This window comes from Dipodomys spectabilis, unplaced genomic scaffold (genome assembly GCF_019054845.1).
Source record: "Dipodomys spectabilis isolate Male_0828 unplaced genomic scaffold, ASM1905484v1 ptg000036l, whole genome shotgun sequence".
Taxonomy (NCBI): domain Eukaryota; kingdom Metazoa; phylum Chordata; class Mammalia; order Rodentia; family Heteromyidae; genus Dipodomys; species Dipodomys spectabilis.
In genome coordinates this window covers 911,157-1,054,977 of record NW_024870713.1, presented here as the reverse complement: position 1 = coordinate 1,054,977, position 143,821 = coordinate 911,157, and the positions used below count along the sequence as shown (strand labels likewise).

At 42.9% G+C, this 143,821-nt stretch overlaps 2 protein-coding genes and 2 non-coding genes across 7 annotated transcripts; 3 read left to right on the top strand and 1 right to left on the bottom strand.

Annotated features, from left to right (window-relative positions):
- The first annotated feature begins 3,481 nt into the window (after window positions 1–3,481).
- On the top strand, window positions 3,482–63,095 carry Rcsd1 (RCSD domain containing 1). Of its 4 annotated transcripts, none has more exons than XM_042677338.1 (7): window positions 3,482–3,689; window positions 49,616–49,717; window positions 51,202–51,291; window positions 55,780–55,851; window positions 58,591–58,794; window positions 59,711–60,454; window positions 62,397–63,095. In XM_042677338.1, the coding sequence occupies exons 1-7, from the start codon at window positions 3,684–3,686 to the stop codon at window positions 62,427–62,429; spliced, it is 1,251 nt and encodes a 416-aa protein (XP_042533272.1). In that variant the 5' UTR covers window positions 3,482–3,683; the 3' UTR covers window positions 62,430–63,095. The 4 variants fall into 4 exon arrangements, with proteins under 4 accessions (XP_042533272.1, XP_042533271.1, XP_042533274.1 ...); XM_042677337.1 differs by having other exon boundaries at window positions 49,613–49,717; XM_042677339.1 differs by lacking the exon at window positions 3,482–3,689 and adding an exon at window positions 8,617–8,631.
- Window positions 63,096–71,634: 8,539 nt separating this feature from the next.
- Window positions 71,635–71,706, top strand: Trnap-cgg. The gene has a single exon. It is a non-coding gene; the product is annotated as a tRNA-Pro (tRNA).
- A 508-nt stretch (window positions 71,707–72,214) lies between these two features.
- Trnap-agg lies at window positions 72,215–72,286 on the bottom strand. The gene has a single exon. It is a non-coding gene; the product is annotated as a tRNA-Pro (tRNA).
- Window positions 72,287–81,254: 8,968 nt separating this feature from the next.
- Window positions 81,255–141,997, top strand: Mpzl1 (myelin protein zero like 1). The gene is made up of 6 exons (XM_042677341.1): window positions 81,255–81,499; window positions 122,146–122,312; window positions 129,425–129,638; window positions 130,601–130,724; window positions 133,414–133,516; window positions 140,604–141,997. The coding sequence occupies exons 1-6, from the start codon at window positions 81,409–81,411 to the stop codon at window positions 140,703–140,705; spliced, it is 801 nt and encodes a 266-aa protein (XP_042533275.1). The 5' UTR covers window positions 81,255–81,408; the 3' UTR covers window positions 140,706–141,997.
- Window positions 141,998–143,821: the final 1,824 nt, after the last annotated feature.

The window sequence follows — 143,821 nt, the reverse complement described above, 5'->3', positions numbered from 1 at the left end:
TATAATCCATTGTTATAAGTTATTTTATGTATATAATATCCCAATATTTCTAGAAGGAATCCTGTAAATTGACTTCTATGTTAATTTTATATCTAACCATCATTCAGGAAGCACATCCTTGTTTTCTGGTAAAGCTGTTCCAAGCATTTCTAATTTTTAATTAATATAAAGGAGTTTCATTTTTATACATCCATACATGCATAGAATATGCTTTGAACAAATTCACTTTATTTATTATTCATTCTTATCCTTCCTTTTTCTACAGTTTTAATGGATTTCATTATTCCATTTTCATACATGTGTATAATGTATTTCGACCATATTTACCCTCCATCACCCTCTTGTTTCCCTCCCTTTATAGTCCCTCTACTGATAGTCTCCCTTTTGTGCAGTCATAATATTCAATGTATATATGTGAAAATGGAGCCAAATAACTTGAGGGGATGGGTGGGGTTGGGACAGATCGGGGAGAGAGAAAGATGCAAGGGATGGCATTGATCAAGATGCATGGTACTCATAAACTGACATGTTGAATTGAAACCCCTTGTACAACTAAGGAATATATATATATAATGTGAAGACATTTTTACATTATTTTAAAACAATAATTAAAATAGATTACCAGAAGCACAGTGGGACTGCAGTAGTCTCTTGCAGTACTGCTTGAAATCTAATTTGCTTACTACTGACTTTATCACAGCCTTCAATGATCTTTGCTCCTCCTGATCCTTTCTCCATTGGGGACTGTCTTCATTGTTCAAAGGTTCTGCCTTTGAGTTTAAAGGGAAAGATCTACCAGTTTGCTTCACTTGTTCATTCAGTCATTCTTCCACATGTTTTTTCACTGACTATTCGTTGCAGGTTTACTGTGTGCCTGAGGCAGCCTGCATATATGAACTTCTTCACCCAAGTCCCTACCTGACCTGAACTGTGTATCTGATGTTTCTTGTTCTTAGTTCTGCACAGGCCTCTCCTGAGTGCATGGCTGAGTCAGATTATCAGGGTATGTAAAAGGGAAGGCCCAATGGGAGTGTGAAGAAAGTAGAACCCTGAGCCAGCCAGACCCTAGAGAGCAGGTATGAGAACAACTCCTCAGAAAGAAGCACTCCCTCCCACTCAGTTGTCGGCTCCTCCTGTAGAGGAACAGTAAGTAACCGAGCCAAAACAGGGTGCTTCCCAGCTGAGTTGCCTCCTTTCTGCCTTCTAGTCGTCTTCTGCACAGGCAGGAGGGAACATGAAGGAAGTACATACCTCACAACTTGTGGTTGCTGAAACCCAGCTCTGACCTGTGTTCCCCTTCTCTACCTCCCACCCCATTTTTCTCCTTTTCCTTACTAGTTCTTTGAAGGAGCAGCTTGCTTGGGGACCCAGAAGTATGAGGAGGCCACGGTGTCAGCTTAGTTAGGCAACTGTTTTTAGGCTTGTAGAGGGACAGAGAACAGCTGCACATCACCTTGGTAGCTGAGCCTATCTGGGCCTAACGGTTTCCTCTGGGTAAGCACTTGCGCCATCCTGTCTGTGAAATAGAAGACCTGTGTCGGGGTGGCCCTTTGCTTAGCAGGAAGGAGTACCAGTTAGAGGGAGAAGCGAAAAGTTGGATGGATATGGAAGTATACATCTGTAATTCCAGCATTGAGAAGACTGAGGCAGGAAGATCATGAGTTTGAGGCCAGCTACCAAGTGAGGCCCTCTCAAATAAAAAAAGAGGACTAGAGGAAGGCCCCAGGCAGATTTAGAAGATATTGTTACAATCTTCCTATCACTATTTCAATCCTGAGCTTTTAAAGGGAAGAAAGGAAAAGTCACAAGCACAAGTGTTCACTACAGGTTACAGGAAAGTTCCTTTCTTGCTACCAACTCTGCTCTAGTAGAGTAGGGGCTCTTTCACTGAGTCCCAGAGTGTCTGTCTCTAAATAAAAACATAAGGGAGCCAGGTTCATCCGAACTTTATTCCTAAAACTAAACACTATTTAAAAAATACTCTTTCCGGAGCTGGGAAGGTGGCTCAGTGGTAGAGCGCTTGCCTTGCATGCATGAGGCCCTGGGTTCGATTCCTCAGCACTACATAAGCAAAAAGAAAAAAGCCAGAAGTGGCCCTGTGGCTCAAGTGGTAAAGCGCTAGCCTTGAGCTGAAGAGCTGAGGGACAGCGCCCAGGCCCAGAGTTCAGGCCCCACGACTGGATCCAAAAAAAATAAAATAAAATAATCTTTCCAGTGTGCCCATCATATTAGAATGGCGAAGAAAATATGAGTCAGAGATGGTCAGTGACTTCTTTAAGGAAACACAGATAGAAAGTAGCAGAGCTGGAATTCAGCATTCTACCCTGTCCGTTTCTCACATCAAGTGTGTGAAGGGGGGAGGGAGAAATCTTTCTTGCCCCTGAGATAAACCAACTTGTGAGCTCACTCTGGCTGCTAGCACTTTAGAAAGTCCCACCTTAAAGGTTCTACACTAGGAAGGTAGCCATGTCCCTGTGACTAGTAGAGAGTACTGCCCTGAGAAGCAAGGGCGGGGCAAGTTCTCTGCTGATTAGTATCTCTATGTCCATCTTCGCAGCATTCACCAGCACCTGTCACCCTGTTCACTCCTGGGATGAGCTGGGGGACACAACTGGGGAGAAAAGGACTAGACTTTAAGAATGCTATATAGTAACAACCCTCCCACCCTCCCACCCTCCCATAACAGTCTTGCAGCCTCTGCTGCTAGAGGCCTGGGACAGTCTTAGGGGAGTGTTACTGACCCTGGGCCTGTGGGAATTGGATATTTAAGATCTTGCCCTTTACTATATTTAATAGGAATGTGGGAGCCGAACTTTCCACAAATCTCAATGCATGAATCAAAGCAGATTTGATGTACTGCTGCAAGGAGCTTGGAAAACTTCCCTCCTACTCATCCCCATATACAGATAGATAATGGTTTCCTGAAGTTGAAATCCTGGAAAGTGAAGAGAAATAGACATGTCACCACACAGATCCCCAATCTGAACAGCCCCACTGTGGCAGTGAGCACACAGCCCCTCCAGCCAAGGGAGATGGCGGGTATCTGCTACCTTTTCACAGAAGGACCCCCCCCCAAAAAAAAAAAACTAATGTGATATTGATGAGAAAAGTGGAAAGGGATGAAGAGAAGAAGGAAAAATGAACATTACCAAAAAAAGAAGGGACGTAGAAACAATGAGAGGACAACTATAATTTGGTGGGCAAGAAAAAGAAAGGAGGGAGAGGAGTTGGCAACAACTGAAACGCTGGCAAAACTCAGGGTCCTGAGAAACTTTGCAAGAAAGGGGGTGCGGTGGCAGCCCATCCCTTGTTGAGGAAGATTAATAAAGTCGAGTCTCTCTCTCTCTTAAGTCCTGCCCTGGGAGGGACAGTATCTGTTTAGATTTGTGTCTAAATTTAAACCCTGATCCGGCCTCCCTCCCCTGTTCCCCTCCCTAAACCTCCGCCTGCCCGCCTTCAGTCCCTCCCTCCCTCCTCCTCCTCCTCCTCCTCCTCCTCCTTCCTCGTTCTCGGGCGCTGGCTCCCCTGGCCCGGCAGTCCTACAGCCCAGCACAGGCCAGCGCAAGCACTGCCCTGTGCCCACCACAGCCCGAACCTGGTCCAGGCTGGGAGTGGAGGGGACAGTGGGGATCGGGAACTCTGGCCCCAGCGAGCCCGCGCGTCTGGAGGACAACCTAGAGGACATGGAGGTAAAGGACCCCAGCGGTGACAAGGGGCTGGGCAGTGAGCTGGGGTTGGGAGAGGCTGATACCCCTGTTTGCAGCAAGGGAGCGCATGGGCTCTTAGCTGCTAACAAGAAGGGCCAACGTGTGCTGCTCTAAACCTGGGTGGTTTACTCAGGAAGACTGTCCCTAGTGGTACCTAGGAGGCCCCTGGGGGCCAGCAAGGGCTTGGCAGGGAAAGACCTAAAGGGAGAGAAATTAAGTTCAGCAAAGGTTGGCAAACGGGTAAAAGGGATGCGCAAATGAAACCGAAGCCCATGACTGTAAAGATGAGGAGAGAGACAGACAGAGAGACAGAGAGAGGGAGAGAGAGAGAGAGACTAGTAAAAGAAACAGAAATCAGAGCTGTCTGGGCTTCCTTTTTCCCTTGAAGAGTGGCCGTTTAGAAAAGCCAGTGTCCTTTCTCTTCGGAAGTCCCTCTTGAGTCAATCATTTTTTTTCTCTCAAAACTGTCTGAAAAGCTTCTCTCACTGTGCCAATGAGACTGTGTATGTATCAGGGTGTGCTGGTCACATAGAATGGTGTGCAAGCCCTACTCTGCCTTCTGAGAGGAGGTCCTGCACTCTTCTAGCCTTCCGTGGAATTCAGACAACCACTTTCCGTGGGTGGAATGGCTGTGATAACTCTTCTCTCTCTCTCTCTCTCTCTCTCTCTCTCTCTCTCTCTCTCTGGTTGTGTCTGTCACTGTCTCTGTCTCTCTGTCTCTGTCTCTCTCCTTGAAATGGAGACCTGATATTTCACTCTAAATCAAACTTTGCAGGGCCCAGGGTTTTGAGAAAGAAAAAAGGAGAAGGTGTAAATGTCAGAGAGTTTTTAAGGTGAGTCTCACTTGTGTTCAAAAGGAAACTTCTCCCTAGGCTGTGGTCTGCAGCAATCACAGGTCACAGTAACTGCCATCTCCTTCCTGCAGTGGGCTCCATGCCTGAGCCCTGGTGAGCTAGGCCCAGGCCTCCTCCTGGATATTCAGCTCAGCCAGGAACATAGATCACCTTCAGGGAGTGGACAGGACCCTGGACTTTGCTGGGGTCTGAAGATATATTTGCAAGGACAGATTAGAGCACCAGGTGAGATACACATAGCAAAGCTCAGCAGGTGGATTCCAGAGTCTACTGAAAGACAGTGCAAGCTCAAAGCAAGAACATGCTTAGAAGTGGGTACTGCTGTAGGGCAGAAGAGCGAGATGGGGACCCACACTCCACTTGTTGGGGAAGACCTCTAAAGAAGCTGCTATAGATGTAGATTTCTTCCTCAGGGAGAATAGAGTGTGCCTGAGGACCAGGCTGGACATTCAGGAGAAATGGACCAGACCTAAGAGGCAAGAGGATTTAGACTTAGGTTGCTACTGGAGGGCCCAATGCAAGTTTTAGCATGTTCTCAGGAAGGAGAGGGGCTCCTTCCGCAATGAGCTTTTTCTTCCCTAAGATGAGGAAGGAACAGTGGGTGGCCAAGGCCCTGAAACTATCAGCCTAGCAACTTCCTGTGTGGCTTGAGATGTGGGGGCATGAACAGAGAAGGCTCTCCACCTACAAGTGGATGTGTGTACTATCTGAAAGGTGCCCAAATCCATGTGTGCTGGGGGCTGGGAGGGATGAGAACCCCTGATAGGTCAGGGGTTTTGCATCTGCTCTGGAGGAGGGATTTGCTGCCTGGGAGTGACAGCTTCTGGGTCAAAACTGCAAGAAAAACAAACCCCACTGCAAGTGTTAGTGCTGAGGAAGGAAGTGAAGCGGTAACTGAAGGGTAGGGAAGCGACAACTCACAGCCAGGAAGTAAACTTGTTACTGTGGGGCTCCACATGCAGGCATAAATTTGGGGGTTCCTCACAATCTCATAGTAAACTCTTTTGAAAGGTGAAAGCCCACCTTTGAGACATGAAAGAACTACTACATTTGAGAAGAAACTGAATTATATTACTTTCCAATATTAGGAATTCAGACCGAAACTTGCTTAACATTCCTGCTCTAGGCTCCACAGACCTTGTTAGAAATATTATATTATTATCATTATTATTATTATTATTATTGTACTAGTCCTAGGGCTTGAACTCAGAGCCTGGGGGCACTGTTCCTGAACTTTATCGTTCAAGGCTAATGTTCTAATACTTGAACCACAGCTTTACTTCCAGTTTTTTGCTGGTTAATTGGAAAAGAGTCTCACAGACTGGCTGGCTTTGCTCCTCGATCCTCAGATCTCACCAGCCTCCTGAGTAGCTAGGGTTAAAGGCATGAGCCACTTATACCTGGGATGATGATGATGATGATGATGATGATAACACTTGAACTCAGGGCCTTACCTTCTCACTTGGCTTTTCTACTCTTGAGTGGAAAAGTAGAGTTTCAAATGTGAGCCACTGGCACCCAGTACCTTTATTATTACTATTTTAAGTCACTGTTATGCCATCATCAACACCACCAATCATATCTATGGAATACATGAGGTAAAGACACTGTCTGATACCTGCCATTCAAACTCTCCCAATCCAGGATCTCAGACAGAGAGCAAACCCTGTCATGTATAGGTTTCACATGCATGTGCTAAATGACCAATTGCTGCTGACTACAAATTCTTAGTTCAGAGTAGATGACTGAGAGAAGTTCAGGATAGAAGTTCTCGCAGAAGAGGGGTGGTGAGGAGGAGAAACAAAAGGAATAGATGGGTTCAGGAGAGAGCATACCAGCTTTGCTCAGTAAGTAGACCAGTTGGTTGGAAAAGAAAACTGAAAAGCAGTAAGAAAAGAAAAACAAAAACAAGACGATAAAGCCACAGGGCCACAGCGTCTCAAGACACTTGCCCAACAGGTGAGAGGGATATGAAACCCAAGCCACCTGGAGGAAGGAATTAGTCTCTTTAGCTGTGCCCCAGTGAGTTCCTTTTTCTAATTCATACAGAGACTATCTACAGCCCACAAAGCCAAAGTTAGCTAGTATATGGCCTTGGATTCTCACCCAGAGAGGTGTTGTATGAAACATAGCAGGGGTGAAATAGCAGAAATGCAGCTCAGGGAATAAGCAAGGCATCAGGTTAGGAAGCCCCTTGGAGAGTCCAGTCTGACTTTAAGAGAGGGTAAGATTGGAAAAGATGGGGTCACCAGAGTGCCCTAGAGGGAGGTATTCTCAGGCTAGGGATATAGCTCAGTGAAAGAGAACTTGCCTAGCATGTATGAGATTCTGGACTCCATTTCTTGCACTGAGAGAGACAGACAGAGAGGAGATCTGTGGGAGGGAGATATCTTATATCTTACTAGTATTCAGAGATTGGCAAAGTCCCTAATAGCAAATCCTATATTTTCCAATACTCCTCTCTGTCTCTCTCTCTGTCTCTGTCTCTCTGTCTCTCTCTCCCTCTGTCTCTCTCTCCCTCTTTCTCTCTGTCTGTCTGTCTGTGTCTGTCTCTCTATCCCTCTATCTCTCTCTGTCCCTCTTTCTCTGTCTCTCTGTCTGCGTCTGTCTCTCTCTGTCTCTGTATCTGTCTCTGTCTGTCTGTCTATCTGTCTGTCTGTCTGTCTGTCTGTCTCTCTCTCTCTCTCTCTCTCTCTCTCTCTCTCCTGTCATCACCTCTGGAAGCCCTCCCAGATGCCTTCGGACTCTATAGTGCTCTCAGAGCACTTTATTCAAACAATTGATGGAGAACCAAGGTAGAAGTATAATGGTCAGCCTAATGCCTCCCCCCAAAAGGCTTCTGGAGGACAGAAGTTATTTCTTGTATGTCTAGGGCTGAATGTGTAAATTATGTTATTAAGATGGGAGAAAAGATTAGATAATCTTTTCAGTTTATATTTTTATAGCAGCGTTTGCATATGTTCATTTTGTTTTTACTGTTCTAGGCAGAAATTTGCAGTGCTACATGAGAAATGTAATGTGTTATTTGAAAAGTGTTTCCTTTCTAGAAAAAATAATAAGTACCGTAATTGTTGGTAGAACCTAGAAGATAGAAAGAGAGGGCCAGGCACTGGTAGCTCACTCCTGTAATCCTAGCTGCTCAAGAGGCAGAATCTGAGGATCATGGGTCGAAGCCAGCATTGAAGAAGTTTGTGAGACTCTTGTCTCCAATTAACCATCCAGAGCATTAGTCTTAAGCACAAAAGCTCAGGAACAATGTCCAAGTACTGAGTCCAAACCCCATGACCAACGAAAAGAGAAAGAGAAAGAGAGAGAAAGAGAGAGAGAGAGAGAGATTTAAGATGTTTAACTTAATAATTTTAGTTCCTTAAATGCTAATTGTAGGAGCTACCAGATAGCCCAAGGGTCCTTGAAAAAGTTAATTTTCACTAACCAAAATCTTAATTTCTCCAACTAAACAGTGGATAACAAATTTAATAGTAGATAATTAAACTTATCTCCTCACAACCACATTTCTATTTAGAACAAACCTCTGTGAAAATTAAAATACTGTCACTAAACAAGTCATAAATTTTTATGGGGAAACCATAAATGATTCTTTTTCCCTGATGCAGTGCCAAATCCTCCTGAGATATTGTTTGTCATCCTTCCACTTATTCAATATTTATTAAGCATTTATAACATGCCAGATCTTGTGTTTAGAATATTACCCTTTAAAAAATGGGATTATAGCTGGGTGCCAATAGCTCATGCCTGTAGTCCTAGATACTCAGAAGGCTAAAATCTGGGAATCATGGTTCGAAGCCAAGCAGACAAATCCAAAGGACTCTTATCTCCAATTAACCAGCAAAATGCCAGAAGAGAAGTGGCTTAAGTGATAGAGGATCAGCTTTCAGTGGAAAAGCTAAGCAAGAGTGAAAGTCCCTGAGTTCAACCCCAGTACCAGCACCAAAGCAATAAGTAAATAAACAAAATAAAAATGGTCTATTGTTTCTTTTCATCCTCACAGACTGTCAGTAGTAGTAATGACAGCAATGAAGAAGAGGTGTATTTGTATAGCCTGGGGCATGGTATGTTCATTTTGTAACCTATATTTTCATCTGTATCTCTTTACCTCAGAGGTAAAAAGCAATCCTAGGAGAGAGGAGGCTTGAAGCTTTAATAAAAAGATCATCTTGTGATATCCCTGTGAGGTGCTGATAGAACCCATAACTCTTTCCTGGTTTTGACCTCCTCCTTGCTGAGCCATGTAACTGCTGGTTGGAGCTGGTGGGTCATCATTAGGGCTGCACAGCCTCTAGAAGCTGGAGTTTGGCTCAGATACCCCACATTCCCCTCTGGCTCCCGAGTGTTCTCTAGGACCCTGGCAGAAACCTTGGCTTCACTTAGCAGACATCTTTCCATTTGTTGGGCTGCCATGCCAGGGAGAGTTTTGGTTAGTGACACTGGAAGGCCCCAGCCCTGTCATAGGAGGGGTGAGTGTGCATTCCTGGAGCAGAGTCAGATTTCAGAGCCTGATCCACAGCTCAGCTCCTCACAGCAAGGAAAGCCCGAGCCAGGCCCGCATGGTTCCGTGGGAAATCTGAACACTGGCAGCTCAGCAGTCCTGTAATCTTATCAGGGCCACAGGAGAAAGCATTTAGGTTCCAGAAAAATCTGAAGGCAGCTCTGCCTTCCTCCAGTGATAATGTCTGAGATTTGCAGAGTCAACCTGACTACCCCTACCCACTCCACTGGAATGAAAATACTTTGGGTAGAGAACAGGACTATCTCCAACTGCCTGCTGCCATATTGCAAAGGGGACAAACCTAGACATGGAGCGCTCAGGCTGAGCTATGAAGGGTGTCATCAGATCTGTGGAAAGCCAACAGCTTTTTCTTTCATCTGGGAATAGTTCTGCCTATGGCTTGAGAAATCCGGCAGAGGGTTGGTTCTCATAAAGTTTCATTCACATAGCAGCAACACATGGACACTTTTATCTCTGTGAAAAAGATGGTACAGTGATACTACTGGCCCAGTACAGAGGCTTTGTTGCCATCAACAACTGCAGTGTGGATCACCCGAGCCAGACCAGAGAGAGCAGTGCCCTCATCCCTTTGTCTTTGGGGGCAGGGAACATCCTATCTTTTTTTCCTTTGAGGCTTTCAGAATACCTATCTCCTAGGAATTGTGGAGATTGCCCAGCCTGTCCTTGTTGAGGGGAAATGGCCTGTAGTCACTGCTATCCTGAGCCTCAGTGGCTCCCTAGGAGAGGAGCTATATACAGGTGGGGCCCTTACCTCTGTGAGAGCCCTCCCTGAGATGCCACTAAAGCTCATTCCTACTACCAGCTGGAAGCTCTTGAACGGCGACCCTGAGAAGTCACATACTGGAGCTGACATTCTTCCAGTCAAGAAATGAGTGTCTGCATCACAGATGTCCACACCCTTTGTTGTGAATCTGCTTGCACAGATTCAAAAGCAATTGCTTTGAGTCTTGCTAGCTGTTGCGCACTGACTTTTTAATGAGGCTTAGCTAACATATATGGATCCTTTAGTGCCTACCAAGTACTGGGGACCAAAACATGAATGGGTGTCCTATCTTGCTGGCCCTCAGAGAACTCACAGTCTAACGGGGAAAAAAGACTAAAACAGATGATTACAGAACAGGGCAAGAATTGCCCCCACAAAAGTGAGGTGACAACATCCAGCCTGGGACTCCCAGAGCTTCCCATGAGAAATGATCTCTGAGGAGAGTGTTGAGGTCTGAATAGGAGTTAAGCAGCTGCAGAAAACTAGGAAGAATATAGTCCAATCAGATGGAAGAAGGTGCAGAGGAAACCATGGTGGTAGTGGCTGGCAGTGTGGTGTGCCTGGCAACTACAAAGGGTTTATTCCTGGAAGGTCAAATGAGATGAAGACATTTGATGACTAGGTGGGAGTTACAAAGAAAAAGAAAATTGCATTTCCTGCCATAAAAGGAACTTTCTTCTATTTAGGAAAAGAATAAATATAGACACATGGTGGGAAATTAAAAAATTCAAGATACAATCTCGATAAAAGAAGTATATAGAGTTCAAAGTCAGCTTCTTCTATGGTGGGAGGTAGAGAAACCTTGCTTCCTCTGCTGGGAAATTCTTCTACAAGTGCTGCCTTTGCTCCTCCACGCAGCTCTGAGGGGCTGACAGACAAGGCACTTAAGGGTGAGTGATTGCAGGCTCACCTGTGTCCTGTACCCAAAGGCTCCCGCTGAGGACATGGATTTGAAACAGACTTTTGGCTCCAAAGGAAGGCATACCAAAGCCACCCTGAAGGCCCTGCCACCTTCTCTGATGAGAGGCCTCTGAGAATACATCCAACACAGAAAATCTATTATTCCCATCTCTGTCCACCTACAGCCCCACTATGATGACACATCCCAGGCATTCTGAAATGCCCACATTTTTTTTCTCTCTTTACCTAGAGCAATCCAGGATGATCAAATAGTAACCAGTAGACCAGGGAGTAACAACTGACCACATGCACCAACCCACCCAGCTAAATAGAGCAACAGAAACAAAAAGCAGAGCCTGTGGGTGCTATGACACTATCCGGGCACCCACCCCAGAGGGCACAAAAACTTCCATCCAATCATAGGCCACAGAAGCTTCAGCCTCTTCATGGCCTCCCTGCTAGACCCCCACCCCAACAGCCCATTCCAGACACATGAGCTATGTGGACACTTATCCAAGCCTGCTGCAGCCACCCCTACCCTATCTCAGCACTCCAAACTCCATTCCCAGGCCTCAGGTCTCTGGCTTGTCATGCTTTTGAGATACGTTTTGATGGATAATGGGAAAGTCATTGCTGAGCAGCCACACCAATGGCAGTGTGGGAGAAATCTACAAAGCTTGTCATCACTTCTGAATACCTACTATATACAGATGTTTTTCATACATTTACCTTTTTTAAATCCCTATACAAACCCTATCACATCTCTTTTCTAGATAGTTTGCCCAGCTCTGGAAGGTGATTGTCCATATTATTGGGTGAGGTCCTATGTCTACTGTTCTTTCTTTTGGCTTTCTCCTGTCTTCTCCCACCTTGCCAGAGTGGGCCTTCAGCCTGCTTAGTCTTTCTCTAGCTTAAACCAAGCCATGGTGGAACCCAGGAGGCTCAAAACTTGGAGGATTTTTTTTCCAACAGAGGGGGAGGTGAAACTTTGATCTGAGGTCTTTGAAATCAGCTTTGAACTTGTTAGGCAGGTGCTCTATCATTTGAGCCACTGCCTCCCTCCTAACCCTTCTTACTTTAATTTATATTTACATATGGTTTTACTCTTTTTCCCAGGTTGGCCTCATACACTTCCCAGGTGATTACAAGCCTGTACAACCATGCCCACTCCCAAAGAGTGGGCTAAATTGATTCTGGCTAGATTGATTCTGAGCTCTCATATATAAAAAGAAACTTGTAAAAGGTTCAAGGGTATCTCTGAAAGAATCTGGTATTTCCCTCTAAGGGAGAAAGGAAGTAGGTTTGTTTTAATTTGTTTTTTAGTGTAAAAAAAAGTTTTGAAAGCAAGAAGGAACTTAAGTAATTTCTCTGTCCCCCCCCCTTTATTTTAAAGGTGAGGACACTGAATGTAACTCACCAATGGACTTAGTGAGTGGTTGAGTCAGAACTACAGTAAAAATCTTTTGGCCTACAGCACACTACAGTATACATTTGATCCGTATGTTTAAATTGACTCTTGACTACAACTTCCACAGCTGTGTGCTGTCTTCTCCAGGCTCTCTGAAGTCTTCCACACTTTGGAGTGTTCAGTATTCTCAGTTTACCCATTAAGCACTCATTTCTGTGGGGAGAGGAAAGGTTGGAGAACAACAGCTCCGTTACCATTGTTTCCACAAGTGTCAAGAGACTCAGACTAAGGCAAGGAGAGCTTAACTCTGTAAGGTGCCATAAAATACTTCCCTAACTGGCTGCTTTCCACCATGTGCTCAAGGGGTCTTTCTCAGGGATCTTTTGCCCCCCTGTTGCCCAGCCATACTTGAATCCTGTTGTTATGGCCTGGATTTGAGTGCTCAGGAGTTGGAAGAACAGAGGTGATTCCAAATCCTTGTTCTTCCTAGGGTAAAGCATAGGAAATTCAGGGCCATGTCTGGTGCTTTGGGCTGGTGTGGAATGGCACAGAGATACCTAGATGAAGAATCAAAAACGGGAGTTGCAAGTGTAGAAATTTTCTAGGGCTACCATAACAGGGAACCACAAACCGGGTGGCTTAGAACAACAGGCATTTATTCTCTCACAGTGCTGGAGGCCAGATGTCTGAAATCAGTGTGTGGCAGGACCACACCAGAGACACTAGGGAAGAATCTATTCCACTCCTCTTTTATTTACTTCCTTGGTGGTTGCTGCTTCTCTGGCCTATGGCCATATCCTTTCAATCTTTGACTCACCTTCACTGATTGTCTCCTACTAGGACATTTGCCATTGGACTAGGACCCTCACTGATCATTCAGAATGATCTCCTCGCCTTAAAATCCTTAACTTTATGTGCAAAGACTCTTTTCCAGATAAAGTAGCATTCCTGAGTTCCAGGGGTTGGGAAGTGATCCTACCTTTTGAAAAGGCCACCATTCACCACTTTATAGCAGGAAACTTGTTATCCATGTAGAGGTAGAGGACTGGAAGGGTGAATCCTTGTTTATTATTAGGTTATAGATTATTAGGTAGGTTGCAACTATTCGTGAATCCTTGTTTATTATTAAGTTATAGATTATTAGATAGGTTGCAACTATTCCCACCTCCATGCTTTCGAGGTAAATTTCTACTATCTTCATTTCTACTACTATGGGACTAATTTCTTCCTAGGAAGCCCATTTCAACTGCTTTGCTCTCCATTCCTATACTGGTGCAGGTCTCAGCTATGATTCTCTACTCAGCAAGCTGCAGTTGAGAAAGGAGGGCCATATGGTGCCATGGGCATTTCCACAGAGTTATGATCATCTCTCCTGATCTAGTCCCTTTCCAGGGAGATAACTAAGGTCTTACCAAGCTAGGAAGAGCTAGCTTTTCAAATGATGTAGAGTCACCAACACCTTTATAAAGGTCCATGTCTTGCAATATAATAAGGTTACATTTTACACATTCTCATTCCATATTCTCCTTTTAAATACTTTATACATTCACTGGGCCTTTTGTTTATTTATTTAAAGACATGTCCTGAGCAGTTATGAAATGAAAATTAAGTAGACATAATATTTTCTCTCAAGACCTGTGCAATCTGGAGGTGGAGAGGGAAGCTAAAATGAAAGAAATCCTTACCAAACAGTGTGATTGCTTCTTCAAAGAGAGTGAGTAAATAGTTCTGTTGCATAATTTTCAGGACAGTCTAGTATTGCTGTAACAAATAATGCTGCAGTTTTAGTGGCTAAGAACCACAAAGGTTTATCTCTCATTCAGGCTATGAGTCTGTCAGAAGTTGGCTGGGAGCTCTGTTCTATGTTGTTTAGTTGAGACCCAAGCTGCTGGAGTAGCTCCTGTATGGAAGGGTGTGGATGTGTGTCATGGCAGAACAAAAGAGAGGTCAGCAGGATTTATAGTAGTTGTTTCTATCACAAAGCAAATGATCTCTGAGCTGGGTCAAGCTGACCAAGGTCTGAGGAAGGAAACCATTACCTGTACTACTTGGGCACAGTCCCTGGAGCCCTACACAGCTCTGGTGGTTGGAGATGCTCTTCCTGATTGAAGTGGAATCTGCTTTGCAAGAATGCAGAGTGTTTTTCACAATGTCAACCATTCTTGCTCGAGAGAGGCAAGTAGGTCTGAAGGGGAAGCCAAGGATATACCTTTATTGTGACAGGAAACTGTACCATAAAAATAAAAGCATTAATCATTAGGTACCATTGTTTTGACGTTTCTTAAAAACCTTAGTCATGAAACAGCCAATTTCTTGGAACTTACCACCACTAAGAGATATCATTTAGGGCTAGATACTAGGGGCTCATGTTTGTAATCCTAGCTACTCAGGAGGCTGAGCTTTGAGGAACATAGTTGGAAGCCAGCCTGGGCAGAAAGGTCTATGAAACTTTTATCTCCAGTTAATCATCAAAAAGGTAGAAGTAGAGCTGTGGCTGAAGTAGTAGAGAGCAGGGGGCTGGGAAGGTGGCTCAGTGATAGAGTGTTTGCCTCCCATGCATGTGGCCCTGGGTTTGATTCCTCAACACCACATAAGCAGAAAAAGCTGGAAGTGACGCTGTGGCTCAAGTGGTAGAGTGCTAGCCCTGAGCTGAAGAGCTGAGGGACAGCGCCCAGGCCCAGAGTTCAGGCCCCATGACTGACAAACAAAAACAAACAAACAAAAAACCCTCAGGGACAGTACACAGGCTCGGAGTTCAAGCCCTTGTACTGGAAGGAAAAGAAGGAGGAGGAGGATGTGGTGAGATATCATCTATAGCCCAAATGGCTTTTGGGATTTGGAAGACATTTTGCTATGGCTGTACCAGCAATGCAGAATTACCCACGAGGCTTTTTGATCTTAAAACATTCCCCCACAGTGAACAGGATATCTGATCAGGAAATCTTTTTTCCTATATGTAGTTGCATGATGTTGAGAACTACCATTTTCTTTCCATAAGCCTTGTTCAAAAGCCCCGCCTCTTGTGTCTATGGAAGGAGCTAGTGAAAGTCATCCTGTGAGTGACATTGGAATTTGACGGTGGAATTTGAAGTCACAGTATCAACCAGCTGACCACTGTTCCCACTGCCCTCTGTGCCCTTTGTCCAATTATTGAACTTGTAATAGGCCAAGGATGGATGCTGTACAAAGCCATGAAACCTGAGCTTCACATCCAGAGCCAATTACTATCCTCAGTGTCCTGGTCATGAAGTTCTGGACCAGCAACTCTAGTGGTCAAACATGTCAGGTTTGATCACTTGGCCAGATACACTAAATAGCCAAGTAATGGTGAGGGGCAGAGAAAAGAGCTATATTATGCCATGTGGGCAAGTCATGGGAAACCATTGCAGCCATCTCCAGGGAAGAGATGTAGCTAGCTTAGGTTTAAATAGAGGAAGAATGAGAGTGGGGTCTGGTAATCAGAGGAGTAGTCCAATTGATCACCATCTCAGGATTGGTGAGGCCTGAAAGTTTTGGGGGCTGAGAATGGGGTGGGAGTTCACAGGATACTATGAGCCAGTATTTTCCTTCCTGATTACAAGGTGGCTGCAAGATGACTGCTCAGAGCAAAGATAGATGCAAGATGGAGGTAGAAATGCTAACCTTTCAATCCTGTTCTCTACTGATTTGTGGGTCCAATGAAGGAGTCAGAGATTTCAACAAAAGTAGATTCTAAGTATCTGTTACAGTCAGTTTATCCATCTGTAAAACTGTTATCTGCTTCGCTTATCTTCCTTGCTATTTGAAAAGGAAATAGTTCATGCATATGATAGATCAGATAATTGATGTTACTAGCTAGAAAAGTTAAATATCCCACAAACCTTGTGGTAGCAAACTGTTATTGTAAACAATTCCTAATAGCCCTGAGTGGATCCTCTAGTGGAAGGAGGCAGAAGGGAGCTCATGGAGGTCAAAATAGGTGAATAAGAGCAAATATGGGACAATGAGGTTTCCAATATAGGGCCAGGAGGTTCTGTACAACATACAAGAGGCTCTGGTCTGTGCAGCAGTAATAAGGACAATGCTTAGTACTTTTACTACACTTTCTTTCCAAAGCACTGACCCTATAAACTATAATCTCTGAAAACCCCTACCATGTTGACCTCCATGGGCTCCCTTCTGCCTCCTTCCACTAGAGGACCCACTCAGGACTGTTAGGAATTGTTTATTGACTGTAAACAAGAACGTGTACCTCCAGCTAAGAATGGCAGCTTCTCTCTCATAATCTTGCGGAGAGACAGCATTGCTCTGGAGCAGGATATCTGTGTCTGACTTTGCCCTTTAGTAACTTGTGATCTCCTTGGGCCTTGGTTAACTCACTTGTAAAATGGAAATCATAACCACACTTAACCATCTGAGAAGACTGTTATGTTAATATTTGTGAAAAGTGCTGGAAGCAGGGCCTGGCACATATTAGGTGTGAATGAACAAGCCATTATGTAGCTTTTGTAATCACGTGGAAGAGAACGGATTTGCTTGCTGTTGTGTAGCTCTGACTGGGACACGGGAGGGGCAGGAGGCTATCAGAAGTTCCTTCCAAAGTTGTAAAGTTCATTTTTCGACATAAGGGCTTGTACATCTCATTGTTGCAATGGGTCCACCTGTATCCCTAGTTAAACGATTTGTTTTTTCCCCTTCCCCTCCACAAATTATACCAACATCAAACACAGTGAAAGCATGGGTTATACCATGGGGGAGGGACATAAAAAGCAACATAGAAATTATCTTATAAATATGTTAGAAACAATTGCATGAAAGGAAAAAAAAAACAAAAAACATTTGAATACTTATCTTGGGATCGGGTGAGTGGGGGAAGGGGGAGTATGAGAAGGGATGGGAAGGGGAAACAAAGAGAGGCAACAATGCTTGACAAGAAATGTACTCGTTATCTTGCCCATGTAATTGTAACTCCTCTGTACGGTATTCTCACAATAAAAAAAAAATTAAAAATAAACTGGGAGGAAATGAGGGAAAGGGTGACACTGTTCAAAAAGAAATGTACTCAATACCTGACTTATGTAACTGTCACCCCTCTGGACATCACTTTTACAATAAAAATTTTAAAAAGAGATTAAGGGGGAAAAAAAAGTTCCTTCCAACAACAGAGGTTGTGATAGAGGGGTGGTTCATGCAGACCACACACAAACCCATGCTGGCAAAGCTCTCTGGGCTTCTGTATGAGGCCAGGCCTAGGAGCCATGCTGGACTACTGCCCTGATATCCTACATAAATCTCAACTGGAGCCTGCGAGGTGGGAGGAAGAGCCAGGTTATGGAACGGCAAGTTCAGCCTGCAGACTCACAGGAGACAGCAAGTATACTTTGCGCATTCACCCTGGAAAAGTAGTAAAACAAAGAGGTAAAAAATTGGAAGGAAAATAGCTCCCCCCTGTCTGAGGGAAATACATTCCCAGACCCTAGGGGATGCCTGGAACCAGAGTGAGGACCACACCCTATAATTTAATGCTTTTTCCATTTTAACTAAGCACTTAGCACACATTGTGGCCATCATTTCGGTAGTTGGAAGCACGGTGGCAAAACAAGTGTGCATTTCTCTTTCCTTCTTCACAACTTTGTGAACAGCTTTGGTTTTCATGGTAGCCCTTAGCAACCTCAGAATACAACTTCCTTTTCTTTATTTCATGCAGAACTTCCACCTTATCCTTTGAAGGAAGCACATTATGATTTCTCTTTGGCACATCCAAACAGCCAACCTTCCAACCTTTGCACTCTGCCACTAAGTAAAATAAGGATTGCTCACCTGCAAGGTGTAACACTTGAACAATTACAAGTTGCATGCAAAGCATGTCACATAGCATTGACCAGCAGCAGATGGTGACCAGCTAAGTGACCAGTAACAGGTAGCTTACACAGCACAGACACTTTCCACAAAGGGATGATTCGTGTGCTGGGCAGCAAAGGGTGAGAAAAATGTGAGATTTCCCTGTGTTAGAACACAGCCCGAGGAGCTCCAGTTGCGCAATCGGTTAGCGCGCAGTACTTATAAGAACACAGCCTGATTTAAAACTTTATAACTTGTTTATTTATGGAATTTTCCATTTGATATTCTTAGACAGCAGTTGGCCATGGGTAACTGAAACTACAGAAGTGAAACCTGCATAAGGAGGGAGCACTGTTCAATTGCCCTTCTTCTTCCTCTCCCTGGTATATCCAGGCTTCTTGTGCTGTGGCTTCTTCTACCCACCCCTACCATTCCCCACCTCCATGGGGGTGGTCCTTCAGGGGAGCTGAGGCAGTTGGGAAAGCAAGAGTCTTTTTCCCTAAGATACTTCCAAGGTCCAGAGTGACAAACCACTCCAACCAGAGCCAACTCCCCACCTCAGGCCAGGATTCTGGCTGGACTAGTGCCTTTATATACCAGTAAGAGAAGTCTGATTTCTCCAGTACTCATATTACTTGTATGACCAAAGGTTTTTTCTTTGCAAAATAAATTCAGAATAGGTGGAGCTACCCTGATCGAAGCATTCTCATTAAGGACCCTAGGTCTTTTTCTCAGCAAAGTCTCCAGTGGTAGGCCACTGCTGTCTGTTCTTGGCCCTGACTTGTTAAACATTTTGTTAATGACTTGAATGAAAAAATAGAAAGAATCCAGATGACCCACAGCTGGGATAGTTAATATGATCCATGACATATTCAAGTTTAAAATGATTTATATAGGATGGGACACCAGGCCAAAACCAACATAATGAAATTAAACATGGAAGAATGTGAAATCTTCTGCTTAACTTTAGCATAGGACAGACTTGACATGCATTTGTTCAATCATTCCAAAAATATTTCAGGGGCTTACTGCATAAAAAATGCTGCCTGGGGCCTTAGAGAGAGTAAAATTCAGAGACAGTATCTCAATAACTTGAAGACTTCATGGTGGTGGGAAGGGTTATGTCCTCAAATAAGGCAAGGCATGGGATGTGCTGAAGTATGATGTAGGGAGCAAAACCACAGGGTTGAAAAATTCACAGTGAAAGAACATCCTCAACTCATGCTGGAGAAGGCTTCACAGGAAGGACATGGAAAACTGGGAACATTTGAGATTTATTTTATTTTATTGTCAGTTGTAGGGCTTGAACTCTGGGCCTAGATGCTGTCCCTGAGCTTTCAGCTCAGGGCTAGTGCTCTACCACTGGAGCCACAGCGCCACTTCTGGTTTTCTGAGTGGTTTATTGGAGATAAGAGTCTCTCAGACTTTCTTGCCCAGTTGGCTTTGAACCACAATCCTCAGGTCTTACCCTCCTGTGTAGCTTGGATTACAGGCATGAGCCAGCTAGGTTTGAGATATTTTTGTAAAGACTCTGCCAGTGGTGAAGAGACATGGTGGAGCTGATGGGATGGAGGGTATGGGGGTAACACGTGTGTATATGGGGTTGGAGTCAGGAAGCCTGGATGACAGTGCTAGAAAGACAGTGTTTCCTCAGCTTTCTCCCAGAGGAGAGGAGCATATAGCATCTAAAGGTGCTGTGGAGCTGGTAAGATGGCTCATGCCTGTGATCCTAGCTACTTAGGAGACTGAGATCAGGAAAGATGCTGGTTCGAGGCCAGGCTAGGCAAAAGAAGTTCATGAGGTCCCATCTCAACCAAGAGCTTCCATGGTAGTTCATTCCTGTCATCCTAGCTACACACAGGAGGCTGAGACCTGGAGGATCAAGGTTTCAAAGAAGCCTGGGCTGAAAAGATCATGAAAAGCTCTGCTTGTAGTGATGTGAACTTGCCATCCTAGCTACAGCAGGACACATGAAAATAGGAGGATGATAGTCCAAGAGAAGTCAGAGGTATGTGGGGAAAGCAAGACCCTACCTTAAAAATAGCCAAGGTGTGGTTCAGTAATAGTGAGCAAGTGCAAGGTACTGAGTTCAAACCCTAGTACTTAAAATATATATACACACTGGCAGACCTGGTTCCAGGATGTTGTGAGTGAGGGGAGAGAGACTTAGCCAAAAATGCCAGCTAAGGGTCTAGGAGCTTAAGCATCCATGAGCAGTGGCCTTGAAAGGCACAGAAGCTATGAGCTAAACTTAGGGAAGTAATTGGATTGTGAGTGGAGGGCAGTTACAGAACAAAGCGTTTTCTGAGTTCAGGGAAAACTCTGTAGGGTGGATTAGGGAAGTGGCTGAGTTTAGACTGAGGCAGGGTACCTTGTCAGAAATCCAGAGCTAGAGCTTGGAGGGGCACTTGGCTGGAACAGGGTTCTGTCCCAGATGCAGATGCCTCTGGAGCCTGGGTGGGGAACGGTGACAGTGGAGCGTGGCTCAGGCCAAGGACTACTCTGTCGGTGCCTCCACACTCGGGAAACAGGGAAAAATAAACACAGCCAAAGAATGCTTCATGCTGCCATTTATGTGAAAGAGGTTTGGGTGTTCCAGCTGATCGTAACTGACAGTGTGTGTGTGTGTGTGTGTGTGTGTGTGTGTGTGTGTGTGCGCGCGCGCATATATATACACAGGCCCAACACCTTAAAACAAGGAAAGGAGAAAGGGAACACAGGAAAGAGGAGAGAAGGAGAGGGAGAGGAGAAGGAGAAGGGAGAGAAGGTCAATCTCAGATTTTAATTCCATGTCCCACAAATGCAGGACTTAGAGTTTCTTATCCTACTCAGGCTCCCCTCTCCCAAACTCTCCTTTGTGTGACTCCCTCTTCTTCTCTGCTAACACACTCCATTTGCCCTCTGAGGACTTGAGATCCTTGGAAACTCTGGTCCAGGGGGTAACTGAGAGAGTGATAGTGGAAGCAGAGAAGGGGATAAAGGGAATGATTTCTCCATTAGGCAATGTCATCTCAAGGCTTTTAGTGGCAAGCAGGCAACAGTCCCACACCAGATAACTTATAAACCCATAGCCTAGCATTATTTCTTCTTCTCTTCCCCCTCCCCCTCCCTCCCTCCCTCCCTCCCCCTCCTCCTCCTCCTCCTCCTCCTTCTTCTTCTTGTATTTGTTTTTAATATTGAGTTTCAGTAAATAACCAGGTTGCCTCTACCTCTCTATGTCTGGGATTACAGGAATGCACCACCACACTTGGCTTCTTGTTATTATTTTCTAAATAATTATAAAACTACAGTCAGGAGAGAATAACCCTAGAAAATCCCAGGATTTTGTATTCTGCCTGTTTTCTGTACTTTTAGTTTAAAGTATTAATTTATTACAAAAAATCTTAAAACATCTTACAGGAAAGCTGTAAAATTTTATCATGCAACAGCTATTAACTCTTTCCTTCCTTCCTTCCTTCCTTACTTTTTTTCCTCCTCCCTCTTCCCTTCTTCTTTACTTTACTTTCCCTCTCCCTCTCCTTTTCTCATCCTCCCTCCTCTGTTGTTTTTAGTGAGGGAGACATTAAGCCCAGGACCATATGCATGCTAAACACACATTTTACACTGATCCATACCCCCAGTCCCAGTTTCCTTTTCTAGCTCTCTTTCATTCCTTAATTTTTATCTCTTTTGTCATTAAAAAATAGGAGAAGGAAAGGGTTGAAAACATGTCTCAAATAGTAGAGTGCCTGCCTAACAAACCCTAAGGCCTTGAGTTCAAACCCTAGTACTACCAAAAAGAGGAGAAAAAAACTTTTTAAAAACAGTAATAAGATGAAAAAGATAGCCCCTTTGTACAACCTTAATAATAACAATAAAATTATTTTAGAAATAGGAAAAAGATAATTCCATTAACTATAACTACTTGGTGTGTATACTACTTTGTGCATATTAGTTTAGTCATGTACCTGATTGTTACATAATTTCAATCACTATATATACACAATTCTGCACTCTTGCTTTTCATTGTATATTATTTATAAGACAATGTTTTTATTTTAAATGTCTTCATACTATTCTATTATACAAATACACCCTAATTTATTTAATCATTATTCTATTTTGGGTCATGGCATTTGCTTTTACTTTCTCTTTGTTATAAATAACATAGCTGTAAACAGTATATGTATCCTTTTCTTTTGAGTAATTTCTTTGGAAGCAATTCCAGGAGTAGAATTATTAGGCCAGAGGATATAAATGTTGTTGTGGCTCTTACCAATGCGTGTTTCTGCACTGGTCCCATACACCTGCTTTCCTTCCTTCCTTCCTTTGCCAAGGTTTCCTGTACCTAGAATAGACAAATTGTAGGCTCAGCAAGTGAGAGGACCCATGAGCCAAACCTTGTCCAGTGTAGAGCCCTCTCCTTACAGTGTGTTTCTGCCTGTGAGTCCTCAGTCCCCCTCCCAGGAAGGAGTGCTTCCAGGGGCAGGAAGGGGGGCGTGGACATCCTGGAACTGGAGCAATCATCTGGTACTTCCCGCAGGAACATCTGCAGATAGGGGAAATTACATGGAAGTGAGCTTGGGGACTCAGGAACACAAGATGGAGCAGAACCAGGTAGGGGAAATTACATGGAAGTGAGCTTGGGGACTTAGGAACACAAGATGGAGCAGAACCTGAGTATTTGGGCCAGCCTCTAGGGAGTGACAGGAGAAATCCCTCATGGTCGTGGACAAGTATGATCTTGCTTGATAAAGATTTTACGAGCACCCGCTATGAGCTTGTTTCTTTGCTGAAAATTCTGAACCCTTTGGGGAAGAGAATTTGTCTCCCCAGGGACTTGTACTCTCACAAGGGAATCAGAAAGTAACAGGTGATTATAGTAGTTCTGTCAAGTATTCTAATAGATGTGATCTCTGGGCATCCTGCCAGAATGGGGAACTACTACAAAGGTAGAAGAGGAGCAAAGGAGGTGATGCCTGAGCTCAGTTTGGAAGGACAAGGAGAAGGCAAGTAATTCAAAGGTGAAGGAAGGATGTTCTAGCTGGAGGATGTTGAGTATGTGAAGTATGCCTGGATTTAGGCCAGGTGGGGGTGGGGAGGGATGCCATACCTCCAGAGTTCTTTGGGCCTTGGTCTGATTAGGTGGAGCAGGATTTCTACATAGAAAGAATGATTGGGCTTTTTAGTCTCATTGCAGGGGACAGCTTAGAGGGTTGGTCTTAAAGCTGTAGCTGTAGAGCCAGCACACTGTTGCATTGCAGTTGGACATTCTGAAGTAATAGGGAAGAAAAGCTCTCCAAAGCCATCTCTTGATGAGAACACCTATTTTATTCTCATAAGCAGTGAGGATGCAAGTTATATGATCAGCCTTTTACTCTAGAAGTTTCTCTCTGGCTATGGCTCTGAGAACAGGTTGGATATGGCATATCACAGAGATCATTACATGGCTGTTTAATCATCCAGACTAAAAGCCATGAGTGCTGGGCTTTAGCAGGTATTGGGGAGGCAAGTAGGGAGAGAAAAGCTTGAGAGGTGGGCCCTTCCTCACAGGGACAAGAACTTTCTATACAAGGCCTAACTGAAGACTAAGTACAGAGGCCCCCATTGCCAGCATCTTGTGCTGGGGCGTAGCTGTAACATTTAAGGGTCACATAGTCAGGGACTGTCCATAATAAAAGCAGCCTACCATTGTGCATTCATCAATGTGATGTGAAGTGCAGAGGAGATCCACAGGAGCCTTAAACTCTAGCTGGAAAAAGCTGGGCATGGTGGTGAGCAGGAGACCAGCACTCTAGACCAAATTAAATCACTATGTTGCCATGAGATCTTGAATCAACAGCACAAGATTTAGAAGGGTGGGTAATAGGATGATAATTCTATTCCTTCCTAGCTGCCTGGGAAGGTTAAATGAGATAATATATTTATGTCAAAGACTGGAAAGAATTACAAAGGATCTTACAGATGTAAAATGTTGTCACCCCTATGTTTTGGAAAACATAGAACTATGTGGAAATAATTTGGTTCCTCCAAGAAAAATCAGCAGGTGCCCTGGAACATGAGTGTGTGTGTGTGTGTGTGTGTGTGTGTGTGTGTGTGTGTGTGTGTGTGTGTGTGTGTGTGTTGGGTGGAGGTAAAGAGTTGCAGGGCATTCACCTCTTCCTGGGCCACTGCTTCCCCCCTTTCCTTGTGACTTCCCTTTGAAGCTTTTGAGCAGCTGTTACAGATGAGACTCCAGATTGGGCTGGCCCAAGACCTCTCACTCAGACTTAAAGATTGTGTTTGACAACAACAACCAGCAGTGAACAGGACTTCCTGACTCTTAAGTGTTTGTGTCTAGCTCTAGGCTGGAGCATGAAGAGAGAACTGTTAGCTACCTCCAAAGAACCACCTTCCATGCTCAAGCCGAGTTCTATTTCAGTTATGGCCAAGGAACTACAGGGATTTTCCCTCTGTCTAGGGAAGGCATTTGAATTTTAGAAACAAAAGTATCAGTTAAAGAAAGAGCAAGAGGAGAGAGGGCCAGGATTCTAGCTCAGCTAATGACTAGGCTTGTGTAAAGTTGGCAAGTTTGGATATAGTAAGGGAGAAAGACGTAAGGAGTTTCCTACTGACACATGCTGTGAGCAAGAGAGGGTAGAGGGTCTGATGGGAAAGGGACAGCCCCAGGCAGCTTCCACAAGGCCAGTTCAATGTGTCTATTAATCTACTAGGCTGCTATAATAAATATCCACCAATAGTTTAACCATCTACAGTTCTGGAGGCTACAAGTCAAAATCAAGGTATTTAGAGGATTGTTCTTTCTAAGTCCTTGTACCTTACCTTGTAGATGGCCACTTTTCCCGTGTCCTCATGTAGTGTCTGTCATGATCTCTTCTCATAAGGGTGACAGTCACATGGGATTAGGACCTGACATGAAGACATCCCTTTAAACTTACTAACTTCTGTGAAGACCCCATGTCTCAGCACAGTCATCTTCTGAGACACCAGGAATCAGGGTTCAACTCATGACTTTGAGGGACAGAACTCAGCTCATGTCAATGCTTCCATTCTGAGACTCATGTCCAGCTGTGGGTGAGAATGGAAAGGCCACAGTGGAGGTCACCACTTCTAGCCACTGCCACTGGAGCAGAAATGGAACTCCAAAGGTTCCCAACATTCCTTCTGTGCAGGGAATCCTGTGGCCTCAGCAGCCTGGAGCCCACCTTTTGTTCCAAGCGTGGGCTGCATCTAGAAAGAAAATATGGGGTGCAGTACCCCTTCGTGACTCTCCTTGATCTCTCCTGACCCCAGGCACAACTTCTGTCACCTCCTTCTGAATAGATACAACCATGCTACCTCTGAATAACACAAGATGCAATATGATGGACTTCGCATTATAGCCATTCTGAGATTTCAGTGCCCTCTGGGCTGGTGCTCAGGGGCTTCTGGCTCTGCTCAGTTGTCTGTAAGAGTTTTGTTTCTTTGGGAATTTTACTCCATAGTGATTATGCTTTTTTATTTTTTATTTTTGTCAGTCGTGGGGCTTGAACTCTGGGCCTGGGCACTGTCCCTGAGCTCTTCAGTTCAAGGCGAGCGTTCTACCACTGAAGCCATAGCGCCACTTCCACAGGTATCATAAGAGGAGCCAAGTCAGAGGGGGGAAAGGGTGCAAAAAAGGGGTACACCATTCAGAGATCATGTTAGCATGAATCAGTTCCCCTTTGTCTCTCCTCTGTAGTTCCATCCCAAGAAAACAGGGCATAGGACAAACAGCCCAGTAGGCTTTCTCAAAAGACCAACTTTCCCACATCCACATCCACCCCATTCTAAGCAATAGATGGGTTCCAGATGTTTCCTGAAATCCAGATAGTCCTCAGTGCCTTTACTCATGGGAAGGTAGAGTCCCACTACCAGGCCTGGGGAAGTGGGCTCCCCTCATTCCCGGCTCCTGGCTCCCTTCACTTTTCATTCTTTATGGAGCCACCAATCCCCTCTTATCAGCTGGACTGGAAAGAATTTAAGTTGAAAAGGAACTGAGTCCCTTTAAAATTGAAAGCTCACAGTGGCCAGATACTTGAGGGTATTTTCAGCCTGGAGGCCTAGGTGAAGATACAAGCAGTTGTCAGACTGGAACCAGGCCTGCCCCTCCCTAAAGACAGACAGGCCAATAGTTGTGTCCTTCTGGTGAGGACACAAATTTCCCAATGGTTATTTTCTAATTATGACAAGTGTGAAAAACTTGAAAGCTAGCAGATATCGCCTTCTTTGTTCACCTTCCCAAATTCACTTCACTTCTTTGTTGATGCATAGTTATAGGTTCTTTGTATCTGATGACTGTGTATGAAGTGCTGTGGGGTTTTTCCCCCCTGCCATTTCTCTGTGGCTGTTCCACACATACCTCATGGTGTGGGAGATGTATATTTGTCATTTTTAATGGGAGCCTTGTGTCTCATTACCTTACCTCTTCTCTAAAAGTAGTATTCAGATGGCTTCTAATTTTTTACCTTTACAGAAAAACACGAATGTATGCAATTTTATATAAACTGTGGTTTTCTCCATTTCCTTAGTGTTTTCCTAAAACGGAAACAAAGTATTTTAGAACTCTTTGATATACTTACAGATTATTGCCTCAAAAGAGAGCAGAATAAATTACTATGTAATGCTAAGTGCAGTTTGTTGTTATTGTTGGTGGTGGTGGTGGTGTGGCGGGGGAGGGGGGCGGGGGCGGGGCGCGAGCGCATGCACGTGTGCATGCTCCGGTTCCGAGTGCTATTCCTAAGCTTTTTTTTTTTTTTGCTCAAGGCTAGCACTCTACCACTTAAGCCACAGCTGTACTTCCAGCTTTTTGGTGGTTAATTGGAGATAAGTGTTTCACAGACTTTGCTGCCCAGGCTGGCTTTGAACCACAATCCTCAGATCGCATCCTCTTGAGTAGCTAGAATTACAGGTGTGAAGCAGCAGTGCCCAGCTTATCATGGTCCTTGACACATGGCAAATGTTCAGTAAGTGTTGGTTATTAGTATTAGTGTCTCAGAAGGAAAGATGGGCAGGAGCCTTATATTCTAATCAAGTTGAATATCCCTCATCCAAAATGCCTGAAGCCAAATGTGTTTTAGATCTTGGATTATTTTTTGATTTGGAATATCTGCATATTTATGTCTTGAGAGGAAATCTTGGGGCTAAGACTCAAACATAAAATTCCTTTATGTTTCATACATACCGTATACACACAGAACGAAGATAATTTTATCATATATACATATATTTTAGATGTTGACAAAAATCACTGCATCCATTTACTTGACACACACATTAACAGTATAGGAGAAATCAAAGGTTTTAATAGCCTCACAAACATAGAGGGTTTCCAGTGTTTTTGTTTTTTATTTTAATATGTTTTTATTATAAAAATACTGTACAGAGAGGTAACAGTTATGTGAGCAAGGTAATGAGTACATTTTCTATCAAGCATTGTTGCCTTATCCAATATATGTTTTAGTATTCCTTAATTTTTACTGTGTCCCATACCTGAAAGCAAGTGTGGAACTTTCTTTTTTTTTTTTTGGGGGTCCGGTCGTGGGGCCTGAACTCTGGGCCTGGGCGCTGTCCCTCAGCTCTTCAGCTCAAGGCTAGCGCTCTACCACTTGAGCCACAGCACCACTTCTGGCTTTTTTCTTTTTGCTTATGTGGTGCTGAGGAATCGAACCCAGGGCCTCATGCATGCAAGGCAAGCGCTCTACCACTGAGCCACCTTCCCAGCCCCTTTTTTTTTTTTTTTTTTTTGCCAGTCCTGGGGTTTGAACTCGGCCTGGGCACTGTCCTGGAGCTCCTTTTGCTCAAGGCTAGTACTCTACCATTTGAACCACAGCACTACTAATGGCTTTTTCTGTGTATGTGGTACTGGGGAATCTAACCCAGGGCTTCATGAATGCTAGGCAAGCACTCTACCACTAAGCCACATTCCCAGCCCCTGGAACTTTTCACTTGTAGAATCATGTTGACATTCAAAGACTTTCAGATTTTGGAGCATCCAGTTTTGAATTTTAGAGTAGGAATGTTCAAACCATGCAAAGATATTTTTCTTCCATAATAGACACTATATTAATAGGTATTAGTAGGAAAAGCAAGTAAACATATGACCAGACTTATGTCTATGGAAGATCATTTGGACAGCAGAAAGAGCACTGGAGAAGTTTGGAAAAGAATAGAGGCAATGAAACCAGTTTCAACCATAATTCATCTTCACAACAGACAGAGTGTTGGTGGCAGCCTGATGTTCAGTGGCCAGAGTGAAGAAAAGGCCAGGCCAGAAATCATATGGGAAGAACAAAAGAATAGGCTTGGTGACTTATTGCATGTGAGATGTCAAGGGAAGAGTGGGAGCTGATATTTCCTGATTGCTATCCCTAAATCTGCTCCTGAGCTCAGCCAAGTCTGACAGCACCAGCATCACGTCCTCTCCAGATGGGTCTGTCATCACTGCTTTTCATAGCTTCCATGGACAACTTCCTAAGATTAGGAAGATGGTGGAGAAGGAACTCAAGGGCCCCCTTGTTTCTAAATTGGCTGGAGGTTACCCCCTTCCCCAGGGAAATGAGCTCAGCATCCCCTACCATTAATCTGCAGAAGAAATCCCAAGGTTGGAGACTTGGAACCTGCTCCAAGCCCCTCACTGACAGTCATGCTCAGAAATCAGGACATCTTGGACTGCTGAAGCATGTGGTCCAGACCCATCTCTGCCCAAGGGAGGGATGTGTTGTGCCCAGAGGAAATGGCTCATACCAGATATTGCTTTGTTTGTTTTCTCTGTGAAGAAAGAGAGGCCATTTTTCTCTCCTTTTTTTGTTTAGTTTTTAAAGATCAGGCAGATATTTTTAAGTCCTCTAGTTTCCTGTTGTCTACAGGTGTTTCCTATGGTGTTGCTCTCAGGAAGGAAGGATCCATGACCTAATCGGTTTTGTTTCTGAGATTTGCAAAATCACTGTCCTAGCCTGTGAATGCTACCTCTCATCCCCTCTATGCAATGGAGAGGAGGTAAATATGCCATTCCTCCACATTCAGCCTGCCCTGGGCCCCAGTCACCTCGTAGTGCCAGGCAGGACTCCCAATACCAGCTGATGCGAAAACCAAAAGGGGAGATTGGCAGAGGAGGAAGTCTCTGGTTTCTAGCAATCTCTGTAGTTGTTGGGTCCTAATGATTGTGATATTAATGACAGGGCTGCTGAATGGCCTCAGAAGAGTACTTCTTTGCTTCTAAGACCATTTAGGAAATTTTTTTTATAAAATAAAGAAACTATTAGTGAAACAACATAATCTCTCCCAGTTTACTTGTTTATAGTCTACATGGATTTTTGGAGCCTCACATCTGCTTTTACCCTGAATTAGACAAATATTTAAGGAATATTTTTATTACACAGCTTATCTTTTAAAATTCTCATAGCCACTTTGGAAGATGCGTATCTCTGACTCATTTTACTGATTGGGAAACTTAGGCTAAGACTGTTAGGGTGTATAGTAGCTGCTGAGGGCCAGGAGAGGCCTCACACTCAAACTTTTTCATCCTGTTGAAGGTCCATGTTATAATCTTCCTTAGACTTCAATGAGGAAGTAATAATCTCCTTGATATTTTAATTCTAAAAACAATGATATAATGGTGTACATTTAACAACTAAAATAAATAACTGCATTAAGCCAAAAGATATCACTTGGAATTGTCCAGGAAAATGGATGCATAGGATAAGAATATTCTTCCTGTAAATCAGAAGTAGCAAGAAGATGTCCTGCTGGATCAAAGGCAACAGGTACTATTCCTCTCCCCCACTGAGATTCTTTGTTTTGGTTTTTCTTTTTAATTAAACTTATTTTAGAGAACAAAAAAACAAAACTGGTAGTTCATACCTGTAATCCTAGCTACTCCGGAGGTTGAGATTTAAGAATCACTGTTCAAAGCTAGCCCAGACTGGAAAGTCTGTGAGACATCTCCACCAAAAGGCTGGAAGTAGAACTGTGGTTCAAGTGGCAGAAAAAAATCTCAAGGATAGCATCCAGGCCTTGAGTTCAAGCCCCAGACCAGCTCCCAAAAGAGGGAGGAGAGCTAGTTAAAATTCTGCATTTTGCTCTTCTCTTGAAAATATGGATCATTTAGTGAGGCTGGGTCTCAAATGATCTTCTGAAAAATTACTCCGATGTGGCACTCTCAGACAGTGGGTCACAGCCCTATCCATTTGGGTAGGCCACCCACCCTACCTACTCTTTTATGTCACTTATTTGGCCTCTGGAGGCCCTCCAGCTTTTAATACCACCCACCGGCAATAGGGGAAAAATACAGAGATAACCCCAGGATCAGTATGGATTTCATACATTGGACAGGGTCCCTTTCCCATCTATTCCTAGCATCAAGCCACATTCTTAGAATAGAAGCTCCTATTCAGAACCTACATCACTGACATGCAGAACAGAAATCAATTTTATAGAACCAAGGATGGTGTGGTTCATTGATTGGGACTTAACCAGTTTTGAACCCAGTTCCACTTGTCAATAGAGAGCCCCTTATCTCTGTGCTCTCCCATAAGATGATACTGAGCAGACAATTCTATGAACATCACAGAGCCATTGAAACAATGAGGTGACCCGATGTCTGTGATGTGCCTTGCACATCTGAAGCACTCAGTCTAATCTATTGTAGTTCGTGTCCTCTTTCCCCCTCCGAAAATGGACAAATACAGGACCCCTGGGGACATATCACCAGGGGTATGATTTTATGCTAAGTTATCTATGGCTTCTAGAATATTAAAAGTGTGAGGACTGGAGGGTATCACCTGTATTTGTTTCTTCTCTCGGCTTGTAATCTGGTTTTTCTAAGTCTATGGTGAAATGGAGGGGGCCATCTTGGATTCAGATGGCTTATTTCCCATAGCAGAGAGCAGCAGGAAGCAAAAGGGGTGGCGTTTGTAAATATGTCTGGGCTACTGCAAAATGAGGCAAATTGATCTAGATTTTAGTAAACCTCATACTTCCCCAAAACAGCTTTATAGTGCATATGCTTAAATTTAGTGACAAAATATCTCCATGAAATTCATAGTAACTAACTTCATCCTCACCCCAGATGTATGCCCATTCCCCAAACACTTGGGACTTGGTTTTGATGTCTTCAGTTTGTTTATAATGCACTTGCGCTGGTGTCTCCTAGGTATCTTTCCTTCACTCAAGCTGGACTTTCCCCAGGATTTGGAGAGCAGAGCTTGAAACGCAAATTGTAGCAATTTAAAATTTCTCTTTATTTGAAGTTTTCCAGATTATAACATAAAACTCCATATCTTTCTTTCTTTCCCTGAAAAATGTGTGACAGATTTATAAATCAGCTCTACTCATGCAGACACACACACACACACACACACACACACACACACACACACACACACGCAAACGAACAAATACAACATGCACCTTTGTATACAACAAATCATACCCAGCACACTAGAGTTTTACAATAATATTTTTCTTTTAACTGCTTTGCTGAAATAGGCTGCCCTCCCCATGGCCCCATCTCCAGGAACTTCTTATCTACCCTTCTGCAGAATACATCAAGTGCATATAAGTATGTAATTGCATATGCATTGTACACATGTTGTGCATGTCAGTATACACACAGAAGGGATACCATTTTTGGCTGTTACATTTTACAACTGGAATCATACACTTATTTCTCTGTATCTATATTACTATACTTGTGTTAGAATTTTTGTGAAAGTTTGGAGTGCTTTTATTCATTCTTTGTAATGGCTTCATAATAGCCTGTTATGTGGACAGATCATAAAACATTTCCCTTTTTATGGGTACTCATTTCTGCCTCCAGTGTTTGGCTGCTTTTATAAACAGTGTTGCAGTCTGCTTCTATGTCCTTATATACTGGACTTTTTACATCTGTAGAGTAGCTAGAGCATGAGGCTAAGCTGAAGGAGTTGTGCAATCTAATTTATTAGATGCTGCCATATTACTTCCCAAAAGGCTATAACAACTCCAATCTCCTCCAGCAATATCTAAGTTCCCCAAAGGGTCTTCCCTTCTCTCTCCTCTTCCCTCTCTCCCCACTGTCTAATAACCCTAAGGAAAAATTTCTATGTCAATTTCATTGCATTTCCTTGACTAAGTTTGATCATCTTTTCTGCATGTTGACTATGAATGACCTATTTATACCCTTTATTGTATGTTTTTGTCATCATGCCTGAGTTCTTTCTCCACCAGATGTTAACACTTTTTTTTTTTTATCTATTCCTTAGCCAGGCATCAGTGGCTCAAGCATGTAATCCTAGGGTACACAGGAGGCTGAAATCTGAGGATCCAGGTTCAAAGCCAGCCTGGGCAGGAAAGTCCATGGGACTCTTATCTCCAATTAACCACCAGAAAGCCAAGGGTTATGGCTGCAGTCATAGAGCACTAACCTTGAGCTCAAAAGCTGAGTTCAAGCCCCCCTGGTCTGGCACCAGAAAAAATAAAAGGAAAAAGAAAAAGAAATACCTTTTCTTGGTCTACTGTTTTCTCTTTATTGTATTTTTTTCCACTTATAAAAGCTCTAAATTTCTTAAAAGAGAGCCTTTTGTTTTAAAGGTTTAGTTTTTGTTTTTGTTTTGTTTTTGCCTTTAAATAGCTTCTGGGCTTTCTGTTGTAGTTAAGAGAAGTACTTTAAGTCTTTTATCCTACACTCTATTCTTACATCTTAAGCTTCAACTAAGTGATCTCAGTTTGCCTTCCAAATGTCATGAACCCCAGAGCCAGGCCTGGGAATTCAAGCAAAGCATGCTGGGAACTGAAACCACAAGCCTCCCTTAGATCACGTGGCATTCTCTGGTCAGATTCTGTAGCTGATACCAATCTGGAATTATTCTATCTCCAGCTCTTAGCCTCTGTCTTCTCTTCCCTCCCTGGCAGTCCCCCTCCCCCATTTGCTCTTTAAATAGAAGTTTTCCTGCCATTTCCCAGCTCTCTTCTATATTTTACCCTTTTCTCTGGTAGAATGTCCCTGAACTCTCCATGCCTCTGCTCCAGAGTATCCCAGGGTTACAAGGTCCTTTCCTGTCATCTCAACCAGGTCAACCACCCTTCCTTGGATATCAAGTCCTCTCTCCAAAAGGAAGTCTGCATCACTGGAGACTGTCCCACTGCCTCTTTTTGGCAGTCATGGTTTGCAGGGTAAGAATTCAGGACAAATGTTTCCCTTTAAAATCCTTGCTGCATTTAATCCTTTAGGATAGATTCCAAATACTTTGGCTTCCTGTTTAATAGTTAGCATTTCTTGAGCATTTATTATGCTCCATGGTTCACATGTGCCCTTTCATTTGCTGGTTATCTGAATCTATGATGTTAGGTGATATTCTCTCCACTTTCCAGATGAAGCCTTGAAATTTACAGAGGTGGTGTTACCTGCCAGTCACAAGGAACAAAGCAAGCATATGATTGGACTTCTATCTCTACAACACTGACTCTAACCACATCTGAGCCTGTCTTAACCTCATCCTTGCCTCACTTTTCCTACACTTAGGGCCTTTACAATGTGTTTTCCCAGCTGGACTGCCAGCTTCACCAGAGCAGGGAATGTAACTTAATTTTTCTGTAAAAGCTGCTCTTCAGATGTTACTTGATTTTTTTTAATTTTTCAAGAATGTTTCCTATCCTCCAGCATAATGAGACTTAAACTCATGCAAAGATATTGAATATTAAATCTCACTTGCTTCCCAATATCCACAGCTATGAACCTACTTAACTGAAGGTGGTCAAGCAGTTTCTGGTACTAAAATAGACCAGTTCCTGGCCATAGTAAACTCGTTGTAATATAGAAAAAATAATAGATATGAGAGGGAGGTATTTTTAATAGTGATCTGTAAGTCATTTCCTACTCATGTTATTTCACTTAATATCAGACTGATCTTTAGTGGTGAATACATCCCCATTTTATAGACAAGAAAAAGGAAGTCCAGAAGAGAGAGGTAATTTGTCCAGAGTTCCTAGCATGAGGGCAGACCCTCTATTCCCATTTAACTTTCTGGTTGCTACAGTCTAGGCCCTGAGTTCAAGCCCTACTACTGGCACACAAAATAATTAATAAAATTATAAATATACATATATATTTCATCCTCCTGTGAGTCATTTGCCTATGTCTACATAGGAGCAGATTGGCTGATGCCCAACAAGAGAGTCTCCACAGTTAGTGGACATGGTATAGACGTTAATGGGTGTGGAGCAATGTAGCTTGTTTTATTTGTATCTTAGATGTTGAAAGCATTGCTACTTGGGCTGGAGCTGTTTTATTTTCAGGGCTTACTTCTAGGAGGATCTTTTTGGGATTTCTTTGAGATGTATAATGTACAGATTGGCCTGCAAGGCCAATGAATTTCTACTAAGCAGCTGGGATCCCTCTTCCAAGGGTCAGTCTCCCCAACCAGGAGCTGTGCAAAGCCCTCAATATAGGACTACACATGCTTCCCTGGGGACACATGTTAGTCTCCTAGTCTCTGCTTCCTTGTGTGAAGTCGTGCAGCTTCAGGACCAAGCTCTCAAGCTGGCCCAGGGCTGAGCATATGCCCTTCGTGTAAGTAACATACTGCAGAGAAATACTATGAAGAAAAGCAATGTCTTCATGCTTTCTTTGTGTGCCTTCTCAGTAAAAAGTGAAGGTTATTCTTTCCCCAATAGGGCAGCTGCAAGAGGGCGGGAGAGGGATGTAGAGAGCCTAGCTGCTCCCCACTTTCCTTTCCCTTTGCCCCTCCATTACTTTTCCCCTTTACAATGATTCTTCCTTTTGTCTTGACCATCTTTGCTTTTCATTACTAATTTTTTACCCCTTTTCTTCTTTAATTGCTCCCAGAGTCCTCCTAGGCTCTTAGAGCCAAGTAAGTCATCCTGCTTTCCTGAAACTCTTCTTTCCCAAAGAATGGCTGACCCACACTGGTTATTTTAGGAGGTGAGTCATGTAGGATTGTTCATATTATTCTGGGGTTGGGAAGAAGAGGGCTCCATTCTCAGAAGCTTTGCGGTTGGGGGAAAGGATTCTTCTCTTTCAGGTGCACAAGGAAAGCTGTATTTCCCTGGCCTCCTTGAGTTTCTTGAGAGTTTGTTCTGGTTTCAATCAGGTTGCCTATCTTGATTGTAAGCCATATAAGATAACCCAAGGCTCCCCAGTTTTCTTCACAATGGTGTAGAAATAAAAGGAAGGAAGAAGTAAGGGAGGAAAAGAGGAAGAGAAGAAGAGAGGGAGGGAAGGAAAGAGGGAGAAGGAAAAAAAGAAGGCAATAAGACAGGAAGGAAGGAAAGAGAGTAGAAAGGGCTTTAGAAAGCATCCTTTATGAGCTCATTTCACAGCCAAGGAATATAGGAGGGGGAGAAGGAGGGGCATTCCCATGCTTTTTCTGATACTAGGTCAGTGGCTTCTTTGTCTCCCAGCTGCTTGGTTCCGGAAATTACTCACCTGGATCCTCTCTTCTGAGTCTGAAAGACAAGCTTGTCTTCCAGAAGCTTAACCTCTAATGCACACTCCTTTGGAGCCAGGCATATTCCCTAGACAGCAACTTGGCAATTTACCCATGTGGTCCCAGAGAGCTCCCACCTAGGCAATTGTTCCAGTCAGGCTTGGACCTGCTTGGTGCAGGTACTATTCTCAACCTCTTCCATGTCCCTAAGGCCTACTACTGGGACTCTTCTTTCCTGGCCATCTCATAGAACAGATGCTAGCTAGTGAAAGGCAAGACCCTCCTCCACCTCCAGAATCCAGAAACAGGGTTCCTGAAGGCTGTTCCTGCTCACTTATTCCCCTCCCCCCCCCCCCCCCCCCCCCCCCCCCCCCCCCCCCCCCGCCAAGGCTCAAGGGATGCCAGTGACCCCAGCACCTGTGTAAGTGTTAGATGTGGTTGGAGGCCAGAATCACTCCAATTAGCTAGGCTACTCTTTCCTGTGATTTAGAGGACTGTGGTTTGTAACATCCTTTGACACTAAGATGCAATGCCAGCCCATAGGATATGTAGATTTGTTTGAAAAGAGAAGAAAATGACTTGGCAATAGCAAACCCCTATGACTGCCTTGACGATTTTTCAGTGTCAAACTGGAAATGACTCTGTATCCCCACAAAGAAGACAAGGAAGTCCACATTCCAACTGACACCTACTGTGTGTTAATCAGACTGGGGTGTGTGGAGGCACTATTGTGTCTTAGGTGTCATGGTGGGGCCTTATATACATTATTACATTTAGGTTTCATAATAATCCTATGAGACAAGGGCTATTGTAAACCTTATTTTGCATGTGAGGAAACTGAGGCTGTAAGGAGCAAGGTTTAAACAGGGACTTGAATTCTCCATTTAAGCACAAATTTTAATATCCCATGACCTGTAGGAGATGTTATTTACCATTTTTACAAATGAGGCTCTGAACAGTGAAGCCAATTGCCCAAAATTACACAGCTCACAAATCACAGAGTGGGATTCATACCTGGACTTTCTGGGCTCCCATTGCTGTGTTCCCTCCACTGTGTGCTGTTTGAGCCCTGTGGCAGCCCTGGCTGGACTCCCAGCAGTGCTATACTCCCAGTAGCTGCCAGAAGATGCCAACCTCTGCAGCCACAGAGCCTTCCTGTCCATGCCCTGGGCTCCACAGGGTTGTTATCCTAGGACTAACTGGGTGCCTCCTAGCCTTAGGGCAAATGTCAGGAGATGGGATGATTCTCAATCTTTGCATTTAAATTACACCCAGCACTATAAAAATGTTTAATCACACCAGGTGTTCACCAGGTGGCTCACACTTGTTTATCCTAATTGCTCAGGAGGCTGAGATCTGAGGATCACAGTTCAAAGCCAGACTGGGTAAGAAAGCCTGAGAGTCTATCGCCAAGTAACTGCCAAAAAAGCTAGAAGTGGAGCAGTGACTGAAGTGGTAGAGAGCTAGTCTTGAGCAACAAAGCTCAAAGATAGCACCTAGGCCCCAAGTTCAAGCCCCAGGACCCCCCCACAAAAAAAAATGTTTAAGCACCTTTAGAAGTTAAAATGTATATACATTAAAATATAGTTAGTCCAACTTAATGCTCAATTTGGGGAGTGCTTACCATATACACAGTCAGTAAACACTACAAGATACCCAGATCACAATCAAGATACAGGACATTGATGGGTGATGGTACCTGACAGCTATAATTCTAGTTACTCAGGAGGCTGAATCTGAGGATCCTAGTTCAAAGCCAGCCTCAGAGAGACAAATCCCAAAGACTCTTATCTCCAATTAAATAGCAAAAAGCCAAAAGTGGAGTTAAGATTCAAGTGATAGAGCACTCTCTTGAATGGAAGAAAGTTAAGAGCGCGAAGCCCTTGAGTACAAGGAGCCAATTCCAACATACACACAACACACACACACTCACACACACACACACACACACACACACAGCCATCTTTAAGACCCCTTTGGTCCCAATTGAGGAGGCTTCAAAGGCCAGCAGAGTTTTTCCTGTGTTTAAATGGGACCCCTCCCCCTTCCACCGATATACCTGACACACAGGTTCCTGCCTTGAGCATCCATGGCCAGCAGAGGCTTGAGGGGTCCCAGAGACATGAAACCTGTCCTGGTGAGGACAATCCCTCAGATTAGACCAGGGATCCCAGGCAGACACCATTTCTACCATGATAAGGGACTCAGACCTTCCTTTCCCGGTTTGATCCTTGTTAAAATGGATCCAGCAGCTCACAGAAATATTCAATCATTTTAGATAAGGAAACAAATCAATGTTTAGTAGTTTTTAATGTCCTAGGATAGATGGTTATTAAAACTAGAGAAGACTGATAGATACCCAGAGATGGGGATATGAAATTACAGTAGATAACTTATCAACAAGCATGGACAGAAACTTAGATTATTAAGTAATGAATTGAGCAGGGGAAATGCTTACTCTTTGTCCTCAAGTTATTCCAGTGACCTTGGATGAGTCACTAAAATTGTAATGAAAATATGCAAACCCAGCATGCTCATACCCATGCTGGCTCATACTTTGTTTCCATTTTCATGTCCAGGTCTTGAACTATATCAAGCCTTTAGAGTAATGGCCTAGTGGTGTTGGTTTATTGTTCAGTCATTCATTTGGAGGTATTTATTGAGTCCTGTAATGGGCCAGGCAGTGAACTAGGGAGATAGAGATATTAACCAGGCATAGTCTCTATGCCCAGGGTTTACAGTAAGATAAATGCCTTGAAAAATCAGCTGGGTACCAGTAGCTCATGCTTGTAATCCTAGCTACTTAGGAAGCTGAGATCTGAGTATTGTGTTTCAAATCCAGCTCCAGGCTGGAAAGTCCATGAGACTCTTATCTTCAATTAACCACCAAAAATCCAGAAGTGGAACTGTGGTCAAGTGGTAGAGCATCAGTCTTGAATGAAAAAGCTAAGGGACAGTACATAGGCTTTGAGTTCAAGCCCCAGTATTGACCCAAAATAGAAAGGAAATCTTGCGAGACTTTAAGAGCTCTCTAGGTTCCAGCCACACAGCCTTCTTTCTTCTATTTCCTCAAACATTTTCTCTCTTTTGACATGGTTTTGTGTAAATTCTATTTGGAATGCCCTGGGCTACCTCCAAAGCCCCGCTTCCCCCTCCCCTCTCTCTCCACACACACACACACACACACACACACACAATGGATCACTTCTACTATTTCAGTTTAAATGTCACAGCTTTGAGTCAGGTTCCTGTCACACATGGCTGCCTAAGTCCTTTCCCTCTTCAGCACTGTTGCCATAATAAATAATAAACTCTCATTAAACACTGATGGTTGTTGAATATGTATCTCCCCTGGTAAGCTATAACCTCCTTTATGAAAGGACCTGTTTCATTGTTATGCCCTGAGCAGCTGGTACAGGGCATGGGGTTTAGCAAGAATGAGTGAATGAGGAGGGAGAATGAAATGAAGAGGGAGAGCTAAGTCTATCTGAACAGGGGGCCAGTGGAGGATGGGTAAGGAGAGCTTCCCACAGCGTTTGCCACAAGTGCTCAGGGCCAGGCATGGTGGAAGCTCGGATGTCAGGTTGCCAGCTGTGTTCTCTGTACAGCCAGGCTCTCAGAGATTCTCTCCACAGTATTATATCACATTTTGCTAATGCTGTTAAAAGGATTTATGAATTCAGTAACTTTGAGTTTTTGTTATTCTGAATCCACTTACTTTTCTTCTTCTCCCTCCAAACTAGCTAACTGCACATGTATTAATTCCAAGTACAATCCAGTACCAAATAGTGCATATAAATATTTTCTTTTCATTTGTTAATAATCTAATAGAGGTGGCTTCAAACATTGGAAAAGCCTTGCTATATAAAGCTTCTTATTTGGAATTTAGTTGATATGAAATTTAATTCATAGTTGATATGAAACTATTCATTTATGGGACAGATTCAGAAGTTCCAAGCAAATACTCCAGAGTGAGTCCAGAGAAAATTCCTATATTACTCAATGTGAACAACTTTGGAGGAGCCTCTTAACATCCCTGTGCTTTAGCTTCCTTAACCTAGCAGGGCCAATACAGTTACTTCTTCCTTGGACTATGTCATGTAAATCGAGTGACACCATGCTTCTAAATGTTTAGGTATGTATTAGGTACTCAGGGCCTTGCAGAATTATTAACTGTGATTTGTCCTGCCAGTGAGCTCACTGCCTCAAAGCTCAGTACCACATGCTGCTTGAGGTATCCCCAACCACAGAACATCCTGAAGAGCTACCTGCAAAAAGTCCAGCTCAATAGTTGTGCTGGCTCAGCCTGCAAAGAGCTGGAAGACAGACATTGTAACAAGAGAGGCAGCAGCTGATGGGAGGCAGGCCCAGACCTGGGAAACTTGTTCTAATCTTAGAAGGCAGGTCTCCACCTTCTTTTACTTACTGAAGGACAAATGTCTCCAAATAAGGACACTCATACCCTCACCCCCACCCCCACCCCCATTCTGACTCCTGACTCTTGGGGGGTAGTCTTTAGTGAAGGGCATTTTGGGGGGACTCCAGTTAGCTGCAGCATGCTCCAGGACTCCAAGCACCCAGGTGAGGTGGCTCGCAGAGTGAGGGGTCAAGACTCAAGCCTAGATTGTATGAGTCCCAAGGCCCAGGCAGATGCCCTCTTAGCAGATCTAGACCTAGCAGAAGCTCAGCCTCATGAAAGGATCTGCCCTCTGTAGGAATTCATGTGAGCATTATTTGTGACCATAAGTACCGCCAGTGGTAACTGGTCTACCTGCCTCTTGAAGCACCACTCCCTGTTCCCAGCCCATTCATTTCTCACACCACAGCCAAAAGGATCTTGCAAAATAATCGGATGATTTTCTTCTTTTGCTTAAAATTCTACAAAGGCTGGGTGCTGGTGACACCTATAATTCTAACTACAGAAGAGACTGGGTTCTGAGGATCATGATTCAAAGCTAGCCAAGGCAGGAAAGTCCTGTGAGACTTAATTGGAGATAAGAATCTCCAATTAACCACTAAAAAGCTGAAAGTGGAGCTACAGTTTAAGTGGTAGAGTGCTAGCTTTGAGACACAAGACACACACACACACACACACACACACACACACACACACACACACACAGAGTGTTCAGGGATAGTGTTTGGGCCCTTGAGTTCAAATCCTAGGACAGGCTCATGCACACACACACACACACACACACACACACACACAACACACACACACACACACACCTCTCCTCTAATGACTTTGAAGGCTCCCAGAAAGAACAGACTCAGCTTAAAAGACCCTTTACACTCTGGTCTGTTTTCCTTTCCAGCCTCATCTTGGTACTCTTCCTTGCCTGCCATGAATTGAACCAGGCTTAGGAGCTTCTCATCCCCCTGGCATGCCTTGAAGGCTTCACACTTACGATTCATAGTAGCTGGAGTCCCCACCTCCCTTCAACTTCTGAGTGGCTGGTCTGCAAACTATCCAGTATGCCTCTGGCCAGGTTAAGCACCCCTGCTATACATTTCATCCTGTCCCTACATGATCATGGCACCCTGAGCTCCTCCCCTGTCTCCTCTTTTACCCCCTCCCTCTTCCACATGACCTCCTTTGCAGGGAGATGATGGCCAACACTATCTCCCCCACATTCATGTCACGACATTCATGTCACTGCATGATGGCACTTAGTACCACTCATAATCTGCATTCATTCACTTGCTCCTTTGTGAGTTGTGTTCCTTCCCAGTAAGGCTGAAATGTGTGCTCCAGGGAAAAGCAGGGCCTTACCTTTCTTTATTACCATATTCCCAGAGGGTGCTTCCAGGTACTTGACCAACTGAAGCTGTAACAAATCATCCCAGCTAGGTTGCTTTTGTGATACAGACTTATTATTTGATTGCTTAGGAGGTAAAAGTTCAAAATGGATCTCATCAAACTAGAATCAAATTGTTGGTTGGATGGTTTCTTCTGGAATCTTTTCTTGTCTTTCTCCGCTTCTGGAGGCTGTCTGTCTGCATTTGTTGGTTTGTAGCCTCTTCCTCCATTCTCAAAGCTAGCAACAGTGGGCTGAATCTTATCTTCTATTACTCTGACTAACTGACTTTTTTTTGGGGGGGGGTGGGGGCGTCCGGTTGTGGGGCCTGAACTGGCCTGGGCACTGTCCCTCAGCTCTTCAGCTCAAGGCTAGCACTCTACCACTTGAGCCACAGCGCCACTTCCAGCTTTTTTCTTTTTTCTTATGTGGTACTGAGGAATCGAACCCAGGGCCTCAGGCATGCAAGGCAAGAGCTCTACCACTGAGCCAACTTCCTAGCCCCTGACTGACTGACTTCTGACATCCTCACACAGTCCACATTCAGGACACTGTGATTACATGAAGCCCACCTAAATAATCCAGGAAAATGTCCCTGCTTTAAAGTCAGCTGATTGACAACCTTAATTTTACTTGCCACCTTAATTGCCTTTTGCCATGTAACCCAACCCAGGTTCCAGGAATTCAGATATGGACATCTTTGCAGGTATTATTCTACTTACTATATGGACTCACCTATTGGTCAAATACTCATTTCTTTATTCCATTCACCAATGTCCATTCACTCTGAAGGTGCAGGCTTGTCTTTACCCTATCCAGCCATGTACCTTAACTGTGTCTCATAGCCATTCTGGAAGATAGGAAGGAGAGTTGTTCACATTTTTCAGATGAAGAGATTAAAGCTTCAAGGGCTCATGTGACTTGCAGAGTCACACAAGAAAGCAAATCCAAGACTATGCTGAACACCTACCTAAGGATCTTACTAGCAAATATCTGAGAGCTCTCTGCATTCACTGTAAAAAGTATAGAAAGTAGTAGAGATGTCCAAAAGCAGAAGAGATAGAGAAGGAGGTCAGGGCAAAGATGGCAATGATGACATTATGTCTTTTTCATAATACTACCTTCAAAGAGCAGTACTAGATTACCTCTAGTTGACCAAAGTTTCCATATGGATTTACAAAGTCATTGTAATAGCATGTGCTTCTGGAGCAATCCTTGTAAATAGTAAAATCTGTAACACTACTGATCACCTAAGCCTGAGGAGTAAATTCTATATTGTGTAGCCAGCCTCCATTCAACATCTTTCACTGAGCACTTCCCATTTGCCAAGTAAGCACTTGAGTAATGAGCCTAACACCCAGGAAACTCCCAGTAAGTGTTGGATGTGATGACTCTTACCATCATAATCATACCTCATCTGAGGTATCCCTGCTTTACTCAACTTCCTCCAAGTTTCCATTGCAGCACAGTTTGTCTCCTAAGCCTAGCAATGATCCTTTCCATTGTGATAGTTTTTACTACAGGTCAGTCTGTCAGCTAGACAAGAAGTTCCTTGAGTTTCAGGACAATGAACCTCCATCTTTTATCCCCATACCTAGGTAGTGTCAGGCAGTAGTAGACACCCACTAACTATTCACTGAATAAATAAGTTTAAAAAAATAGATTGTCTTCTAAATGTCAGACCTTTCACTGGCTCTTGACATCAAATTTATTTTATTCTCTCCATGATACTTAGAAGGTACCTGACTTCATAAGTAGCCCTCTAGCAGTAGATTGAAAGAGACTCCTCAAATGTACCTACAGTACAAGACATGCTGGGAAAAGGAAGAAGCTGAGCTGACCCTCTGGATGTAGAATACTGAAGATGAGGGAGGGGGAACTCAGGAACATGGAAACAAAATCAAATTTCTCTCCATTAGCCCTGTCTAACCCAATCATTGATCCTTCAGACTGAATTAAGGCTTGCTAGCATTTTAAACAAACATTTTATTAAGATACTATTTAAGGTATAATTAATTTTTTACCATGTCCACAGATATGTGCAACCATCATTATAGTAAATTTGAAAGCATTTTTTAGTCACCTGAAAAAAGAAATCTCATACCTTTAGCTATTACCCATTGCCTGTCTTCTCATCCCCTTCAGGCAACAACAAACTTACTTTTTTATAGATTTATCTGTTCTGGACAATAAATAAATGAAATCAAATAATTTGACATCTTTGGGGGCTGGCTTCTTTAATTTAGCACAGTGTTGTTGGTTTTGAAGCTTACCCATGTTTAACTTGTATCAGAGCTTTGTTCTTTTCTATAGTTGAATATCATTTCATTGCATGGTTATATCATTTTCATTTTCCACCCATTGGTGACTGGACATAGACTTCATATTTTGATTCAGCTGCTTTGATTGAACACAGGTTTGGAGTACTGGGGTGCATATACCGGTATTTATAACTTATGTCATGATCTGAAAAGGCATCAACATAAATATTTCCTTCTCCCATAATCCACTGCTGTTCCCTGAACACTATCTCTGCTTACACCCTTGCCACTACACCTGCTAGACCCATCTGCATTAACTCTAAGTCCCACAATCTGAGTACTGCTAACCCCTGTCCATCAAAGCTCCCAAAATCCTGGGAGAAAATGGGAGGCCCTTCTGTGGATTCCCAAATGAAGGATACCCTTAGGTCAGTAATTATGGGGTTTCTAATGAGTGGAGTTTTCCCTGGGAAAAGGTCTGGCAGAGGCCAGGGATCTTCCATGTTCAGATCATTTAAGCCTACAAGTGGATAGGTAGGATGTATAGTGGACTTCTTATACTTGTGTAATATATTTGTACCTATTTCTGTTCCTACACCATAATTTTTTATTTTGTTGCTGTTGTCTACTTCCTCACTGCTTATTCTCTTCTTCCCATTCCACCCCTAAAAATGCTGCTCAAAGCTCGAGGGTCATCACTGTTAGTATAATACACTGGTGGTGTCCAGGGATGTTCAAGAAAGGATGAACCATTGACAGCCCAGCACAGGTGGGAGACTCAGGACTCTATGCAACAGTCAGGATTCTTCACCTTCCATCACTTTACCCAGGAAAGCCTCTGGTCCTGCCCAGCTGGTCTGAATCCAGATGTCTGGGAAACTCCCTGGAGAGTAAAACACCCCTCTCTCCTCAGGAGCAACAAGGCCAGTCCCTTCCCTTTGTGGTTAAGGCCAGGGTGCTGGTAAGGAGATAGTGTAATGCAGAATGCAGCTTCAGCTCTCCTCCATTGTGGTCTATATTCAGATATGATCCTGCCCTATGACTTCAACTATCATCTTTAACAAGGGACTCTCCATTTCATTCTCAGCCTGAGGCCTCCTTCAATCTCCATTCTTGGCTTATCTTCAACTTCTATGGCATCTCCTCTCAGGTGTCTAGTAGACATTTAAATTTTTTTATGACCAACCAGATGCTAGTGGCTCACACCTATATTCCTACCTACTCAGGAGGCTGAGATCTGAGGAGTGTGACTTGAAGCCAGCCTAGGCAGAAAAATATCATGAGACTCTTATCTCCAATTAACTAGCAAATGCTGCCAGGCGCTGGTGGCTTACGCCTATAATCCTAACTACTCAGGATCTGAGACAGTTTGAAGCTAAACCTGGGCAGAAAAGTGTGTGAGAGTCTTATCTCCAATTAGCCACTAGAAAACAGGAAGTGGTGCTGTGGCTCAAAGTAGCACAGTGCTAGCCTTGAGCAAAAAAGCCCAGGGACAGTGCCTAGGCCTGAGTTCAAGCCCCACAACCAACCCAAAAGAAAATAAAAATGAGCCAAAGTGGGAAGTATGGCTCAACTAGTAGAGTGCCTTGAATGGAAAAAGCTAGGCAAGAGCCCTGAGTTCAGTTGGCGCGCGCACACACACACACACACACACACACACACACACACACACACACACATCATAACCATAAAAGAACTATTCTCCATCCTATCATTACTCAGCTCTCCCTCTCCAACCTAGGAGAAAATACACTAGACATCCTATTATCTAAATCAAACATCCAGGTTCCTTGAGTTCCCCTCTCTCCCTCACTCTCCTACACCTACTACATCAACAACTCCCATTACTATTGCCTCCAAATCCTTCCTCACCACCCTCCTGGGACAAGTTTGGTCCTCTCCACTGTCACCTCTCAGCTGGACCACTGCCTGCACCTACCTCCTGGCTTCTGTGCTCCCACTCTCTTTCATCTCTATACCCAGCTTCTCAATATGTAACCCAGGTCACATCATCCTGATCCCTCCAAATGCTCTTATTCACTCCAAATGGTGTACCTCAAAAGGGAGTTGGGGGGGTGGCCCCAGATCACTTTTTATCTTTTATCTCCCTGACTCCTCTGATATTCAGCTTGTCCCTGCCACACTTCTCTTTTCTCTGTTCCTCAACCTTTGTTCCTGACTGTGCTTTTGCTCAGGACACATCCTCCCCAGACACATCTTTCCATAGGAAAAGTGCTCAATTTTATCTTCTTCACAGCATTTAACAAAGTGTCATAGTTGTATCAAGAATACATCTATTGTTAGTTTCAGTCACTGGACTAGCAACTCTGGAAGGACAAGAGTTCCATCTTTCTCACTCTTATGCCCCAGAACACGAGAGCAAGTGTCTGCTGGCACAAGTGATTGAAACTTATCTTCTAGTAGAGGAATACACTTGGTATGGCATATTGGTGCAAAAAGCTAGAACCTCCAAGATCAGAAAGTTCTCATGCTGGCACTTATTAACTTGAGTAGCAAGTTACTTAGCTGCTCTAGCCTGTATCTCCTTCTAGAAGAGGGAAGAATTAGAGTGAGTGAACATGCCAGAGCATCCAGACAGCGCTTCCCACAGAAGAGGTGGATAAATGCACCTGTCTTGGCTAGCCCAGTGACCTCTCCATCATCCTAGGACAGCAATGGTCACCAATGGGATGAATGGGAGAGCTGGGGAGGAGGAAAAGGGAGGCAGCAGCCTAGAAAGCTCTATGTTAACCCCTCTGAAGTAATGGTTAAGTGCTTCGGAAGTGACCATAAGTTATCTTGGAAGGTGGTGAGCACCTTAAAATCCTTAAGAGCCTTAAGATGTCTTAGGATCCTTTCAGAATCTCCCTTGTTTCACTAAACTGTGGCATAGACACTTTTACCCTGTGGAGAAGCAGGGCAGATCAAGGTGGGCAGGCAGGGCCTTCCTCTGGTTCTACTATGTGTGTGGTTGTCAGCATTTCAAATTGAATTTATTCAACATGGCAACAGCATGAGGGAAGTTCTCCGCTGTCCTTCTCAATTATCAGAAGAAAATCCCACAGATGTGGAAAGAAAACATCAAATATGATTTTTCTCTGGGTGTTGGCTGAATCAAACCACAGGTATGATTTCTCAGCTAGCTGACACAGTCAGGCTGGCATGGTGGCAGGGAGGGCTTGGTAAGCAATATTTGGGTGCTGGAAGATGGAATAGAGGCCAAAGAGCTATGAAGACAAGTGTGGATAAAGCAGGACAGGGGACACTGAGTCTGGAAGGCAGATATATGGAAACTGGTCCAGGAAGAAAGGACAAGCTGAGGTCAAGACAGTAGCCATGATTCAGAGCATGGATGCTGGGGAGGGAGGTGAGGGGCAACTAGGTTTGGTCCATGGGGTAAGTGAGGGGCTCAATGCCTTGGCACAGGTATTCAAGCTCCAGTAATAGACAGAATTAGCCTTCAATGAGATCATTCTATATTCCAGGCCCTCTGTGAAGTTCTGTGTGTGTGTGTGTGTGTGTGTGTGTGTGTGTGTGTGTGTGTGTGTGTGTGTGTGTGTGTGTGTGTGTGTGTGTGTGTGTGTCTATGTTGGGACTGGGGCTTGAAATCAGGTCTGAGGTTCTTACTTGGTGTTTTCACTCAAGGCTGGTGCTCTATCACTTGAGCCATAGGTCCACTTCTGGCTATTTGTTGGTTAACTGGAGATAAGAGATAAAAGTCTCACAGACTTTTCTGCCCCTGGTGGGTTTGAACCATGGTACTCAGACCTCAAGTCTTCTGAGTAGCTAGGATTACAGGCATGAGCCACTTAATGGCAGTGTGCTAAGTACTTATGAGCCAGGAAAGAACAATTAATACTGAGAAGCCTAGGTGGTCTCAATAAAGCCTGGGAATAAGTGAAGACATGGAAGCCCTTCTCAGAACTAAGAACATGGTCCAGGTGAGAGTGTGACCTTACCAGAACAGCCTGGGACTCATAGAGAGCCAGTGGCCTGGGATGAGCTGGAGTGGTATCGGGCCCACTAGAGGAGGTTCACAGAGGTAGCTGGCCAGAATTATGAGGCAGATATCCTGGCAAAGTCTTGCAGAGACTGAGCCACCAGTCCATGTGTATCTTAAAACTATGCTTTCCTACTCTTAAGGCACTTGCGTACCCAATGGCTAATGATACTTTCAAGATTTATATAGCACTTAGTTTCCAAAGTACACTCATAAGTTAGATCACTGCACTGGTATCCATTGCTATGTTACTGGATGTTAGAGTCTCCTCCTTTTTAGCTTCTCCTGTATGATTCTGACTAAATTGCTTACCCTCACTGGCCCTCAACATTCCCAGCACACAGCCAGCACTAAGCAGCCAGTGTTCCCAAACATTGAATGGGAAATATCTAGAAAGGTGTTGGTAATGAGTGGATTTGCCAGGTTTATACAAGTTCTGGAATTCTTAGATGATCTAAAGAAAACTCATTTCCTGGACTCCAGAAAAACAAACCCAGATACATTCTAGTCTTTCTTTTAATCCACTTGCCAACCCTAAATGCTTCTAGAAGCTTTGTAGTTCTGCTACTACCCAGCCCCTTGCCCAGCTGAGTTTTGAGATGAGGAAGTTCAAGAGGTTTTTGGTTTTGTTTTTTAATTCCTTATCTGATCTATTTTTAACTGGCATGTCTTGCTGCATCTCCAGCCAAGGTAGAATGTGTAGTCAGCAGGGACCCAGCAATTAATAGCCATGAACAGACACTGATCTGTTGTGGGGCAGGTGGACAAACTGATTGGGACTGTGTCCTTACCACAAGCAGTTCTATTTGCCACAATCTTCCCCCAGGACCTCCCCAAGCTTCCAGGAGGACAAAGTGCTGGTTTCTGGACACTGCTGATGTGATCTTGTGAGGATCAAACAGGTTCAAGTTCTGAGAGAACCCCACCCATGGGTGCATGGGGTTTCTGGCTCTTGGCTTTTCCCAGCACTACCTGGATATCAAGTGCCTGAGGAGAGGGGGTTGCTTTTGTGTCTTTCTGTAGGAACAGCCTGGCTGCTTGGGCTGATGTGAAAATGGACTTCCATGTTGAAGGCAAAGGAACAAGGTACCTACCTGCCTGCCTTTGCCCCCCAGATCAGCCATTCACAGAACAGAAGTTTCTAGTCCCTCCCCACCCCGCCCCCTTGGTAGGTGGACATATCAGAAAGCTTGGAGACACCTGTAGCACAAAATGAAAGAACATAGAAGTGTGTGGGTGTGCGTATGTGTGTGTGCCAGTGTGAGGGCAGGATGTACTCTTGCTAATGAAAGGGGCTCTGCCCTGTCTTATGAGAGCTATGGAGTTTCAGGTTAGATATGAGGAACATGTAGCGTAAGTCTGTGAGCTGTATAGGAAATATCACTGCCAAAGTGACAAAATAATAATAAAGCAAAAGTTTAATGCCTCCAGGATTAGACCTGTAAATAGGAAAGGGGGGAGGGAGGGAAGGAGGAAAGAAGGAAGGAAGGAAGGAAAGCCACACTAATAATCAGGAGGAGCTGAGCATTATGGTTTATGCCTATAATCCTTGTACTCTTGGGGACAGAGACCAGAAGATCATGAATTAAAGTCCAATTGGGCTACATAGTAAGATAGATCTTGTCTCAAAATAAATGAAAGCAGGGAGCTTCAAAGGCCATGTGTAGCAAGGCAGGAGTGAAGTGCCACTTCCAGTGTCACCGACTCATCTCTGTGTCTTGGTAACAGACAGCACACAGGAATGTACAGTATCTTGGAGTGTATCTTGGCTTGAAGCAGAACAGTAAACTGATGACTGACTAGGTCACCAGCCCCCATCTTTTGTCACTGATCAAAATGGAGATTTTCATACTGTCACCAGTAGCAGTCCTTTTGAAGTGGGTCTTCGTAGAATGAGAACCCCTAGACTCTCTCTAAATCCTTGACAGGACATTCGTGATCGATATGTAGTAAATGTAGCTGATTGAATGGTTTGTAAAAAATTCTCTACTACTAGAGTTAGTTGCAAAATACTATTAAAATACCTCATTGTCACAGCATTGTGACTTGTGTCCATAAAACCAGTGCTTTTCATGACACCCTGTACCAACACTTGGAAAAGCCATGTGTAGTTGTTGTTCATTAATTTTTGCCTCCTTTTGGTTTACCAGGAGAGACCCACAGAGACCAACAGCAGCGTGGACAGTTCAGCACCGCCATCCGTGGCACAGCTGGCTGGTCGGTTTCAGGAACAGGTAGCTGCGGCCAAGGAGGTGAGTCTGGAGGCTCAAAGCATCCATCTAGGGAGGGGGCTGGAGGAGGAGGGAAAGCCTGATCCAGCTCAGAGGAGAGGGAGGGACAAAGCTTGGCAACTACCAAATTAGGAAGAAAAGCCAGAGAGGGTCCCTCTGAATGCAAGGAATGTGCCACCACCACTGCATGCCTGTGCAGAAGCCATGCGAGAAGGGAGGAGATGTCTGGCACAGAGCTGCAAGGCTTAGGTGATACAGAGTGTAGCTCGTGGTAGAGCACCTGTGTAGTCTAGCAAGACTGAGATCCTGAGTTCAAACCCCATTTATCATCATTAAAGTGAAAGTGAGAGAGAGAGAGAGAGAGAAAGAGAGTGGGAGAGAGAGGACTATGGGTTCATTTTTATCTTGATCTTCCACAGACTTAGATATCATGCCCAGCTATGCCAAGCCAGGACTGGCTTAGAGTAAAGACAACTCCTGCCTGCTTCTGCTACCTAGCCTAGGTATAAGTCCAGAGCGAGACAGCTGGACAGATCCTGAATTGTGACTTCTTGAGAAGGAAACAGGACTTGAATGGAGACCTAATCCAATAGGAGACTAGGAATCAGAAGGAAGGGACCAAGACCTGGGAATTCTGGAATATCCTATTGAAGAGGAAGGGATAGAAAGGAGTATCTGACTGTGGAGAGAGTTGGGCTAGACTTTCTTGGCCATGTGTGTGTGGTGCTTGTCAGAGGTGAGTAGAATACTAAAGGTAGAAAGGAGAGGATCTCCCCTGGCCCCAGGCAGCAAGTGACAACTTAGTTGCCTGGGTTTTCTTAGGTGCACTGTTTTGTGCTTTGTATTCTCAATTTTAAAAATAGGGTCCATGAATTCTAGACATTACAGGAGTGTCCTAAAGGACAAAGGAGATGGTTCTGGAACTGCCTGAAAGCTGAAAAGGTTGAATGTGTTGTCTTGAGATGCAGGCTCAGGTCAGTGATGGTAAAGTAAAAGAGGATGTTACTCTGGGCACCAGTGGCTCATGCCTGTAATCCTAGCTACTCAGAAAGCTGAGGTCTGAGGGCAGAGGTTCAAAGCCAGTTAGGGCAAGAAAGTACAAGAGGGTTTTTTTTCCTCTCCAATTCACCATCAAAAAGCTGGAAGAGGAGCTATGACTCAAGTAATAGAGTGCCATCTGTGAGCAAAGACACTAAGAGAGAGTGCCCAGGCTCTGAGTTCAAGCTCTAGTACTGGCACACACACACCAAAAAACCCAAACACTGGAATGTTGTGCAGAAAGGCAAAGGAAAGGGGGCGGGGAGATTCTGAAAGTTCAAAGAAGTAAGACTAGTTACATGGTACTAATTTATGTGGTGTTAGGCAGTCTTGAAGACCCCCAGCCCCACCATTCTTTTCTCCTCCATGCATCCCTAACCCATCTCCACTCCCTTCCTCTTCCTCCCTATTGCTTGATTCACTGTCTTCTCTTTTTCTCTCTGTGTTGTCCATTGCCTTTCCTCTAGACACCAGCCAGTAAACCAGCAAGAAGGAAACCACCCTGCTCCCTCCCTCTGTTCCCCCCTAAGGTAGAGCTGGGCCAGAATGGTGAGGAGGTAAGTGCACGGGGCAGAGACTGCTGGCTTCATGCTTTCCTCCTTCTATAGAAAGAGGCATCAAAATCACACTGCTAGACATCAAATCAGGACACAGGATTTCCGATTCAAGAGTGAATCTCTTTTCTTTTTCTAGGGACAGTACTGAGGCTAGAACTCAGGGCCTTGTACTCTCCCTTGGCTGGTTTGCTCAAGGTTAGTACTCTTACCACTTGAGTGACACCTCCACTTGTGAGTTTTTTCTGGCTATAACAGATATGATAGTCTTATGGACCTCTTATCTCAATCTTCGTATCTCAGTCTCTTGAGTAGCTGGGGTTGTAGGTATGAGCCACTAGCACCTGGATGAACCAGTCTCTTAATGCTTCCTGGATCGTAAAAGATCTACCTCCCTCACCGATTCCCCAGTTTCTCCTACTTTCAAGTCTGAGTGATACAGCAGCAAGTCAGGTATCAGTACCACACCACATGTTAGGTGACAGGAAAAGTACATTTTCTTTCCAGATCTGACACAGAAGGTCTTGGGATGGGACGTGGACAAGACACCTGAACAGAGGGGCTTTGCTGTTATGAAGCAGAACTGTGATTTGGCAGACTATCGTAGCTTTCCCAGCTCTCAAAACCAGCTGACTACTGTTCTAGATCACTGGAAGTAACCCAATCACTGGAGGAAAGCTAGAGCACATGGGAGGCCTGGTTGCCCTCAACTATAAATAGCCAATGCTCCTAACATAATAAAGGCTCTGGTATCATAGATCATAGCCAGTAATAGATTTCCAGCCTGCATATTCACCCAACCCGGTTTATCTAATTGTAGCTGTTGGAGTGGCTTCTTCGGGCCCTATCCAAGTAACCCCTCAGCTTCACTGTGGTCATGGCAGAAAGGAAATCACAGGTCCTGTCATCCAGCGTAGAAGGCCAATCCCAAAACAGCAAGCAGGCCAAAAATGGTTCTCGAATCCCACTTCAGCCACCTTGTCGTTCTGTCCTTCTTTTCCAGGGCCAGCATCCTGACAGTAGAGGCGAGGTTCCTGTGTGGGCTTGCGCAGCCCTTTGGCGCCTGTGTTGTCTCGTCTGTATTGCGAGACAGCTGGAATCAGCTAATGGTTTTTCAAGTCTTTTTTAGTTAATCCAAGTCATATAGGCACAAGCCCATCAAAAACAGTCAGTCCAGCTCTGGTGGCTCTGTAATCCTAGCTACTCAAGAGACTGAGATCTGAGAATGGTAATTCAAAACCCACCCAGCCAAGAAAGTCCAAGAGATTCTTATCTCCAATTAACCTCCAAAAAAGCTGGAAGGCTAGGTGAGCACTAGCCTTGAGCAAAAAACTTTGGGGACATCACTCAGGCCCTGAATTGAAGCTAGGGCCAATAACAAAAAAAAAAAAAAGAAAGAAAGGGAAGGGCAACAAAGACATGCACTAGTGGCTCATGTCTATCTTCTTCTTCTTCTTCTTTTTTTCCAGTCGTGGGGCCTGGAATCTGGGCCTGGTCGCTGTCCCTCAGCTCTTCAGCTGAAGGCTAGTGCTCTACCACTTAAACCACAGCGCTACTTCCGGTTTTCTGAGTGGTTTGTTGGAGATAAGAGTCTCACAGACTTTTCCTGCCTGGGCTGGCTTTGAACTGTGATCCCCAGATTTCAGCCTCCTGAGTAGCTAGGATTACAGGCTTGAGCAAGTGGTGCCTGGCTCATGTCTATTATCTTAGACAGATACTCAAGAGGTTGAGATCTGAAGATGGTAGTTCAAGGCCAGACTGTACAGGAAAGCCTGTGAGACTCTTATCTCTAATTAATCCCTAATGGAGCTATGGCTCAAATGGTAGAGCGCCAGCCTTGTACCCCACTACCAGCATACGCACACGTGCACACACACACACACACACACACACACACACACACATGCACACAAAGCCAAGTCATACTTGTACATGCTCAAGTGGATGCAGTGATTGGAGACCTGTCTGCTCTGAGAGTATTTCCCTTCCCTAAGAAACTTATGGAGTAGAACTTAAGAAACATTATTTTCTTGTTGTTAGGTCTCTTTAAGTGTCAACATAGTATACCAATCAACGCTATAACCAAACACATGCCAACAACTTCTCTTTCCAGAGGGTCACCTTCTCTTTATTGCCTTCACTCTCCAGCTTGGTGTCTCTGTGCCTTGCAGCAGCTGAGGGTGTGCTCATCTGAGTCTGTCCCCTGGTAACCCAGGATAGCCCCAGGAGGATTCACTGCACCATAGTGACTTATTTGTAAAATGAAGACAAGAACACTAACCAGAACATGGATCTGGATGGGGAAGCTTTGCTCATGGGAACAAAAGTGAATTAAAGAAGGGTGCCAATGGCTCATGAGAAGCTGAGACCTGAGGATTGCAATTCGAAGCCAGCCCAGGCAGGAAAGTCTGCGAGACTATTACTTCCAATTAACCACCCAAAAGCCAGAAATGGAGCTGTGACTCAAGTGGTAGAGCACTAGCCTTGAGCAAAAAAGCTCAGGGATAGTATCTAGGTCCTGGGTTCAAGCTCTAGGACCAACACGAAAAATAAATAAGTGAATTTTTTAGAGTGGGTCAAGCTAATGGTGATGCGATTAAACAGCTTCATTTCAGTGGCTCTGTACAAATACACTTACAGGTTCTATCTATGAGGTATGGCATCCAGAAATTAAAGGCATATGACACATAATGACCAAGGGCTAGATCAGGAGGAGGGTAGATTTTAGACTGAAAGTCCTACCTGGAGTGACAAGCTGCTTACCCACAGGAAGTACACACCTCCAAGGATCAGTGACTTTCCTTTGCCTTGAAATTCACTTAGAAATAAAATGAGTGGCCAGCTTTGTCTGGCTGGGGTGCACATGGAGGCTGCTGCTGTTTATACTTATACAGCGCAGCCTGCTAAAACCCTGATGCCTGCCACTTGTATGGAGGCCTTTGTTAAACTGTAAGCAAAAGCTGCCACCTGGTGTCCATCCCAGGGTTAGCACTGATAAAGGATTCTGCTTGGTAATTTCAGTCAATAAGGGTTCTATGACACCTCAGCTGGATCTCTAGTACAGTCCTGTGGTGGTGTTTATTGAATTTCTGCTGCATTTAAAAGGCAGTAGTAGGTCAGAGAAGAGTTTATAGTATTACAAAAAGTGCTCTTTGTCAACAGAATTGTTGCTGCAATATCTTCCAAGGTTGAATCAGATTGGGTTTGGGTCTCCTGGGTCCTAGCCAGTAACTACACCTTTAAAGCTTGCTCTCCCTTGGTGTTGGCCCTTAGAAGGGTCAAAAGGAGTTCACTTAACTCTCTCTCTCTCTCTCTCTCTCTGTCCCTCTCTCTCTCTCTCTATTTCTCTCTTTCTCTCTCTCCCTCTCTCTCTGTCCCTCTCTCTCTCTCTCTCTTTCTCTCTCTCTCTTTCTCTTTCTCTCTTCCCCTCCATCTCTCCCTCCCTCTCCCCTTCCATCTCATATACAATGATTTCACTCAACAATACTGTAAAATATCCCTAAGATGTTGGTAGGACTTTTCTTCCTATTAGTCAAGGGTAGGCACACTGGAGTGAGGGGCAGGTAATACATGTTGGTCTCAAACTACAGAAAAAGTTCTTTCTCTGCCTTGGCCTCTAGCTACATGGAAGTCTTCTTTTCTTCAACATCATCAAATAATCATTGTCATCTTTCTCATGCAGTTGTGAAGATTTACAAAAACAAGTCAATCATTTACAAACTTAGGATCCAAAAGCAGGCAAGATTTCTGACATTCATCACAAAACTAGTGTAAATAACAGAGCATACATATAGGTTCAGATAACACCTAAATCAGCCTCTAGAGGGCAGAGACTAAATCATATGTATCTTTATATAACCAACATAATGCCTAGAAAATGGGATAGGTACTCCATATATATGTCTGCTAAATTAAAATGAATATTCATTTTATGAATATTTCATTTTATGAGTGTTTTGGAAAGTGATAATTCACAAACAATACCATTGGTAGGATTTTCCAAAATACCATAGTTCACTGGAGGCATTTCAGTAATCTCTCTCTCAGATTTTATTCCTTATCTGTGATTTATTGCCTTATTTGTGACTAACAGAGAAGATAGTCATTGTTGCCTGTGAAAGTCCCTCTGTTGACTTACCTCTGATTGTTGAAGGTCACAGGGAGATGACCTTGTTCCCTACAGACATATTTCTTCCTCCTAATGGTAATGAAAGTCATTCTTCCTGAGATAGGAGACCTCCTGAGTAAAGGATGCTTGCTTTGACTTCTCAGCTCACAGATTTAAGTGGTCTTGCTAGTGGGGAAATGAGGGAGGGAGGGAAGGAGGGTAAGGGAAGAGCCTGAGTCATCAGAAGTAAGTGGGCTAATGAAACTAAGTGATGACTTTTGAAACCAAATTCTCTTCCTCATACCTGCAGCTTCTGAGCTCCAGACAGAACCTACCTTCTTTCCCTTCATTCACTCATTTGTTTTGATCCATTTACTTTGTAGAAATCATCACCCAATGCCAGCCACCCTCCTAAAATCAAGGTGAAGAGCTCACCTCTGATTGAAAAGCTCCAGGTAAGTGGTAAGAAGTAAAATGCATTCTGCCTTCATCAGTCACTCTGTGTGCCTAGAACCCTGAGGAACTGTACCAATGGCAGGGCTAGCAACTCAGAGTAACCATGAAGCTGACCACTACTCCTGAGCTCACAGTCTTGGTGGTAAGACAAGATTTTCATACCCCACACAACAAAAGAGGTATAGGAGAGTACATGCCAGAAATCTCCTAATTCAGGATTTCTCAATCCTAGTATCACTGGGGCTTGTATAATGTTGTTGTGGAGGTGGGGAAGTGGGGGAGATGAAGGAGATCTCTTGTACATTGCAAAAGTTTAGCAGCATCCCTGGTCCTATCTACTAGATGCCAGTAGCATTCCCCAACAACTTGTGACAATGACTTCAGACATTGTCAGATATAGGGAAGCGGGGAGGGAATCATCTCTCACACATGCCCCAGGGGAGAACCACTGCTCTAGAATGTCAGAGCAAGAATTGAAGCAGGAAAAAACACAGTGCTTTGAGAAATGCTTGGAGAGGAATGAGGAAGGTAGGCTGGGTCTGGGATCAGCTTTTGTTAAAACATAGAAGAGGCATTGCCAGGATGCAGCTGAGTGGCATCTCTTCAGCCTCCCACCACCACCAGGGAGCATGAGCCCCGCTCTTGGTACTATGTCCCACCATCCAGGCCTGGGGAAATGGGCTCATTCACTTCGTAGACTCCTGGGGTGGGAGGAGAATGCAAATAGCCACAGCCTGTGTCATTCATAGCTGTGAGAGACAGAGCCTGGGATCTGACTCCCAGCCTGGGTTTGGGGTTAAGGAAAACATCTTTGGTTACTGTCCTACAGAGAGTGCAGTGAACTCCACAATATGTCCCCTGAAATAGTTTATGTCTGAGATCCTGATCCCCCAGTCCCTGCTGAAAGGAGCTGGCAGTGCTGCTGCTTGTTACAATGTGGGAGACTCAGATTCCCATATGCCCAGCAGGATCTCTCCGAAGGGACCCCAGAACTCTAGCATCTCAGCAGCCAGCTGAGGGGTGTAGTCCAAGATCTACCTCTACCTCTGCCTCAGAGGCAGGAGGAAGATTGCGAATGAGAGGCCTGCCTGAGCTACATAGTGAGACTAGACCCTGTCTCAAAAAGAAGAGCAACAGCATGAAAGAAAAGGAGAAAAGGGGAAGAGGAAAAGGAGGAGCCTCCACAGCAGCAGTAGAGTAGATGGCAGTTTAGCCACATCTCAAAGGAATTATTTTTGGTTGGAAACACATGGGGAAAACAACTATAATGCATGTCATCAGCTGAACTCGCTTCTGAATATTCAACTGGATAAGTTATTTACTACCAACATTCAAAGTTAAATTTTTTGCTGACTTGCAAGATTCATTTGATTTGTCATACAGAAGGAATCTTCTGACTAAAACTGTAGAGGGGAAGGGCTCCCCATGGATGCAAGGTCCCACCACTTTTGCCATGAAGCCTTCAGAGCCAGCCTAGTGCACCAACTCCCCAACACCTGCAGTCCCAACCCATCTGTGCTCACGTGCCGCTATTTGGCATAGCCTGGGTTCGCAATGTTGTTTCTTCATTTTAGCATTTTATATACTTAATTCCTTCTATGACTCAATCTTATCTGTAATATGCATTCTCTCCTAAGACCATAATTTTTAAAAAATAAATTTAAAAGACTTCTTTATTTTGTGAGTACTGGAGCTTGAACTCAGAACTAGGACACTGTCCCTTAGCTTTTTCACTCAAGGCTAGTTCTCTTCTGCTTGAGGCACTGTTTCACTTCCGGCTTTTGGGTAGTTAATTAAAGATAAGAACCTCATGGGCATGGCCAATTTCAAATCATGATCCTCAGATCTCAGCCTCCTGAGTAGCTAGAATTACAGGCATGGGCCACCAGGGCCTGGATTACATGCCTTCTTAAACATTTATAATGCTTTGTAGTCTGCAGATCCTAATGTACGGAGCTCTCCAGGGAAGTAGGATGAAGGAGTAAAGTCAAGGGTTGTGGGAAGAAAAGGGCATGAATGTTGGCTATTAGCACAGCAGCAGCAAGACCAGCTGTGAAAGACTTTGGAAGTCAGACTAAGACCTTTGGACAGCTAAAGAACTTGAGGTTCAGAAAGGGTGTTGGTCTTGCTAAAGATCACACTGCAGCTGTTAAGTAAAAGTTATCATATTTCAAGTCAGGTGTGCCAGCATGGAGAACCCATGGAATTCTTGTTTTACCGGCTGCCTGTCAAGCTCTGTCTCTTTTTTGTGAGCCCTTACTGCTGTCTGGCACAGCGGTGTCTGGGGGACACAACTGCCAAGAGATACAGAAATAGAGAGGACAGGAGGTAGAGGAGCACTACAACATGACACTAGAGAAGATTCAGACCACTCCCACACTATCCCTCCACTGACAGTCTTGGGGTAGATTCTTAGCCAGGTTTCTAATTTGTACAAAACTGAGAATGAAGTTTGGGTGTGGAGGAGATAACTCTTTGTTCCTCTCAAACAGTAGGCGTCTTCTAAGCAGTAAGTGATACTATTTGATTAGAAGATGAGGGGAGTATTGACTTACTGCAAGAACCTGGGAACTGCAGGTGCAGCTGGTGGTTGTATTTCAGTCCATTTGTCTGCTTGTTGGTACTGGTTCCAATCATCTTTGCTGACTCCACATCCATACTTGCTCTCTGGATGGCAGGAAGTAGAAGATCTCATCCTCTTCCCATCCCAATTTGAAACCTTCACTTTTTCTTGATAGGCCAATTTAACCTTCGATCCAGCAGTTCTGCTGCCTGGAGCCTCACCCAAGAGTCCTGGACTCAAGGCCATGGTCTCACCATTTCATAGCCCCCCTTCCACGCCCAGCAGCCCTGGCATGAAGTCTCGGCCTGGAGAAGCAGAAGAGGTGCCTATCAGCTTCGACCAGCCTCCTGAAGGTACTCATCTGCCCTGTTACAATAAGGTAAATAAATTCCTGGTCCACAAAGGGTGGTATGCCCAAGAACATATGGGACAGGATGATTCTGGAAAAAGGATTGTTGTTCTGGAAAGAGGAAGAACTACTTAGCATTGCAGTCAGAACGGGTTTTGCAGACGTGAAATTTCTTCTTGCCCTTGTAAGTGTTTGATTCTGGAACTAAGTCTACCCCCCCACCCAGCTTTCCTCTCTCATCTGCTTCCTCTGTAATTGTGCTATATACCCAATCTGCAAGTTAGGGGGAGAGAGTTTTCTGTCTTTTATAGAGAGAGAGGTGGGGAATTCAGAGTGGATCCCAGTTGCACAGATACATAATGTCAAAGTTGGAAATGAAAGCTAACACTCATGACTCCCATAGAAGGTTAGGCAGGTTGGATACTCCAGTGCCTCTTGCTCTGCTTGATGTGAATAGTCCAGTGTCCCAGAGGAGATCGAACCATCCTCCCTGCATCTTACCTCAGATTAAAGGACAAAAAAACTGATCCTTCTACAAAACACCCATGCTAACCAGGCACCAGTTGCTCACACCTGTAATCCTAGCTACTCCAAAGGCTGATATCTAAGAATTGCAATTTGAAGTCAGCCTGAATCCTGCCCATCTAATTGTAACCCCTCTGTACAGTATGTTCACAAATAAAATAAAATAAAATTTAAAAAAAATAAAATAAAATGAAGTCAGCCTGGGCAGTAAAGTCCATGGGACTCCAATTAACCAGCAAAAGCAAGGAATGGAGCTGTGGCTCAAGTGGTAGAGTACCAGCCTTGAGCAAAAAGCTAAGGGACAGCACCCAGGCCCTGAGTTCAAGCCCCAGTATTGGCACACACCCATACACACACACAGAGAAAGAAATATGTTTTGTTTTAACAGATTTTATATAATCGCCCTTAATACCTTCTTCAGGTGCGGACAAGAGGATCCATAAAAAGACGTCCACCCTCTAGGCGATTCCGAAGGTCTCAGTCAGACTGTGGAGATCTTGGAGATTTTAGGGCTGTGGAGCCATCTCAGGAGAATGGTGCCAGGGAAGAGAACGGGGATGAAGTGTTTACAACCAAGAGTAAGGCCCCAAGGTCTCCCTCTGCCAGTGAGGGGTCCATGGGAGAGGGAGCTAGTAGAAGCCAGGTGCCTGAAGGAAAGCCCCCTCTGAGGAGGACATCTAGCAGGATGGAGAAACAGGAGAAGGCTGGGGCCCCAGAAGAGACAAAACAGAATGATGAGGAGGCTGGGCAGAATCCAGATGATACCAGCAAGTGCCCAGCCCAGAAAGAGGCCTTAGAGCCATCCCACACCTCCAGCCTTCAGACAGAGAATGGATATGGGAGTCCCATGGCAGAAAAAGCATCTGGAGAAGAATTGGAGACCAGGAAGTCTACAGAGGAACAGGGGGAGAAGGTGGGAAATGATGGGGACAGGCCCAGAGAGAAGGTCCAAGATGCAAAGAAGCTGGAGGAGGAAGCTAAAGGGGAAAAGACCCTCCAAAATCCTTCTGGAGGAAAGGGAGACAGCAATGTTTCTGAGCAGGAGGAACAAGGCAAGGAAAATCAAGATGAAAAGGCAGGTCTGGAAGCAGGCTGCAGCAGCAGAGCTGGCTATGTAACACTGGAGACCAGCAATGAGCTCCAGAATACACAAGCAGTCCCCACGGTAAGTGGCCTGGTTTGTTCACATGGGGAGAGCCCCTATGTCCTTGTCACATGCCCTGTTCCTTTCAGTCCCCAGATAAATCAGCATCATGTGCAGAAACAAGGGCACCAGGCTCCTGCCTCGTGCCAACTGCATTGAGACAGGCTGTCACTGGTGGCAAGGGGACAAAAGGATAAGAAAGGGAAGTGTGTCTTATGTTCTGTCCTGCTTCTTGCTGACTCAGAGTTCTGGAGAGTCTCTGGGTATGTGTGGAGTAATTCTTGGCATAGCTCAGTAACTGAAGTCTACCAACAGCTCCTGATGGATCGTGACAGGACTCCGGGCTTGCCTCTTTTGAGAACTAATGGTGAAAATGGAGGCTACTTTCTAAAAACTTCTGAGTCCAGCCAGGAACTGGTGGCTCATGCCTATAATCATAGCTACACAAGAGGATAAAATCTGAGGATATCTAGTTAGAAGCCAGCCTGGGCAGGAAAGTCCATGAGACTCTTATCTCCAATTAGCCATCGAAAATAAGCTGGGCTCCAACCATGAGGATGTCCTTTATTCTTTAACACCAGGCCCATCCTCCATCCCCCTCACTCCCCTCACATACCTGGAACATGCCTCCTTCTGATCAGCATGTGGACATTTCTCACCCTCCTCACTTGAGCCTGCCCTGAAAACTCAAAGGATCTGCATCCACCCCTTCCGTCATCTATCACACTTGGTCAACATATATATCACGACTTGAAATTCTTTTGCTTATTTTTTTTTTTTTTTTGTCGGCTGTGGGGCTTGAACTCTGGGCCTGGGCGCTGTCCCTCAGCTCTTCAGCTCAAGGCGAGCGCTCTACCACTTGAGCTACAGCGCCACTTCCGGTTTTCTGGTGGTTTATTGGAGATAGGAGTCTCACGGTCTTCCTGCCCGGGCTGGCTTTGAACCTCGATCCTCAGATTTCAGCCTCCTGAGTAGCTAGGATTACAGGCGTGAGCCACCAGCGCCCGGCTCTTTTGCTTATTTTTAAATTAGCACTTCTACTCCTTCTTTTTCCCAATGCCTCTCTACTATGGGACCTGAAATATAGTAGATTGGGGTTTTGTTTGCTTTTGTTTTTGTTTTTCTGGTCCTGAAGCTTGAACTCTGAGCCTGGGGCACTGACCCTGCATTTTTGTGTTCAAGACTGGTGCTCTATCACTTGAGTAACAGCTCCAATTCTGTCGTGTGTGTGTGTGTGTGTGTGTGTGTGTATTTAATTGGAGATAAACTTTCCTGCCTGGGCTGGCTTTGAACCGTGATCCTCAGATCTAAGCCTCTGGAGTAGCTAGGATTGCAGATATGAGTCATCAGGGCCCAGCACTTATTTTTTCTCTTGTTGGTAATGGGGCTTGAGCTCAGGACCTGGGAGCTGTCCTTGAGCTCTTTTGCTCAAGCTAGCACTCTACCACTTTGTTGTTGTTGTTGTTGTTGGTTGTGGGGTTTGAACTCTGGGCCTGAGCACTGTCCCTCAGCTCTTCAGCTCAAGGTGAGCCATCTACCTCTTGAGCCACAGCGCCGTTTTTGAGTAGTTTATTGGGGATAAGAGTCTCATGGACTTTACTGCCTGGGCTAGCTTTGAACTGAGATCCTCAGATCTCAGCCTCCTGAGTAACTAGGATGACAGGTGTGAGACACCAGTGCCCAGCTAGCACTCTACCACTTTGAGCCACAGCTCCACTTCCAGTTTTCTGATGGTTAACTAGAGATAAGAGCCTCATGGACTTTTCTGCCTAGTCTGCTTTGAACCGTGATTCTCAGATCTCAGCCTCTTGAGTAGCTAGGATTACAAGCGTGAGCCACTGGTGCCCAGCTGGTCCCTACACTCTTATTAGTGTTTCTGCTTGACCCAGTATCCCTAAGGCAATTGCTGAGTGGCAGGGTTTTCCCTACTCTTTCTAAGTCATCCTGTCCTCCCTGTTCACAGAATGACCCCCCTGTTGAGGATACTGAAATGTGAAAAGAGCTCCTGGTACCCCAGTGAAGAAGCTGCTGGTGACATCTCTTTGGAAGTGACAGCAGCAGCAAATGAAGCCATTGCAGAAGCTGAATATGCTGGGTATTTGGAGTCAGTCTGGAATACCAGGTGGATTGTTTCCTGGCCTCCATACTCAAGTGCTCCATCACAGAGAGACTGGATCCCAGGACAGCAGACTTTCATCAGCTTGAATTGATATCTTTGATGGACTTGATTTAAAAAAAAACAATAATAACAAAAAAAAACTTGTTGAAAGCAATTTACCGTGGTGCCTAGTCCCCAGGGATACTGGTCAGCCTGTGGGACTGCCACACTCTCCATCCCAGCCTCTCCCTGCAGCTGAGCTCTTGTTCAGCTTAGCAGATGTTGCCTGTGTACAATTATAGCCTTTATTATATTGTCCTAAAATGGTTGTGGTTGCAAATGTAAGGAGAAAAAACAACAGCTAATTTTACGTGGATGAAAACCAAAGAAAATAGTCTTGCTGAAGATATAAATTTTATTTTATAGAAGACTTTATATTGCATCAAGACCTTAGAGTCAGTCTTGTAGCTTACTCCAAATGGGAGCTGGGCAACCAATTTTGGAAACATTGAACTGCAAGAGATAATTACTGAAACCTTTTAAAAAAATTATTAATATGTCTAAGCTTATGCCTGTAATCCTCATTATTCAGGAGGCTGAGATCTGAGGGTCCTTGTTTAAAGCTAGCTCAGGCAAGGAAGTCCATAAAACTCTGATTTCTCAACTAGTCTCTCTCTCTCTCTCTCTCTCTCTCTCACACACACACACACACACACACACACACACACACAGAGAGAGAAAGAAGAATGAAGGAGGGAGGGGAAGGGAGCAAAGAACGAAGGACAGAAGGAAAGAAGGAAGGAAGGAAAAAATGAAAGGGAAGGAAAGAAAGAAAAAGAGAAGAGAGGAAAGAAAAGAGGGAAGTGGAGGTATGGCTCAAGTGGCAGAGCTCCAGTTTTGACTGGAAAAATGTAAGAGATAATGCCCAACCTCTGAGTTCACACACACACACACACACACACACACACACACACACACACACACACACACACACACACACACACACACACACACACACACACACACACACACACACACACACACACACACACACACACACACACACACACCCCTATTAGGAGTTTGCCCAGCTTGTTGTTTCCTGTTGATGACTGTCATAGGAAGTAGGAGGCTCAACTCACCTCCCCCCCTGCAGCCCTCCCTGACCCCTTAACCTCCCTTGGGAGGCAGGATGTCAGCGCATTTTCACATTGCATTTCTCAATCTGGAAGTCTGAATGTCATTCTTCCAGAGGGTTGCCCTTAAGCAGAGATTAGATGTTTGTCTTCAATGCCTTATGAAATCTTCTGAGCTTCTCTAGGAAGCATTTACTGAATTCAGTCCAGATTCTCTTCCAGATATCAGGAGGAATGAGTTGGGTCTTCAGTCTATCCTCATGAGATAGATTTTTGATCCAGTGATCTGTTTGGAGAATTTAGGAGGGTTTTCAAGAGACAAGAGGCCTGACTCTGTCCAGGGCTTATACCTTACCCTATCCCCTCTTCTGGTGCTCCTATTTAATTTTCCTGTTTGATCTTTAGGTTGATCTTTACTCTGATTTGAGCATTTCAATGTCTCTGTGTGCTAATTGAGCAATTGAAGTAATTGTTTGCTCCAGCATTGTTAGACCATGCCTATTTTCTCATCCAATTTAAACAGTTTTTCTAACTCCAGGATAGTGTGAATATTTGGATTTTTTTTTTTTTTGGGTCCGGTAGTGGGGCCTGAACTCTGGGTCTGGGCGCTGTCCCTCAGCTCTTCAGCTCAAGGCTAGCGCTCTACCACTTGAGCCACAGCGCCACCTCCGGCTTTTTTCTTTTTTGCTTATGTGGTGCTGAGGAATCGAACCCAGGGCCTCAGGCATGCAAGGCAAGCACTCTACCACTGAGCCACCTTCCCAGCCCCAATATTTGGATTGTTTTCAAAACAATTTTTAAATAGTTTGTAGCTTAGAACAAACTTGTGACTTGGTGAAGACTAATCCTGTCATAGCTTTCATAAACTTTGGGTTTTAACAGAATTGGGGAGATATATGTTTCAGTTATTTTGAATCCATATACTGTCTATCATTTACTATGATGCATACCCCAAAAGAAGAGGCAGTTTTATTTATTTATCTCTGTGGGCTGTTTACACATTCATGTACTGGTGCTTTGTGAATATATGCATGACTGGGAATATGTAACGTAGAGGGCCAAGTTCTGTCTTGAGAAAGTCATAGAACATAGAAATGAAAATATAGTTTTAAACTGGGCACTCATGGCTCTTGCCTGTAATCCTAGCTACTGAAGAGGCTGAGATCTAAGGATCATAGTTTGAAACCAGCCCAGGCAGATAAGTTCATGAGACTCTTATTTCCAGTTAACCAGAAAAAAGTGGAGAGTGAGGGTGTGGCTCAAATGGAAGAGCGCCAGCCTTGAGTGGAAAAGCCAGGTAAGAGTACAAGACACTGAGTTCAAGCCTCAGTACCAGCACATACACACACACAAAAAGAATATATATATATATATATATATATACTTATATGTATATATAGCATGCATGTGTATATATGTATGTGTATATATATATATATATAGTTCTATATCCTTTTATAGACTCTAAACATTATAGTAGCAGATGGGAAAGTAGCAATTAAGAAACAGGCTTGAGCTAGGTTCTGGTAGCTCAAACTTGTAATCCTAGTTACTCAGAAGGCTAAGATCTGAGAACGGTGGTTCGAAGTCAACCCAGGCAGTAAAGTCCATAAGATTCCAATAAACTATTCAGAAAAAGCCAGAAGTGACACTGTGGCTGAAGTGGTAGAGTGCTCACCTTGAGCCAAAGAAGCTCAGAGATAGCACCCAGGTCCTGAGTTCAAGCCTCAGGACTGGAAAAAAAAAGTTTGATGACATCAAATACATTGTTATTCTTCAGCCCCCTCAGTCACACTACTTAGTGTGTTTTGTGGAAAAGCAGAGGCCCCTTCTTAGGGGTTACTTATTCCTGGGGATGTCTTCTTGACAGGGGTGCCATAGCTGGTGACTTGGGCTCCCTCCTGAAGCCTTTGTCTTGGTGTTACATTTTCATAGTTGATAGGAGACTTCTACATTTAAGATTTGAGAAGCCCATCTGTATCTTAGGCAGCACAAAGTTCCAACCAGGCTAGAAAGACCTCCTTTGAAGGCTTAAAATAAAAAATTGCTAACGCAGGCTGAAAAGTCTGCCTTTTTCTTATCACAATTGTAGACTACTTTGATTGAAGTTTAATTTCACTAAATGAATAAGTGGACAGATGCTGATGGCAAGATCCCAACTCAGACTGGCTGATAAAAAGCAGAACTCTAGGGCCCACGTATATCCCAACTATTTGAAAAGTAGAGGTTTGGGAAGATCATGGTCCAAGGCTGGCCAGGGCAAAAGCACAAGACCCCCCTATCTGAAAAAAATATATACTAAAAGCAAAAGGACTGAGGGTATGACTCAGATAATAGAGCACTTGGAGGCCCTGGATTCTATGCCCTATACCAACCCTCCCCACAAGGGAGAATTCTGTGAATGCCCTCCTCCATTTCCCTCTGTATTGAATCATGTAACTGAAAAATCCATGGATAGATCTAGACACAGTCACTTAAGCCATTTCAGAAATCTTTTTTTCTTAAGAAGATTCATGATTACATTCATTTTCTTAAAACAGATTCATTATTCATCATACCAGTTCAGTAAAGGTAACATTTCCTATAATTTAAACAGACTAAAGAATGAATATTTTTCCCTGTATATTTGATTCAGATCGCAAGATAATATGTTAAAGTGTAACCAACTTATTTTTCCTATATTTTTATTGTTATTATAAAGGTGATATACAGAGGGATTACAGTTACGTAAGTCAGGTAATAGTACATTTCTTTTTGGACAATGTCACCCCTTCCCTCATTCTCTCCTAGTTTTTCCATCCTTGTCTACATCCCCAAGAATCTCTCTTAACATTGATTTCTGTTCTGTCTTAGTCATATTCCCAAGCCAGTTAATTCTCAGTAACTGTAGAAAAGAGTCCCCCAGAGGCTTCCCATGGGTTATCTGTTCATACCTGAACTAACCTCTGTGGTCAAGAGGAAATGTAGCAATCTTCAGCCTTCTCCTGGAGTGAGGGGCTGGGTGACTCAGTCCGATTCCATCTACAAAAACTGTAAACAGAAAAACAGGAAAATCCATGAGACTTCTGTCTCCAACTAACCACCAGAAAACCAGAAGTGGGACTGTGGCTCAAAATGCTAGAGTGCTAGCCTTTTGCATAAAAGAGCTCAGGTATAGTGCCCAGGCCTTGAGTTCAAGCCCCACAACTGAAACAAACAAACAAACAAAAAAGTGTCTATCAGGTAGTTCAAGAAAATACCAAGATTAGTGCACAAAATACAAATGTTAGTGGGAGCTGGTGGCTTATACTTGTAATCCTAGTGACTTGGGAGGCTGAGATCTGAGGATCACGGTTCAAAGCCAGCCCGGGCAGGAAAATCCATGAGACTCTATCTCCAATGAAAACCACTATAAAACCAGAAGTGGTGCTGTGGCTCAAGCGGTAGTGCACTCACCTTGAGCTGAAGAGCGCAGGGACAGCGCACAAGCACAGAGTTCAAGCCCCACGACTGACCAAAAAAAAAAAGTATAACATTTTTAACATTTTATGGGTTTCCTTAGTTTTTTTTTCTTGGTTGTTACAAGAAGGGATTTTATTATGCATAATTATATATATATATAATTTTTTCTTTTTGGTACCAAACTATCAGAAACATGTCTTTGTAAAAATTAAGTTATTTTATAACTTACATTTTGCATGCATAACACATTTATGACCTCATGTACTTCCCAAATGTAAATCAAGTAAAAAACTGTAGGGATTAAGGCAGTTCCAAAAATGTATTAGCTGTGTGACTCATTAGAAGGGTTGAAAAATTCAGAAGGAAAAATGAGATAAGCCTCAAAAAAAAAAGGCTAAGGAAAGGAACGGCAGATAGGTCTGGTGACCTGAGCAAGCTGTGTCAGAACATAGCTGGATACATTGTGTTCTTTCAGAGTGCCGGAATTTACTGAATCCCAACAAATTCACAAGCAATGTCAGTGTCATTGGCATTAGTTCACCATGTACTAACTGAGGTCACTTGATAGATGAGGCATCTATTCTAATCATAATTACTATGATTAACTTTCAGATCACACAGTACACTTGCAAAAATGGAGATGTTACAGGCCCAGAATGGCCTAGAAGGGATTAAAGTGATGGTCACGTGGTTCAAAAAAGCTTTGCTTAAAGGCAATGACAGAGACCAGGTACAGAAGTGAAGAGTCACTGCAGATAATCAGATAAGATCAAACCTAATTTAAGTAAAGGAAAGCTGCTAACACACACACACACACACACACACACACACACAGATCAAACCTAGTCTCAGGATATCACAGATCTTTTAAGGCCTGAAGATGTCCAGTAGTCTGCCTGGAGTTCAATGCTAGTTCAAGATTCAGAACTAACTCTACGTGCAGAACTGATTCTTAGGATCACCAGACCTGGATGGAGGGCAATTTGAGTTGAACTGAGCGGAAGCCCCAGGGGCAGTGTCAAGAGTTCCTCACTGGTGGATCCTTTAGGCATACACCAGATGATCTGATGACTGGTCCGTGTGTGCTTCTGTGTCTTTCCTCTTACATGATTCAAGTGAGGAAGTTCCATACATCACTGGGTCTGATGTGTTGGTTAAATCCAGGGACCTGGTGTTTCTGAGGTGATCTGATGCATTATTTGCCAATTAATTGTTTATTGGCCCAAATAAGTTATCTGTTTGTGTCTTGTGGTGTGCTGCTAGTAGTTGTTGTCATAGAAAAACATGATGTAGTCATTTTGCTCTGGCACTTATACTGAATATTGAGTAGCTTAATTATACATAATTTTTAAAATAAACTGCTGCTTTACAACATAGAATGGACCAAGGCCAGACCCAGCCTTAAAATTGCTGTTCTGCATTTGCTAGAATAATCCAGAGCACCCCCGGCTGCTCTCTTACTGGAGATTAAGGAAGGATACAAACTTCCCTTCAGATCCAAGTTCTCTTTAAACTGTTACATGGGACTTCCATTGTGAGATACAGAGAAGCCACATTTTGAGAGGTTGAATCAGGAGTGTTTATTAGAAAGCAGGCAACTGCAAGTGGCCTAATTTCCCCAAAAAACTTGTAGCCTGCAATGTAATAATGTTAGAAAACTGAGCCACGAGGGTAGTAAGAAAGAGCAGAAAACAATCTTAACAAACCAGATCAACTTTAATGGAGAGTTGGAGAGGAATGCTATGGTGACCTGAGGAGAGTCAGGAGTCATGAGGCATGGCTCAAAGGCAGCAGGGGTTGAGTGGCCTAGCTAAGGTCATGGTTAGGGGGCAGGGTCTCTCAAAGAGAGTTCAAAGAGTCTTGCAAGTTCATGGTACAGGTCTGGAAGGTCTGGGAATCTATTATCCAAGTCCCCATTAAGGTGCAGATTACCTAGGGGTAGGGATGGGGAAGTGGCGTTTCACCTCTAGAGTTTTTAGAAAGTCTCCACCATCCACCAAGATGCCAAGATGGTACCAGTTAGACCCAGTATTCACATTTCAAAACCAAGGCAAGACTTGTAATGGGTGTTACAAACCTACTAAGACAACTGCCATGGCCTGGAGTGGATTAGTGTATAAACCCAGGCTCAGCATAGTCACGAAGTCATTCCTATGAGGCAAGTTAGCATTTATTTGAATAGTGAGCTTGAAACTGGGTCTTTAGACCCCAGGTCCAAAGTCCAAGAATCTCAAATTAGGTCCAGCCACTAGCCCTTCTATGCCAAATAAAGAGCAATAGAGAAGGGCAGACAAAGATTTATTACATGGAAATTATGGAGAGACTGCACTGCAGTACATCTTTGGCCATCTTCAGAGATACAGACATTAGCTTCAGGTTAAATAAGGAGAATTGGAGCAGCAGGTGAGACAGATGTGCAGAGTTAAAACAGTCTTAGCTCTCAGGTGGGTGGCCTGGTTGACCATTTACTCAGTCTTTATCCATGAGGAATTCTGAAGAAGTCCTTATTGTGTTATTACTGGAACAGAACAGAAAAAAGTGGTCTCCTGAGTTGGAGGCTATAAGCATTAAGATAATAAGAAGATACTGCTTGTTTGAGGGCAGTTTTCCTTCCACACAAGATGGTGATCTGAATCTTCTCTTTTCTCCTGCAAATAATGTGATTACAAAGGTACTGCAGGAGAGTAGCTCAAATCAAAAGGCTAAGATTCAAAGCTGGAGAACTTTCTAGTTAATTCACAGGACCCAGCAAAAGCATCTTTTAAGTTGCCCCTGTGAACTTATTCACCACTATTTTGGGTTGACACCCCTCGCCCTGGGTCCTTCACAAGCCAAGCCAGGCCATAGCTGTCTATGCCCACCAGCCTGTGGCTGCGTCAGCAACAAAGTCTGGATGCAAGTCTTGGTCTCTTACTGGTTCTAGTGTATGATCACAAGGTGCCAACTATAGAACGTATTGTCTCTGCTCTAAGATGTTTCCCCTGGCTACACGACAGCTATAAGATACGTTGGTTTTGCTATGTGCTAGATTCAGAATGTATTGTTTCTGCGATAGGATGTTTCCCTGGCTGAGAGCCAGCTATAGAACGCCCTGCCTATCGGATATCCCCAGTGTGCAGCTGTGACTACAAAGATTTTCTGCCCCAGCCCCTTCTTCTGCCCTCAGACTCCTGACGTTATATCTACCTCTACTACTGGGAGAGCAGTTTGCTACTCTCTATCCCACGAGAGACAGCCTGTCAGTTTCTAGCTGACATAAAACACTTACTTCTTGTAAGTGACTGTGTGTCCGTGTGGTTTTCTGGGTCGGCACTTACAGCCCCTGCAGTCCCAGCTAATTAACTTTATCCTTTACTTCCAAGGACTGATGACTCCAAGCCAGGGCCACATCTGTACGTCTTAAGCCTAAACTGGGTCAGAAGTCAGTGGTGAGCAACTTTTAAAGTCACTAAATTATCAAATGGTCATTAATTCCCCATTACAAATGATTTTAAAAAACCCATCCAGATTCAATGACATCATCCCAAAGTTATTCTTATCATCTCCTAATGCAGCTATTCTTTTCTTAATTTGCTCCCTCAATCAAGAGTCCTGTCTTCAGCACTGGAAAGGAAACTCAGTGGTCAGCACTGATTTAAAAAAAAAAAAAGTTTATCTTGACAAAAGAGCACAACCCACCAACCCGTGCGATGTATTCCTGGTGTCCTGAATTCATGGTAGCCTAAGGAGGAAAGAGCGCTAGAAACGAGTGGTCTCGGCAGGCTTGTCACAAAGCACAAGTTAAAAGGATGGATGGCGGGAGGGAGGATAGCAGGCCACACTGAAAAACCAGGCTAAGCTGAAAAACCACGGGCCGAAGCCCCGAGGACCCGCAGATACGAGGATCCGGGTGGAGGCCTTTGTGTGAGGCGAGCCGACTCCGCCCCTCCAGCTCCTCTCCCTCGGCCTGCCAACCCCGCTCTGCGCACCGCCGCCCCTAAGGAAGCTGTTTTACCCTCTCTGGGCCTCAAGGCGATATCCCACTGGAACAATTCAATCCAGGTGCTTACAAAAAGAATTCACCCAAAGTTTGGGGGAAAGTTAATCGCGCCTCCCCTCCTTCCTGAGCTAAGACCCGGAGCGTCCCCTCCGGTCCCCCCAGTCCCCGGCGCTCTGGGACTTGGTTTACCGACCCGCCGCGGGCCGGCCAGGTCTGAGGGCACCCGTCCGCCGCGGGCAGGCGCGGGCTGCGGGCATCTGGGAATACCCGTACCCCTCGCCCGCCCCTGCCCGGCTCCCGACCGCCTTCTCCGTGGGCTGAATAGCCACGGGCGACCCGAGCCAAATGATCGCAGGTCCTAGGATGACTTGAGAAGCGAACCCCAACTCTGCAAACGCGCGTTCCTCCCAGCTCTGCAGGCGCAGGAGGGAAAGGGGTTCGGTCCCTGGATTTGGGTAGAGAAAAGGTCACGGGCAGTGTCAGCCAGGAAGTGCGGAGAGAGATGGTGAAGCTAAAGGGAAGCGCCAGCAAGCCTGCTCCCGAGAGCGGCTCGTTGGTCTAGGGGTATGATTCTCGCTTCGGGTGCGAGAGGTCCCGGGTTCAAATCCCGGACGAGCCCAGGGCTCTTTTTCTTCTTCCTCCAACTGAAACGAAAGATGCTTTTGCTTACTGGGCCCCATTTCGAGAACCTACGTGAAATTATTTTGGTCCCATGAGTGCGAATGTCCATTCTCTTCATTTTTTTGAAGCTAAGGATGAAATCGCTATCTTAAGTCCGAGGGCAACCAGGGCGCTCGCCCCTGCCCGGGCCCCCCACCCCCCGCCCCCCAGCCCTTCTATGGCAGACCTCAGGTTCCATGGTTTAATCCCCGCCGCCGCGTCGGACAGCCCTGTGGTTCTCAGTCCCTCTACTTGCCCTCCCTGAGAGCAGCCGGGTGAAGGACGCTTCAAGGTACCGCTTGCTAGAGAACTTTTACATTTACATCCTATTTCTTTTAATAGGATTTGAATGTAAAATGTGGTCTAAGCTCAAAAGACGTGGGTCAGTTTTGTGTTTCATTGTAACGTAGTTTATACATTTATTTGTCCTCTAAAAGATAGCTGTAGCTTTCATGGAGAGAAAAACAGGGCTCGTCCGGGATTTGAACCCGGGACCTCTCGCACCCTAAGCGAGAATCATACCCCTAGACCAACGAGCCACCGTGGCGCTCGTCCTCTCGCTGTCGTAAAGGTACGTGTTCCCTTTAGTCCTGCGCCCCCAAGTGGTCGTTATATATTTTTAGTTCTTGATTGCTTGTGTACTTTATGGGTGTTTATTTTTTGATATTTTTTTCTTTTGGCTCTTTGAAAACAATAATGGCACTACTAGTATAATATTGACATCTTATTAAAAAAAACCGTCATCCTATTTATATTCATGATTTATACCTTGCAGTAGCTAAGGCAATATCCAAGATGCAAATTCCAGACCTTCTTCATTTCTGAAAGTTGAAAGGTTGAAAGTTGAGTTAGTACATTTTCATACTTTATGATAAAATTGTTGGTCCTTGCCAATAATTTATCCTACTGTTCAATGTCCCATCTTTCTAACCTTCTGAAATCCCATCCCTATGTATTAACTCAAACTGCCCTCTTCAACTGGAAAAAAAAAATCCATTTCCTTTTGGATAAATCCCAGACTCTAAATTTCACTGGAAAAAAAAAAAAATCCTTTAAGGAAGTGGTGCTGTGGCTCAAGTGGTAGAGTGCTCACCTTGAGCTGAAGAGTGCAGGGACAGCACCCAAGCCCAGAGTTCAAGTCCCATGACCTACCAAAAAGAAAAAAAAAAGAAAAAAGTCTTTTAAAACATTAAAAACCACTGTTTAGGGAATATAATTGGGTTTCATTTCCTTCTAATTTTCTTGGAGGACAGTTCACTCAATACCAACACTAAATTCAAGTGTGTAATTGACATCCTATGTGTAACTGTACCAAATTCTTTATTTAAAAAAATTAAATTATCATTAGGTAGTTGTACAAAAGGGTTTCAATTCAACATGTTGGTTTCCAGTATCTTTTCTTTCTTTCTTTTTCTTTCTTTCTGTTAGTTGTAGGGCTTGAACTCTAGGCCTAGGAACTGTCCCTGAATTCTTTTGTTCAAGGATAGTAGTGCTCTACCACTTTAAGCCACAGCTCCACTTTTGGTGTTTGCATGGTTAATTCAAGATAAGAGTCTCATGGGGACTTTTTTGCCTTGGCTGGCTTTGAACCATGATCCTCAGACCTCAGCCTTTTGAGTAGCTCGGATTACAGGCATGAGCCACCAGTGTCCCGCTCCAATATCTTTAAATTATATAAAGAAGTCATGACTTCTAACTTCAAATCCTTAAGTACCTCCCACTGAGGCTTATAATAGATGGCAAAATCAGAACTCAATAAATATTTTGAATGACTAGAATTTGGTCCCTAATTCCCCATCAGTAGAAGTTTTAGGTATTTTGACAAAGAGTAATTGTGAATTATCACCCTAGCAAATTACTAATCACATAAAGCATATATATATGTATATATACACCCACCATTAATTTATTTTAGAAGTCATTCATTAATTACTTCATTATTTTATTGCTCATTCATCCACAGAGATGGGCATTAAGTTGTCAACTTTCTTCCTATGGCTTTGCACCAGAAAATTATAACTTTGGAGTTTTAGCATTAAGTCTCACTGCTCTTACTTGAATCCAGTTCTTTGGGCTCAAGGTGATGATAAGATTACAAGTGTGTACCATACAACTATCATGAATTTTTCCATGGAAGGAAAAGTTGGCCACACAAATTGAGAGTACAATGCTAGCAGGACCATGTCCCCATGCTGTCCAAGTTCCAACCCTTGCTTACTTCCATGACTATTATATCCCTTCTTCCTTGCCTCTGGCTGTGATAATATGCAGATTGGCAGCTATGAAGGTCTGCTACCACCTTGTATACTTGATGATCAGGGGATTAAAACACAAATCATACCCATCAATCACTAAAGGATAAGGAATAACTCCAGGGCTGGAGTAGATGTCCAAGGGCTCTGGAGTGGTAGCGGGATGCCCCAGAACTAGGATTTTGGACATACTGGACCTTATTTGGATTTGGCTGGTTAGTTGACTGCTAGGCTAGCATTGCATCCATCCCATCTCAACCAATTCTTACAAGGATCCTGACATTAAAAGGAAAAAACAAACACACTTCTTACTTGGTAAGAACTTTATTCTGGAGTAGCATTCCTCCCACAACTATGTTTCTGACTCCTCTGAGATCACCAAACAAAGCATATGGAACATGTGTTGTAGTAAGATTTCATTGAAATGTATGATGAAGTCAAGCATCAGTGGCTCATGCCTATAATCCTAGCTACTCAGGAGGCTGAGATTGGAGGATTGTGGCTCAAAGCCAGCCCAGCAGGAAAGTCCATGAGACTCTTATCTCCAATTAATCACAGAAAAAAGCCCTTAGTAGCGCTGTGGCTCAAGTGGCAAAGTGCTAGCCTTGAGCAAAAGGAGCTCAGGGACAGTGCCTGGGGCCTGAGTTGAAACCACAGGACCAGAAAGGAAAAAGAAAAGAAAAGAGAAGAAATGAAGATGGATTTTCACTCCCTCAAATCACCTTTAGCCTAGCAAATATTTGCTATTCATGGCCTAGTGTGCTGCATGCAGCAAAGCCAATATTCATGGAGGGGAGCCCTGGACTTGTGATGTCCTTGAACGCTCCAGTCTCAGAGTGATTATAAAGACAGGTTATATCAAAGCCATTATGAACCTCAGTGGCTCCCCGGACAGAGCACAAGTGTCAGAAAAATATAGTCAGAACCATAGAGCTAATTCTGCATGGAGTAAAGATCTGAAGACATGGGACATGGGCAGATAGCTGTGTTTCTTGGTGCCATTTCCTAAAGGGCAGTTGGAAGTCTGGTGGAAACTCTGGTGACCACAGTTATGTGATGGAAGCCAGGAAAGGTGACCTGTAAAACTCTGCACCTATCCAAATACAGCAGGTCCACCCTTCCCCCAAATAAACTGGGAATGGCTTTATGGGGAAGGGGCTGCAGAAGCTGCTGTGATTCCACCCATTCTGATTGGAATATTCTGGCTGCCCCCTTTACCTTTCATGTATCTCTGACCAATAGGATTCAAGAATTGAGGCCACCCCCACACTCCCCACTGCCTAGTAGCACTGGTATCCTTTCTATTGGCTTACACCACTACCAGCAGTTGAGGGAGGTAGAGATGTGGAATGGTGAGTGACTGAATCGAGGTGATTTGGGGGATAAAATAGGAAGTAGATGTAGTTGGTGGTGATTGGAAAATAGAGGTGATTTCAGAGAGCCTGGGAATGTGCCCCACCCACCTTCCCCATCTCAGTGCTGGGATGTCTGAGCAAACAAGACAAAAAAAAAATAGCTGCAGGAAAGAAACTACTGCAAGAATAACAGCAGGAGAATTGTCCTGATGGACCTGCAGAATCCAAGAAAAAGAAGAACACTAAAAAAGGAGGGAATCCCAAGACAAATACCACTGGGGATTGTAATTCAGCTGAGGGTGCAGCCAAAGACCACGCAGACCCTGAGCCTCCCCCATCTTTGGGCACATCAGCTCTGCCAGGGTCAAGAGTGTCACAGGTCCCAGTAACACTCAGGATCTAGAGAGGCGCTACCAACACCTGGTGCTTGCCCTGGACTCCAGCAGAACCTGAAACCAGCAGCTCTGCAATGAAATCAAACAACTGAAGCAGGAAAAGAAAGACCTGTGGGATCAACAGGGCAAAGAGAATGAGAAGATGGCCTTTGTGCAGAAGGCACTGAAAACAGATCTGGAGCTCCACAAGCTATCAGCACAGATGATGGTGTACAAAAAATTCAATTTACAATCTGCCCTGGTCCACATGCAGCCAATGAAAAAGAACTGGAGTATGAAGGTCTTTCCAGCTGCCTGCAGGCTTCACAACCGTGCACCACAGAGCTAGAGATGATATTATCTGCAGTCTTCACCACACAGAATGAGACAGACAACCTAGAACTCATTAAAGGCCTGAATAACATAAAGCTGCAGCTCCAGAAAAAGACCAAAAGCTATGAGGATCTGGAGGAAGAGAACATCAAGCTGCAGGAAAGGCTAAAAGTGCTCCTGACACAGAAGGCTGACATAAAAATCAAAATTCATGAGTTAAAATGAATACTAGAAGAGCGGGCAGAGTTGGAAAGGCAACTTGACAGCATGAAAGAGTTGATGACAACATTAAAGTTGGAGGGTGGAGAGCTCCACATGGCAGGAGAAGGTCCAGCAGCTCTTTGAGCAGTGAGACAACTGAGAGAAGGAAAAGAACAAGGGTGAGGCAGATGCTGGACCTGGTGGAACGGAGAAAGCAGCTATCAGAGCTGCTGCCCCTGCAGCTTCCTGCAGAGCCATTTCAGGCTGAGCAGCAGCTGCATGCCCAGGCCCATCAGATGCAGAAGGAGCTCAAGAACCTGAAGGAACAACTTCACAGTCAGATACAGGAAAACCAGAGCCTTGGTCCAGAACCTGGAGCAGCAGCAGCAGCTGCTGATACTGGAGAAGAAGGCCATGGAATGGGATTAGCATGCCAAGGATTGGCACAAGAGCTTTGAGACAATGGAGAGGGAACATGAGACCAAGAGGTCTAGAGACCCAGCTGCTGGAGCAGGTAAAGGAGGAGCAGAGGCAGACCAAGTTGGGGGACCAGACTGTACCTCAAAAGTTGCAAGACATATTGAAGTGCTTGGCAGCAACAAGACTTCAGAATGAGCAGCCCCAGGCCCAGCTGAGCTTCCTGGGTTTCCTTAGAGAAGGTGAAAGAATGAGCAACAAAGAAGAAAAGGGTGAGGAGGCAACTCCCCCTGATGTGACTGTCCCAGAGGACATAGACAAACCATGTGGGATTTTTACCTTGAAGTGCTAGCAGTGGCTGACTCAAAGAAAGAGAAGCTCAGCCAGCAGCTGCAGGAGCAGCAGGCCCGCTGCAGGTGCCTGGTCAACCTAGCAGCCCAGTGTCAGAGAAAGCTGTAGCGCCAGGCCCTCTTCCCCAAGAGCTGGAACCACAGCATGTCTGGGGACAAGAAACAGGACACACAGGTCTCCAAGAAGAAGCTGAAAATCTGCTTTGTCCATGACCTGCCCAACAAGGTGGATTGCCAGAATCAAGTAGATGACCTCCAACATGGATGCAGCCAGCTGTCAGAACACATCAGCGCCACTGAAGAGTCCATATATTCTATAAAGAACAGATGGCAGTCATGGATGAGCTCTATCAGGAGAAAGATGAGTTTGTCAACCAGCTCTTCCAGGAGAAGAGGGAGAAGCTGCAGGAGCTGCTGTTGCACATTGTGGGTGAAGGCACAGAGTGCCAGGACAAGATGTTGGCAGCCACCCAGACCCCAGCTGCTGAAACCACTTGAGACCTGTCAGGCTCTGTGAAGATGGAAGTTATGGAGGAGGAGCAAGGTTTTGAAGAGATGCAACTTGAAGACAAAGTGGAGTCTTCCTAAGGAGAGGGTAGGGTGCCTTGCCCCCTGGACAGTCCTACCACAGAGTAGATGGTGCTGCTGCTGCCCAATATCCAGCACCACCAAGAGGTTGCAGGCTTGGGTAATCAGCCCTCCTTCCTTTTCTTCTATAGACTGATGCAAATGATGAGTTGAAGATAATTATTATCTAAAGACCCAGCAGCCACTGCCTAGAAAAACGAACTCCTGTCCTCTTGAATGTACTTTGGGACATGGCAGCTAGGTGGCATTCTCTCAAACACCCTTCAAATGGGGAATGGGAAGTGAGTAGGCTAGAAAGGGCAGAGGCTGCTAAGAAATGACCCAAACTCTAGGGATACCTAATAGTTCATTGGTTGCTAGCAAAAGGCCCACATGATGTGTAAATTCTTTACAAAGAGTAAATTCTTTACAAAAAAGATGGCATAGTTTCCTATTAGCATGTTGTATTTGTGTTATTAATTTATAAATTACATCCATATTAGTATATTCATTATTTTCTGATGTATTTTTATGCTGATTTATGGAGTTGTTTTCATAATTCTTTACATTTTTAAAGGAAAATTTATATTTCCTCAAATGAGTTATTTCATTATTTAACATTATATGTTGGTGCATTTGTACATTAAAAAAAATCATACCCTGTACCAGCAACACTGAATTTTCATGTTTGTATTTGTATATTATTTTAATATACTACAATGGTAGTATACTGAGGTGAAAAGACAATACAAACCATGAAAAAGAAGAAAACGTTATTAAACTTGACAGTCTGGAAAAAAGAAACAATAGAACAAATGGAGATGCCCTGTAGTGGAAAAAGATACACCAAAAAAGTTCAGGTAGTGCAGAATAATACAATATGCAATTATACAGCATCTATAATGAATGAAGTGTTCAAGTGATAAATGTGGAATATTGTTTATTGAATCAAAATATTAAAAAAAAATTAGAAATCTCACAGATCTGAGCTTGTCACTTCTTCAGTTACAATTGCCTACAGAATAAATGCAGACTTCAAAATATGATCACAACCGACATTTCCAACATTCATCTCTTTTCCTTACAATGCCCTGAAAATGCAAACCAGCTGTTTCTCATACCTGGCCCATGCTTTTCTGTTCTCTGGCTTTTTTGTTTTGTTTTGGTTTTTGTGCTGTTTTGGGTTTTGTGCAGGCTTAGTGCTTTTACTTGGAACCTGGTTTGCTTGCTTGGCTTTTTTTCACTCAAAGCGGGCACGCTACCGCTTAAGTTAGACCTCCACTTTCTGGCTAGTTGGAGGTAAGAGTCTCATGGACTTTCCTGCCTGGGTTGGTTTTGAAATCCTGATCCTCACATCTCAGCTAGGATTATAGGTGTGATCAATGAGCGCCTTGCTGCTGCTGCTTTTTCTTCTTCTTCTTCTTTTTTTGTAATTGAGTAATCAGGGGGTCTCGAACTCTGTGCTTGGGTGCTCTCCTTCAGCTCTTCAGCTCAAGGCTAGTGCTCTGTCGCTTGAGACACAGAGCCACTTCCGGTTTTCTGGTAGTTTATTGGAGTTAAGAGTCTCACGGATTTTCCTGCCCGGGCTGGCTTTGAACCGCCATCCTCAGATCTCAGCCTCTGGAGCAGCTAGGATTACAGGCGTGAGCCACCGGCGCCCCGCATGACATCATTTTTGAAAGTGAGTTTAGGTATTCTGTATGTTCAGTTCAGTTAATGCATTTGTATCATTTTCCACATGTAGTATTGCAGACACTTCAGAAAGACCCCCTGGGAAAAATAGAGCCGTATGTTTTGATAGGATTTTCTGTTTTTTTCTCATGAATCATGAGGTAATTAAGAGTTTGTTGTAGTGCAAATCTAATATGCTAACCCAGCACAGATCAGAATGTGTTTAGACAAAAATCTCCCAAGTGAGGAGTTGCATTTAGGGGTTTCTCCACTTTTGTCCTAAATGTCCAAAACTTGTTCACCTTCATCCCTCTTGGATCTTTCCTGAGCTTTCCTCATTCTGGTCTTTTCCTGTGCTTGGGTCTTTATTTTTCCCTCTTCTAGTCTCGGATGCCTTTCAAACACTCTTCTGTGTTAGTTGGGTTTGTAACATCCTGGACCAAGCTAACCATTTTGAGCAGGATCAGCAAAAGCAGGCCAGGATCAGATCCCAATTATTATTGATATAAAGAGAAGGACTTTGGACCAACAAAGGCAAAAAGAACAAGAAAAACACATCCGTTTGTGTTCATTATAGTGGGAGAGGGTTCCAATTTGGGCGGCTGTCTGGCCAAGCCTAAAAGGGGCTCCTCAGAAGAGGAGCCTTGACCTGCAAGATGGAGACTTGTGTGTGTGTGTGTGTGTGTGTGTGTGTGTGTGTGTGTGTGTGTGTGTGTTTGCTTTTTTTTCGGTCGTGGGGCTTGAACTCTGGGTTTGGGCGCTGTCCTTGCACTCTTTTTTTTTTTTTTTTTTTATAAAAGGGCCAAAGCTTCTTTTTATTTATTTATTTGGGTCTGGACGTGGGGCCTGAACTCTGGGCCTAGGCACTGTCCCTCAGCTCTTTAGCTCAAGGCTAGCGCTCTACCACTTGAGCCACAGCGCCACTCTGGCTTTTTTCTTATGTGGTGCTGAGGAATCAAACCCAGGGCCTCAGGCATGCAAGGCAAACACTCTACCACTGAGCCATCTTCCCAGCCCCAATGTCCTTGCACTCTTCAGCTCAAGGCAAGGGCTGTACCGCCTGAGCCACAGAACAACTTCTGGCTTTCTTTTTTTTTTTTTTTTAATTTAATTTAATTTTATTTGAGAACATACTCTACAGAGGGGTTACAATTAATCTTCTGGCTTTCTAGTGGTTTATTGGAGATAAGAGTCTCACGGACTTTTCTGCCTGGGCTGGCTTTGAACCGTGATCCTCAGATCTCAGCCTCCTCAGTAGCTAGGATTACAGGCGTGAGAGACTTGTTTTTATTTTATTTTTTTCATATCCAACTCTTTTATTTTATTTTTTACAGTGAAAGCAGGGGTTATACTGTGGGGTGTTTTTAAATGAGCAATTTCTCACACTGCAACAAATTATCCAGTCTGAGCAAAGGAAGGAGAAACCTTACTAGTAAGACAGGACAAGGAGTTGGTGGGTTCTAGACAGAATCATTAGTCTCTCCGGAATCTCCATACCTCCCTACCATCTCCCCCATTTCTCATTCTCCCACTAACCCCCCACATTTCCCTCCCTTCCTTCCCTCCCCCCAGTCCTTCCCTCATTCTCTTTCTATGCTAAATGAACTACTCTTTAGGTCAGGCTAGGAGAAAAGAATCAATGCTGAAACTGCGGCAAGGTCGGGACCTTGCAAAGATCGGTGAGCACCGATAATGGAAAAGCCTCTAGTGCTGGACCCTCGGGCGGCAGAGGAGACCCTGGGGGAGGCCGGGCCCACGAGACCCACAGGCGGACGCCACGCAGGCAGGCGGGCTATGAGGACGGACACAGCCTCGGGAAGCGCCGGGCCCCAGGCCTGCAGCGCTGGGATACGGAGGGTGGGACCGATAAGGCGGGAACTCTCAGACGAGAGAACTGAGGGACAACCAGTTCGCCCAATAACATGCTTCACAAAGGGCCAGGCTGGCCAATGAGAGGGCTGTTGGGGCCGGGTGGGGCCGGGCCGAGGCTGGGGCTGGGCGAACCGCTGGCTTACAGCCACCGGGGCCTCCAGCGGGGAATCTTGGCGTGGTGGAGCCGCCGCTCGAGCTGCCGAGTCCTGCGAGCCGAGTGCGGTGCGGACCCGGGCCCAGCGGCGCGGGGCCGGTGCACCCAGAGGACGATGGCAGCGTCCGCCCGACTCGGGGCGTTGATGGCAACCTCGCACCGCAGGCGCTGGCTGTGCTCGGGGCTTGTGGCGGCGCTCTGGCTGTGTGAGTGATGCCAGGGCGGGGGCTCCCGGTGTCTCGCACGCGTCCGTTGCGGGGTCCTTCGGCTCAGAGCGTGCCGGGGTAGCGCGGCGGGGAGGGGGCGCGGCCTGCGCCGCGCGGAGCGGGGCGGAGAAGCCCGGCCCCGGGGAGTGCGGCGCCGCGGCCGGCGGGCGGGCGGAGGGTGCTGAGCCTCTTTCTGCGCTTGGGGTGCGGGGCAGGGGTCCCGGCCTGGCTCCCTCTTGGGGCGTGGGCCGGGAGCGGGTCCGGGGCGTGTGCGGGGAGCGGGTCCGGTGCGCGGCCGCGGCTCCTCTGCGCTGGCGGCGCTGGCGCCGGGTCGCCGGGAATTCTGGCGCTCTCCTTTGGGAGGTGGCGGAAGGTTGCAGGATTTTCTTTTGTGAAGCCCTTTGTTGCTTTATTTCCTCGTTTCAAGCCCTTGCTATGCCCTACCTTGTAAGCTCTGCTTCAGATGCGTTCACCTCGTACCCCCCCTCCCCCTCAGTATCCCTGATGGAAGAGTTCTGGAATCCTATTTGTCTCATCTTAGGTCTACAAAAAGCACCAAGTGGTTGTTCAGGTTCCTCCTGGATTAGAAAAGTGAAGAGCTAGAAATACCAGTGAGATGACTTGGCTTAATAGAATTTAGTCAAATCCGTATAATTCAGACGCGATCACCAGAATTTGGCAAGACACAGAACATTTCAAAAGCGTAGTTTTAATTTTAAAAAGCTCACCCTCTCTCCCCCCTCTTACTTATGTGTAAGGTATGGGTCCATACCTTGACCGGAATTGACTCGATTTACATGTCTGCTGCGGGACTTTGTGGGTGTATGTTGTTTAGAAGTTGATTAAGTAATGGTTATAAAGAGGGTCAACTCCTAAGAAATCACGGGCATTATTTTTCTTTCATTTTTATTGTTTGGCCAAATGCCAGTTCTATCATAGGATCTGAATATGGCTTTACTCAGTAATTTCCATCATGGAAAAGTCCTTGGTTTTAGTCTTTGGAACCAGGAAAATAAGTGAAGTTCTGTTGGATTACCAACGATTCTATTTAACCAGTGAATCCAGGGGTCACAAAGTCTCAATGTGAAAATCCCCCCACCCTACAGGGGTTGACAGATATATGTATATATATGACCAGATCTATTCTGTTAATATAGTTTTGTTTTGTGGTGTTTTTTTTTGTTTTTTGTTTTTGTTTTTGTTTTTTGGTCAGTCCTGTGGCTTGGGCGACCTCCCTGAGCTCTTCTGCTCGAGAGCACTGGGTCACTTCGCGGTTTTCTAGTGGTTCATTGGAGATAATGAGATAATGGAGATAATGCCGGGACTGAACCGAGATCCTCAGATCTCAGCCTCCTGAGTAGCTAGGATTACAGGCATAAGTCACCAGCCCCCGGCTTAATATCTCTTTTGAAAAGGTTAATAGTATGCTGTTTTTTAATAACTTTGTTTTGGTAGAGGAGGTGATGGTTATATTTGTGTTAAGATTTCTGATCAACTGTAGCTTTAAGCTATTTTGTACTTGTGTTTCAAGCATAATCACGTGTGTAAAGTCATACATGGCGGTGGAGAAAGCAGGGTGATTTCATTTTCTCTTGGGGTGTTAAGAAGAGCAGAGTGGGGAAAGTTGACTCCATTTTATGGAATGAAGTGTTGTCCAATTCTGGGCTAAATAAAACCAGTTAAGATCCTTTCTTGGGGCTGGAGTCATAACTTTAGACAGTTACTATTTGTGAAGCCCTGGATTCCATCCATAGGACTGCCAAAAAAAGAAGCCAAGTACAGGAGGCTCACTCCTGGAATCCTAGCTATGTAGGAAGGTGAGATCTGAGAATCTCAGTTCAAAGCCAGCCTGGGCAGGAAAGTCCATGAGACTCATATCTCTGCTAACTATCAGAAAAGCCAGAAGTGGAGCTGTGGCTCAAGTGGTAGAGCACTAGCCTTGTGCAAGAGAAGCTTAGGGATAGTGCCCCCAGGCCTAGAGTTCAAGCCCCAGGACTGGCACACACACAAAAAAGGAAAGAATGAGTTTGTTTCTTGACCAACATAAAAAGTAGCAGAACTGAAAAGTATTATTGAAAAGATGACCAGAATTTTAGCCAGGTACACACTGTACATATATATCTCTTCAGTTATACCTCTTCAGATATTTAGAAGTCAGCAGCTTATGATGTTGGTTAATTTTAGAAAATGATTAAATGTTTCTTCTTGGCAAATTGCTTTATCCCGGTTGTGGGTACTGTTCATGAGACTTCATCTTTTTATTTTATATTATTTTTTTATATTTTATATTGTAAAGATGCTGTACAGAGGGGTTACAGTTAATGAGTAAGGTAATGAGTACATTTCCTCTTGAGCATTGTTGCCCCTCCTTTTTTCCCCCTTACCATCCCTTCCTTCCCCACCTCCCCAACTCCTCCATCGCCCCCCTCTCCCCCCCAAGACACATAGTGTCTTGTTAGACTTCATCTTTTACATGGGCTGGGGTTGTGGTTCGAGGAGTAAAGCATCTATCTAGCAAATACTACCAAGACAATAAAAGTTCTTGTTTACATAAAAGCTTGATTACTTTTTTTTTGAGATGGATTCTCACTGTGTTACCTAGGCTAGATTTGAACTCTTAGACTCAGTCTTTTTGCCTAGCTAGCTGGTACTTGACTAAAGGACTCCAGTCATGCCCTCATGTAGAAAAGGTATTAAACTCAATTCAGAGAGTTATTCAGCAAGTATTTATCAAATACCCTTAAAAAAATGTGAGTGCAGTGTTAAACTCAGGATCTTGTACTCTTACTTGGCTTTCTTGTTTAATGAGCCACCTCCAGTCTGTAATTTTGCTGGTTAATTGGAGATGAGTCCCTCAAACTTTTCTGCCTGGACTGATCATGATCCTCCAGGTCTCAGCCTCCTGAAAATCTAGGCTTACAGGCCCATGCCACCTGAGCCAGGCTCATACATTTTAAGGGTTGTGCATGTGGCTATTCAAGGAAGGATAGTCTCAATCCTCAAGTAACTTAAAATTAAATGAGAGAAACACTGTGTGATAAATCCTGTGTTAGTAGTAAAGCTGTATCCCCAGCTCAGGACAACTTTTATTATAGGTGCATCATAAAGGAAGGTACAAACTCAGATAAAAGTTCTAGCTATGCTGATGAAGGGGGTGTTTAAATTGAGTAGGCATTTGGGGGAATGAAATCATACAGTTTGATATAGTATAATAGGGAGGTGATGGGAAATGAGGCAGGAGATCCACCCAGAGGTGCTAGCTTGCCAAGGGTCTTGTCAACCACTAAGTGATGGATGGTTATAGTGGTTTGAAGCCTGAGGCCTGAGACACTAGAGGGTGATCATAAGAACTCACGGGGATCATGATGAGGAGGAGGATGATGATGATGATGACGACGACGACGACGACAACGACAATGACGACGACACCTCCATGAAAGCAGCAGAGAGAGGGCATACTCATGAGCTAGTGAGAAAGAAATTTGATAGGGCTTGGAAACTAACTTGACCTGTGATTGAGTGGGATGCTGCTAGTAGCTCATACCTATAATCCTAGCTAGTCAGAGGCTGACGCTGAGATCTAAGGCTCATGATTTCAAGTCAGCCCTGGCAGGACTATCCCTGAGACTCTTATCTCCAGTTAACCACCACCAAATGCTAAAAGTGGAGCTGTGGCTCAAGTGGTAGAGCTCTAGCCTTGAGTGAAAAAAACTAAGGGGTAGTACCCAGGCTCCAAGTTCAAGCCCCACTACTGGCACACACACAGACACACAAAGGAGGTGGCTAAGATGACCCATGAGTTTGGGGTGTGGGAAGCTGCAAGTTTTGGAACGTGGGCTTTTCACAGATAAACAATATGGGGGGGGGGGATAAAAATCTTGAGCAAAGAAGATGGCAGAAGTTCATTGGGATATTACAGATGTTGGTGATAAATCTAAGTGGAGATTTGGAAGACAGTTGAGTAAATGCTTCTAGAAATAAGAAGAAAGTTGTGATTGGAAATACAACTTGTGTGACCAGTAGTTAAAGCTTGAAATGCTTGGGTGAAATCAAGAGAAACAACCTAATAAAGAGGTGCTGACAAGGGGGAAACCAGGAGAGTATGTTTAAAAACAAACAACTAAAGAAGAATTTTAAAAAAAATTTTGCTTGAACTCAGGGCTTTGAACTTCCTTTTTTTTTTTCCCTCAGCTAGTGCTCTACCATTTGAGCCACATTTCTAGCCCTGTTTTTTGCTGTTTGTTTTGGAGATGGACTTCCTTGGTTGGCTTCAAAACATAGTCTTAATTTCTTGAGTTCCTAGGATTATAGTCATCAGCTGCCAGCATCCAGTTGAGGGTCTCTGCAGTTTTTGATGCTTGTTGACCAGATTTGAGCTTGAGATACTTTCTCTGCAGATGAAAGGTCTCAAATCTTCTTGTCAGTTTTCTGTCTCATTATTTGTGTGGTTGTGATAGTCTAATAAAATTTTAAGAAGCTGGGGCTGTAGCTCAGTGGTAGAGTACTTGTCTTGGTTACCAGCACTACAAAAACAAGTTATAAAAGAAAAAAATGTTAAATATTTATGTTTTATATGTCCTGTGTGAGATTTTCTACTACTTTTATTCCAAAATATTCACTAGGCTTTGATAATGCCACACAAAGACAGCTATTAAGTGAAAGATATTTTGTTAAATTGTTTGTTAAATCATTTTCTCAGCCTTTTTATTCAACTAAATGAACACATACTGGGTACCAGGCTCTGTTTTATATACAGATACATCAGGGAGCCTAGATTTTAGTGGGAGGTTTCAGACAGGATGTACATACTCAAATAAATAATGAATACCAAAGGAGAGATTAAATTCTTGGCAAGTCACCACTTTTAAAAAGATGATTTCACCAGAATGAAAATTTACAGTAATTTTTAATATATTTTAAATATACATTTTTTATTTTAAAGATACTGTACAGTTACATGAGCAAGGTAATGAATCCAATTCTTTTCGAGCATTGTTACCCACCTCCTTTGTTTTCCCCCTATCATCCCTTTGCTCCCCACCTCCTTACCTCCCCCCTCCCCCAAGTTGTAAAGTTTTCAACATAGTGTTTTGTATATCTCATTGTTACAATGGGTCATCCTGTATCCTTATTTCAGCATTTTTTTTATTTCTCTTCCCCTCCCCAAATTAGAAAAATGTATATACAAAATGCAAGACACCAGAATCAAATACAGTGACAACAGGGGTTGTACCATGGGGGAAGAACATACAAAGAAACAAAAAAAAAAATCACATAGCACAATGTAAGTACATTAAAAAGAACAACAAGAAAGATAAAATCTCTTGTGTCCCTATCTTGGGGTTCATTTCGTTTAGGATCAAGTTATATGGTCATGTGTACATATGTCATATGTAGCTTTTGACCTCTTCTGCTTGTCCTAGATATATACTAGTTAGTTATTGCACATAAGGGAAACCATGGGACCTATGTTTCTTTGGGTCTGGCTTACTTCACTTAATATAATTTTTTCCAAGTCTTTCCATTTTCTAACAAATGGGGCAGTGTCATTCTTTCTGATGGAGGCATAGAATTCCATTGTCTATATACCACATTTTCTTGATCCATTCATCTATGATCCAGCAATCCCACTTTTAAGCATTTACCCAAATGATCACAAACAAGGCCATACTAAAGCTACCAGCACAACTATGTTTATTGCAGTAATTAAAAAAAATCATTTATTTGCATTACAAAATGTTTTCAACTTACAAAGGATACAGCATAGGACTCCATTAAAGATTGATCTTTCCTATTGGATTTCAAAAATATGGCTTAATTGGGAGGGACAAAAACCACACTTTGTCAGAGATATCGCTGGCTCTCATCCATCTAGTAAATGCTTCTTTGCTTGCTCAATATTTCTTTCCATCCTTACTGAGGCTAATTTAATTCAGCCACAATCACAATCCTAGGTGATTAGAACCTTCTAACTTGAGCCAAGAGTTCTGGTTTAGTTATCTTTTGCCTGAGAGTTTGAATTTTCCACATAGGGCATGTATCTCATGTGCACCTCAACCTTGAACAGATTTCAGTCTTGCTCTTTAAGACCACTGCTGCCATTTTAAAAGGAGAATAAAATTGTTTGTTTTGATACAGATTTCATACCAAACCAGCTATCCATACCCCTTCCTCACAGGGAATTTAATTATTAGAAGAACTAGAAGTAGGTGTCATATGGCTCAGATTCTAGGTCCCCTGCTGGTGAGATGGGAAAGGCTTCATGCCTTGAGTGATGTCTTTCTTCCTTTTCTTACCTTGCCAAGTACTTGACATTTACAGCACCCTGGAGTCCAGACAAAAGCCCTTGGAATTTTTACTGCAATAACGAGGCAAGGGTCAGTTGGTTTTGAGACCATTCATAGTGCCTAAGTTGAGAAATTATCATTTTCTCTTGGGACTTTTATGGTTTTGCCCTTTAAACCCTTTCCTTTACTTATTTCATTGCTATTTTTATTTTATTTACTTCCAATTTTTCCATGAGACCTTTTGCTAAGATGATTTCATTGATTCTCTTTCAGTAATTTTTAGATTTAGATTTACATTTATTTTTCTTTTGAAACTCAGTTTCAGTGACAACTTTGATATATTGTCTAGGCTTGTAGCTTGAATGGTTTTCTAGCATTGGCAACACACTGTGTCCATTCTTTAGATTTTAACTAACAGATATTAGATTGTAGTATATTTGTAGGTCCTATGTATTCGTATATGAAACTGCCCCAACTGAATGGAATCCACAGCTTTTGGTCATGAGTTCAAGCCTCAATATCAGCATATACATCCCCCCCCAAAAAAAAAAAAAAAAGTCACATAGCTAACATATGGTAGAGTTGGGACTCCAAAGCACATATTTGCAACCATTCTGCTCTGCTATAGACATTATCCTTCAGAGTTTAATCATTGTTTAGAAAGTTTCTAGAATGTCTCAAGTATTTTACAGAGAGGCTTTTTAGATGTCCTGAGGCCTCTTTGTGGCCATGTTGTTTGGGTCAAGGTCCCTGATGAATAATGAAGAGATGAGTTATTACCATACGTGGTGCAGAATCTGCCGTCCAGTGTTTTGGCAGCTCTTTGGGTTTTTTAGCTCCTTTTCACTCTAACTTCCCCTTCTACCTAGAACACAGCATAAATTCATTTGACTGAGTGTCAGACACCACAACCAGTTCTGAATAGTTTTGTATACTTTCCTCATCAGGAGTAATTACATGTAGACCAAATCATGAATCTGGACTTTTCTTCTCTTTTTTTTTTTTTTTGGGTCCAGTCGTGGGCCCTGAACTCTGTCCCTCAGCTCTTCAGCACAAGGCTAACTCTCTACCACTTGAGCCACAGCGCCACTTCCGGCTTTTTTCTTTTTGCTTATGTGGTGCTGAGGAATCGAACCCAGGGCCTCATGCATGCAAAGCAAGCGCTCTACCACTGAGCCACCTTCCCAGCCATGCTATCTGATTTCTGCCTCCTATTTGACACTTGGTTACAGGTGTCCTGATAGAGCCAAACTAACTAACTCGGTTCAGGCCTTATCTTTCTGGTTTATTTTCCTTGACATTGCTGCCTACTTTATTTCCTTTGTCCTTGTGACTTTGCTCCTAAGTCTTCTCTCTGACCTTCTATCTTCCTTCTGAACATTTCTCTAGGTATGTCTCTGCCTGTGCCAAACTCTAATTTTCCTCAGAAAGATCCGCCCTCATTCTAAGGCTAGTTTCACCATGCATTCATCTTTGGTAATCCCATCCATTTTTGTTACAATTACAGTATACCTCAGACAACGCAGACATTTAATAAGTATTTGTTGGATGAATGATCACTTGCAAATATATCCCCAGTGATCTGAATTGCAAACTGACCATTGCTTACCGTAGATCACAGAGCGATTTAAATGTCCAGAAGCACTTCAAAGTCTTGTTTTCCAAACTCAGTTCCATATAGTTCTCCTCTTTGAACTCTGCCTCTACCTCCAGTCTGTCACAGATTATTCTCATTTCATGATGTCTCTTTTATATTTCCCATTCACTTAAACCCAAAAGTTGAGTGTTATCCTAGAATCCTTTCTTTCCCTCATTCCACCTCCTTAGGTTTAATCAGCTGCCAGTAATGTTTGCTTTCTGTTTCTGAATTTGCTCCCTCCTTTCCATTGGGCTAGAACAAATACCAGCCATTTTAAGTATGTATCACTTCAGAAGCCTCCAAAATGGTTTCTCTAATGCTACTCATGTTCCCTTCGGATCTACCCTGCCTCTGTTTCCAGAGGGATCTCTAATGGACAGGCATAATTGGGCCATGCTTCTGCTGAGATCTTCCATCCTCCCTATTATCCTTAGGATAATGTATTAGCCTTTAATTGTTATAACAAATAATCTGAAATAAAGAATTTAAAAGCAGGAAGGATTTATTTATTGGTTCATGGTTTTAGAAGTTTTAGTTCATGGTTGTTTTCTTCCATAGCTTTGGCCTGAGGTAGTAAGGAAAAGCCTCTTGGTAAAGAGCATGTGATGGGCTAGAGCTGCTCACCACATGACAACTAGAAAGCAAAAAGGAGGGAGAAAGGGGGGAAAAGAAGAATGACCAAAGGGGGGGTGGGAGGAAGTTGGTCAGACACAAGATAGTTTTCAAAGGTATGCCCCTCCCCCCACCTTCTTCCAAGCATGTCCTACCTCCTACCACTTCCCAATAATGCCATCAAATTATGAATCTATCAAGGGATAAATCCATTGATGAATTCAGAGCTCTCATGAGCCAATCACTGTCCAGAAGCCTCACATCTATGTACTGCTGCATTGGAAACCAGGCCTTCAACACAGAAGCCTCATTTTAGGGGTGGGAGACCACTTTATATTCAAACTACAACAGCTCAACTCAGGTCCTTGGCTTGATTTATGTTCTGCCATCATCTGCCATTCTTTCTTACCTATCACTGATTTTGTTGTTGTTGTAGTTTCTCTGCATGATATGTTGCTTTAAGTCTCCTTACTTGTGCATATCTCTCTTTTGATTCCTCTTCTGCTTTTTATCTGACTAACTGCTATTTAGCTTTTCCATCTCTGAATCTTCTCTCATAGCTGTCCCCAGGCAAGACCAATACCCTCCTGTCTAGCTTTGCCTACATTTTATCTAAACTTGCATGCTTATAAATATGATTATCTTCCAAATGCAGGGGAGACATGTCTTGTTATTGAATCTTTAATTGAACTCTACATGTCAGCAGTAAACATTGGAGCAGAATGAATGACAATGGGAAAGCAGTACTCCAAGGCTTAGGAATCTCTCGAGCTCCAGGAGCAGTGGGTAATCAGCTTTGTGGTTTACACACTGGATTTGACAGTGATATTTGTAAAAAAAAAAAAATATCTATATATATCTATATAGATATATATATATATGGCTTCACAGGCATGTAGAACTAGAGAAACACAAGTTCCAACACTCAAAAAGTTCCTATAACAAATTTGGGTTTTAATGCCCTGCAATTGTCTTGAAGGTCCTCATAATTTTCTCTCCCAATTTGCATTTTGGATGTGAAGTCTGATGAGACAATGGAATTTACACAGGGTATTAGAGCCTTGGTTCAAGGGGAAGTTGTCACCTCCTGCTTCCTAGGGGTGGAGTTGTGGTCCTCTGTTTTTCATCCCTTGGTTGTCCCTGCCCTATGACTACTGCCTTTCCCTGGGGTAAGCAATCAAATTGCATCAGCAAGAGAGACCAGTGTTCCACTGTTGCCTTTGCTTCTTCAAGTGGTGGGGGTAGGGAATCATGTGGGCCCAGAATGAGTTTGAAAAAGATCAGAGTCAGGTGTGCATCTCAGGTATCTTGAGTTGAATGAGATGATGCTCATTCCTGTGAGACTGGTGGCACCATAGCAGATTGGTAGACAACTTGGCAAAGGTCTCTCCCCATCCAAGTCCCAAGCACTTTTCTTATTCCCGGCTTGAGCTCTGAACATTATATATTTATAGACTACATAATTGGATGACTGGTTGCAAATTCTGGACAACAATCTTATTGCTTATGCTTATGCGGTCTTGAGCCAAGGATATGAGTATTTTATTCTAGAACAAGGGCTACTGTTGCTTTTGCGGGATATCCTACTGTCTGTTTGCCTCTGTTGTGGATGAGACTGTAAAATGTTTGAGGGAGGGCTGATTTGGTACTTCCTTTTTTACAATAGACTCAAACTGCTCTGTGTTATGTCTGTCAAGAATTGAGATCTGCCATTTTAGTTTTTTTTTTTTTTTTTTAATTTAAGACAAGATCTCATGTAGCCCATCCTGTCCTGGAATTTGCAACGTGCCTGCCAAAAAGTCTCCTTATGCTGCAGTTACAGCATGGGCCACCATACCTGCCCATAGATTCCCTTTGGATTGTCAACAGACTTCATTAGCGGACAACATTACTGCAACACTTTGAAAAACAATTTTTATAAGGAGCCTTGTTAAGGGAAGAGACATTGATAAAAGATTGTTGAAGAGATACGCAGTATATTTCTTTCTGTAGCTGCTTCTCATTTTATTCTTGATTTGGCATTAGCTTCTTATACAATTGATTGCTATGAAGTTCTGCTAGAGTATCACGTCAGCTTTTGGGGGAGATATATCATACTTTCTCTTGGCTTTTTTGCTCATGGCTGATACTACTAAGTAAGCCACACCTCTAGTTTTGTTTTTTTGCTGGTTATTTGGAGATAAGACTGTCTTAGTTTGCCAGCCTGGAATGGTTTGGAGCCAAGATTCTCAGATCTCAAACCTCATGAGTAGCTTAAGATTTTAGGCATGAGTCACCAGTGCCTGGCTCAACATTAGCATTTTATTTATTTATTTATTTATTTATTTATTTATTTATTTATTGTCAGTGGGGCTTGACCTCTGGGCTTGGGCACTATCCCTCAGCTCTTCAGCTCAAGTCGAGCACTCTATGGCTTGAGCGACAGTGCCACTTCTGGTTTTCTAGTGGTTTATTGGAGATAAGAGTCTCACGGACTTTCCTGCCCGGGCTAGCTTTGAACCACGATCCTCAGATCTCAGCCTCCTGAATTGCTAGGATTACAGGCGTGAGCCACCAGCGCCAGGCATTATTAGCATTTTTTTGAGAGATGTGAGGAGAACCTGCTTTATAAAGCTCACTATTGCTCTAGGATGCTCTTGGGGACATGTCCCTGAGTAAAATAACCACAGGAGAAATATCTGCTAGACACACAGGCCAGGAAAAGCTTTGTTATTGTCAGTGTATTTCCTGCATATCTGGGTTCTATTTCTCTACTTCTAATATTCATTAATCTTTTGTTGTAATTTATATTGTCCCTGATTTTATATACTTATTTATAGAAGGACATATCAACTTTATATAACTAGGCAAAGTGTAAAATTAAAGATGCTTCTCGTTTCTGATAGCCATGATATATTGTTCCATTTTTCCATTGGTTGTGGTCCTGGTTAACTTACCTTCTCATTTCGTGCCTCTTTGTGAAGAATTGTTGCATATTGCTTTAGAACTACATTGTCAGTCTCTAGGAAAGTAGAGCTCATGTGGGTGGACAGGGAAGTCTTACTGTCCTCTGCTTGTGCCACTGCTGATTCCACAGTCCCCACCATGACTAAATGCAGCTGAGCAGCTTAATGCTGCTGTGTGCTATGGGGCGTACAGGGGAAGACTGTGAGCAGTGCCTAGGTCCTTTAAGTGCTGTAAGTCCATTTGAAGAGATAACTAATGTATGTGAAGTAAATGGGACCAAAAATTTTAGACTCATTACTAATGCAGTACTTGTTCTGAGAAAGGAGAAGCTAATGTCTATCTTGATAATACCTTTCTTTGTCCAGAAGTACTGTGTCATACAAAAATACCTTAACTGTTCTTGTAGCTGCGTATTTATTCAAATATGTAGAGCTTATGCTAGGCCAGGTTGTTATTTTAACCCTTTTGCAATATTAGCTCATTTCAACCTTATACTAATTTTATGAAGTTCCCTATGTAGAAAATGCCTTAATCTGAAATGTTTGGGACAAGAAGCCTTTTCATATTTTTTGGACTTTGGAATATTTACATAGATATAATAAGATATCTTGGGGGTGGGACCCAAGTTTAGACATAGTTCATTTATGTAATTAGTATGCAAGTAATTACATAATAATTTCAGTGTGTCTGTATTTTGACTGTGATCAACCACATGAGGTCAGGTGTGAAATTTACCACTTGTTGTATCATGTTGCTACTTGAGAAGCTTTGTATTTTAGCCTTTTGGATTAGAGATGCTCACCTTGAGTTAGAATAAACTTTTAGTAGCAGAAACTGTTGCCTATCTTCCAGTGTTGCCTGGTACTTCTTTTGCATGAACTCAGGGCTAGGGCACTGTCCTTGAGCTTTTGTGCTCAAGGCTAGTGCTCTATCACTTTGAGCCACAGCTCCACTTCCAGTTTCCTAGTAGTTAATTGGAGACATATTTATAAGATGATTTCTTTGTTACTTTGTGTGTCCCTCCCCCACAGTAAAACCCCTGTTTTCACTGTATTTGATGTTGGTATAATTTGTGGAGGGGAAGGGAAAAAACAAATTGTTTAAATAGGGATACAGGTGGCCCCATTGCAACAATGAGATGTACAAGTGGTTATGTTGAAAAATGAACTTTACAACTTTGGTGGTGGGATGGGGGTGGAGGGGTGGGAGATGGGAAGGGATGGAAAGGGGAAACAAAGGAGGAGGCAACAATGCTTGATAAGAAATGTACTCATTATTTTGCTCATGTAATTGTAACCCCTCTGTATGGTATTTTCACAATTAAAAAAAAAGTGTCATGGTTGTTCCTGCCTGGACTGGCTTTGAATCACAATCCTTAGATCTCAGCCTCCTGAGTAGGTAGGATTACGGGTGTGAATCACTGGCACCCAGCTCATACTGGTATTCATATAAGGAAAATATTTCTAGATAGCTTGTTAAAAACTTGCCTTACTAAAGGGACAACTTTTGGAAAGCCTATCTAAATAAAGTCTAAGAATCTCCAAAAGATAGATTGCCCATAACCACCTAGCTCACATATATACCTTAATAAAAATTACTATCACCAGGTGCAGTAATACACTCCTGTAGCCCCAGCTGCTAGGAAGTTGAAGCAGGAGGATCTTTTGAGTCTGGGATTTGTGGGCTAGCCTGGGCAACATAATGAGCTCCCCCCCCCCCCCCCCCACACACACACACACTTGGGAGGGGCACAGATCTGGAGGGTCAAAGTTTGAGAATAGCCAGTCACTAAAGCTCGGTGTGGTGGTATCTGCTTGTCATTCTCGTTAAACAGGATGCATAAATAAAATGATCATGGTCCCAGCTGGAGCAAAAATTCAGATACTATTAGAAAAATAACGAAAAGATATGGCTCAAGTGGCAAAACACCTGCTAGAACATGCTGGAAGTCCTGAGTTCATACCCAAGGGCTCCCCCCCCCCCCCCCCCCCCCCCCCCCCGCCCCCGAATAATTACCATGAACTCTTATAACAATGAGTGAACATTTGTATCCAGTTATTACACTGTATTTCTATTATATTGAGATTAAAATTAAACCACAATAACATTTGCTGCCATAGGTTTCAGAATAAATGTGCTTTCTCCACAACATTTGGAAGTGAGATGCATGCTCCCCTCCATGTTCCTACTACGACAAATCTGGTTTGGATAGAGGCTCCGATAACCCCATATTTTCAGCAGGAAAGGAGAGAGGTTCGTTACGTAATGAGGCTTTCTCAAGAGATCAGGGAAGGCTTTCTGAGAGTGACAAAACGTGACATGAAGGAAAGGGAACTGGCTTTATTTCATTTTATTTTTTTAGTACTTTTTTTTTTTTGGTTGGTCATGGGGCTTGAACTCTGTGCTTGTGCGCTGTCCCTGTGCTCTTCAGCACAAGGGGAGTACTCTACTGCTTGAGCCACAGCACCACTTCCGGTTTTCTAGTGGTTTGTTGGAGATAAGAGTCTCACGGACTTTCCTGCCTGGGCTGGCTTTGAACCGCGATCCTCGGATCTCCTGAGTAGCTAGGATTATAGGCGTGAGCCACCGGTGCCGGCTTGGCTTTATTTGTACTGTGATTAGATGGGAGTATAGGGCAAGGGGTCTCACTTGACTTTCTAAGCCAGATATTGGTTTGAACTTTCTACTCTTTCAGGAACTGCTAGGCTGCTTTCCAAAAGGCTTCATCATTTTACCTTCCCAACATCAGTTTATTTCGTTTTGGTTTCTGCTGGTTTGTCTTTTGCTCTTTCTGGCCTCAGCCTCTCAAATGCTGGGGTACAGGTGTGGGCAGCATACTTGGCTTGCTTGTTCTGGTTTTGATGATAACTATCTTAGTGGGTAAGAAACCATGTATCATTGTGGCTTTGATATGCTTTCTCCTAGTAATGAGAGATTTTTGAGTCTTTTTTTCAAGTGCTCATTGGCTAGTTTGTGTATCTTCTTTGGAGAAATAGCTATTCAAGTCTTCTAATTTTTAAATTGGAGTATAAAGAGCTCTTTACATAATTAGATACAAATCCTTTATCAGTTAGATACATGATTTGCAAATATTTTTTTTTCTTATTTATGGGTTATCTTCTTGATAGTTTATCTTATAATCTTCTTGTTAGTTTAAAGCACAAAAGTTTTAAATTTTGATCAGGGCTGGTTTACTCATTTTTCCTTTTGTTGTTCATGTTTTTGGTATCCTAAGAAAACACTGCATAATACAAGATCACAAAGATTGACTCGTGTTTTCTTCTAAGAATTTTGTAGTTTTAGCTCACTTTTACAAGTCCAGTTCTTTTAGGTTAATTTTTGCGTAAGATGGGTCTATATTTTGCTATTTTTCATTTAATCTATCTTGAAGCTCATTTTAGACCAGCATTAAAGAACCTCCTTATTCTTTATTAACAGGTCCCATTGATGGAAATTTACATGAACATGTAAGTTGGAAAACTATTTCAAAGTGTTAGTGTGGCTAGACCAGCCACACTGATGTCTGTAGTAGTCCCACCTACTCAGGAGGCTGAAATCTGAGGATCACAGTTCAAAGCCAGCATGGGCAGTAAAGTCTGTGAGATTCTTACTATAAATTAATCACCAAAATAGCCAGAAATGGAGCTTTGGCTTAAGTGGTGGCATGCTAGCCTTGAGCAAATAAAAAGCTCAGGGGTAATGTCCAGCCCCATAATTGAAGCACCAGGACCAGGACCCCCCCCCCCCCCCAAATAATAATAATAAATATAAAAAAGAGAAAATGTCAGTGTTAGATCATGTGAACCTTCTCCAAGCATAGTTTCAATATTTGGCATCCAGAGAGCTTTGGTAAATGCTGATAATCTGTGGAGAGTGACCCTGAGGAAATCAAGGGATTTCATTCCATTAAACACTAAGAATGTAGCTGGACGCCAGTGGCTCATGCATGTAATCCTAGTTGCACAGGACGCTGTGATTTCAGGATCGTGGTTCAAAGCCAGCCCAGGCAGGAAAATCTGTGAGATTCTTCAGTTAACCACCAAAAATTCTGGAAGTGGAGCTGTGGATTAAGTGATAGAGCCCTAGCCTTGAGCAAAAAGGCTAAGGAATAGTGCTCAGTTCTTGAGTTCAAGCCCCAGTACTGGCACAAAAATAAATAGATAAATAAAATACACCAAAAATAAGTTGGAACCAGAAGATTCAGTTAGGTGAAATATCTAGAAAAATAGTAATGAGATACTTGTGTTGTACAGCTCAGTCTGACTTGGAGCATATATCCTTTTTATGGCTTGTTGTATTGTTGACTCCTGTGTATATATGTCACAGTAAGTAATAATGTAAATTTGAGCCATACAGTTGGCCTCTCTAAAAGCTGTTAAGGATCTGGAGACTGAAACGTGGAATTTTTTTTTTGTTAAATAAAGAGGAAGTTTAGGGAGAAAACCTTGAAACAGTAGCACTTGAATAATCTGCAGTGGTTTATCTATCTGGTCCTTTGGAAATAAACTAAAAGGCCAACTGAAAGCTAGTATGAATATGACAGAATCTGTTCATTCAAGTTCTTAAGACTTAGTATAACAGTTCTTCACCTAGAGACTGGTCACACTTCGTACATGGTCAAGTGAGCAGAGTATCACAGAAGAACTTTGGAATGTTCAAATCCTTTTCTATTTTTAGGATCTGGATACTTTTCAATAAGTTACTTTCTCTTCTGGGCCCAGTGGTTTTTCATGTGTGAAACAAACCTGAGCCAGGTAGTTTCTAAGCCTGCAATAGATCAGAGCTCTTAACAGTTGGTGGAGGAGCTGCTGGAGGCAAGCTGCAGTCATCACTGCAACGGATGGAATCTGAATGGAACCTGTAGTAGTAAAGTAAAAACTTTTACAGCTGGGTATGGTGGTGCATGCCTGTAATCTCAGCACTCTGAGGCTGAGGCAAGAGGATTGGGCATTCAGAGTCAGCTATTTGCGGGTGGTGGTAGTTCAGGCTTGCCTGCCTAGGCTATATAAAGATTAAACCATGTCTCAAAAACACCTGAAAATTACAAATATCACATTGCTGGGTTTATCTATACAGGGACAAATACCCCTATATATCTGAGTGGCAGCCACATAAATCCTAAGTAGCCAAGTAAAGGTTAAATGAGCATATTGTTTTTGTCTTCCAGTTTTGTGTTGGTGTAACTTTAGACTTAACAGACAAGTTGCAAATGCATGGCCAAGAATACCTTCACCCAGCCTTCACACTTCTCAAACATTAACATTTTATTAGAGATCTATTCCTTAGATTCTGCCTCCTACTTCCTCTCTTTTCCCTCTCTCTGCTCATCAGCAGAAAGGCTGCTGCTTTCCCACAGTTACTTTTTTTTTTTTTTTTTGGTCGGCCGTGGGGCTTGAACTCTGGGTCTGGGCGCTGTCCCTCAGCTCTTCAGCTCAAGGAGAGCGCTCTACCACTTGAGCTACAGCGCCACTTCTGGTTTTCTGGTGGTTTATTGGAGATAGGAGTCTCATGGTCTCTCCTGCCCGGGCTGGCTTTGAACCGCAATCCTCAGATCTCAGCCTCCTGAGTAGCTAGGATTACAGGCGTGAGCCACCAGCGCTAGGCACCCACAGTTACTTTTAAGTGCACTTCCTAAACACTAAGGACTTTATTTTATGCAACCACAGAGTGATTATCAAAGTCAAGAAATGAATATTGAAGCAGTTCTGTTACCTAATGCATACTTTATTTACTTGTCGCCCATTATCCTAATACGTTTCTTTTATAACTGAAGGTTCAAAGCATATATCATTCAGTTGTTACATTGCGTTAGTCACTTGAAGTGTGTAGCACTCATTTTTTAAATTTTTTACATTAAGTCAAAGCATTGTGCACAAGTTTGCAATCCTAGCACTCCAGAGGATTGTAAATTCAAGGCCAGTCTGGGCATGACAAGGCCCTAAATGCTCACCCTCAAATTACATTACTATCTTAGAGTGCAAATTAATAGGCCAGTTATATAGTAGGTTGTCTAGTGATTTGGGTTACCCACATTGAGCAGGAGTGGGTGTTTATCACTGCAGTGATGTTTTGTTTTGTTTTTTGGGGGGGAGGAGAAAAACTTTTAATTTCATGTTTTGAATTCATATCATGTACATTAAGTACTATATAAACTTCTTCCTTTAGGGTATTCAGTATTTGGCTTACTCAGATTTGGAGAAATATACAACCTAGCTGTTTTGCTTTATCAGAGTATCAAATTGCCAGGCACTGGTGGTTCACACCTGTAGTCCTAACTGCTTGGAAGGCTGAGATCTGAGGATGTCAATTCAAAGCCAGCCTAGGCGAGAAAATGTGACATTCTCATCTCTAAGCACCAAAAAAAAGTGCCAGAAGTGGAGCTGTGGCTCAAGGGGTAGAGTGCTAGACTTGAGCAAAGCTCAGGGACAGCACCCAGACCCTGAATTCAAGCCCCAAGATGGGCACCAAAAAAAAAAGGAAAGAAAGAAAGAAAGAAATTAAGTATCAAATTAGAAAACAGGACATTAACTTGTAAATTGGCCCACATATTTTGGACTTGCTTAGGGTTAACTGTAGCATTTACATTTACTCCTAAGATTGGCAAAATCCCCATTATTGGGATTGTACAAGAAATTTCATCTTTTACATAAGTTGCCTCTTACCCCACCCCCTTGCTAGACTTAGTCCTGACAGAAAAAAATCCAAAATCACTAGCACCAAACACTATAATCAGGTATAAGAATTGGTGGAATCGATCTTTGGGTTTAAAGGTGGGATGGGAAGATCCTTTACTTCATTTTATATCTCTCAAAAATCAGAAGTGTTTAGCAGCTTAAAAACTTAAGCTATAATATAGAATGTTACACTAGGATGTACTTTGAAGTATAGTATACAACCAAATCAATCTTGAATACACTGGCACTTCAGCACAAGGGCAAACTAAAAACACAGAGACCTTTAAATTCAGGCCATCAAATAAAAAACAGGCCATCATCTTTACAGTCTGTAAATTCATTCTAAAAATAGGATAAAAGTCAAGAAAACTTTATATATGCTATAGGCTTATTATATGTATTTACATGGCTCTTTCTTCCCTCAGTACTTAAAACTTTCACATAATACCACTTCCTATTAAGCAAGCTTTTCAGAGATAAGTGGAGCCAGATTACTGCCAGAATAGCTTATATAGTGCTATAATACAAAAATGTTCTTCCAAACTAAGTGGCTGGGAGCTGGTGACTCCTACCTGTAATCATAGCTACTCAGGAGGCTTAGGATTTTACAATCTCACTTCAGAGCTAGCCCAGGCAGGAAAACCCGTGACTATCTCCAGTTAACCACTAAAAAAGCCAGAGCTGCCGGGCGCTGGTGGCTCACGCCTGTAATCCTAGCTACTCAGGAGGCTGAGATCTGAGGATCGCGGTTCAAAGCCAGCCCGGGCAGGAGAGACCATGAGACTCCTATCTCCAGTAAACCACCAGAAAACCGGAAGTGGCGCTGTAGCTCAAGTGGTAGAGCGCTCGCCTTGAGCTGAAGAGCTGAGGGACAGTGCCCAGACCCAGAGTTCAAGCCCCACGACCGACAAAAAAAAAAACAAATAAAAAGCCAGAGCTTTTTTGAGTTGTGGCTCAAGTGGTAGAGCACTAGCCTTGAGCAAAAGAGCTCAGGAACAGCATCCAGGCCCTGAGTTCAAACCCCAGGACTGGCAACAGTTACAAAAAATAAAAACCAAAATATAGTGATCTTTTAATATTATTTCTGTGAAAAAGTTTTGGTGGCATCTTATTGGCAAACACCTATATCTACTTACATTTAAGAAACCAGACTACTGGGGTCTACTGTGCTCGTTCTAATAAACCCAAGCACCAGTTACAATTTGCTACAGTACAGTTCAGTAAAGTGCCGCTACTATTAAGGAAAATTCACATTTTCTTCTGGCTTTGCATTAGTCTATAGGCATGTTACTAGTTTGGGTGTTCCTAGGACATTAAATTTCCAAATGTCAGCCTAGTTTTCAATCTTTGTACATCTTTACAAGTAAACCTGAACTACAAATATTGAATTGCTGTTTCTCCCAACAGAAAAGATTAATTTCTGTAACATTCCTCCCAAATCTAACCTTCAATGGTCTCACTTAAAAGTTATTCAGTTATGAACACTTACTCTCAGGTATAATCATTTAGTTATTTGAAGTTGCACTGGTACTTATTACACAGTGCACATAGCACATAAACACATGATATAGTCTGTATTTTTACATCATTAGCAGTTTTGCACAAATAGATTCATTCTCTAATGAATTTGAGACCGGTCAAGCACCATTTGTAATTGTGGCTAAATTTAAACAGTACTTAACCTTATATCTGTACTTTAAGTAAAGTTTTCTGTTGGAATGTCATTGGAGATGGTGGCTCACTGAATTTGGCTACAAGCATAGTTCTGATTAGCTTGAGACTTAAAGAGCAAGCTAGGACTTGATAAATTAGAGTTCCAGTTTGGATTATTTGGGGTTTTTGGTCTTCTCCCCATTTTGCATGGCTTGCCATGCAACTGCTGGTGAGATATAGCCATCTCCTCTTTCTTTTGTCCTATGAACAGCCTTCATCTGGGAATTCTGATTCTTGATCTTCTATTAAGCTGTGGTTGGTTCTTACTAACATTTCTAGATTGAGGGTCTAGAATATTGTACCTCTCTCCACCACCCATCTTCAACTTCTATGTCGCCTTTCAGTCCGCTTTTCAGATTGCTGGATTTCCACTGTACTCTTCTTGGCAGCCAAGCCCAGGATAATAGGTGTTGCTTTCTACTGGATCCTTTCTTTTGTCTCAAAACAGAAGTTTTCTTTTTTTTTTTTTTTTTTTTTGCGTCCGGTCATGGGGCCTGAACTCTGGGCCTGGGCGCTGTCCCTCAGCTTTTCAGCTCAAGGCTAGCGCTCTACCACTTGAGCCACAGCGCCACTTCTGGTTTTTTTCTTTTTGCTTTTGTGGTGCTGAGGAATCGAACCCAGGGCTTTGAGCATGCAAGGCGAGTGCTCTACCACTGAGCCACCTTCCCAGCCCTCAAAACAGAAGTTTTCATGGGCCAATCTGCCGAGTTCAGCCTAAGAGCTGAGGCCAACATCTGAGTCTCCTTAGCACACAAGCTTGAGAGAAGTCCTCCTGGTGACTTTGAGCTCCTGTGGCGGCAGCAGCAACTGCCTTCCAATGTCGAGGCCCCCTCCTCGACTCACATCAGTGATGTTTAGTTCTCCCTGCAGGGCAGGATATAGGAGGTATGCGCTACTGCTTGTACCATTTCCTTCCATAGTAATTAGTAATGATGCTGGGGAGTATTTTGAAACTATGTAAATGTCTTTTCACTTTCACTTATTGTTTAATGAAGACAGAAGAAAATACTGCATTTTAATTTTAGCAAGAGTCTCCTGAAGGTGGTTGTGGTGTTCAGAAGGAAAACTTTGAGGGGGGCGGGGAGGATTGGGTGGGGGGGTGAGGCAGGATGGGAAAGGATGGGAAGGGATGGGAAGGGGAAACAAAGGAGGAGGCTACAATGCTTGATAAGAAATGTACTCATTATCTTGCCCTTGTAATTGTAACCCCTCTGTACAGTATTTTCACAATAAAAAATAAATAAAAATTAAAAAAAAAAGAAGTAAAACTTTGAAGGAACATACAGTGGTCATTTGATTAAGTATCATGTAGAATTTTATTACTAGACATATTCAGTTCTACTTTCTAAGAACATCCCTCATATAGGTAAAGTCAGTTTGTGGGTTTATTTAAAGTAATACATTAAAATGATATAAAATAAATTGATTTATTAGGAATAGAAGTTTGCACTTGTCCAGATTGAGAGTAGAGTGAAACATGCAGCAATACTTTGAGGAAATATTTCTCTGTGTCTCTTCTTTTCCTTGTTCCTTCCCTCTTCCTTCTCTTTTCTTCCTTTTTTTTTTTTGGTCAGTCGTGGGGCTTGAACTCTGGGCTTGGATGCTGTCCCTGCGCTCTTCAGCTTAGGCGAGCGCTCTACTGCTTGAGCCACAGCGCCACTTCTAGCTTTCTAGTGGTTTATTGGAGATAAGAGTCTCACAGACTTTCCTGCCCAGGCTGGCTTTGAACTGCGATCCTCAGATCGCAGCCTCCTGAGTAGCTAGGATTATAGGCGTGAGCCACTGGTGCCCGGCTGCCTCTTGTTTCTTCTCTGTCAACCAAAAAGTCCACTTTCACTGTGTGGCCCTGCTTAAAAATCTATATTGGTGTCCATAGGATGAAGTTCAACTTAATCTGAACTTACTTTTTCATCTTAAAATTTTTCTGCTAATCTAGCCAAAGTAATTGCATAATTCATGTTTAAACATCACTTCATGTTTTTATATCTCTGCAAAATGTCATTCAACATTCAACAGTGATTCTTTTCAACATTCCAGGTAAACATCCTATGCGTCTTCCATGAGGCGCCCTCCTCCCACCTCTTCATTTTTCTAACTTAGACTTCATTCTATTTAGATGACTGAATAGAGAGAGTTTTAGGGATATGGTTTTCTAGGAACTTTTATAGGGAAGGCATATGTACAATAAATAAAACACAGACAAAGCAGTCCACAGGCCCTTTCAAAGTCATTTTCCTATGCCCAGCCACTGCCCCTACTCAGTTGTTTTAATATGCTAGTGTTCAAGTCCATGTAAAGTATCTAATAAGGCTGTGCCCCACTGACCCCAGTGCTAATTAGCGATCCAGTATATAGAGCTGTTTTATTAACATTGGTACGTTTTTTATTCTACTAAGTCCTGTATCCCAACAAGAAAAGGGGCAGATGTTTCCATTCCTTGCTTGCATTTTACTTCCTGCCCAGGTGTGAGTGTTTACATTTGCACTCTTTCTCGCAGTGACAAATTGATGATGATTAATCTGTACTCCTTTGGTAAAGCCAGGGAACACTTGACTGGGGCAAGTGTTTAAGGGAAAACTGGTTTCTTTATTTTGGTACACAATTGGTGCTTAAACATTTTATTAGCCATGGTCATTAAAATTTGACTAAACATTTGACTGCCGTCTGCTGCATGTTTACTTTTTAAATGTTATTTGAAAACTTTCTGATAATTTGGAAGTATGCTTGATGCTGAGCACACCAAGGCCAAGCAAGGTGTTATTCCAAGCCCCAGGAAGTCATAAATCTAAGCTGGGTGTGATGGTGCATGTCTGTAATCCCATCACTTCAGAGGCTGATGCAGGAAGCCCTGGAATTCAAGGCCAGCAGGGCTACATCGCAAGTCTCAGAAAATGGTCCTGAGTCTTGAAGGGGAATTCATTTAATGGCAGTACCAGGAAACAGATTTTGTTTATTACTGGAAATTATTACCTTGTGTAGCCTGTAGACTCACGCACACACTGGAATGGTGTGTGAGAAGTACTGTGTGGCTAGGCAGAAGGTCAGATCAAGTCAGGGAGGGCTTTCTTTAGCAAAGTTATGGCAGATAGAGTCTTGAAATGCTGCATGGTTCTGGTTTGAGTGAAAAATGAGCCTCTGGTACTAGAGGAATGCTGGAGGGAGGAGGGATGTTGAGGGAAATGACAGGCTGACTGATAGCAGCTCACCAGCCTCAGCCTCCTCAAATGGAAGGAGAAAGGGGGAGGGAGTCACTTTAAAAGCTCACTGTGCCATGCTGAGAATTTATGAGCTTTGTAAAGCAAAGGATTTAAACCAAGCTTTAAGTAAGAAACTGGCACAGACAAATTTGCCTTAAATTCAGATTTAATTAACAGCCTGCCCAAAGGATACCTAAGTGAGAGCCCTTGTCCAAGAGTGACCATCGCTCTAAAAAGGAGAAGAATTTCTCTTCTTTAATTCATGTCCCCTATATAGCTAGTATGCCACTATTCTGTTTATCCAACTTCAGGCTTCTGTGGTAGCAGACTGTTTACCACATGGGTAGTAAACTTGAACTTCTTGAAACTAACCTAGAGGCTGCTATCAAGCTGTCTTCCAACCTTGGAAAGTCTGGGCACTGAGCTTGAGGGCCTCAAATTGTTTTTTTTTTTTTTTTTTTTTTTTTTTGGGTCCGGTCGTGGGGCCTGAACTCTGGGCCTGGGCACTGCCCCTCAGCTCTTCAGCTCAAGGCTAGCGCTCTACCACAGCATCACTTCCGGCTTTTTCTGCTTATGTGGTCTGAGAAATCGAACCCAGGACCTCATACATGCAAGGCAAGCACTCTACCACTGAGCCACCTTCCCAGCCCCTTTCAAATTGTTATCTATTTGTACATTTAGACTTGTAAGCATGTTACTAAGAACATAGTAGAGTGGAAGTAGATCTTTGGCTCAAGTGGCAGAGTGCTAGCCTTGAGCAAAAAAGCCTCAGGGATAGCACCAGGCCCTGAGTTCAAGAGTGTGTGTGCCTGTGTGTACTGAGGCTTCAACTCGGCTTGGGTACTGTCCATTAGCGTTTTCATTCAAGGCTTGCACTTCTCTGTCTTGAAAATTTCAGGTCATGAATGCATATGACTGTTTATTTTACAACCAAAGGTGCCTGTGTGTCCATGCCATCAAATGCCACGCCAGGCTTGGCTTACCTGCCTCAGGCATTGTTTTATTATAAAAAAGAATTATAAATAAATTCTCAACATCTCTTGGCTATGTTTGGTACAGTTACATGTTTAGAATCACTGGAAGGTATTTGAAAATTTTAATTGCCTAGGCAATATTCTATACCGATTAGAATCTGGTGTAGAAGGATCTGAGTATTTTCGTGTATGTGTGCTGTTACTGGGGCTTGAACTCAGGGCCTTGCACTTTGGCTTTTTCACTTAAGGCTGGTGGTTCTACCACTGTAGCCACACCACCACTTCTGGCTTTTTAGTGGTTAATTGGAAATATAGGTCTCATGGATTTTTCTGCCCCATGATCCTCAAATCTCAGCCTCTTGAGATTTTAGGTGTGAGCCACCAGCATTGGCAATGTGCCAAGTATTTTACTTTTTTTTTCCCCTCAAAACTGGTATTCTACCATTCGAGCCTTAGCTCTATTTCAAGCATTTTTGGTGGTTATGGATTTTCTTGCCTGGGCTGGCTTCAAACCATAATCCTCAGATCTTAGCCTCCTGAGTAGTTAAAATTAGAGGTGCCACCAGTGGCCACAGCTAAAACTTTGTTTTTAAACTAGATTTTGTGTTTCAGAGCTATTTTAGGTTTACAGTAAAAATGGGAGAAAGGCACAGAGATTTCCCTATATCCCTTGCAAACATATGTACATGCCCCCATCAACATTCTCCACCAGAGTGATACATTTGACACAGCTGATGGACCTGTAATAACACATCCTTGTCAAAGACCACCACAGTGTTTACATTAGGGTTCACTCTTGCTGTTGTACATTTTATGGGTTTGGACAGCTATAGAATGGTATGTTTCATGTAAAGTAGTTCTGATATTTTTGGGCATTCTTCAGAGTGATTTAAATGTTTGCTATATTTTGGAGGTGAGGAAAACCCCTGTTGCAATCAACCTTTGGTATTCTCTTCCAGACTGTTCTTCTGTCATTGCAATGGTATTTTCTGTTGCCCTTTTCTAGTTAGACTTGACTTTAGTTTCTTCTAACATACTATAAATCTTCTGAGATGCTAAAGTTCAGAGCGAGAGTGAGAGAGAGAGAGAGAGATTTAAGGTACAGTGGTCCTAGCCAGGTGCCAGTGGCTCAGGCCTGTAATCATAGCTACTCAGGAAGCTGAAATCTGAGGATCAGGATTCAAAGTCAGCCCAAGCAGCATGTCCTTGAGACTCTTTTCACAAATAGCTGCAAGTAGGGCTGTGGCTCAAATGGTAGAGTGCCATCCTTGAGTGAAAAAGCTAAGGGACAATATCCAGGCTCAGAGTTCAAACCCTAGTATACACACACACACACACACACAAATGTGCGTGTGTGTGTGTGTGTGGGGGGGAACAGAGAGAGAGAGAGAGAGAGCGTACCAGTCCTGGGCTTGAACTCTTGAACTCAGGGTCTGGGTGCTGTCCTGGAATTTTTTTTTGCTCAAGGTTAGCATTGTACTACTTGAGCCACAGATCTACTTCTGGCTTTTTTGGTAGTTGACAGAGTTTTTTTTCCTGGGCTGGCTTCAAACTGCGATCCTCAGATCTCAGTAGCTAGGATTACAAGCATGAGCCAGCAGTGCCTGGTATGAAAATATGCCATTTTAGCACTTGGGAAGATGAAGTCTTTGAGAATATGTTGTCTGTAGCTTTCAGCTTGTCGTTTGCAATAAGCCTTTTATTAGTCTACTGATAATGTGTCACATATCAAATCATCTGGTTTCTTACCAAAAGTTAATTCTATCTGCTTGCTAGGAACTAAGAAAATGTTTGGGTACCTGATACAGATGCTACAATTTAAGTAGTAGCAGCTATGGCATTTGTGTTGGCTGCCTGATTATATCGAGCTCTTAGTCTTTAGTGGAAGCTCTCCCTGTATAGTGACCATATGAGCACTCTGCATCTGCACATCCAGGAGCTGGGGGTGGTACCTCTGTGCAGCACTGTGGATCCTTGTTTGTCTCCACTAGGCTGTCAGTACATTAGAGCAGTGACTGAGTTCCAGCATGTGTTTGAAAGGATGAATGGAAAAAGAAAATCAGTCACAGGAGAGCGAGATGAACAGTACATAGATAGAGGAGGACAAAGAAGAAATAGCAGAGCTTTACAGAGCCAAATGATTAGTTCAATGACTGCCTGATTCAGGACCATTAGAACATTTCTCATTTCAAAAACAGAAGGTCTTTGTTGGTACAAAAAAGTTTAAGGACAGAGTTATGGCCAGCTGGGCATCAATTTTGTGTGGAATTGACTCTCAGATATCTGGTAATCCTGTGTAGTCGTAAAAGTACAAAGAGATCTGAGGATCACAGTTCAAAGCCAGCCTAAGTAGGAAAGTTCATGAGACCCTTATTTCCAATTAACCACCAGAAATCTGGAAGTGGTGCTGTGGCTGAAGTGGTAGAGTGCTTGTCTTGAGCTGAAGAGCTGGGGGACAGCACCCAGGTCCAGAGTTAAAGCCCCATGACTGACAAAAAAAAAAAAAAGTACATAGAGGCTGGGCACTGGTGTCACATGCCTATAATCCTAGCTACTCAGGAGGTTGGGATCCGAGGATTATGGTTCAAAGCCAGCTCGGGCAGGAAAATCCTTGAGACTGTTATCTCCAATTAACCACCAAAAAACTGGAAGTGGAGCTGTGGCTCAAAGTGGTAGAGTGCTAGACTTGAGTGGAAAGCCTAGGTCAGACCCTGAGTTCAAGCCCTATCACTGATTTAAAAAAATACATGGGTGTTGTTTTTTTTTAATTTTTGACTGGGATTTCAAAAGATAAATATCCCTTCTCTATGCCTCCTCATTAGTAGTTTCAGTATATAAACATGACACTGAGCTACCTCTGCAGATACCTTTTATGAAGGTGCTAAGAAACGCTGAAGCCATTTGGTAAGAAGCCAGTATGATGCTATGTCAGAGCTTATCTGCATTTGGTTTGATATGCTTTGGTTTTCTTTCACCCACTCATACCCCCACCCCAATATTCAAACAATATTTGTTGGCTTTTGGAAAAGGGTCCAGACATCTGTCAGGTAATAGAATCACATTTGTCACCAAGGTAATGGTGTACCAAATAGACACAGTCCTTTTTTTCTGACTATGATTATTTCAGTAATTATTTCAGAGAAAGTGAGGAGAGCATCAATGAGGAAAGGAAGGGATGGAAAGGATGCTGGGGAGCACAGGATGGGGAGTTTGGAGCAGATGCTAGAGAAGGGGAAGTTAGTTTGAGACTAAGGCCTACAGCATATTCTCAGAGTACAGCAGAGTGTGTTTCCAGCAAGGGAAAGGTTTAATTTATTACTATTTAGGGCCCTTTGAATGGTGTATATTTTTGTAGGCACTCCCCCCTGCCCCTCCACATACTTTGTGCCACTCAGCAAAAGTCCAAAATAGCAGCCTGATTCATGGAAGAAAGGAGCCTATGTCAGCTGCAGCGTGGCCCCACTTTGAGGAGGAATTTGACTCTGAGGAGCAATGTCCAGGCAGCTCTGTACCTGCATGGCCCAGTCCACTCACATGCATCATTAAGCTGGTGCTATTTCATCTAGGAGCCCTGGAAGCACAGTGGATGCCACTGAGTGCTTGGACGGAATGCTCTGGAATTTATTTTTTTATTATTATTATTTTTTTTTTTTTTTTGGGTCCAGTCGTGGGGCCTGAACTCTGGGCCTGGGCACTGTCCCTCAGCTCTTCAGCTCAAGGCTAGTGCTCTACTACTTGAGCCACAGCACCACTTCTGGCTTTTTTCTTTTTGCTTATGTGGTGCTGAGGAATCGAACCTAGGGCCTCAGCCATGCAAGACAAGCGCTCTACCACTGAGCCACCTTCCCAGCCCGAATGTTCTGGAATTTAGAAAGGAGACAACTCATCACCTTGCTGATTTCTTCCTTTGTCTCTTAAAAAAGTTTTTATTTTGAAAACTAAAATATACCAAGAGTAAGAGAAAGAAGGGACAATGTACAAAGTAAATATTAGGATGAGTACTCAGGTACTAACTTCTCTTTCCAGTGTTAATTACTGTTGCTGGTGTGTGTGTGTGTGTGTGTGTGTGTGTGTGTGTGTGTGTGTGTGTGTGTGTGTGTGTGTGTGTGTGTGTGTGTGTGTGTGTGTGTGTGTGTGTGTGTGTGTGTGTGTGTGTGTGTGTGTGTGTACTAGCATGGGTACATGCTAGTACTAGAGATTGAACTCGGCCTCAGTACTGTCCTTGAATTTTTTCTCTCAAGGCTAAAGCTCCACTGCTAGTCATAGCTCTAATTCCTGCTTATTGGTGGTTAGTTGGAGTCTCAAGAGTCTCAAGGTTGGCTTTTAACTGTGATTCTCAAATTTCAGCCTCCTGAGTAACTAGGGTTACAGGTGTGAGCCAGCCCCTTCACCGTCTATCAGTGGCTACCATTATTCTGAATTTGTGTTCTCTTTTGTTCCTCTCTTTTAATATTATTTATTTATTTATTTTCATATCATGGCCTTGAACGTAGGGCCTGAGCACCATCCCTGAACTCTTTTACTCAAGGCTAGTGCTCTACCACTTTGAGCCACAGCTCCACTTCCAGTTTTCTGGAATTAACTATTAACTATTCTCCAATTAACTATTGGAGACGAGTCTCACCGACTTTTCTGTCCAGGCTGGTTTTTTTTTTTTTTTTTTTATCTGCTGAGCTTTTTTTTTTTTTTTTTTTTTTTTCTTTTTTTTTTTTTCTTTTTTTTTTTTTTTTTTATTGTAAAGCTACTATACAGAGGGTCACAGTTACATGAGTGAGGTTATGAGTACACTTCCTCTTGAACATTGTTACCCCCTCCATTGTTTTCCCCCTACCATCCCCTCCCTCCCTCCCTTCCCCGAGGTTCTTTTTTTTTTTTTTTTTTTTGATTGTGATTAAATGATTACATAATTTCAAAGTCACAAGTTCATTCTAACTTCCCTGGAGCAAATTGTCTACCACAGTCTGTAATATATAACAGTGTTCACATGTTATATACCATATTTGTGATCAGCAGCATGAGGATATTTAGTAGTGGTTCAACCAGATGAGCGGGAGTTCTTTGTTTCTTAAGTCCTGTTAGTTTTGTCGTATCACTAACCTTTTGGATTTAGCATCCACTTATGAGGGAGACCATGTACCGTTTGTCTCTTCGTTCTTGGCTTACCTCGCTCAACATGATTCCTTCTAGCTCCATCCATTTCCCTGCAAATGCCATTATTTTGTCATTTCTAATGGCTGCATAATATTCCATTGTGTATAGATACCACAATTTTTGGATCCATTCATCTGTGGTGGGGCACCTAGGTTGTTTCCATATCCTAGCTATTGCGAACAGTGCTGCAATAAACATGGAGGTGCACGTGTCCTTGTATATTGGTTCCTGTTGTTCAGGGTAGATGCCTAGAAGTGGTATGACTGGGTCGTAAGGGAGGTCAATCTTTAGCTTTCTAAGGACCCTCCAGACTGCTTTCCAAAGTGGTTGTATAAGTGTACATTCCCACCAGCAGTGTAATAGGGTTCCTCTTTCTCCACATCCCCTCCAGCATTTGTCGTTGGCTGATTTGTGGATGTGGGACATTCTGACTGGGGTAAGGTGGTATCTCAGGGTTGTCTTTATTTGCATTTCCTTCACCACCAGGGATGATGAACATTTCCTCATGTGTTTCTTTGCCATTTTTATTTCTTCATTTGAGAAGTCCCTCTTTAGTTCCCTTGCCCATTTAGTAATTGGTTTGTTAGGTTTGGGAGGGATTAGTTTCTTGAGTTCCCTGTATATACAGGATGTTAACCCCTTGTCTGATATATTGCTGGTAAATATTTTTTCCCAATTAGTTGGTTGTCTTTCTAGCTTAGTTGCGATAGATTTAGCTGTGCAGAAGCTTTTTATTTTAAGGTAGTCCCATTTGTCGAGTCTCTCTCCAACTTGTTGTGACCCTGGGACTCTGTTCAGGAAGTTCCTTCCTGTGCCTATTAGTTCAAGTGTCTCTCCTACTCTGTCCTGCAGTAGTTTCAGAGATTCAGGTTTAATGTTAAGGTCTTTAATCCATTTTGAGTTGATGTTGGTGCATGGTGATAGGCTGGGGTCCACTTTTAGTTTTCTGCATGTGGCTGCCCAGTTTTCCCAGCACCAGCGGTTGAAGAGGCTGTGTTTCTTCCATTGTATGTCTTTGGCTCCTTTGTCGAATATCAGCTGGCTGTAGGCCTGTGGATTTATATCTGGATCTTCTATTCTGTTCCATTGGTCTTCGGGTCTGTTTTTGTGCCAGTACCATGCTGTCTTTGTGATTATAGCTCTGTAGTAGAGTTTGAAGTTCGGCATGGATAGCCCTCCCATATTGTCTTTATCCCCTAGAATTGTTTTGGCTATTCTAGGTCTTTTGTTGTTCCATATAAATTTTTGGACTGTTTTCTGTATTTCAGTGATGTACGTCATTGGGATTTTAATAGGAATTGCATTGAATTTGTATATTAATTTTGGAAGTATCACCATCTTTACTATATTAAGTCGGCCTATCCAGGAGCATGGGAGGTCTTTCCATTTCCTAGTGTCTTCTGCAATTTCTTTCTTTAACTTTTTATAGTTCTCATTAAATAGTTCTTTTACATCTTTGGTTAGGTTAATTCCTAAATATTTTATTTTTTGGGAGGTTATTGTGAATGGGGTTGCTCCCTTTATTTCCCTCTCTTCCTGTGCGTTATCAGTGTATAGGAAGGCAACTGATTTTTGTGGGTTTATTTTGTATCCTGCTATTTTGCCGAAGTGACTTATGATTTCTAAAAGTTTGGGGATGGAGTTTTTGGGATCGTGGAGGTATAGTATCATGTCGTCTGCAAAAAGGGATAGTTTCACTTCTTCTTTCCCTATGCGGATCCCTTTAATGTCTTTTTCTTGCCTTATTGCCCTGGCTAAGGGTTCTAGGACTATGTTGAAGAGGAGTGGAGACAGTGGACATCCTTGCCTTGTTCCTGTTTTTAGGAGGATTGGTTGTAGCTTTTCCCCATTAAGTATAATATTGGCTATTGGTCTGTCATAAATGGCTTTTATTGTTTTTAGAAATGTTCCTTCTATTCCTATTTTCTCCAGAGCTTTTAGCATGAATGAATGTTGAATTTTATCAAAGGCCTTTTCTGCATCTGTGGCGATAATCATGTGATTCTTGACCTTGGCTCTGTTGATATGCTGGATTACATTTATTGACTTACGTATGTTAAACCATCCCTGTGTCTCTGGGATGAAGCCTACCTGATCATAGTGTATTATTTTTTTTATGTGTTTCTGGATTCTGTTAGCTAGAATCTTGTTAAGGATCTTTGCATCTGTGTTCATCAAGGAGATTGGCCTGTAATTCTCCTTTTTGGTTGGGTCTTTGCCTGGTTTGGGGATGAGTGTGATATTGGCTTCGTAGAATGAGTTTGGGATAGCTCCCTCCTTCTCTGTTTCTCTGAAGAGCTTGAGGAGTATGGGTATTAGTTCTTCTTTAAAGGTCTTATAGAATTCTGCTGTGAATCCATCTGGTCCTGGGCTTTTTTTTGTTTGAAGACTTTTGATAGCTTCCTGTATCTCATTATAGGATATTGGCTTATTTAATTGGTTAACTTCTTCTTTGCTCAGTTTGGGTAACTTGTATTTCTCTAAAAATGCATCCATTTCCGCCAGATTTTCTTCCTTTAGAGAGTATAGCTTTTGAAAGTAGTCTGTTAGAATTGTTTGGATATCTTGGGTACGTGTTGTGATGTTTCCCGTGGCATCCCTAATCCTATTAATATGGGTTTCCTCTCTTCTTTTTTTAATTAATCTTGCCAACGGGCCATCAATTTTGTTTATTTTTTCAAAGAACCAGCTTTTTGTTTGGTTTATTTTGGTTATGGTTTTCTGATTTTCTAATTGGTTAATCTCTGCTCTCAATTTGGTTATCTGGCTTCGTCTAGTAGCTTTAGGTCCCATTTTTTCTTGTTTTTCTAGCTGTTTTAGTTGCAACATGAGATTATTTACTTGGTCTGTCTCCATTCTCTTGATGTGGGCACTGAGGGCAATAAATTTGCCCCTCAGGACTGCTTTTGCTGTGTCCCACAAGTTTCTTTGTGAGGTGTTTTCATTTTCATTGAGTTCTAGGAAATGCTTTATTTCTTCTCTGATCTCTTCTGTTACCCAGGCCTTGTTAAGGAGTGTGCTGTTCAATTTCCATGTATTAGAGAAATTTCTGCGGTATGCTTTGTTATTGAGAGCTAGCTTGATTCCACTGTGGTCAGATAGGATACAGGGGATTATGTCGATCCCTTTGTATTTGCTTAAGTTCCTTGAATGAACTATGATATGGTCTATTTTGGAGAAAGTTCCATGAGCTGCTGAGAAGAATGTGTACTGTGTTGTTTTAGGGTGAAATACTCGGTAGATGTCAGTTAATTCCGCTTGAAGTATGGCCTCACTTAATTCGGTAGCTTCTTTGCCAATCCTCTGGTTGGTAGACCTGTCCTTTGGTGAGAGTGGCGTGTTAAAGTCTCCTAGTATTATCGTATTGGGATCTATTTTATTCTGTAAGTTTGAGAGCATTTGTTTAACATATCTGGGTGCACCGATATTTGGGGCATATAAGTTGATGATGGTTATATCCTCCTCTTGGATTGTTCCCTTTATTAATATGTAATGTCCGTCCTTGTCTTTCTGTACTGATTTTAATGAAAAGTTTATTTTGTCAGATATCAGGATAGCTACACCTGCTTTCTTATTGGGGGAATTTGATTGGTAGATCCTTTTCCACCCCTTCACTCTGAGTTTGTTTGTATGTTTGGCTGAGAGGTGGGTCTCCTGAAGGCAACAGATGGATGGGTCTTGTTTTCTGATCCAGTCCTCAGTTCGTTTTCTTTTAATTGGCGAATTCAGCCCATTTATATTAAGAGAAAGTATAGAGAGATGCATTGTTGTCCCTGCCATTCCGTTTTCCTAAGTTTTTCTTCTTTCCTTTCCTCCTGTGCTTGCTCAGTTAGACTTTGAGTAATGCCTGTTTGGGGCAGGTCCCAGTTCCTGGTTGCTTTCTTCAGGTTGTGTCCCCCCTCTTAGAATTCTTTGTAATGCTGGCTTAATGTTTATGTATTCATTTAGTTTTTCTTTGCTATTAAAAGTTTTCAGTTCTCCATCGAATGTGAATGCTAGCTTTGCCGGGTATATCAGTCTGGGTTGGCAGTTATTGGCTCTCAGGGCTCGTATGGTGCTTTCCCAGGCTTTTCTTGCATTCATTGTTTGTGTGGAGAGATCTGCAGTGATTCTAATTTTTTTCCCGTTGTAGTATAGCTCCTTCTTCATTTTTGCTGCATGCAGGATTGTTTCCTTATTATTCAGATCCATCATTGTTACTATTATGTGCCTAGAAGTGTTTCTCCTGGGATCTTGCTTGTTGGGTGTTCGATAAGCTTTTGTGATGTAGTTAAGATGGTCGTTTTTGAGGTGGGGAAAATTTTCATTGACTATCTTGTTAAATAGGTGTTGCATTCCCTTGCTCTGGAATTCCTCACCTTCGTCCACTCCGATTATGCGAAGGTTAAATTTTTTAGCATTATCTGCTTGCTCTTGAATTTCCCTTTGGTTTAATTTGAGTGATTTTTCCATATCTGTCACTTTTTGGTCCAGTTGGTGTATTCTGTCTTCTGTATCTGACACTCTACCTTCCATTTCATTCACTCTGTTGACCGTGGCTTCTATTGTGGTTTGCATGATGGAAATGGATCCCTTTATGGATTCAATGTTGGTTCTCAGAGTACTGATCTCACCTCTCAATGAGGTGATATCAGTATGCATTACCTCCAATTTGGCGTTTATCTCACTTCTTACTGAGGTTTGTGCAGCTTCTATTTTTGCATCCAATTTTTGTTTGATATCCTGTATATCTTTTGATAGTTCATCCTTGTGCTCTTTCAATTTCTGATCCATTTCTCGCTTTATTTCTTGAGTCATTGCCTCCAGCAACCCTTGGATGTAGTTTTTGTCTTCCATTCCTGCTTTGCTCCCACTGGGGCTCTCCCCTGCGTGGCTGCTGGCTTTTGAGGTGAGCTTGCTGTCCTGGGTAGTGGTAAACCTTGTGATTTTTCTCTGTGATTTTCGCATGGGGGTTCAGGAGACTGCTCTTCAATCTTGTTTTGGTGTGTCTGTCTTTGCTTGGTTGCTGATTCTCTATTGGTAGAGAGAGTCTGTGTCTGATCTGGATTCTGTTGGGAGCCTATTTCCAGCTGCTATTCACTTAGGATTCTCAGCTCTCTGCTGTAGCAATTCCCGCCTTTGGAAGGGTTGAGTAGCCTAGACTGCTTGTGTTTGCTCCTGCGGGTGCTCTTGGGAAGATCAGATGCTCTGGATGCACTCTCCCAAATACTGGAGTCTGCTATGGGCTCCTGATGTGTTTTTGTTTGTTTTGGGCTGGTTGTGGGCTTGAACTCTAGGTTTGGGTGCTGTCCCTCAGCTCTTCAGCTCAGGGCTGGCACCCTACCATTTGAGCCACAGCCCCACTTCTGACCCTTTTTGCTTTGTTCAGGCGCCGGTCCCCTGGCCTGGTTCCGGCCCCAGCCTGGAGCGCGCTCGTTAGGCCTGTGCTAATGTGTATACCACCTTGGTTATGCAGCCTGGAGGACACAGTTCAAATTTCTTCTACTGTTGGTAGTCTTGACCCAGGGGCACTGTTCCTGGCTTGAGCATTTAAGCTCCCTTCCCGGGGCGCTCTTGCTCTGGCCTGGCCAGCAGAGTGTGCTCCACCGGCTGGTGGGGCTCTCGAACAGTTCCCAGTTTTAGTGGGTCCTGTGGTCCGGGTGTTGGGGTAGGGAGTCTAGGTCAGGGTCTGGGGATTCCCTCCAGCTCTGGTCTCCCTTGATGGATTCCCTGTCCCCTGATGGGTACTCACCCTGTAGGTCGTCAGTTGTTGTTGCAGTCCGTCAGTTGTTGTTGCAGTCCGAGTTCAGTTGGGGTGGTTGCGGGCTGGGTTGGGCGGCCCCCCGCCGGGTCGTTGCGATCGCGACAGGTCCCTTTGTGGCGCTGCTGGTGCCGGGCGGCTTTGGCGGGATGGAGCCTCTCCGCTCCGGTGGAGAGTGATGGGTGGGGTGGGATCCTCCTGGAGACTCCCGGCTGGTAGGTTTCTCTGTTCCTGGCGATCCGCTGTTCTGCAATCCGGTACCTGGTGATCTGCAAGCAGCCCCCTGTGTCTCTGGGGCTCCGGCAGCCCCTGCCGGGCCGGCTGGCCGGCGGCTTGGCGCACTGCCGCGCGGCCAGTAAAGGTTGGGGGAGGGGTCTTCGCTCTTCTCTGTTCTGAAATTCTTCTTTTCCTCTCTTTCTTTTTTTGTTATTTTCCACCTCTGGTTTTTCTCTGAGTGTTCGTCTTTTTGTTGTTGTCGGTCTCTTGGGGAGATTAAAGGTTGGAACTCGAACTCTCTTTTTGGTTGGAGAGAGCTGTGGCGTTTCCCTACTGCCCCGTCGCCATCTTGAGAACTCCCTCCCAGGCTGGTTTTGAACCTCAATCCTCAGATAGCTTCCTGAGTAACTAGGATTACAAGTGTGAGTCACCAGCACTCGGCTTCTAATATGATTTAACATCACATTTATGCTTATTTTAGAAGCTATTACAATATCAAACCATCACTGTGTATCAACAGAGAACAAGGGATAGGCCAAAGAGCTGTTTATAAATAAATGGCTTGATTGTACTCTTTTAAGCAGAAGAATGAATATACCAACAACTTCAAAGTATTTCAGAAACAACAACAACAAAAAAGAAACAAAAGCCTCTTTTAATTTCAAATCTTAATGGGATTTCTCTGAAAGATAAGGTTTTCTACAAACATCTGCTACAAATGAATCCAGCAGCGACAGGACTTAGAATCGCTTCATTTAATAATAGTTTCAAAATCTCTGCCTGGTTTGGGATTGTGTCTGTTCATGGTGACACTACTGCAGTGTTTTCAGTGGTCTAATATGACTTTGAATTTACTTGAAATAAGATCATCTTTGTATGTACTTGGAAAGAGTAATTTCATAACTTATTTCATTAAATTATTTTATATGCTTTATCATTATCATTATTATTATTATTGTCGGTTGTGGGGCTTGAAATCTGGGCCTGGGTGCTGTCCCTCAGCTCTTCAGCACAAGGTTAGTGCTTTACCACTTGAGCTATATCCCAACTTCCGGTTTTCTGGTGGTTAATTGGAGATAAGAGTCTCACGGACTTTCTTGCCTGGGCTGGCTTTGAACTTCGATCCTCAGACCTCAGCCTCCTGAGTAGCTAGGTTTATAAGCATGAGCCACTACTTCCTGGCTGGCATTTGAATTTGCATTTTCCTTTTTTGTTATGGATTTTGTTTTTTATTCTGTATTTTAAAAAATTCCTCTTTTCTGAAACATTCTATGTGTCTATCTAAACTTTAAAGAATATCAACTTCTGGGAGATGAAATAGAGAAGGGGGAATGATGGAAGGGGTAACACCAATCAAGATATACATATAAATAGACATGCTAAGTTGAAAACTCATGCAACTATTTGAAGGTAGTGATAAAGAGAAGAAAAAAGACAACTTCTGTGTCTCATTTTATTGTAGAAATGACCTCGATTACACAGACTTTGATTCCTTATCAAGTGATTTTGTGGTTGTCTTTCATTTTAATCAATCTATTGGCATTCAGAAGTGCCAGTCACTTCACAGCTAAGAGATACTGTTGGGTAGCAAAGTACATTTTAGAAACTGTTCTCCAGAGCACCCTAAAACAGTTTTGGTTCTGTTGGTTTATCTTGATCTTTAAACTCTGGTGTTCAGAGATTTTTTTCCTCCTTATGGAACCTTGCCCAGGTAGAAAGTATTCACAGCTTCCTTACCATATTAAAGTTTGCAGGTTAAGTTTATATGTTACTCAGAATCCAAGGTTGTCAAAATTTTTGAAACTTTTGCTTGTCATTTCATTGTTTTACTTCATTTCATTTTTGTGTTTATTTCCAAGGTGATTGGTAACCATCTCAAAAATCAACAGGGCATACTTTTCTTCTATATATGAGTTCAGGGATCGATTCCATAAGTCATTGTACAACTGTATCAAAATTATAAATCCTAGGCCTGAGAAGAATAAACTTAATAACTTACTGAGAATAGGATTCCATTCTTTAGTGACATGGAATGTAGATTGGAACAATGCTTTCTGTATAGCTCAGTGTCTTTTACATCTTCATTTTTAGCCATTCTAACCAGCCCCTAAAAACTCTCTTGTATGACTGAAGAAGAGCTATCTGAATCCACAATAATTTACTATGTATTTCCATAATGCTCCTAGTCATTTAAAAAGGTAGGGAGGAGGGGAAGGCAGGACAAAACAAACCATTCTGAGTTGTTTAAGATACAAGTTGCTTAAGAAAGTGAACTTGCTTGGGCTGCCTGGAATGTAGTAAGGGAAACCTGTGTTTTAGTTTCTCTCCTTACTCACAGGAGGATGTTTCTTAGAAGATACTGTTCATGCTTGTTACAGTTGGTCAGAAACTTGGAGTAGGCTGGGTAGAAGGACTTTGTATTCTAGATGTTGATAAATACATGGGAAATGAGCAGTTCTGAACAAGGGTGTCCATCAAAACTTTTCCCTAGATGAGATACACAGCATAGTTGACACATTGACCATTCTTCCCTTGTCTTTCATGACATCATGATTTCTTGGGACACTTCCAGTCTTATTGTACATAGCATTCGCTATTCTTAGCCACACCCATCACTTCATCAGCAGTGGCACTAGGTGACCAAATGGGTTATTATATGTTTGGCGGGGAGGGAAGGGAAGGGTAGTATATGAGGTCTGAAAGGTAGCTAGAGCTAGCTCAAAGAACCAGAGGACTAGCCTGATCTGGACTGATGTGGTAGTTCTAACATGGCTTGTTGTTGTTGTTAGTACTGGGTTTTGAACTCAGGGTCTCATATTCTCACTTGGCTTTTTTTCAACATCAAGGCTGACACTCTACCACTTCTGGAGTCTCATAGACTTTTCTGCCCCAACTGGCTTCAAACTACAATCCTCAGATTTCACTTCTTGGGTAACTTGGATTGCTCATGTGAACCACACATTGAGAACATGTTAAGAACCTTTCTGACCTTGCTATAAACTACTTGAAGTTAACATGTATAAGGCTGGGAAGCAGAGAGAGTGTTTAGAATGCAATGCAAGGCAAAGGTGGCAGTGGCTTGCACCAAAGAGTTAGGGAGAGATCAATCTCTAGATATGTTTCTAAGTAAAGACAAGATGTTTTGTTAACAGCTTTGGAGGTAGAGAGCCAGCCAAGCAACCTGACATGGAGGCTGTGGTGAGGATGCAGATACTGATGGTAGAGCCTTAGAGCAGGGCTCCCACCTAGGACTGGCTTCCGCCTGAGGGCAGGTTACAGTTATGAGCAGTTGGAATTCATATCCAGGCTCTAAGAGCTACACATTAAATTAGCCAAAGACTAATGGAATGCTTGAAATAAAAACCACTTATTATTAGCCAGCTTTGGCATACAGATTGCATAAAAGCCACTTAAAGAGTTAGCCTTTTGCTCCTATTCTTGACTTTAAACTTGGACATTTGGCCTAGTTCCATCTTTAAATAGCATTTCTGCACCCAGGCCTTGAGGCAAGGATCTGGTTTAAGAAAAATCCTTGAGAAACTTTATTTGTGGGCTTTCAAGGTTGGCTTTGCTTGCTGTGTCAGCACCATGGAGAAAAGTAGTCAAAAACCACCCAGATGGAGTCAGACTTGCAGACCAGAGCTGCTTCCTGGAATAAGCTGGTTAACTGGTCTGCCCTGTGCTTTGTCCTTCGCTCTGAACTCCAGTGCCTGGGGCTGCTTTTCTGCCTACCCACAATAGCAAGGAAGCCTTTTGTTTGCTTCCAGTCTCAAAGAAAGTCTTGTTTTGAGATTTGGACCACAAATAATAATCTATTGTTCCCTATAATAATAATCCTCCCTCTTTTAGCAGAAAAAAATCTGCTTGATGCAGTATGGCTATCAGTTTATTTAAAAGAATGGCCAAAGTGCTCCTTGTGTCCTAAGAATAAACATTTGGAAGGTGGTTGGGAGGAGGAGGGGAGGGCTCTGGTTCCCCTTGGTCTAGTCACAGTTAAGTCTTTGACCTTCCATCTCAAGTGATAATACCCTGCTTATTTTGCCCATCTGTTACATTCTAGAATAACTGGAACACTATAATTATTCCAGACTATTTCTTTAATGATAATCTGGTTTGGGGCTAGAGGTATGGTCTCAGAAGTAGAGTGTTTGTGTAGAGTGTGTGAGTCCTTGAGTTCAAACCATGGCACTATCACAGTATTACTTTCCTACTTTAAATTCTTTATAGGAAAAGGGTCAATTAAATAATAGACATGGTCTGATATGAAGTGGTAGATAAGAATAGTTTAATTGTTTTAAATATAAAAGGTGAGATAAAGTTTAATGTGATAACAATTGCAGTATAGCAAATGAATTCTGTTTAAAGAAGTAAAAATAGCTAAGCTTGTGGCTCACACCTGTAATCCTAGCTTTTTCAGGAGGCTGAGACCTGAAATATAATAGTTCAAAGCAGAAAAGTCTGTATGACCTTATCACTACTTAAAAAAGCAAGGCTGGAGTCATAACTCCAGTGATAGAGTGCTTATGGGATCAAGATAGCTGAGCCAGAGCCATGATACTGGCAGGAAGGAAGGAAAGAAGGAAGGACTGAAGGAAGGAAGGAAGGAAAGAAAAGAGAAGTTTGAAAAAAGAAGAAAAGAAAAGAAGAGAAAGAAGAGGCTATATGCTATAAGATTCTACCTCTATAGTGTTCTGGGAATACAAAATTGTAGTAACAGTAAAAAGTCAGTGGATGCACTAGACATCATGGTATGTATGATCCCAGCTACTTAGTAGATGTAGATAAGGTAGAGGTTTAAGGCTAGGTTGGGTAAACGTTAGTGAGACTCTCTCACTGGTATCGCTGGCCTGACAAAAGTGAGAGCCTGAAAAACAAACTAAAAGAGAAAGGACTAGTGCATGGCTCAAGAGGTGAGGCCTTGATTTCAATCCTCAGTACAACCAAAGGGAAAACAAAACAAGGTCAGTGGTTTCCAGGAGCTTTGGGAGAGGAAACCTGTAGCACAAAAGGGATTCTTTTTAAGACAGTGAAGTAAGTATTTTGTATGGTATATTGTAAGGGTGGTTATCACTTCTTATATCCATATCCAAAGGATGTATAAGGCAAAGAGTGAACCCTGCAAACCTAACAATAATGTAACAATCTTAGCTTATCAGTTGATACAAATGTGGCACACACATTAATAATAATGAAAGGGGAAAGGCAAATTCATGAGAACTCTTCACGTTCCATTTGTTTCTGCATACCTAAAACTGCTTTTATAAATGTCTATTCATTAAACAAATATATTAGGTATATCCCCAAATAAAAACAGCAGACCATCAACAGTTACTCTGTAGGAAGCCCTGAACCATAAAGTATCCTGTGAGGAATGGAGTATAATAATACAGCAGATTGCTGTGTATATCTTGTAACTTTTATCTTTTTCACTGATAAATAATGTACAGTAGTATTCATGCTAAATTCAACATTTAAATTGTCCTTGTTCTTTCTACAGTGACAGCCAGAGTGTCAGCGTTGGAAGTATATACACCAAAAGAAATCTATGTGGCAAATGGGACACAAGGGAAGCTCACATGCACATTCAAGTCCACCAATGTGACTAGCCGCTTAACCACTGTTTCCTGGAGCTTCCAGCCAGAGGGGACTGACACCACTGTGTCGGTAGGAATGTTTGAGTGTCATTATTTCTCATAGGCTTTACTGCTGTGTTGTTCTTGTGATTGATGACCTATGCTTTTCCATTCCCCAAATTTGTGAAATCTATTAAGTAATTTGCAAGGTCTTTTCTTTTTTCTTCTTTTTTCTTTTGTCGGTCATGGGGCTTGAACTCTGGGCTTGGGTGCTGTCCCTGTGCTCTTCAGCTCAAGGCAAGTACTCTACCACTTGAGCCACAGCGCCACTTCTGGTTTTCTAGTGGTTTATTGGAGATAAGAGTCTACAGACTTTGCTGCCCAAGCTGGCTTTGAACCGAGATCCTTAGATCTCAGCCTCCTGAGTAGCTAGGATTACAAGTGTGAGCCACTGACGCCCACTGCAGAGTCTTTTCTTGACTCAGATTCTTTAGGAAAAAAGAACTAAGCATCTCTTAGATGAAGCTTATTTTCTTGGTATTTCTGATTTTTTGATATGTATTTATACATCTTTCTGAGTTGATTATACTTTTCTTGATTAAGCTTGTGTGTAACTCAGCAGTGTTTTAATGGGAGCTCACAATGTATAGGTTTTTTGAGGAAGAAGGGAATTTCAAACCTTTGAGCCTTTAACCTGAGAGTACAGAAAAGTGAGACTGGTGTACAGATGATTCAAGTAAGAGGAGGGGCCTAGCAGAATTAGTAATTTGCTGAGTGCTGGGTAAACAGTTTTAGGTGAAAAGCTTGGGGCTCCAGGAGTCCCAACAGGTCTAGGCTTATCCCCCTGTCCCAATTAAAGAGAATCATGTGGGCCCAGCATCAGTGACTCACATCTATAATCTTAGCTAAACAGGAGGCTGAAATCTGAGGATTGCAGTTGAAGTCACCCTGGGGAGGAAAGTCTATGAGACACTTATCTCCAACTAACCACCAAAATGCTGGAAGGGGAGTTGAAGCTCAAATGATGGAGTGCTAGCCTTAAGGAAAAAAGCTCCAGGTGCCTGGGCACTGGTAGCTCACACCTGTAATCCTAGCTACTCAGGTGGCTGAGATCTGAGGTTTGCAGTTCAGATCTGTCCTGGGCAGGAAAGTCTATAAGACTTTTATTTCCACTAGCCAACTGAAAAAGAATTGGAGCTGTGGCTCAAGTGGTAAGAAAGCTAGCTTGAGCAAAAGCTCAGGGACAGCAGCACTCAGACTCTGAGTTTAAGTGCCAGAATAGGCACCAAAAAACAAGAACAAAAAACAACAATAACAACAACAACAACAACAGAGAAGCATGTGGTAAAGTGCAGAGGAGATTCAATACAGTCTAGCCTGGGAAGAGGCATTTCAAGCTTATCTTCCAGGTTCTGACTTGAGTTTCAGATTCAAACAAAGGACAGTGGGCTAGATGTAAGCAAAATTTCTTGATCAAAGGTATGATGATTTGGCTGGTCATTATCTGAGAATTGGTCTGAGTAAGCATGTCGTTGTTACCTGAGGAGTAGATTGCACTTTGGACATCAAGTGTTCATCCCTCAGTTCTGCTGTTAAGGAAAACGTGGTTAAGTACAGGAGAGAATGGCTAGGAGCTGAAGAGACATGCAAGAGAGAGGCAGGTTCGCTGAACTTTTCTCCAACTTTTCATTAAGTTGTGGGCTCAAGTGCGAAGTCAGTACTTTTTAGCAAAAGCAGTTTTTAAGTACATGCTATATTATGTAGTGGGTGCTTATTAACCATGCACTGGCTGTCCTGATTCTTGTCTATGAAGTGGAGATAATAAACCTCCCACATAGGAGGAAAGTGAGGCCATATAAGGTAAGTGCCAGGGTGCTGGTGAGGTATTTCAGTGCTAATATAGACAAGTTATTGTGAGACTGTGGCCTTGTTAGCACATTGAGGATCATTCAAATACTGTCTTCTACTTTAGCAGTGTTGTATGTTAGATAGTCAGTGTTGTCATCCAAAGTTCTGGTGTTGGAAACTTAATCTTCAAGTTCAAATGTTGAAGTGGTATTTAGAAGGGGAGGGGGCTTACAACGCAATCAAGACTAGATTGAATGAAGTCTGTTGGGAGTGGGGGCCTGTGATGGCACTAGTGACTTTCTGAGAGGAAGGAGAGAGATACAAGCTTGCTCACTTGCTCAGTCTTCCCTCCCCTATGTTAGAGACCCGCAGCAGTGCCAAGCAAGGGCAGCATGCCATGCTTTTAGACTTCCTAACCTTTGACCCATGAGTCAAATAAACTACTACTACAAAAGACTGTTCTCCCAGCAGCAGATAGGACTGCAAATTGTATTTTTCATTTCATGGGTGGAAACTATTTTTCTGTCAGAGTCCAAGATTTATTCATAGGACGGACCTCTATGTCACGTCTAGCAAAGAGGGAAAGTGGGAGGTCACATCCGGGATGTGACCAGCAGTGTTTCGTTTATGGAAAATAAAGCTATCACCAGTGGGACACTGAGAGATAACAACTCTCTTTTAAAGAGTAGTTCCACTAATGCACAAATATTCATTCATATGTGGGTTGAGGAAGGCTTAGTAATCCAAAAACAAGTTGCATTTTCCTCTTTTTTTTTTTTTGTGCCAATACCGGGGCTTGAACTTGGCCTGGGTGCTATTCCTTAGCTTTTTTTGTGCAAGGCTAGCATGCTACCACCTGAGTCACAGCTGCATTACCGGCTCTTTGCTGGTTAAGTGGAGGTATGAGTCTCATAGACTTTTCTGTTTGGGTTGGCTTCAAATCACAATCTGCATATCTCAGCCTCTTGAGTAGCTAGGGTTACAGGCATGAGTATGTGCCTGGCACTTGTTGTATTTTTGATTAGAGTTGTTAACTTACCTATACACTAGTCGGATTACACAACTCCAGAATATAGGATCTTTTATCTTTGAAATATTGGAACATGTTTAATCAAATAAGCAGGTTGCTTTTTTCTTTACAGATTTTGTAAGAAAAGTGTGCTCAAATCTAGCATACCATAAATGTTTGTGTTGTTTAGGGACCAGACTGGTGGAGTGGCTTGTCTTATAGTTGTTTTCCCTTCCTTGTCCTCTACACTTCCCCTCTGCCATCTGCAGCAGACTTAAGAATCTTTGCTGAATTGTTTTTCAGTTATAGTGTACAGATTTTGTCATGTCTCTGCTGTCTCTTAAACGATGTTAATTTTGTGCCTAGATTAGTTCGTTAACACTTGGTTTGTTCTACTTGTTTGGGTTCAACCATCACATGCCTCTAGGTATACCAGTCTTAAAATAGTTTTTTTTTTTGCCTGGTACTGCCTTTGTCAGAAACTTCCTGGCTTCACATTCATAACAATTATACTTGTTTAGAAGTCAAAGCTTATTACAATTTGTCTTAGCCAACCACTTCAATTTTTCTTCTCTTCTTCTTATAAGGTTATTTCCAGTCTACTGAAATTGCTTTATGTTCTGCCTCCTCCTTCTGAACTCTTGCCATATTTACCTCCTAATCCTTCCATAACACTCCACTCTCAAGTTCTTAGATCTTAAAACTCACTATACATTTCTATAATATGTACCCTCTGTTAGGACAGCTTTTCTCATAATCCTGATTATTGCTGTTTGAAAGGAGACACTTGTCTTAACTCTTCAGTATCCCTGATAGCTTCAGCACACTGCCATACACTTAAAAGTACTGGCTGGTAATGAGATCCAGTAAAGTTTGTTTATTCTTTTATCTCATTGGTTTGATCAATACATGAGGTCCTCCTAAGAGTCGAGGAGGTAAATACAATTCATCGCTCTCCTTCAGAGGGCACTCAGTCTATCTAAACAGACTGACCAGGGGAGTATTGTGCACACAACACAGCAGTTGGAAGCAGTGGAGTAGGTGGTATTATAAACAGCTTCAGAAATTCAAGGGAGAGGGCTAGGAAGGTGCTCAGTGATAGAGTGCTCGCCTCACATTCATGAAGCCCTGGGTTCAATTCCTTAGCACCACATAAGCTATGGCTCAGGTGGTAGGGCGCTATCCTTGAGCTGAAGAACTGAGGGACAGTGCCCAGGCCCAGAGTTCAGGCCCCATGACCAAAAAAAAAAAAAAATGCAAGGGAGAAGCTGGGCGCCAGTGGCTCATGCCTGTAATCCTAGCTACTCAGAAGACTGAGATCTGAGGATCATGGTTCAAAGCTAGCCCAGACAGTCTGCAAGACTCTCTAATTAACCACCAGAAAACCAGAAATGGCACTGTGGCTCAAGTGGTAGAGCACTTGCCTTGAGCTGAAGAGCTCATGGACAGGGCCCAAGTCCAGAGTTCAAGCCCCATGACTGACCAAAAAAAAAAAAAAAAAAAAAATGCAAGAGAAAATTTGGGGACATAGAAAGAGAAGGCAGGGACTAGATGATGGAAGGACTCAGTGTTTGGGACATTGAGTTTCTTATCTGTTTTCTGGCAGAAAAGGGGAGTGAAGGTCTTTGAGCAGGCAGGATATGATCAGACATAAGAAACATTTAATGATAGGGAAAAAATAGTAACAGCCTTGAAATGAAAGCTAGAGTTGAATTCTGTCTCAAAGACATGTGTCCTTAGGCAGGTCACTGAAGTTTTCTGAGCCTCACTTTCCTTATTTATGAAATAATGGTTAAATGGCTCTCACCTTGTAGGATGTTGTGAGCACTGGAGTGTGGCTGACTGGTGGTTCCCCATGAGTTATTCACATTTCTGCGTATGTTGTAGGCAAGAACGGCTGTTTTTGTTTGTTTGTTTTGTTTTGTTTTTTGGCCATGGGGCTTGAACTCGGGCCTGAGAGCTGCCTCTGAGCTTTTTTGTGCTACCACTTTGCAGCTACTGCTACACTTAGGGTTTTCTTGTGGTTGATTGGAGATAAGAGTCTCAAAGGCTTTCCTGTCCTGGCTGGCTTTGAACCGCAGTCCTCAGATCTCAGCCTTTTGTGTAGCTAAGATTATAGGCATGAGACACCAACTCCTGGCCCACTAGCTGTCTTTGTTGTGAACTTTCTTCATAAAACAACTAGCTATGGAAGACAGATTTGCTCACTGTTCCATGTAGTGAAGGTAGTGTGTCTTTTCAGATGAAAGTTGGACATGCCTTTTACATAATTACAAAATATTTGAGTTCTAATCAAGGCATGGTGCCTTATACCTGTAGTCCCAACACTTAGATGAGTGAGCAGCTGAGTGAGCAATGTCATGAGACCCTGTCTGAAAAATGAGAGTTGGGTTCCCTAAGCTTGGAGTTCCTAGCGGTGATGATGAAGTTATTCCCCCCCCCCCCCCCCCCCCCCCCGCTGCCGCATGATGATAAGTAATGCCCCTGCATGTACAAAGTCCACCTGAGCCCCTTGTGCCACCAATATGGGAGTTAGGGAGCAAAGGGAACATATAGAAATATGCTTCTTGTTCCATGATCATAAGGCCCTTTGTTTCTGAGTCTTCATGGGAATGAATACTTCATTGGTACTTTGTTAGTTTACCAATAGTGAAATCTCAGACCTTCACAGTTCCTAACAAAACATTTAGGTCATATTAAATACAGGGCATAGGGCTGGGAAGGTGGCTCAGTGGTAGAGCACTTGCCTTGCATGCATGAGGCCCTGGGTTCGATTCCTCAGCACCACATAAACAAAAAAAAAAAAAGCTGGAAGTGGCGCTCTGGCTCAAGTGGTAGAGCGCTAGCCTTGAGCTGAAGAGCTGACGGACAGTACCTAGGCCCAGAGTTCAGGCCCCACAACTGGACCCCCCCCAAAAAATAAATAGAGGGCATATATTGGGCAAATGGCATAATAACAGTTTCTTTGTCATTGTTCCTTTAGACATTGGTGGAGGGTGGTACAAAGAAAGTTGAGGCTGGAATCAGATGCCAATTAAGAAGTCCCCCCAGGGGCTGGGAAGGTGGCTCAGTGGTAGAGCGCTTGCCTTGCATGCCTGAGGCCCTGGGTTCGATTCCTCAGCACCACATAAGCAAAAAAACGAAAAAGCCGGAAGTGGCACTGTGGCTCAAGTGGTAGAGCGCTAGCCTTGAGCTGAAGAGCTGAGGGACAGCGCCCAGGCCCAGAGTTCAGGCCCCACGACCGGACCCCCCCCCCCCCAAAAAAAAAAAAAAAAAAAAAGAAGTCCCCCCAGTCCAAGATGGTGAGAGCTTAAAATTAGGTGTTGTCAGTGGAAATTAAGTAGACTGGATAATGGAGCAAATCTCCCACTATCTTCTTATCAAGGACTGAGAGCAGACATCGACCCTCCAGCGAAACTGCTTGGGTTTAATTGAATGTGAGTAGATTCCCCTCCCTCTGGGCATTACCTTCTTGAAGGTTTGCTTTGAGAAATAAGTTTCTAGGTCTGAGAGGGAAGAGTACACCGAGAAAGGCTAACACTTCTTTCACAGGCCAGGAAGAACATTTTGTATATTCCAGGTTTTGTTTCTTTTACATGCCTATGACTTTTCCACTGAAACTTGCAGATAGACATATACCATTTAGGCTTCTTTTTTGTGTGCCTTTGTATATCTTAGTGGTAGGTTTCTGAATTCACTGGGCCCAACGGTAGTCTTGTAGGAAGAATGTTGGCTTTTTTTTTTGTCGGTTGTGGGGCTTGAACTCTGGGCCTGGGCGCTGTCCCTGTGCTCTTCAGCTCAAGGCAAGCACTCTACCACTTGAGCCACAGCACCACTTCCGGTTTTCTAGTGGTTTATTGGAGGTAAGAGTCACGGACTTTCCTGCCTGAGCTGGCTTTGAACCGTGATCCTCAGATCTCAGCCTCCTGAGTGGCTAGGATTACAGGCATGAGCTACCAGCGCCTGGCTGAATGTTGGCTTTTTGAGAGTAAGATGGGCCTGATTTTGACTCTGGGCCTAATACTTAATTGTGACCTTGGGAATATGACTTCTTTTGAGTTCCATTTTCTTATTTAAAAAATGAATAGTAATCATTACCTTTAGGGGATGTTGAAAGGATTAAAGATGATATGTATGTCTGATTTTTTTCAACTGAAACTTGGCAGAGTTGTACTCTATCATCTTCAAAACTCTGCCTGGCCTATCTTCCATAGCTTGAGACTTGTTATATGATTTGCATTTCTTTCATTTGAAGTCTTTTCTAAAGCTTTACCAGCATTCCTCTTATAGTCTTTAGGAATTTGGTCTTTGAAAGTAGCTCATGTGCTCTCATTTTCTAATTGCAGTTTTTCCACTACTCCCAAGGGCAAGTATACTTTGGGAATTATCCACCATTTAAGGACAGAATCAGCTGGGCTGGAGACCTCGACAAGAAGGATGCATCAATCAACATAGAAAATATGCAGTTTATACACAATGGCACCTACATCTGTGATGTCAAAAACCCTCCTGACATTGTTGTCCAGCCTGGCCATATTAGACTCTATGTCGTGGAAAAAGGTACTCTCTTTAGGACTTTTGCAGAAATGACAGTCCTCTTTATCTCATTTAGTCGGAGAACAAGAGTTAATATTTCAAGATATGTTTGAAGTGAGGATTTTTTTTTGCCATAGACTTGTTCTCTCTGTCTCTGAACCAGACATACCTAGGGGTTGGAGAACTAACTCCGCCTCCAGAGTGGCTGATTTCTTCTTGTATGTACTTCCTGACTGGAACTTATGGATCTGTGTTCAGGTGTAGGAATTTTTTTCTTTAGTATTAATCATAATGGTTAGAAGAAGTGGGCCATGGGAGAGAAGGAAATTGATAGCATGTTGATATTCTCCAACCCAAAGTTTTGACATCTCCAATTCAGTACAATTCTTTCTTTTCTTTCTTTCTTTTTTTTTTTTTTTTTGCCAGTGCTGGGGCTTGAACTCAGGGCCTGGGCACTGTCCCTGAGCTTCTTTTGCTCAAGGCTAGCACTCTACCATTTGAGCCACAGTGCCACTTCCAGCTTTTTCTGTTTATGTGGTACTGAGGAATCGAACCCAGGGCTTCATGCATGTAAGGCAAGCACTCTACCACTAAGCCACATTCCCAGCCTACAATTATTTCTTCCCTTTTTCAATAATAAGCAGAAAATGCTAAGTTTTAGTGTCTCCATCCTGGGACAAAGTCTGCTCTGTTGGAGAGTAGTAGACTGATAGAAATTCAGATCTCCAATTTTGACTTTAGAACATGGAGAGGGATTGTGGGTATAGAAATGTTTTATCCTCTAGTTCATTCTTTTTCAGCTAGTACATCACCAGTATGTCGCTGTATGTCATCACTTAGGTACTACTGCTTATAATATGGATAATAGAAGAGGTTAAATAAAATAATAACTGCGAAGGGTAAACTTTTGCTTATTAAATTAATGAATTACCCATCCTTTTCTCTGTAGCAATGTATCTTATCCCTGTCTTGTTCTTTCCCTCTAGAGAGTTTGCCAGTTTGGGTGGTGGTGGGTATAGTTACTGCTGTGGTCCTAGGGCTCACTCTGCTCATCAGCATGATTCTGGCGGTCCTCTATAAAAGGAAAAACTGGAAACCGGAATATACTGGGTAAGAAACACCATCTTTCAGGGGAGGGGTGGAAAGAAGAAACTGAGGCTTATATTGTATATTTTTAAAATGGAAATGTCATTGTAAGGAATTAACTACTGTGTGCTCGCCTGTTGGAAATGAGCATGCTTCTTAGGAGGTATTTTCTAACATGGGCAGGCAGAAGCCAGTGCCTCTGTTTCACGTAGACTGTGATACTAATCCCTGTTCTCTAGTTTCCTTCAGAGGTGTGTTGAAATGAACTGCTCAGCAGTCTGTGTTCTGAGTTTCAGAATCATCCACTCTGCAATTAGTGTTCTTAAGCCACAGACATCACTTACCCCACTTAACAGTTCAGTTGTAATTTCTTGGCAATAATCTAGTAAGAGTCTTAGTTGGGTAACTATTAAACGTTAATCAGGAACTTATAGAAATAAACTACTCTCCTAGCCCAGGGTCAAGATGGAGGAGTTTTCCTTTTGGAACTTCCTACCTCAGCTTTGGCAGCTTTATTGCTCTGATTGTCTTGCCTTGTGTTGACAACAAAAAATACCAGCAATAAAGAAAAGTTGACTTTTCTTCTCAAAAGAAAATCTGTGAGTGTAGGGTATATCTAATTGAAGGACCTTCTCTTTTCCTCACTCCAGCTGGAAAGTTAAACTGTAATAAGCTATGTAGAATTCATGTGGTAAAACTGATGAACTCTGGATTCAAGTTGACGTAGCACGAGCTGTGTTACACGTGCACCATCTGACTTTCTCCATCCCAGAGGCACTGTAATTCAAAAGGATTGCATGCTCTGAGCTTGCTTGCTAGTGGATGGTGGGAACCTGTGCCTATGGGCTCTGCTGATATAGCTTTTACGAGTGCTGTGTTTAAACAAGTCTGTGAATGTTCAAATTCAGCTTGGAATGCTTCTATTCTGCTGACTCTGTTGTTCCTTGCATGGTGTTTTATGATGAAGTAGAGCTGGGTTGTTGGTTTTTCTACATGAGACTAATCCCAAGGTGGTGACTTACCAGTCTATCGTTCGTCCTGCGGGGTTAGTAAAGGGTCAGGCAAGTATTCCTTAGAATCCTGCATGGCATCGTGAATGCTGCTATTCTTCTTACTTTGGTTTTTTTCCTTCTCTTTTGCTTTTCTGCCTTGGTGTGCTAGGATCAGGTCCTGCTTATCTTCCACTTCTTAAGAAAAGCTGACATAGAAGACACATTGGGACTATAAACAGGGCTGGGTCTCTTCTTCCTCTCCAGTAGACACATGGTAACTAGTCACATTGCTGGTTGCTGTTAATGTTCATGTTTATGTATTCAACTCATTTCTTTTGTTGATAACTAACCACCTAGCTCTGAGTCAACCCAACATCTAGTATAGTTTGTCCACAAATATGGCATGTGATTATACTGGAAACCTAATGAGCAATAATATCCAGATGAAATTGGGCTCATCTGAATATATGTGTTCTTTATGTAAAATGACTGTGTTTTTCTTACTGTCAGTGGTTTAAGACCCTCTTTGTGTTAGAATAATCAAACAGTTTGGTTCAGCGCATGTCTGGCTCCATCCACAAAAAACCAATTTTCGCAATGCATAGTGTGCTCTCGGCATAGCACTTTAAACTGATCCATCCTTCCCAAACTCATAAGTGTATGTGTGTGTGTCTGTGTATATATATATCATTTATATATATATATATATATATATATACATTTATATATATGTGTGTGTGTGTATATATATATATAAATGATTTACTCTGCTGATGACATCTCTCTTTAGGAAATCTCCAAATGAGTTCCTTCTCATTCTTCCCTGGTGTTCACTTTCTTCATTTATTTATGAGATGGCACATGTTAAAGAAAAACCCTTCATGCTTCTGAGAGAGATCAGCCTGTATGATTTTTCATTCTATAATTTGTCATCACTCATGGTTTCTGAAGCTGTTTGGGGGGGGGTTCTATTTTTTGGTTGGTTGTGGTATTAGTAGGGAAACAAAATGTGGGGAGCTAGAGAATGGAGGAAACAAGACCCATGAAGCTGGACGTGGGTAACTCATGTCTGTAATCCTATTGACTCAGGAGTCTGAGAGACTCTTCCCTCCAATTAGACAGCAAAATGCTGGAAGTGGAGGTGTGACTCAAGCAATAGAGCTCCAGCCTTGAGTGAAAAAAAAACAAGCAAGAACACAGGGCCCTCGGTTCAAACTTCAGTATACACACACACACACACAGCCATAAATACAAGTCTGGATGTATATCTATCTGTAACTTAAAAAATACATTCAAAAGAGGCTTGCTTTTAATGGGAGTAAAAATGAATTTCCTTTAAGAAGGTTTAGTTTGCTCCTTTTAAAACTTTGACCTGGGTTGATGGCAAGGAAAAAAGACAAAGCAGCAAAAACATAAATAAGAATTTATCACCAGAATTACAAAATAAGTATTTGAAACTGGAGTGAAGATATTGTACCACATTAATTTTTGTGCCTCCAATAGCAGCAGGTTCACCTACTCAGAAGGGTGAATGAGTTTCTGATCTAGAAAGTACTTTTAAGAGAGCAGTGTTTTGGGTTTTTTTGGTACTCATTGTTTTGTTGTCTTTTGTTTTTCTACATCTGCTGCTTTGTCTTGCCATCACATGCATTTCTATATTTTTGTTCCATTTACTTTATGTATTTTTTTTACATTTGTTCTTCAAATTGCCAATCCATCAGCTGCAGCACATCAGAGAGTTTGTCATCAGTTAAGCAGACTCCACGGAAGTCCCCCTCGGACACAGAGCATCTAGTAAAGAGTCTGCCTTCAGGATCTCACCAGGTAATGGCTGGTGGCAGTTGTACTTGCTCAGTGTGCTTTAACATTTGGTGTCACTTCCTGGGTATGGGAAAGAATACTGAGCTGTGTCAGAGAAGCACAAGTCAGAGAAGGGAAAGAGGCAGAAGGGCTTATCTAGAAAGACCACAAGAAAATGTGCAGACAGGGATCTGACCTGAATATTGTTTTCTATCAAACCACCACTGACATATTGCTTACCAAGAATGTGGTTTCTTTAGCCCAAATAAAGTTAGAATAGCTCTGTCAGCTGTAATAGATGCTTCTTTAAGTACCCAAGGAAATAAAATCTGGTGAACTGTATTCTGAACAAAAGTGTTCTGTAAGAAATTATCAGGAAGAGAGCAAGGCAGTGCTTGCCTATAATCCCATCTATTCCAGATAAGGAGGCAGAAGGACCACAAGATTGAGAACTGTCCGGATAAAGGGTGGTCACAAGACCTGTCTCAACAACAAAAAGTAAAGCCATATCTCAGTAGTTCATGCTTATAGTCATAGCTATTCAGGAGATTGAGTCCTGCAGGCTCAATCCAGGCAGAAAATTTCAAAGCTTCATTTTCAGAATAACCAGCTACAAGCCAGGCTGGAGCCATGGCTAAAGTGGAAGAGTGCCTGCCAAGCAAGTTTGAAGCCCTGAGTTTAAACCCTGGTACCCACATAAAGGGGAGAAGGACTAAATCAGCTGGTAAAGAAATTGCCTAGCATGTGTAAGACTCTGGGGAAATTCCCAGTAATACACACACCCTCCCCCAAAAAAGGAAAGGGAAGAGAGGAGAGAGAATGGGAGAGGAAGAGAGAGGAAGGGAGGGAAGTAGGAAAGTGAGGGAAAGAGAGAGAGGGGAAAGGAAAGTAGGGCGAGGGGAGAGGAGAAGAGGTTAACCTTCTTAGTATTGCTAATAAAATAGAAAAATTATTTTGTAGAAAAGAAGTTATATTCAGAATTCAGCTCAGGATCAAACATTGTGTTTAATACTGTTTTGGCTGTGCTCCTTTATAATTGTGGCTTGGCAATAGCTTTGAATCTAGTATCACTGTGGTTTTTCTGGGATAGAAAGAAATCTAAGGAATTCGGCATAATTTGGTCTGTTCTACTTTTCCCTGAGGATGTGATAGCTGGAAGGAAGAGGATTATGAGGAAGAAAATAACAATGTTTATGAAGTTGTCTGAATAAGATCTACAGTCCCTATCTCTCTTATTGGGTGAACAAACTATTATATCTGGGAGGGAGACGGAGGCATTCTTACTACATTACTAAATTTACATGAGGTAGTGACAAAACCTAGGTTTCTAGACTACCTGATTTCTATTGCAGCATCAAGCTCATAACGTATTCGCCCTCTCGCTCCCTTTTCACCTTCCTCCCCTCCTCTTAAGTTTTACTTAATTGGGATTGCAAATGGGCATTGCTTGTAATGAAGGCATGAGAGTTACAGCTTGGCAAAGCTTTAGTCTGTCCTTTAAGTGCTACGCTCTCCTCTTGAAAACAAAATTTAAAAAGGAGGTGTTTTGAGTAGGAATTATTTTAAATCTTTTTTGTGTAAATATGTGATGAGTAATTGGTTGTCTATATCTTTTTCTAGAAATACTTTCATGCAAAAGGCAAGTATTTTTGGAGACCAGTGATTGGAGTTAGGTTGGACATAGTAATGTTTTAAGAGAAGTGCATTGTGTGCATCTTATTAGCCCCATGACAGTCATGCAAGATGCATGTTTCTGGTTTACATGAGAAGCAGCTAAGGCTTAAATAGATTGCGTCCCTTGCTCACTCTCACTTGTTAGTGCAGAAATGGTATTAATCCTGTCCAGTTCTAGGACATATGCTTATTCTATCCTTGTCCAATTCTTTTCATCTCTGTTTTGGTAATTGGTATTAATCTCAAAGAGAGTCGTAATAATGTTTTTGACTTTATTATGAATAAATGCTGATAAATACTGGGGAAAAAGTGTTTTGTCAGTATCTGTGCTTATGTTAAAGGCATGTGTTCTCAGAGTGCTATGTGTTAGGAGTAGTCTCTTTAATGCCTTAAGGACTAGAATTAAATTGCCCAAGGCAATTTTTTTACTACAGAACATGAACTATAGGAGTTTTATCAGGACTGCTAGCTGGGTACTGGTGGCTAACACCTGTAATTCTAGCTACTCAGGAGGCCAACTTGAGCAAGTAAGTCTGTGAGACTCTTATGTCCAATTAAGCACCAAAAAAGCTACAAGTGGAACTGTGGTTCAAGTGGTTCCAGCCTTGAGCAAAAAATCTCAGGGACAGTGCACAGGCCTTTAGTCCACCTTGGCACAAAAAAAGGTAGGGGAGACTGCTAGACAGGAACCCTAACACTTGAGCAAGCTTCTAGCCTTTAGAACAGGTCTCTTTACTCTTCTCCAGTTTTCTTCCTACACCTTCTTTCCCTGTCCTTACCAGTATGCTTTTATATGAGAATAAATTTGATACAAATGGAATTCAGTGGTAATTTTATCTGTAGTTACAACTAAAAGAATAAACCTACATCAGACAATGCTTTTATTTATTTTGCTGATCCTGGGGCTTGAACTCTGGGCCAGGGTGCTGTTCCTGAGCTTCTTTTTCGCTCAAGGTGAGCACCCCACCACTTGAGCCACAGCACCACTTCCAGCTCTTTTGAGTAGTTATTGAAGATAAGTGTCTCATGGTGTTTCCTGGCTTTGAACCGAGTTCCTCAGATCTCATCCTCCTGAGTAGCTAGGATTATTGGCATGAGCTATTGGTGCCCAGGCCTGACAATGCTTTCTATAAGCTTTTCAGTAATGTCAACTTTTGCCTTTTTTTTTGTTGTTGTTGTTATTGTTGGTCATGGGGGCTGAACTCTAGGCCTGAGCGCTGTCCCTCAGCTCTTCAGGATAGCACCCTACCACTTGAGCCACAGCGCCACTTCTAGCTTTTTTCTGTTTATGTGGTGCTGAGGAATCGAACCCAGGGCCTCATGCATGTAAGGCAAGTACTTTACTACTGAGCCAACTTCCCAGCCCCAAAATGTCAACTTTTGAAGTAAATGGTGGAGGGAGAATATCCAAATAAAAATTTTCACTTTAATTATAATTCTTTATTGAAAAAAAAGATGGGGAAGGTGGATACCAAGATACTCAGTAAAAATAACTAGGTTTCTATGGCTCTTACTGTTTCCTTTCTGAATTTTTATATACTCAAAGAGAGTATCTTTGCGATACAGGCTAGTTTCTGAGTTGATTTTGTTTCATTGGATCTTCCTGAAGTCCTGAGCAATCTCACTAGATCTCAGAATTCCCATCCTGGAATATGTTCCACCAAGATACCAAAGTACCTTCATCTTCTAGATAGTACCAGAACCAGCCTTTAGAAAACTGTTCTATGGGGGTTAGATTCATTAACAGATCACTGATCTCAGCCCACATTTTACAGTTCCTCTGTATTAAAGATGGATGTCGTGGTGGAGATAGGGGCATTTTAGTTTGAGTCTGCCTGGGCAAAGTAAGCATAAGATCTTATCTGAAAATCCAGCTGTAATCCTAGCTACTCACGATTCGAAGACAGCCCAGGCAGGAAAGTCCAAGAGACTCTTTATCTCCACAATTAATCACAAAAATGCCAGAAGTGGAACTGTGACTCAAGTGGTGGTAAACTACTTTTGAGCAAAAAGCTCAGACAGTACATAGGCCCTGAGTTCATACTGCAGTACTGTTGCTAAAATATATATTAAGGAAAAACAACAACAAAACCACCAAACGAAAAGCAAAGTGAACTGGGGGTGTATCTTTTTTTTTTTTTTTTTTTTATTGTAAAGCTACTATACAGAGGGTTACAGTTACATGAGTGAGGTTATGAGTACACTTCCTCTTGAACATTGTTACCCCCTCCATTGTTTTGGGGGTGTATCTTAAGTGGTAGAGCATTTTCTTAGCTAATGTGAAGCTCTTAGTTCAATCCCCAGTACCTAAAAAAAAATTGCTTGATTTTTTTTTTTTCGGGGGGAGGGGGGGAAGGTCCAGTTGTGGGGCCTGAACTCTGGGCCTGGGTGCTGTCCCTCAGCTCTTCAGCTCAAGGCTAGTGCTCTACCACTTGAGCCACAGCACCACTTCCGGGTTTTTTCTTTTTGCTTATGTGATGCTGAGGAATCGAACCCAGGGCTTCATGCATGCAGGGCAAGCGCTCCACCTCTGAGCCACCTTCCCAGCCCCGCTTGATTCTTTAACTATCCCTTCATGTGGCCCTCACAGGCTGCTAAGTTCTAGACTAAGTAATTAAGTCACTGAAGTGAGACCATAGTACATTCTAAGAGGGAAGAAGTAGGCATAACAAAAACCAAATCCCTAACAGAAAGTTCTATTCTTTCTTTGGTTTTCTAATTACTTTGTTAAAAGACAGTACTATCTCATTTGAAAGAACTTATTGGTATTTTGGCAGTTGCTGACTGATGCATATACAATTCTGTATTTTTAACCCCCCTCTGGCCTTTTTTCTATTCAACATACAGTATCAGCTATTAATGGCCATAAATAATGGTAAATGTAGTTCTTTTTGTTCAGCTACCAAATCTGGCTTTATGGGGTAAGTCTTCTGGTCAATTTGGTTCAGCTGATGTTAGCTGGCTGACAGTTGGCTGGAGATTGGCTTCTGGCTGGATAGTTCTCTGCTAGGCAGTTGGCCTAGCAGAGAAAAGCAGCCTGGACCCCTATGTCTCTCTCATAGGCCAGCAGGCTAACTTGTTTATATTGTGCTGGCAGATTCAGGAATCCCAAGATCCATAAGAGACTGGAAGCAGCAAAGCCTGTTGGGGGTCTGGGTGTGACAACTACACCAAATTACTTCTGTCTCATTCTATTGCTATGGGAAGACCACAGAGTGCCCCAGATTCAAGGAGTGGAGAAATGTGTTTCTTCTCTTGATGGATATGTGACATTACATTACAAAGGATGTAGTTTTGGTAAAGGAAGGAGTTAAGACCATATTTACATTCCATCATACCTTGTAAACTCCTTTCCCCATGAACACACCCTAAAACTCCTGAGTCTGTAGAAATAGAGGTGCAGAGTTTTATTATCTTAAAAGTTATATAAGCAGGGCTGAGAAGTGGTAGGGTACTTGCTTTGCATGCATGAGGCCCTGGGTTCGATTCCTCAGCACCACATAAGCAGAAAAAAACCTGAAGTGGCGCTGGGGCTCAAGTGGTAGAGCACTAGCCTTGAGCTGAAGAGCTGAGGGACAGCGCCCAGGCCCAGAGTTCAGGCCCCACGAACGGAAAAAAAAAAAAAAAGTATGTAAGCAAGTACTGAAATCCTGTTTTATTAACCTTTTTTCTTTTTGGATGAGCACTTCCTTTTTGTTTTTCTTGAAGCTTGTTGAGGTGAAGATAGAGCCTCTCTGTATGATTTAGTATTGACAATGTAAAGGGCATTAAGGAAGATCAGCTACACTGAAGATGAGCACATGACAAGTTTGACTTCTTCCTTGATTAGTTACCTTTGTGTTTTAAAGTATGTTTATAATAAGATGCTTATAAGATATTTATAATAAGATGCTTATAGTAATAATAATTAGATTGTGTTGAGAGAATATTGGCTATTAGACATTGTCTTAGGTTATTTATAAGAATCATTTAAGTCTCAGAACACTAAACATTTTAGAGACATAGAAATTATTCAGAGGGCCATGTGGTCAGTGCTGTTCTCTACTAGTTTGGGTGAAGAATGTCTTTTGAATTCCGGCTGTGGACTCCCAAGTTCAAAAGGGTTTTGTTGTCTTGTTTTATAACTTCACTTCAGATATACCATTGTACAACGCTGGGCCTGTCCCTTCTGTGGAAGTCAGTGCTGACCTCCATGAGATAACAGTTTACACACTAAAGGATGCAAGTTGTTGCTGGTAGCTTGTTAGAGCTGCTGAGTTGAGGTAGTTCATTTTAAAGCACATGCTTTTGGCTACTGAATTTACCAATTTAAAGTTGAAAGTATAACTATGTTATTGAATCTGTCAAGGAGAGGTCCCTGGGTTGGCCGAAAAGTTGGCTGTGTAATGTTAAATTTTCATTTTAAAATCAAGGCTGTTTTGTTGTTGTTTATAATTTTAGAATCTCTAGGTAGGGACTGAAATGTGAAGCTGCCTTCTGATGTTTGAATCTTCTATTTCTGCTCATATTTCCCCCCTAAGAGTTGGTTATCACTCCTCTGCCTTTAGAGCCCAAATTTCCGCTGCTTTACTACTGGCTGGTAGTGATCTGCAGTTTTAACCTTCTCTTTGTTACTGGGAGTAAAAGGAGTATTTGTACTTCTTTCCATTTGGAGTTTTTCTGTAGAGTAGTACCATATAGATTGTAGATTAGTATAATATAGTATTATAGATATGTTCCTATAGATTGTTACCATTAAAAAAACACACACAATTTAAAGCAGAAAGAACACAAGCAGACCTGAGATGTGGTTTATTTGTACAGAATGTGCTCAGCACACACAAGGGCCCATATCTGATCCCTTATGTCCAAAAGAGAAAAAAAAAATCAAGTAATAGTTCAATTGATCACAAGGTCAGACTAAAAGAATTATTAAAAGTAGAATTGAATATTTTAATAAGTAGTATTAAATATTTGAAGTATTTTAAAGTACCTCTTTAACACAAAGTGACCAGTTTACAATGATAGCGTCACATGTTGGGTAGCACCCAATTTGTTTTTTGACATGACTTACTGGGAAGCTTATGATTTCAGTGGGTCTAGGGTCAGTAGAATGCTGCCTACCTTAGTTGCTACGGCTCTGATCCCAATTTCAGAGATTGAAGAGTTCTGTAGCACATAAGGGATAAGGGATATTGTTACACAAATTTCTAAGGAAGATTGTAAGGTGTTTAGAAAAGTATGCTGTACAAAATAGATCTGATACATACTAGCACTAACAATTATCAATGCCTAATCTTACTTTCAAGTCAATCCTGACTATATATCATTTATAAGAAGTCTTTAGAAGATATTTGGGAGAAGTCTTTGATTTTGAACCAGAGTATAATCACTTTGATGTCTGTATCTTAGGGATTGTCAGTTTCTCAAAACTTCTCATTTTATTTCTCTTCTGCAGGGGCCAGTTATATACGCACAGTTAGACCACTCTGGTGGACATCACAGTGACAAGATTAACAAGTCAGAGTCTGTGGTGTATGCGGACATCCGGAAAAATTGAGAAAAGACCAAGAACATATCCTAAGCAAGAAACAAATCCAAACTGGACTCTTTTTCCAGAAAGTGTAACCCATAGCCATATGTGGTCTTGAGGACCCAGGCACGGACAAGCATGTGTATACTCAGAGAGGGAGAAAACAAATGTGTATGAAGACTATGTATAAATATTCTGTTTAATCTTCCTGATGTGAGAAGCCAGTGTTGCATGATGAAAAGATTCTGTTCATATATAATTTGTCTTACTGTTTTTGTACATTCTTTGGGACAATTTACAATTCTGAAATTTCAGAAACATTCCTATTATCATCATGTGGATGTGGTTTGCCTTAAATGGAGACAGCAGACCTTGTAGTATTTCCTAGACATGGCCTTTTTGTCTAAGGGCTCAAACAGTCTTAGCATTTATTGTAGTTGGAAGATGCGATACTCTGATGGAAGCAGATCCAGGGTGGCCTTTGGACACTGTATCAGAAATAAATAGTTGGTGGTATCTTTAGACAGCACCCCTTAACTATGCCACTTGAAGCCAGTTTGGGAAGCTTTGATTAATGTTTTTCTACAACAAGGAACAGTTTTTATCTTTTAATATTGCGTAGGTTTACTTTGACATCATACCCTTTAAGAATATATTCAACATGTTGATTCATAATGGCAGGAGCAACAAAGGATAAAGGTTAGAAATCATGTCCTTTTGGGTACTTTAAGCCAACCATAGAGACAAAGTAGAAAATCCAGACTTTGCTTGAGGGGTATTGTGACCTCTGGAGGCAAAGGTGTCAGTTACCTTTTTTGCTGACATTGTTCCTGCTTAAAGTCAGAGTCTTCACCCAGAAGAAGCTGAAAAGAGTTCCTCCTTCCAAGTGTGCAGAGATGGGGTTGCTGGATTGCATTCACTAGAGAAATGGTCTTGTAAAGCCTCCTTCATGCCTTTAGCAAGAAAAAGCCTCAGGCAGTTAGGCATGTGGCTTTTCTTGTAGCTTCACAATATCAAAAAGAAAGACCTTTGGGCTAAAAGGAGTCAAGAATTTTAAAACTGAAGTAGGGCTAGTTCTGCTACTTGGCAATCTCTTTTATGTCCCTGTTGTGGGTTTGTTTTATTTTTCTCCTGTTACTTGGAATTGATTAACAACGAAACAAGAGAAAAGGTAATTTGTTCTCTCCTAAATTCATTTTCTCTCCTCCACTACTCCCTCCCCTACTTCAGATGAAAGAGGTTTTATATTTAATTGGTAATTAGGAGCATGGTCAGGGTCATTAAGCAGTTTATTTATATTGTCATCCTCCCATTTGTTTTTCCTCTTAAAAACTGGAAGCCCACAGTTACGGGAAGAACGCTGTCTAGAAGGTCTGCATGGTTTATTGGGATTGGGTAAGTGAGAATGAAGGGAAACAAGCTTCCTCCTATTTACTTTAAGGTCACCATAAACTGTCTTTTTCTTCCTGTGTTCTGTTATGTTTTTTTTTCAATGTTTGGAGGCTGAGTCTATAAAGAAATAAAGCATGATTTAGGTTTAAATATATGAGGCAATGGAGGCCACTGGAGCTTCAGAACTGTCCTGTGAAGGAGGTCTTTGATTTTTGGAGGAACTATTTGTTGTTAGTCCCATAGTGCTCCAATATGGCCAGTATATACAGTTTATGTGTCTGTAAGCAAGAAGAGAAGAGAGTTTGGCATCACTAACATGACATCTCTCAAGCTGAGGAACATCTGTTCTGTGTCCTGTGTGCCTGATCTACAGTCTCCAATTTCTCCTCCATGTCCACAGGTCCCACTCAGGAGTAAGGCAGAAAACCTTTCTAGAACCTTTCTGCTCCCATTTCAAAAACATTAGGAGCTCTGGGCACTGGTTGCTCATGGCTGTAATCCTAGCTACTCAGGAGGCTGAGATCTGAGGATCACGGTTCAAAGCCAGCCTGGGCAGGAAAGACCATGAGACTCTTATCTCCAATTAATCACAAGAAAACTGGAAGTGGCACTGTGGCTCAAGTGGTAGCGTACTGGCCTTGAGCTGAAGAGCTGAGGGACAGTGCCCAGGCCCAGAGTTCAAGCCCCATGACCAACAATAACACCTCCCTCCCCCACCCCAAAAAAAAAGAAAAGAAAACATTAGGAGCTATTAGAAGACCTCTTATATATGTTTTAAGTGATTAGGATTGTTACTATTCAAACACATGCCAAGATAATGAAATCCTCAGGGAGCCTTTGCCACTGTATGAATGACATAGCAAAGCCTTAAGGTGTGTTTAAGATAAGAACAGAAACCCAGAGACAGTCATAGCCCAAGTGTGTACATTGTCATGTGCAATGCTTCCTGACATTATTTTACAGAGAAAATGGGCCTTCCCCCTTTCTCCTTTCTCAGCAGTCCTGTGAGTAAACTGTACATTCTTAATACTTACTGATGGTAAGAGCCCTGATTTCTCCTGGTGTGAAGCTGGTGGTGGGGTACCATTCCATACAGCCTCCTTTTTGTACCTGATTTGGACCTCCTAGCCAAACCAAATGCCTCGCCCTCTGTCAGCAGTCTGGTATAAGAGCAGAAAATTTCCTCCCCCACCTTCTTTGAGCCATTCCTCCAGGCAAAGGCAGTCAGCTGCTGATGGGGCTGTGGGAGGGGTGTCTGAAGGCCACTTTTCACATTTATACATAGGGTCTGAGTTAGGGCTCTGAGCCAGGGTCTTCTGACTTCTGCACACCACTTCCTTTAGTGTTTTTCACCATTCACCCTCAGGCCTCAGCCTTTCTGGGCTTGGTACAGCTAACCATTGAGGTTGTATCCAGATGGCAGACCTGCTCTTCCTGTGTCTTGTGCTGGAAGAACAAGACTTCTTAAAATTGTATGTGGCTTTTGTAAGGGGACACCTAAAAGGGATTGTTCAGAGATTAAAATTCCTATCTGTAATTTCTCAGTTAAAATGTATCCAATTGGGGAAAACCATCATGTTCCTATTATCTTTTGATCTTTTCTTTTGCAATTGTACTTCTGTGAATACTTTTAATACATCTTTTTTTAAATTTCTGAATGGTGTTGTGTGCTCATTTTTAACCAAATAGAAAAAGAATTTTATAAAAGCCTTTTCATTCAGACCATTCTAGCTACACCAGTCTAAACATAC

What these genes read in the sequence shown, in the direction of transcription:
- Rcsd1 (XM_042677337.1), top strand. An exon ending in AGGTAGCTGCGGCCAAGGAG is followed by an intron (nt 49,718 to 51,201) that starts GTGAGTCTGGAG and finishes CCTTTCCTCTAG; the next exon opens with ACACCAGCCAGTAAACCAGC. An exon ending in ATCTGCCCTGTTACAATAAG is followed by an intron (nt 58,795 to 59,710) that starts GTAAATAAATTC and finishes TACCTTCTTCAG; the next exon opens with GTGCGGACAAGAGGATCCAT.
- Mpzl1 (XM_042677341.1), top strand. Translation starts at nt 81,409, where the DNA reads ATGGCAGCGTCCGCCCGACTCGGGGCGTTGATGGCAACCTCGCACCGC. An exon ending in TGTGGCGGCGCTCTGGCTGT is followed by an intron (nt 81,500 to 122,145) that starts GTGAGTGATGCC and finishes TTCTTTCTACAG; the next exon opens with TGACAGCCAGAGTGTCAGCG. An exon ending in GGACTGACACCACTGTGTCG is followed by an intron (nt 122,313 to 129,424) that starts GTAGGAATGTTT and finishes TTCTAATTGCAG; the next exon opens with TTTTTCCACTACTCCCAAGG.